At 40.6% G+C, this 144179-nt stretch overlaps 1 protein-coding gene across 1 annotated transcript; it reads left to right on the forward strand.

The window, feature by feature from the left end:
• Positions 1-49524: 49524 nt before the first annotated feature.
• Positions 49525-107292, forward strand: LOC124612833 (transmembrane protein 179). The gene is made up of 4 exons (XM_047141260.1): positions 49525-49889; positions 49971-50147; positions 69331-69459; positions 106442-107292. The coding sequence occupies exons 1-4, from the start codon at positions 49780-49782 to the stop codon at positions 106722-106724; spliced, it is 699 nt and encodes a 232-aa protein (XP_046997216.1). The 5' UTR covers positions 49525-49779; the 3' UTR covers positions 106725-107292.
• Positions 107293-144179: the final 36887 nt, after the last annotated feature.

Here is a 144179-nt window from a genome sequence, read left to right on the forward strand (position 1 = left end):
TTTATAACCAATAGATTATGGTCAGACTCCACATCTGCCCCTGGAAATGTCTAACAATTTAAAACCTGGTTCCTAAATCTCTGTGCTACCATTATATAATCTATCTGATACCTTCTAGTATCTCCAGGATTCTTCCATGCATACAACCTTCTTTTATGATTCTTGAACCAAGTGTTAGCTATGATTAAGTTATGCTCTGTGCAAAATTCTACCAGACGGCTTCGTCTTTCATGTCTTACCCCCAATCCATTTTCACCTACTATGTTTCCTTCTCTCCCTTTTCCTACTCTCGAATTCCAGTCGTAGTTGCTGTGAAACCGGCCATACTAACCAGGTCTCTCTGCGTGAGGCCTGGTTAGTGTTATGTTTGCGCTTCGTCTAAGAATCTGCTGGCGTTCGCGATTTATAACCAATATTCTTACGTCCGGCAAACATTTTTTTTTAAAATCAGGCTGACTTCTTTCGCGTTTCCACAGTGTGACACGCCTCACTGTGCGAATTCTTGACGCTGTTGTTTCTACGCTCTAGCTTAGTGCCTGCAGGGATCCACGAATTTTCAGCATGTTTCCCATTTTCCATCAGGACATTCGTAATATGTGTCCGTTCTTCACGCGAGCCGAGGACATCCACCAGCCAACGTGGTTACAGAATGCGTCCATGGCCGCGGAATTTTTTTTTTTTTTTACTCATTTTGTTCGTAATAGTTCGTTGCATTTGGTCTGGGCGGACGTCACAAGACATCCGTTCAAATTGATCGTTGATTCATTGACTCAGTTTTTTTTATTACAGAGAGCACGCAGCCCTCTGTCCGAACACGCTAAGCTACCGTGCCGGCGCTGAATCAGGTCCGACTTTCCCCCCGTCCTTGGCTGCTGGCGCCCGGAATCGGCCACGGTGGCCATTGGCAGATACAACGCTACTTATAATCCGTCTTGATTGCAAAAAATGTTTATTCATATGAGCGGTTTCGGTTCATGTAGAACCATCTTCAGATCTGAAACGACAATGATACTACTTTACTATTTCACAAATGCAAACCTTTTTCATCCTATCCAATCAACAACATGCTTTCGTAAATCCAACATTAAAATAGGGTTCCGAGCATATAACACGCTAAAATTGAAGCTTCGGCATAAAATAGGTAATAGTAGGAATAAATTTCACGATTCAGGTGTATATAAGATCAAATTTGATGACTGCTGTAAACAATACATAGGGCAGACTGGTAGGGACTTTGAAACCAGATTCAGGGAGCACACCTACTCTCAAAACAAAGCAGCGTTTGAGGTGCATATGGCTGCCTTAAAGCACTTAGTCACGAACATTGAACAAAACTTAGACATCCTACATAGAGCTCATAAGGGACGGTTTCTTAACATTTTGGAAGAAGTTGAAATATAACCCACAAGAAGAAAGATCCGGATTTAATCTTCAACGAGCAAAGCGAGATCAATTATAATCCCTATTTTAGTATTTACCTTGACAACTACAGATTTTAACTAAGTAATGTTATTGAGATGATCACTGTTGCATATAGAAGTCCAGCCCGAAGAATGAGAGATGGTGGACGGTGAATAAGCTGGAAGATGCGTGCAGCGCTTAACGTCGTTGACGGGGCCTTCTTGCACGGTCCTCGTACCCACGGCGATGGACATCAGACGGCTGAACGGCTCGCGGCACAACACCGAAATAGCGGGAACCACGGAAGCAGACCATGGAAGAAAACGAGTCTACACCAGCCCCATGGATATAGCATTCCCCCTCTGTACAAGAATTATAATTTTATTGCGTATTTTAATTTTGACAAGTACAGATTTTTAACCTTGACAACTACAGATTTTAACTAAGTAATGTTAGAAGTAAAAGTAAATTAGAAAAATCTACTTAAATACAGTATGTGCATATGTAATGTAACAAATGTACCAGACGCCACCTGTCGGTAATAGTTTTATAATTAGTATAAATGACGTGCATTCTTCCAACCAATTTAAAGTGACGCAGCATGTGAAGGTTGCTGTGTGTGGACGGGTTACTCCTGTAGCCGAAATTGCAGGTACGTTCTGGTGCATTTGATGTTGATCGGATAGGATGAAAAAGGTTTGCATTTGTGAAATAGTAAAGTAGTAAAGTAGTATCATTGTCGTTCCAGATATGAAGATGGTTCTAGATGAACCGAACCCGGTCATATGAATAAACATTTTTGCAATCAAGACGGATTATAAGTAACATTGTATAACCAGTGATTGCGGTGTCCCGTCAGGCATTATGTCTGTTTTTGCAAAGCCATTGGCAGAAGTATCACGGTGTATACCACACACTGTGTACAAGTGAGTGCTAGCAGAGACCACTATGATATATGGACAAATTAACTGGTGAATGTGATGCCCCTCAATATATACTTTCTTTAATGTTTCTTGGTGTTAATAACATGAGCTTATTCTCAGGAAATATCAGCTTTCACTCAGTTAATACTAGGCAGGAATCCGACCTGCGTTTGGATCACACCTCCCTGACTCTTTTGTAGAAAGGTGTGCAGTATTTCGCTGCATCCATTTACAGTTATCTACCACGAGACTTTAAGAAATCTTAGGAATAATCCATGCACATTTAGGTGTAAGCTACAGAATTCTCTCATGACTCACTTTTTTTATTTTGTTGGGGCGTTCCCCGCAACAAATTAAACCACATTTAGTGTTATATTGTTGGTGTTAATATATACGAGTACCAGGCAGCTTGTCGTCTGCATAGAATTCGTGCTAATTTTATTTATTTTCATTAGCTTTTATGATGTTAATTTCGTATATTACCTCGTTCCTCGAGCATATAGATTTGCTCCCCAATTTAGTCTTTCGGAAATGGACGTAAAAATAAAAATAAAAACAGGAAAAAAGGAGAGGGCGTCGGGGGTAGAGGAGAGGACGGAATCAATGGAATGTGCGTGGGGAACAGTTATACTATTTACTACGAGCATAAAACGTTATGGTGAGAAAGTGTTAACTGACTGCTGATAATTCAGCAAGGAAGAATAGTGGAATCGTATTTGATTGTTAAGCATTAAATTACGATTTTGTGACTGGTATTAATTGACAGCCAGAATTTCAAGTAATGTTTGTTTTCTACCTTTATTTGGTCTATGGAAAACATAAGATTGTCATTCTTTCAAAGCATGTTCAGCAAAGGTGTAATCTTTCTTTTTTATTCTCCAAATCCTTTCGCGTTCAGTCAGTTTAGTGGTTACACACCTCCCTGATTCACATTTGTATAATTTGCCATCCAGATTGCAGGAAATCCAATAAATTCCAGTCTATTCTAAAGGTTGAATCTTGGCTTTACTGTTGAACAGAATGTGGGCAACAGTATTCCCAGCATAGAAAGCTGTATTCCCAGGATTTTACTTTGCTGGCAAGTACCTGGCAACCAAATTATCATACATAGCATGCGATTCATCAGATTGCCTGTGAATCACGAGCGACTAGTGATGGATCACGGGCTTGCCCACACTCGGGCGGTCTGTGGACAGATGACAGGTCGCTGCAACCGTTGCTTGTGTGAGGCGCCCCAAAGGAACAACAAAGGGGGGGGGGGGGGAGGGCGTTGTTTGGGGAAGGAGACAAAACAGCGAGATCATCGGTCTCATCGGATTAGGGAAGGACGGGGAAGGAAGTCGGCCGTCCCTTTCAAAGGAACCATCCCGGCATTTGCCTGGTGCGATTAAGGAAACTCACGGAAAACCTAAATCAGGATGGCCGGACGTGGGATTGAACCGTCGTCCTCCCGAATGCGAGTCCAGTGTGCTAACCACTGCGCCACCTCGCTCGGTCGAACGAAGACAAAACACCATCTCAGAGAAATAGGTACGAAGACTTATCCAATCTTCTTCGGACAATGAAATATAAGACACGCGTTAAACGAAAATTTATAACTGTAAACGAATTTTTCAATTATGAAAGTATATACCTCCATTCCGTCTGAACGTATAGTTTAAGTTTGGTTTAGTCTGTACGAAAGTCCATGAGAAAGCACCGTGATTAGTGTTGAAAAGAGCTGTTAATATCATTTGTAGTGACGAAACTAAGAGGAAAACATCTGTAGCAGAATGCGATGTGTATAATTGTGGATTGTAGTTACATTCTTTTTAATCTTGCATTGAGAATCACTACAGAAAGGTGCGTTTTATGTTGATCCACAAATCAAATAGATCACAAAGATTTCGAGGCGACAGACAGTTAAATTATCTGACTCACTACCATCTGCATTCGGATAAATTTAACCAGGGCGGAAGAGGGGGGAGGGGTCATGATATAGACCTAATTTTTGTATATAGGGCAAAAAATTAATATTTTCCGTTATGTTCTCCTCGTTATGTTCTCCTTTGTTTCTCAGTATTGTTTCAGTATCTGTACTTGACTTAGTACAGAGTGTATCAAAAAGAACTTTACAATTTTAAAAAATCCTATTAACTTATTCATATGATTTACATCATTCATATGATTTTCATCATAAAGGTAAATTAATCAAGTTTTGACTCACCTGGTACGCTAGAATGGTTGCGACGAAGATCGCTGCTTTTACCGGTACTGAGTATACTCGCTGTGTGTTTTACTTTGAAGAGTTGAAGACTGCGACAACTGTATAACGTAAGTTTCTTACAGATTATGGTAAATATCCTCCCAGTAGGCCTACTATTTATTGGTGGCGTAAGCGTTTTATTGAAAGTGGAGGTTCAGTAACAGATAACAAATCCTCAAACGACTTCGTGGAGCAAATGAGATAAAGATCTGTGAATATCATTTTCTCCTATTTGTTTCTATTGTGTATGTTTAGCACCTGGTCAGTGTTATGCACTCACACTCTCACTCACTCAATTTGCATCTTTGGGATGTGATGATCCCATGTCACACTCTCCATCTGTCTCCAGTTCTTGCTGTCTTGTACCACTATTTTCCATTCAAGATACCTATCACTTTGCAGTCTAAAGTCATCTCATCTTGCCATCTACATCGTGATTGTCCACAGGATCTTGAGCCTCCTACCTTCTTGTCATATATCTGACGGACTATTCTATCAGTGTCCAACCTGAAAACATGGTTTGGCCATTGCAAACGTCTTGATTTCGCGATGTTCACTACTGAAATTGGTCGGCTAGCTTAATTAGTTCTTCGTTGGATCTCCACACCCGTCTCTATATTGCTTGATCAAACGTTGGCCCATATACTTACTGTACACTTTATCTTCGTAGACTGAGAGTTAGTGGCCATCTTTCTTGCTCATGCTTCCATGTCTCCGTTCTATACAGCAGTACTGGTCAGATGATTGTGTTTCATCCTGGTTTTCGTGGTCAGGAAGCTGGAGGATAGAAGTGTTCGGATGGAAAAGTAAATTTTATTTACATTCCGTAGTCTAATTTGGTATCGACATGTCTTATGTTGCGGTCATTTTCATTTATACCAAGGTATTTAAAGTTGTGTGTGCTCCTGAAAATTCTGTAATCATGTCCCCCTTTGAGTGATGACGTATTCTGTTTTTTCTTCATTAATTTTTAAGTCAGTTTTCATGGAGGTTTCATACGAAGGGCTTCAGTTTCACCACCATTACTTCCTATTAAATCTACATCATCTACATAAGCGAGCATATTTAATTAGTTATTTGTGATGTTTCTATTAGTACTTTTTCCACGATAAGGTTGAAACTAAGTGGGGATGGCACAACTCCTTACTTCTGTCCAGTTCTGTTCTCAAAATAGTCCGAAAACGAGCTGCAGTATGTCACTCTGCTTACTGTCTTCTTCATACACATTTTGACCCGGGCTGACGAGCTTTTTAGGTAATAGATATTCTGCCATGATTTCCCCTACCATTTTACTGTGAACTCAATCGTAGATCTTCTGAAAGTTAACGAACAGTAATGGATAATCATATTGTGTTCCACACTTTTTCATTGGTAGTCGACCTGTTTTTTTTTTTTTTTTTCGAAAAGCCTTCTAGTAGTCCCCAATTATTATCTCGCAATAAGGGGTGAATCTTAGCAATATTATAGTATGCTGTTGATAGTAGGAAAATTTCTCCGTAATTCCTGCACTTTCATGTATCTCCTTTCTTATGTATAGCGACGGTGCTTTATTCCCTCCACTCATCCGTTTTTTCGATACAGACATTTTTTAGGATTAAGATGAAACAATTTCTCATGAAATTTATGACCACCACATGCCTGCAATTCCACTGATATTCTGACAGTCCAGCTGCTTGGTGGTTTTCGCAATTTTCTTTTTTTTTTTCAAATTGCTGTTTCGTTTCGTATGTTGGGTCATTTACTAGAGGGTCACCTATTGGAATGCAAATTTTCCCCACTATGTTTTCCGTTTCAGGGTAGTTCAATAAGTAGTCAAAATATTCTTTCGAAGCCTGTTAAATGATAATGCATCGTACGTCATGGGTAGCGGATGGAAGGAAATCACGACTACAAATAAAATAAAACGCATTCTGATATCACGATTTCACGAGACAAGCACCATAGCAAGGGATTTAAGGAATTTAATAGATTTACACGCTGCTGCACACCACTGAAACATACAAAATGGATCGAGTTCGTCTCACCATTTCAGCAAATCATTAATGACTTGTCATATACTTCGACAGGTTTTATACCAACTGATTTAATGTTTAAGAAACCAGAAATGAAAGAGTGGGAAAAACCTCTATCTAAAGTAACTAAGGAAGATGTGTAATTCGAAAAAAAAAATACGCCAAGCCTTGATTAATCTAGGAGGAAGGATGGAGTAGATAAAAAAATCTTATGACAAAAGATTAGGGTGCACTGTAAGTTCCATACAGGACCAGAAGTACTACTGCGAATGCACCCAAAGCCTACCAAACACGTAAAACTTAACCGCAAATGGCAACTCTTATACATTGGCCCATTTGTAATTACTCGAGTCCCTCATCCAGGATCTCATAGATAAGCTTATCCTGTAAATGAAAAGGACAAGAGTTTTTCTCCACACAATAATCTAAAGCAATATGTACACTAAATGGGTCTGACAAAAGGTTAAACCAACTCATGAAGTTATTGTGCTTAAAGATAGTGACAATATTTCACTATAAACTATGATAGACGTTCACTTTGTGTTAGGATAAGCTTCTCTCTTGTGTAAACAGAAATAAGGTAAGTCATTAGTTATTTAAGGCTGTGTTCACTGACTAAAGGATATTGTGAAACAAGTAATAAGCTGAATGTAATAGCCATGATGCCAATTCACTATTAAAATACACACACCCTTCAACCACAAATTGATAAATGTAGTGGGGAGAAATAAATGATGTAGCATAACAGTGAGAGGCAATGCACAAGCAGAGCAGAAATTTGCATCGCAACACAGTGACCTCAGTGTATGCACAAAGACATAATGAGTCCAACATATTGCTTGAGATGCTAGATGCTCAGCTGCCATTAGTATCTGTACATCAAGCTCAATATATCTGAAAGATTATGAATATAAATCGGTTACTAAAATAAATCCTGAGGTCTACACTACAAGAATAAAATTAATACAAGAAAAGAAAACTAAGATAAGGAAATATTTAAATGGAAAGAAAGAAAATGAACTAACTATGGGAAGATATCTACTCACTAGGTTACTATTTACAGTATACACACAAAAATCTACCTTATGGCTATATGCTAGATAAAGTAAGCACTATAGTATAGGAAATCTGTACACAACATGAAAGAATGAATAATTCTGGGGATACGATCGCACTCTGAATAAGGTACAGGAGAGGGTACTGACACTGTGCCTCGTGTAGGAGGATATGTATTAATTTTATGTGCACTCATTGTATGAATATGGGAAGGGGAGTCAAAACAATGACATACTGTGGATATGTGAGCGCTTACAAAAGAGGATTGAATTCTGGGCATCAGAAAATATTGAACTAAAAACATTTGCATACTGAATGAGAATATATATGCTATAAGTGTGAATGGTACATTGGTTTGCCTCAGAGCAACTGCATACTCAGTTTATAGGTTAATATTAAGTTTTTTCTTTTTTTTACAGGGAACGATGCAACGACACGTCCCAGTAATGAGAAGAAAGAGAATTTAGGTACCTGGTACCAAAAGAAGTGGGCCACATCACAACACAAATAGTTATATATGTGTATCAACGTGGTAATTTCTATGTTATGTGTGAATATAAAGATGTTATAGTATATAAAATGCTGTGAAATGAAGGCAAAGGCCAGTAATACCAAAGGATTATATATTTTTTCAGTTATTGTGTTCTGTGTAAACAATGGATTGCAACAGAAGATGATAACTGCTTCTTTCCATACCTTATCATAACTCCCTGGAGATTCATAGACCACCTCTTGGTAGAATTGAGAGAGGTGTGACTAAGTATAATTATGCTTGCTCGTGTTGAAAATGTGAGAGTGAAGTTTTTTATTCCTTTCATCAGCAATCTGGAATAACAAACGCTTCAGTTAAATGAGATGATGGTAATAGTTCAATCTTATCATCAGGTTGCGTATATGTATATTGTTTTTTCAGTCCCTACATGTAACATGCTTTGCAAATTATTCATCTAAACAAAGATTACATCATCAGTTTAAAAATTAAAGGGAGTGCTAGCTTATCATAAAAGTTGTAAACATAAATTATTTATTAATGATGAGAATCAATATGAAATAAGTTTCATGGAACTTTATGGATTCTGAAGGTGAAAACGACTTCTTAAATGTTATTCAATTGTGCTTAAATATTATTATACATTATGTGACTAATTCACGTATAAACTTGTATATAAATAAAATGTATTAGATCTCTTGTGTCACCAATATTAAAATGATATTTATGTGTAATTATAAGGAGCAAATTTACATCATGCTTTAATTTCTTTATGTAAGTCATGTAAAATTTTACACATTTTTACAAAGACATGTAAGGAAAACTGTACAAGAAAAGGATGTTTAACATATATGAAATGAAAAAATACTTCACGAAAAGCTGTCCACATATCATGTTGAATGAGGAATGCACACACGTGTGAAGCATTGATCAAACTTGCATGTGCCCGCAACGATGAAAACGTTCTTTGTAGTGGCGCTGGACGCCGAACTTTACTATGCAGGAGGGATTAAAGCAAGTAATTTATGGACATACCTGGAACATGATGAGCTCTCGACATGATGCCAATGATACGGGATGGATGACATAGTCGATGTAAACATGTTTGGAACTTTATGGCTTCACCATATTGGCACTGAACTCTTTAACCAAACACACATCAACTCGAATTTACACTACTGGTCATTAAAATTGCTACACCAGGAGGATGACATGCTATGGACGTGAAATTTAACCGACAGGAAGGAGGTGCTGTGATATGCAAACGATTAGCTTTTCAGAGCACAGGTGGCGACTCCTAAAACGTTTTGCCATGAGGAAAGTTTCCAACCGATTTCTCATACACAAACAGCAGTTGACTGGAGTTGCCTGGTGAAATATTGTTGTGATGCCTCGTGTAAGGAGGAGAAATGCGTACCATCACGTTTCCGACTTTGATAAAGGTCGGATTGTAGCCTATCGTGATTGCGGTTTATCGTATCGCGACATTGCTGCTCGCTTTGGTCGAGATCCAATTACTGTTAGCAGAATATGGTATCGGTGGGTTCAGGAGGGTAATACTGAACGCCGTGCTGGATCCCAACAGCCTCGTATCACTAGCAGTCGAGATGACAGGCTTCTTATCCGCATGGCTGTAACGGATCGTGCAGCCACGTCTCGATTCCTGAGTCAACAGATGGGGACGTTTGAAAGACGACAACCATCTGCACGAACAGCTCGACGATGTTTGCAGCAGCATGGACTATCAGCTCGGAGACGATGGCTGCGGTTACCCTTGACGCTGCATCACAGACAGGAGCGCCTGCGATGGTGTACTCAACGACGAACCTGGGTGCACGAATGGCAAAACATAATTTTTTCGGATGAATCCAGGTTCTGTTTACAGCATCATGATGGTCGCACCCGTGTTTGGCGACATCGCGGTGAACGCACATTGGAAGCGTGTATTCATCATCGCCATACTGGCATATCAACCTGCGTGATGGTATGGGGTGCCATTGGTTACACGTCTCAGTCACCTATTGTTCGCGATGACTGCACTTTGAACAGTAGACGTTACATTTCAGATATGCTGCGACCCGTGGCTCTACCCTTCATTTAGTCCCTGCGAAACCCTACATTTCAGCAGGATAATGCACGACCGCATGTTGCAGGTCCTGTGCAGGGCTTTCCGGATACAGCAAATGTTCAACTGCTGCCCTGGCCAGCACATTCTCCAGATCTCTCAACCAATTGAAAACGTCTGGTCAATGGTGGCCGAGCAACTGGCTCGTCACAATATGCCAGCCACTACTCTTGATGAACTGTGGTATCGTGTTGAAGCTGCATGGGCAGCTGTACCTGTACACGCCATCCAAGCTGTGTTTGACTCAATGCCCAGGCATATCAAGGCTGTTATTACGGCCAGAGGTGGTTGTTCTGGGTACTGATTTGACCAGTGGCGTAGCGTGAGGGGAGACTTTGTGGCTTAGTCTCCCCTGTATTCCTGCTTAAAAAAGATGTAATAGTAATTCATAATAAAAATATAAAGAACTTTCTACTAAGGGCACTAAATGTGCGAAGACATCTGTTTTGTATCCCGCGCCGCCGCACCCTGAGTATTGATGTATCTGCCTGCTTCAGACTCGACTGCTCTCAGTCTCTGCCTCCCTTCCTTACCTGGCTGTGTGTGCGCCTGAGCGTTCTCGGCTCCCCTCCACTTTCCCTCTTCCACGAAGGCCGGTGCGCTGCACTTGCTGGCAGGTATCGAGACTAGTCTCTGCCGCTTCTATGCTGGTTTTTAACACGGAAGTGAACAGTCGCGCGGTTTGTTTTCGTAGTCATTCTTGTGTGATTTTTGCGCAAATTTTCGTTGTGTCACCAACGTGAGTGATCCAGCAACTGAACAACTTACGGAATTTTTATTAAAAACGTCTTTTTCTACATTAACGTACGAAGAAAAGTACGAATTGAAGGACAAACGACCTACTACTACACTCTGTGTAGTTTTAAGTGAAGCCAAACAAAAACGCACTTTTCAGACAGCCTGGTACGAAAAGTTGCTTTGCTGACTGCGAATGCAGTTAATAACAGATTATATCGTTATATACGTTTTCTGTTCGGTGGTGAAAAGGAACGATGCAATGAGCGCGTTTGTACAATAACGAACTTTGACAGGAAAGCACAAGAAGCATCGGGTATCAAAACGTCACCTGCAGAACAAAGAATCATTTCAGTTATAGGACAAAAGTAGAACTGAGCGCACCCTTTCTGAAGCCGCTCGTCTGACAGCAATAAAATACAACACACAAGTTGCATCCAGCAGGTGAGTATTGGCTCGTCCTATTCAGGCAATTGCATTTCATTGTAAACAAGAACTAGCCTTTCGCGGCCATCGAGAAGACGAATCCTCCAGCAACAAAGGTAACTATCTGGAATTGTTGGATTTACTAGCCCAAGGAGATCAGTTAATCCGAGACCATCTGTCATTATCTTCACACATTAAAGGAACTTCTCCAGATATACAGAATGATGTAATAGAAATGATAACTCTGGTAGTTAATGAGAAAATAAAATCTGAAATTCAGAACTGCAATTTCATTTCGATTCAGGCTGATGAAACGTTAGACGTGTCGTGCAAGAGTCAAAAGAATATAATATTCAGGTACTGTATTGTAGACAAAATTAAGGAAAGATTCGTTGGATTTTACGATGTTTCTGGAGATACAACAGCTGAAAGTTTGTCAAACATTATTCATGCAGTATTGAAAGAATGGAGTGTGGAAGGAAAAGTGGTTAATCAAACATATGATGGCGCTTCAGTAATGGCGGGCAGAAAAAGAGGACTCCAGCAAATGATGGAAGCGGTTCTGTCCATATGCGCTGTTTATTCATTTTTACGCACACCAACTGAATTTGGTACTGTTACACGACTCCAAAATCATACGACAAGTACGGATGTTTGTAAGTGTTCTTACTGCCTTCCATTCGTTTTTCAGCAAATCATCAAAACGAACTGTATTGCTAACTGGGAAAGGATTTAAACTGCCACATGCAAGCAACACTAGCTAGGACAGTTTCAAAAACATCTAGTCATTTCTCAGGGCTATACAGTGTTTGTAATTATATATTTGATGATACAAACTCTCAGTGGGATCCAGAATCTTTGAGCTGTGCTGTGGGAATGAAACGACGGATGGATGACGTTTGTCTACTTGCTTTGCTTCTACCGAAGGTGCTTTGATCATCTCTTTAATGTTCTTCAGTTAAAATCTGCCAGTATAACTGCTTGCCACGACGAAATAAGAACTGTTTTGAGAAACTTACGACAGTTAAGAACATGAATGCGTTAAATGCAGCTTGTGTTTGAATGGCAACTTATCATTCTGTGACAGTCAAAAGACATCTCTCAGGGCACTAACTTAGGAGATACTGGATTTGCAAATTGTTCATATGGAAAGAAGGTTTCAAGAATTTCCCCAAATTCAGTTTGTTGAACTTTTGAACGGAAACTGTTTCTCGAACTATCAAAAAGAATTCCCCAAGTTGAAACTGGTTCAATTATCAGAACAGTACCCTTTTTTCAAACAAGAACAACTTGAAAATGAACTGTGTAACATAAACGCTGATGAAAAAAAAAACTTATCTCCAAGAATCCTCTTAAAGTACATTGTCAACAGTGATTTGGACTCCGTTTATGAAGAAACAACGAAGTTTCCGCGTTTTGTTTTGACCCTATCCGCAACTACAGCAAGCAGTGAACGAAGCATGAGTGCTCTTAAACGAGTGAAGAATTATTTAAGGAATTCAATGTCCAACATCCGGCTGTCGTGTTTGAGCACGTTAGCAATGGAAAAGACACTACTTGGAGAGCTATCCAGTGATCAGATTTTTGTAGACCGAGTAACAGACTTATTCGTGGAAAAAAAAGACAGGCGCATTGCACTTGTGTACAAGAAAATATAAGAGCTTCTTCTCTTGCTGCTGGAATTCTACAAATTTGTCATCGTTTCTTGAACAAGTTAATTATTATTATTATTGTTATTATTATTATTATTATTTGGCGGTGGTAGTGGTAGTAGTAGCTGTTGTTGTTTTATTTGATGCATTTTGCTTCATTTGTTTAAATTATTGTTTATTGTACTATTTTGTCTCTCTTTAATAACTGCAGAGTTTCCCCAACCTTTACAACCACGCTACGCCACTGCTGATTTCTCAGGATCTATGCACCCAAATTGCGTGAAAATGTAATCACATGTCAGTTCTAGTACAATATATTTGTCCAATGAATACCCGTTTATCATCTGCATTTCTTCTTGGTGTAGCAATTTTAATGCCCAGTAGTGTATATTATAGAACTACCCTCTGGACACTATAACAATGTGCAGTTTGTTGTCATCAGCAAAATTATTGGCCTGGGGCTGTACTGTTCTCCATAGTTGTATCGATGGTACCACAAGGCATGTGTACAACAAACACCACCTAACGCGTGAAGATGTGGCTGCGCATACTATGGATGGCAGTTAAACCTCAATAACAGAGGAAAAGACTCTAATTAAAACATGCCCTGTGTCAAGTCATGGTCTCTCAGAAACTGAAATCTTAACATTTTGTAAATTTCATGTAAACTGATTGTAATAAATCTGACACTTGCAGGAGAAAAAAAGGTATAAATTTGGCCACAAATAAAGGGATTTGATCCCTAGCCAGGTCAAAAAGCAGTGTAAGTGGTACTTTCATTTGAAATTTGATCATTAATGTTATTTACATTTATAAATGCACACTACTGTATAATATTGTCTTGCAAACATGGACAACGCCAGTATACAGTAGGGGGTAGCCTTTAAATCGGCCGCGGCCCGTTAGTATACGTCGGACCCGCGTGTCGCCACTGTCAGTGATTGCAGACCGAGCGCCACCACACGGCAGGTCTAGAGAGACGTTCTAGCACTCGCCCCAGTTGTACAGCCGACTTTGCTAGCAATGCTACACTGACAAATACGCTCTCATTTGCCGAGACGATAGTTAGCATAGCCTTCAGCTACGTCATTTGCTACGACCTAGCAAGGCGCCATAGCATTTGATAAATAATATTGAAGCAATGTATCAAGCAGAGAGATGTTCTCCAATTGTGAATTAAAGTTAAGTATTCAAGCAACTACGTACTTTAATTACTAGACTCAACTCCTTTAACTGTTCCAGACCTCACGCCAGTTTGCGTGAGCTTAACGCGTGCCTTTCGGCTACCTCCGAGTGGCTTGGCTGTCTTGCCACGCCACTACAGTATCTGTATTCTAATCTTTCCTTAAGCCAATATCAAATTTTTCACTCTTCAATTATCTGTCTCTTTCCGCACATGATTCTGCATGATCGTATTGCGTGTATGTCAGACACGTTTCTAAATTGCTCATCCCAAAAATGATATCTGGATACATCATAACCTGCTGTCTCCGGATATAGGATATAACGGCGACATTATTTATTATACTGCGTTCTTTATCACAGAGATAGACAGAGCATCCTTTTCTTCGAGAAAGGAGATTTAATATATCAATCAATTTAGACTATTAAAGTGGTAAACATAGCAAGAGACTGAGGTGCGAACGTAGAGGTGAGAATTGTTGCTGGTGAAAGTATCCGCCATCTACACACCTCAAAATAATCCACATTATTCATACCTCCTTACGGCGCTAGTACTTAAACGTCAGTATACCCTTGACATTAAAAGAAAGGTGGGGGTGGGTGGGTGGGGTGGGGGGGAGGTCTGCTACATTAAATAACCTACCAAATCAAAACTATGAGCATTCTACAACAGGAGTAGCTTCCCGAAGTAATTAAAAAATCTTTTCCAAGTTTAAAAACACATTACAGTGTTGAAACAAGGGGTACCAAACTGGCATGGAATAACTGGCCGTTTAGGCTCTTACATTGAGGGAAACAGCAGTTACAATTACTTATGTTAGCGAATGGCTACCTTCACCGACCGCTTAGGCCTATATAATGGGCCGGCCGCGGTGGTCTCGCGGTTCTAGGCGCGCAGTCCGGAACCGCGCGACTGCTACGTTCGCAGGTTCGAATCCTGCATCGGGCATGGGTGTGTGTGATGTCCTTAGGTTAGTTAGGTTTAAGTAGTTCTAAGTTCTAGGCGACTTATGACCTAAGATGTTGAGTCCCATAGTGCTCAGAGCCATTTTTGAGCCTATATAATGAAGAAAACAAATTACAGGTAACAGTTAATAGATTACAATTACGTAACTTGGCGAGCAGTGACCTCCTTGGCAAAGGTGGTGCAGGTCAGTGTTGCATGTATTGTAGAAGCACAGCTGTGAAGACTCTACAGTCCAGGAGTCCCATAAGGTGGCATAAAATACTGCCTGTGATGCTGGAGCAGACTAAAGGTGCGTCTAAGATGGAGCCACCACTGCAAGCTCAACATTGCCAGAAAGAAGAGTCAGCATCATGATACACACTTGCTGTGGGTGTCACAAAACATGGTAGAATAGAAAAAATAATTCCAAATGTACTGCCTTGCATAGACTAAGAAACCTAAACACCCAGAAATTTGCAACTCAACTCAACTTGGCTCCTCTTCAATTGACAAAGGTACCAGTAACGAGACAAGGTGCGGGGGGGGGGGGGGGGGGGCATGAGACTTTTACATAGTTGAAACAATCGCGCTCACTTGTAATAGTGCAATCTAACCTTTCAGACAAGAAATGGGTTTTTCTCTAAGCCAGAATTCACTTTTGGCAAATAGGCAACAAGGGGGCTTAATTCTGCGGCCATGAATCAGTTATCATGTGCAGCTAGATTACCATGCAGCAAATTAATCCAGTCTGGAAAATTTGGGTGAGCTCTTTACTGAGAAAGCAACTGTACACCAATAACCTTCCCAATGCCAAAAGTCAGTCTGCTTCACCACAAATTCGAGCCATGTTACCCTTTGACCCAGAGAGAGGAGGACATCGCTGTGCAAGCACCACTGGTTCCAATTCACTACTCCACGCGGCAATGCCTCAGTTCCCCAATCGTGACACAACCATCACACTCCATAGATATACAGTGCACTCTATATTGCGGCTGCAAGCTCATGCGGATGAGGCAGGCAGTTTGCAAAAGGAAACGGAGCCAATGTAGCTCAGTTACTATCTGCCAAACCAGGAGGTACATACAGTACCAGCATGTGCAAGATACAGTTGTACGTAACTAAATCAGAAGGTCAGGACTGTCTATGTGATGTACTTGAGCCGCAATGCTACAGTACCAAAGTTGTAGTAACAAACTGCTTCAAACAAGGTAAGTTCAGGAGAGCTGATCGTTTGGAGTGGAATAATTTTTAATGGAACATATTATAGTACACCTATCAGCTTATGTTATGAGGGAAACCAAATAGAACACTACGCAGCCACAGTTGTACTTTCCAGAGGAGCCACTAGCGATTCTTCCTGTGAGTAATCTGACCTAACTGAATGAAACACTGAATCCTAACCTAATCCTGTCCCTGAAACGACTTGTAGAAACGCAAGAAGGACGTGTCTCAGTGGAGAAAATGCTTTCACATGTTCAGCAATATCGGGAGGAGCAGCTGCACATGATCCCTCCGCCACACACCGTCAGGTGGCTTGCGGAGTATGGATGTACACTCCTGGAAATTGAAATAAGAACACCGTGAATTCATTGTCCCAGGAAGGGGAAACTTTATTGACACATTCCTGGGGTCAGCTACATCACATGATCACACTGACAGAACCACAGGCACATAGACACAGGCAACAGAGCATGCACAATGTCGGCACTAGTACAGTGTATATCCACCTTTCGCAGCAATGCAGGCTGCTATTCTCCCATGAAGACGATCGTAGAGATGCTGGATGTAGTCCTGTGGAACGGCTTGCCATGCCATTTCCACCTGGCGCCTCAGTTGGACCAGCGTTCGTGCTGGACGTGCAGACCGCGTGAGACGACGCTTCATCCAGTCCCAAACATGCTCAATGGGGGACAGATCCGGAGATCTTGCTGGCCAGGGTATTTGACTTACACCTTCTAGAGCACGTTGGGTGGCACGGGATACATGCGGACGTGCAATGTCCTGTTGGAACAGCAAGTTCCCTTGCCGGTCTAGGAATGGTAGAACGATGGGTTCGATGACGGTTTGGATGTACCGTGCACTATTCAGTGTCCCCTCGACGATCACCAGTGGTGTACGGCCAGTGTAGGAGATCGCTCCCCACACCATGATGCCGGGTGTTGGCCCTGTGTGCCTCGGTCGTATGCAGTCCTGATTGTGGTGCTCACCTGCATGGCGCCAAACACGCATACGACCATCATTGGCACCAAGGCAGAAGCGACTCTCATCGCTGAAGACGACACGTCTCCATTCGTCCCTCCATTCACGCCTGTCGCGACACCACTGGAGGCGGGCTGCACGATGTTGGGGCGTGAGCGGAAGACGGCCTAACGGTGTGCGGGACCGTAGCCCAGCTTCATGGAGACGGTTGCGAATGGTCCTCGTCGATACCCCAGGAGCAACAGTGTCCCTAATTTGTTGGGAAGTGGCGGTGCGGTCCCCTACGGCACTGCGTAGGATCCTACGGTCTTGGCGTGCATCCGTGCGTCGCTGCGGTCCGGTCCCAGGTCGACGGGCACGTGCACCTTCCGCCGACCACTGGCGACAACATCGATGTACTGTGGAGACCTCACGCCCCACGTGTTGGGCAATTCGGCGGTACGTCCTCCCGGCCTCCCGCATGCCCACTATACGCCCTCGCTCAAAGTCCGTCAACTGCACATACGGTTCACGTCCACGCTGCCGCGGCATGCTACCAGTGTTAAAGACTGCGATGGAGCTCCGTATGCCACGGCAAACTGGCTGACACTGACGGCGGCGGTGCACAAATGCTGCGCAGCTAGCGCCATTCGACGGCCAACACAGCGGTTCCTGGTGTGTCCGCTGTGCCGTGCGTGTGATCATTGCTTGTACAGCCCTCTCGCAGTGTCCGGAGCAAGTATGGTGGGTCTGACACACCGGTGTCAATGTGTTCTTTTTTCCATTTCCAGGAGTGTAGATGTAGATCAAGACCATAAATATCACACCCAGAAGCACCACCTTAATTTTTACTCTGTTTTGTGCAACCTTCATCTGCTTTAGGCAGACGGCCACACGACATTGCGATCCCCCAGTATATCTGATACGTTTGGACTAGTTAGTCACTTGTTCACGAGAATTAGTGGTGAGCACAAAAACTAGATACAGTAATAAGAGAGAGTTATTGTAAGCTGTAGTCAATTATGATTAGAAAGACAGGAATCCGTAAGGACGCGATAAGAGAATATTTATGCTAATCGTTTCTTAATGGTTAAAGCGTAACTAAGGTGTAAACGGAGATTATATGTAGTAGCGTAAGGACCAAAGGAACCAGTGGGCTGAGAACTGTAAGGGAAATTTGCCCTACTTTCGGAGTTTGTTGTTTGGTGTATGAGGAAGAACTGTAAATAATCTATGTCATAACTTCGTGGGGAAGTATTGTTTTGCAGACTGGTCACGGGTTTAGACCTGGGGCCCAGTTCTTCCCAATAAAGGGGGGAGGTATGTAACGCCTTCGCTAAATTTTGTGCGTTAGTAAACTGAAGCAGCGCCATGGCAGCCATGTGTGAGAGAAGAAGGCAAGCACAGAGGTGCCTGATACGTAATTGCTCAAGGGAGCCTGTTTGTACATTGTGAGGCGGCCAGGTGAAGTCGTGCAATCATGGTGACATTTCAGATGGGCTCTGCAATGATGGACCAGCCTTTAGTACATTTCCACACTGTTTAGGACACCAAGGTTTTGATCTGTACATGCCTGGAAGCAGTGAAATGGCACAACAAGTGTGCTACTAATCGCTATAAACACCCTCCGATTCTAGCACAGTTATGTGCAGTTTGGCAGCCCCTTTCACGACATCAGGTTCCCGTCAGTTTCCCACATGATATGGGCCGGTCAGTAACTGAAGCTAGCTCCACCAGACATGCTCGCAATTCTAAATCCACTACTGTTAGGTGACAATGGGGAGTCATTCCTCAGGCGCCATGGCAACACCGAATTTGCGCCTTGGGGGGCAGCAATTCACAGCCAAGGCGGTACCACTGCCATCCCTCCACACCACGACAGGTTCCTAACCCAGTGGTCATGACTTCTTACAGAGATTCAGAGGACATACAAATCACTGGCACTGCTCACAGCGCTGACTTAAGCACATGCAACTGAGTGAGGTAAACAGTACATGAAAATCAATCATCCATCACACCGCCATGGCTTTCTGACGTCATTGGCTTTCCCCGTGTACCATGAGCCAGTGGTAGACATATCCAGGGGCGTCACAACACTCAGCGTCTTAATTCAAGACGATTAAAGTATGTTGTATCTCGCAGCGGACTTTTCCTAGCCACCCTCGACCAACACTTCCGCCTCCACAATCCGACACTCCTCCATCTCTGCACTGTAGTGGCGACATTCAACCCTGGGTCGATATAATAGTCTTTGCGCAATGGAAATTGGACATTCACGTTGCATCTGTAAGTCTGTCTTCGAGCCAATCTTGGGTTTTTTGTATCTGTGTCAAGTTCCTTATAATCGTCCTTTACTGACTCAAAAATGATTATGAATTCGTCATTGCTTTGTCTCTGCTTTGGTTAGCAAGTCAGTGTTGTCGTATCTGCACTATAAGTGGGGACAACCATCATTATGCTGGAGTTTCTACATCTACATCTACATGAATACTCTGCAATTCACATTTAAGTGCTTGGCAGAGGGTTCATCGAACCACAATCATACTATCTCTCTACCATTCCACTCCCGAACAGCGCGAGGGGAAAATCAACACCTAAACCTTTCTGTTCGAGCTCTGATATCTCTTATTTTATTTTGATGATCATTCCTACCTTTGTAGGTTGGGCTCAACAAAATATTTTCGCATTCGGAAGAGAAAGTTGGTGACTGAAATTTCGTAAATAGATCTCGCCGCGACGAAAAACGTCTTTGCTTTAATGACTTCCTCCCAACTCGCGTATCATATCTGTCACACTCTCTCCCCTATTAAGTGATAATGAAAAACGAGCTGCCCTTTTTTGCACCCTTTCGATGTCCTCCGTCAATCCCACCTGGTAAGGATCCCACACCGCGCAGCAATATTCTAACAGCGTACGAACGAGTGTAGTGTAAGCTGTCTCTTTAGTGAACTTGTTACATCTTCTAAGTGTCATGCCAATGAAACGCAACCTTTGGCTCTCCTTCCCCATAATATTATCTTTGTGGTCTTTCTAACTGAAGTTGTTCGTAATTTTAACATCCAAGTACTTAGTTGAATTGACAGCCTTAAGAATTGTACTATTTATCGAGTAATCGAATTCCAACGGATTTCTTTTGGAACTCACGTGGATTACCTCACACTTTTCGTTATTCAGCGTCAACTGCCACCTGCCACAGCATACAGCAATCTTTTCTAAATCGCTTTGCAACTGATACTGGTCTTCGGATGACCTTACTAGACGGTAAATTACATCATCATCTGCGAACAACCTAAGAGAACTGCCCAGATTGTCACCCACGTCATTTATATAGATCAGGAACAGCAGAGGTCCCAGGGCGCTTCCCTGGGGAACACCTGATATCACTTCAGTTTTACTCGATGATTTGCCGTCTATTACTACGAACTGCGACCTTCCTGACAGGAAATCACGAATCCAGTCGCACAACTGAGACGATACCCCATAGGCCCGCAGCTTGATTAGAAGTCGCTTGTGAGGAACGGCGTCAAAAGCTTTCCGGAAATCTAGAAATACGGAATCAACTTGAGATCCCCTGTCGATAGCGGCCATTACTTTTTGCGAATAAAGAGCTATCTGCGTTGCTCAAGAACGATGTTTTCTGAAACCATGCTGATTACGTATCAATAGATCGTTCCCTTCGAGGTGATTCATAATGTTTGAATACAGTATAAGCTACAACACCCTACTGCAAACCGACGTCAATGATATAGGTCTGTAGTTCGATGGATTACTCCTACTACCCTTCTTAAGCACTGGTGCGACCTGAGCAATTTTCCAATCCGTAGGTACAGATCTATCGGTGAGTGAGCGGTTGTATATGATTGCTAAGTAGGGAGCTATTGTATCAACGTAATCTGAAAGGAACCTAATCGGTATACAATCTGGACCTGAAGATTTGCCCGTATCAAGCGATTTGAGTTGCTTCGCAACCCCTAAGGTATCTACTTCTAAGAAACTCATGCTAGCAGCTGTTCGTGTTTCAAATTCTGGAATATTCCATTCGTCTTCCCAGGTGAAGGAATTTCGGAAAACTGCGTTCAATAACTCCGCTTTAGCGGCACAGTCGTCGGTAACAGTACCATCGGCACTGCGCTGCGAAGGTATTGACTGCGTCTTGCCGCTTGTGTACTTTACATACGACCAGAATTTCTTCGTATTTTCTACCAAATTTCGAGACAATGTTTCGTTGTGGAACCTATTAAAGGCATCTCGCATTAAAGTCCGTGCCAATTTTCGCGCGTCTGAAAATTTTAGCCAATCTTCGGGATTTCGCGTTCTTCTGAACTTCGCATGCTTTTTCCGCTGCCTCTGCAACAGCGTTCGGACCTGTTTTGTGTACTATGGGGGATCAGTTCCATCTATTACCAATTTATGAGTAATGAATCTCTCAATTGCTGTTGCTACTATATATTTGAATTTGAGCCACATCTCGTCTACATTTGCATAGTCGGTTCGGAAGGAATGGAGATTGTCTCTTAGGAAGGCTTCTAGTAACACTTTATCCGATTTTTTAAATAAAATTATTTTGCGTTTGATTCTGGTGGATTCGGAAGAAACGGTATTGAGCCTAGCTACAACGACCTTGTGATCACTAATCCCTGTATCAGTCATGATGCTCTCTATTAGCTCTGGATTGTTTGTGGCTAAGAAGTCAAGTGTTGTTCACTATTAGTTCTAGACATGAGGAATTTATTGATATAGTGTATAGACAAATAATAAATGTAATTGATTTTTTTTTGGTAGCTAGTTGAGTGGTATGTGATACAGAGTCTTCATTGTTTTCACTGTTATTTGATAGGCGACTGAGACTATCCTTCGTTACCAAGTCGCTTTCTTCGAATACCATGTCTGATGTTTAGGTATTGTTTTCCTACGTCGCACATTTTCTCTAAAGGGGCTAATAACTTCAAATGGTTCAAATGGCTCTGAGCACTATGGGACTTAACATCTATGGTCATCAGTCCCCTAGAACTTAGAACTACTTAAACCTAACTAACCTAAGGACAGCACACAACACCCAGCCATCACGAGGCAGAGAAAATCCCTGACCCCGCCGGGAATCGAACCCGGGAACCCGGGCGTGGGAAGCGAGAACGCTACCGCACGACCACGAGATGCGGGCTCTAATAACTGCTTTTATTGTTCTGACAGTATTAAGAATTTCCTGGACACTGTTAAATTCACTGACAACTAAGTTTAGTCTATGTGATGCATAGTAGAAACGAACGGCTGAAAGACAACGTTCTCTTTTCCTAGACTGCACTCCATTTGCATGGCCTGTCATTGGTCAATATCCATCAAATCCCAAGTCAATCAACATATTCATATCAAGGTCCAAATTCTCAACAAATTTTAAAATAAATAAAAAATTCCCTCGGTGTACAATGTACTTAGCTGTTCTTCTGTTACTGTAAAGCCTAGTTTCTCCTCTACAAATTGTGCTCCAAATGGCAGTTGTTCTTTCCTACTAATGTGAGCCGCTTCATCAGCCAGTAACGGAAAGGCTGTTGACCTGTTTATCGCATCAACAATCTCGCTGTAACACAGAACAACATGTACTTATTAAATTGTTTAGAAATCAGAGTGAGGTATTGTCACATGCACTTAGTTTAAACAAAAGTAAATCTTGAATATTTCCTTCACTCGAAAACTGTCCTCTAAATACAACATATTAAAGTAGCAAGAACTGATTACAGTTTTTTCTATTGGTATTTACAAGCACTGTGATACCACTGCCTAACCGTTCAATCACGTTTTACTTTCTCACTTCTCAGAACTCACAAAAACTTTTGGTCTTATTTGTAGGTTAGAGATACTAACTGCTCTTTTCATGGCCACAAGCATATTCATGAAAGTGTTTGTAGGCACAGTGAGGCTTTATCACAAAATCATCAATTATTCCTCTTTTTAAAACGGGTTGAGAAGTGTGTAGAAATTACAGAGCACTCCCTTCGATCTGGGCAAATATACCAACCATGAGTGCTTTTATAGCCAAGTTTTTTGAAAAGGCCTTTTTATAGTGTTCTCTCATCAGTGTCCTTTATGAAATCACGGAGCCAATTTTGAGCACATAGGTTTGTTAGTAACGGAGTGGTTTATGCATTCGCCTATGTCAAAGCTTTTGTTAACTGTTACTGAATGTAGTTCATCCAACTTGTTGAAGTTGATGGGTTGACATCATTCCACTCAGTAGCGTCAGGAGTAGTGATATCAGCAGACTCAGTACTAATGGTGGAAGGACATTATGGCAATGACACGTCTCATGACTGACAATGGTTCTGCTCAACAGATAAGGTGAAATTAGAAGCTTGTGTTGTGAATAAACTGGAAGTTGTGGGATGCAGTTTTGAAGGTTTTGGACCTGCAATTTTAATGAGTCATGCAAGTTCCTTTCTGTGTAGCAGGAAAGCCTTTTTGTCCAAAGAACCTCCTGATATCCATTTCTGAAATAAATACAAAGAAACTTAACTTCGGAATATTTAAGAGACGTTTCCTTACGAACTGCCACTGTAAACTGGCTTAAGAATGTTGTTTCTTTTTTTAATTAGAAACAATAATACGCACTGTTTATAAAGGTGCATGCTCACCTAGAACAGTAAACATTAAGATCCGATGCAACAAGAAAGGAAAACCAAGGAACATTATAGTTTGACAATTATGTTTTTTGATGTTTGCAGTTTTCATCTATTTATTTGCACTTATTTCAAAGTTGTTTACACTGACTGACTACACTAAACAAAGTCCAGACCACATGTAGGAAACCATATACCTACATAGGAAACCTCTGTTTTGAGTTGTTAATAGTGAAGAGGACTGCAAGAAATTAGAGGAAAATGTGAAACAGCAAAGAGCTAACAACTCCGAGCCTCTGAAAAAGCGCAGGGCCCTACTTGTTATACAGAGTGTTTGTTTTAACTTCAGATAACGGAATATTTTGAAAACGACGTATCATATGACAAAAATGTCTTGGTGGAAAGTTGATATTAATAAAGGGGACATCTGTCTGTGACGCAACTGGCCAACTCCTAACCACCCCTCCTTCGTGGGTGTGGTTAGCTTTGTAGTTTCAAATGAGAACCTCCATTTCACTGCACATTTGGATTCTACAGCAAAAAATACGCAACGTTTACCAAATCACGGTTTTCCATTTGTGGTCGATAGCACTATAATTGACAAATACAAGTGTGCCTGAAACTTCCTGGCAGATTAAAACTGTGTGCCCGACCGAGACTCGAACTCAGGACCTTTGCCTTTCGCGGGCAAGTGCTCTACCATCTGAGCTACCGAAGCACGACTCAAGCCTGGTACTCACAGCTTTACTTCTGCCAGTATCCGTCTCCTATCTTCCAAACTTTACAGAAGCTCTCCTGCGAACCTTGCAGAACTAGCACTCCTGAAAGAAAGGATACTGGGGAGACATGGCTTAGCCACAGCCTGGGGGATGTTTCCAGAATGAGATTTTCACTCTGCAGTGGAGTGTGCGCTGATATGAAACTTCCTGGCAGATTAAAACTGTGTGCTGGACCGAGACTCGAACTCGGGACCTTTGCCTTGGGGCAAGGTAGAGTACTTGCCCGCGAAAGGCAAAGGTCCCGAGTTCGAGTCTCGGTCCAGCACACAGTTTTAATCTGCCAGGAAGTTTCATATCAGCGCACACTCCGCTGCAGAGTGAAAATCTCATTCTGGAAACATCCCCCAGGCTGTGGTTAAGCCATGTCTCCCCAGTATCCTTTCTTTCAGGAGTGCTAGTTCTGCAAGGTTCGCAGGAGAGCTTCTGTAAAGTTTGGAAGGTGGGAGACGGATACTGGCAGAAGTAAAGCTGTGAGTACCGGGCGTGAGTCGTGCTTCGGTAGCTCAGATGGTAGAGCACTTGCCCGCGAAAGGCAAAGGTCCCGAGTTCGAGTCTCGGTCGGGCACACAGTTTTAATCTGCCAGGAAGTTTCATATCAGCGCACACTCTGCTGCAGAGTGAAAATCTCATTCTGGAAACATCCCCCAGGCTGTGGCTAAGCCAGGTCTCCGCAGTATCCGTTCTTTCAGGAGTGCTGGTTCTGCAAGGTTCGCAGGAGAGCTTCTGTAAAGTTTGGAAGATAGGAGACGGATACTGGCAGAAGTAAAGCTGTGAGTACCGGGCGTGAGTCGTGCTTCGGTAGCTCAGATGGTAGAGCACTTGGCCGCGAAAGGCAAAGGTTCCGAGCTCGAGTCTCGGTCGGGCACACAGTTTTAATCTGCCAGGAAGTTTCATATCAGCGCACACTCCGCTGCAGAGTGAAAATCTCATTCCACAAGTGTACCTGTTTTTGCAATTAAGAACCAATACACTTGATTCCACATTTCGTTTATGGTGTAAATGTATACTTCTGTGTTCTAACGGTTGATATTTATGTCCGAAATAAACTTTAAGTATTGAAATTTGATTGAACAGGACAATATGGTTAGCTGTAGACACTATGTATAACCTGCTCAAGGAACAACAAAGTGATTTAATAGTTTTCTGTTCCCATTGGGATGGCTGATTTTGGTGAGTCCCCTTACCTCTCACCATTGGGGTGCTTGAGTTCGGGACATATCCACGGCAGGTGCGCCTGTCACTATCACTTCATGGACATTTACCTTATTACAATGGCTATGGTTTGCATTTCGCTAGTAACCACGTAGCATCCAGTGTGAGAGTTAGGACAGGTGGGTGGAAACATGCATCAAAATCATTCACCTTGATTGTAGTCTTCGAGGGAGGCCATTGAAATCAAGCGTTCTGATGATTTGGGGTCTCACCATATCAACCCCATAGACAACAGAAAACTATGTTACCGCACAAGTAGCTTATTTACCAGAAATATCATTGTCTAGCCATTTTATTTGTGCTGTACAATCACATTTGAAACACTGGAATAACGTTTGAATATCAGTACCTGCCGTTAGAACATATTTGTTTACATTTACATCCTAAACGAAATGTAAAATCAAATGCATTGGATATTAATTGCAAAAACAGGCACACTTGATATTTGTCGATTACATCGCCATCTACCATGAATGGGAAGAAAACCATGAATATTTTTCGATGCAGAATATGCAATAAAAATTAGGGGTTTCCCCTTTTGAAAATACGAAGTTGGCCTCACAGACGCTGGAGGGATTTTTAGGTGGTGGCCAGTTGTAGCACGGAAAGATGTCGCCTTTACTAATATTTACGTGGTAGGTTCTATAAGTTTCCAGCCTGACCCCGAATACGAGCACAAAGGTTAAAATTCCTTGGAGTTGAGCTAGCTACATCTGTCATTAGATGCATACACGAATTGCAGCCCGTTACTAGCCTCAGTCGAATGCTAATACTCGTTTGAGTAAGACATTACGTGCTGCAATGATGCAGTGGATAAAATCGAGTATCGTGCAGTGATAAGGTTTTTGACAAAAGAGGGGCTTGCACCAGCTGAAATCAACATCCACTCGGATGATGTTTATGTTGATGCTTTCCCTTCATACTTCACAGTGATGGAATGGTCTTACAGTTTCGTCTAGACAGGTATAACATTCCTCATCATCCACTTGTTGGTCGCCCTGTTGAGGTGGTAGCTGAGGACACCACTGCTACTGTTGAAAGTTAAGTTCCGAATGACAGGCGTTTGAAAGACAAGGAAACTGGAGCAAGGTTTGGGTTATTTAAAACAACAGTTTTCTAGATAATGGATGATCATTTGCACACAGAAAAAGTCAGTGCAAGATGGGCGCACAGACTTCTCTCTGGAGTGCTGAAGGGGGAGTGTGTGACTTTTTGCACCAAGTTTTTGGAGCTCTGGTGTGGTAACCAGAAAAAATACTGGAATCCATTGTTACAAGGGATGAAACTAAAGTTCATTATTATGATTCTCTGTCCAAAGAGAGCCTCTTGAATGCATAAACCAGGTGTAGCTCCACCAAGAAAAGCGGAGGACACTCAGACCACAAAAAAGGGGTAATGGCAACAATCTTCTGGGATTCCAGAGGAACTCCCATAACAGATTTCAAAGAAAGGAAAGCCACTGTGAATGCAGAGTACTATGCTTTACTTCTGCCAAATTACACGGCTCCAACAAACTAAAGAGGCAAGGTAGGTTGTGACGTGGTGTTCGTCTTCTCCACAACAATGAGCCAGTGCACACAACATCGACTGAAGACTAGTGGCGGCGTTAGTCGTCGGTGACTGCTGACAGCCTCGCGCCTATGAGGGCCTCACAAACAAATTGTTGAAGCTGTTAAAATTTTAGCTACTTAGTTCTTTCCATACGAATGTAGTAGTATCTATCTAGGGTCATCTGGCTACATTATGACAGTTAAGCCCCATTACAAGATGCATCTAAGGTGTACACTCGACAGCAAAAAAAGTGGGCCACGCCTGAATTCCAACGTGTAGGCTGCACCTGAATGTATGCAAGCAACATAGCATATCTGTGTTGCACACCGTCGCAACCCTCCACTGTACAGTCATTGTAAGATACACAATGGGTACCGCTAGAGAGTACTAGAGAACACTGGTCTTAATGACAGTCCGTCCAGATGTAAAGTAACTCCATGATAGTGCAGAAGAAATCAGACAGTCTTTAACGTTTGTAAAATATACTTAATTACAATAAGTGACATTTCAAACGTTATGGGACAACTAATTTTGTCACATAAATTGTTCAGTAATCCTTAGGCACAATTAAATATTTGAGACAGTATATGGATTTATAAGCTTGTATGTCAATTGGAAACAAGTTCTTTGCTGTCTAAAAGGTTTACCCAACACATGCTGAACGTCGTTCAGCATTCAACGGGGAGTGGTTCCGCATCAACTTTATGTAATACTAAGCAGTACAAAGAAAACGTGATTAATGGCGGCAAGCACTCTACGGAAATCCCAACATTAACAGCGAATCACAGTTAATATCATTGTTTACTTTACTCATCAACAGTTACTTGTACACAAAGTTGTACTTTAAATGAAAATTAAATTCTTGCTAATTAACCTCGAAAGACGTTGTATATTGTTGCATTGTCAAGGAACAAAGAATGCACATGTCTAAAATTGAAATGCCACCATGTAATGCTGGTGACAAGGATGCGAACCCAGCACTTAGTCGGATTGTTGAATAAGTACGTAAAATCAAAATGTAGATATCACAGTTTTTCACCAGTAGTGAAGTTGGAACCTTAAATGACGACTGAAGTTGTATTGCCTGACCGGGACTCGAACCCGTCGTTGTCTAACCAGGAACAGACGAGAAATGTCCAATGTTGTTCCACAATTAGCGAGATGTGCGCACGTTTAACTAAAAATAAGGTGACGAAAACGTCTATGTTGACTGAGAGTCGAACGCCGCACACATGGTTATGAAGACAGATTCTTATTCAGTAGTAGCTAGGCGTAGCATGTTTAGTTGCAAACCTTAAGGCCTTTCTCATCCCTAGTAACGTGTTGCCTAATATCTGCGATATCATGGTGTTAATTTACAAGTGGATTGACTGCTGTAAAGAGCAATGTTCTCTAGTAGTCGTGCATCATTGAGATGTAAATGAAGTGCCTCAGCAGAAAGTAATTCCCGTCGTACAGCACGTATTGTTTCAGAGACACTGAGTACATGTTATAAGTGCGCAAAACGTGTATTATACACTACGTATATACTATTATTTGGAGAAGCTGCCGCCAAACCTTTTACATTCCGCTTAGTTGTCGTGGTTGAATATACGTTTTCTTAAGGCTACATCTAATGCAGAGCGCTTACAAGAAAGAATAGTTTCCTGCGTCATGTTATTGCTAGCTAGGTGAAATATTTTGTGGTAGCTATGTTTAAAATGAATGTATTTTTGAACGTATTGTTCGTCAAATATTTGAATAAATCGTCAACTGTAGGTGTGCCTGCACATTTTATGGCATAATAGCTGTAACTGCGTTAGTTGGTACTACAGACTTGGGTAGATTAGGTGTAACTTTTGATCCTTCAAGGGGAGATCGTGGCCATGCGGCCCGGGTCTGTACTAGCCGCGGCTTGCGAGCTACGGGCCAGCCAGGCTGGCCCTGGCGGTGGCGTTGGTGGGCCAACAGCCCAGGACGAGCGAGCACTGCTGTGCGGCATGCCTCTGCCTTTGCCGCTCCGTTTGACGTAAATGTTTATCTCCTCTCCTGGCATCAGTATAAGAACGGCAAGCAGAAATACACATCAGGGGGTCCGGATGGGGGTTTGTCGGGGATGGCCAGCTCGTCCCACGCATCCCCCGATCGGACTACGACTGTGGTTGCCTGGGATACTGCCCGCATTGGGGCTGATCCCTCACCTGTGGTAGACTGGGAAGTCGTCTCACGGTGTGGCAGGGGGCGAAAGACATTCCGGAGGGCTGAATGGATGGCCTCTCCAGTTTGTTTGATGAACCGGTTTTAGGCTCTGTCTCAGGCTGATACTGATCTTCGGCCTGACATGGCTGCTTGTCCCATTCCAGAGGTTGCCCCTCAGTCTGCAAGATCCGGGCGGTCACAGAGGGTGGGACTACTGGTAGTTGGGAGCTCCAATGTCAGGTGCGTAATGGGGCCCCTTAGGGATATGGCAGCAAGAGAGGGGAAGAAAACCAATGTGCACTCCGTGTGCATACAGGGGGAAGTCATTCCAGATGTGGAAAGGGTCCTTCCGCATGGCATAAAGGGTACAGGGTGCACCCATCTGCAGGTGGTCGCTCATATTGGCACCAATGATGTGCATCGCTATGGATCGGAGGAAATCCTCTCTGGCTTCTGGCGGCTATCTGATTTGGTGAAGACTGCCAGTCTCGCTAGCGGGATGAAAACAGAGCTCACCATCTGCAGCATCATCGACAGGACTGACTGCGGACCTTTGGTACAGAGCCGAGTGGAGGGTCTGAATCAGAGGGTGAGACGGTTCTGCGACCGTGTGGGCTGCAGATTCCTCGACTTGCGCCATAGGGTGGTGGGGTTTCGGGTTCCGCTGGATAGGTCAGGAGTCCACTACACGCAACAAGCGGCTACATGGGTAGCAGGGGTTGTGTGGCGTGGGCTGGGCGGTTTTTTAGGTTAGATGACCTTGGGCAAGTACAGAAAGGGCAACAGCCTCAACGGGTGCGGAGCAAAGTCAGGACATGCGGGGACCAAGCAGCAAACGATATTGTAATTGTAAACTGTCGAAGCTATGTTGGTAAAGTACCGGAACTTCAAGCGATGATAGAAAGCACCGAAGCTGAAATCGTTATAGGTACAGAAAGCTGGCTGAAGCCAGAGATAAATTCTGCCGACATTTTTACAAAGGTACAGACAGTGTTTAGAAAGGATAGATTGCATGCAACCGGTGGTGGAGTCTTCGTCGCTGTTAGTAGTAGTTTATCCTGTAGTGAAGTAGAAGTGGATAGTTCCTGTGAATTATTATGGGTGGAGGTTACACTCAACAACCGAGCTAGGTTAATAATTGGCTCCTTTTACCGACCTCCCGACTCAGCAGCATTAGTGGCAGAACAACTGAGAGAAAATTTGGAATACATTTCACATAAATTTTCTCAGCATGTTATAGTCTTAGGTGGAGATTTCAATTTACTAGATATAGACTGGGACACTCAGATGTTTAGGACGGGTGGTAGGGACAGAGCATTGAGTGACATTATACTGAGTGCACTATCCGAAAATTACCTCGAGCAATTAAACAGAGAACCGACTCGTGGAGATAACATCTTGGACCTACTGATAACAAACAGACCCGAACTTTTCGACTCTGTATGTGCAGAACATGGAATCAGTGATCATAGGGCCGTTGCAGCATCCCTGAATGTGGAAGTTAATAGGAATATAAAAAAAGGGAGGAAAGTTTATCTGTTTAGCAAGAGTAATAGAAGGCAGATTTCAGACTACCTAACAGATCAAAATGAAAATTTCTGTTCCGACACTGACAATGTTGAGTGTTTATGGAAAAAGTTCAAGGCAATCGTAAAATGCGTTTTAGACAGGTACGTGCCGAGTAAAACTGTGAGGGACGGACGGGAAAAACCCACCGTGGTACAACAACAAAGTTAGGAATCTACTGCGAAAGCAAAGAGAGCTTCACTCCAAGTTTAAACGCAGCCAAAACCTCTCAGACAAACAGAAGCTAAACGATGTCAGAGTTAGCGTAAGGAGGGCTATGTGTGAAGCGTTCAGTGAATTCGAAAGTAAAATTCTATGTACCGACTTGACAGAAAATCCTCGGAAGTTCTGGTCTTACGTTAAATCAGTAAGTGGCTCGAAACAGCATATCCAGACATTCCGGGATGATGATGGCATTGAAACAGAGGATGACACGCGTAAAGCTGAAATACTAAACACCTTTTTCCAAAGCTGTTTCACAGAGGAAGACCGCACTGCAGTTCCTTCTCTAAATCCTCGCACAAACGAAAAAATGGCTGACATCGAAATAAGTGTCCAAGGAATAGAAAAGCAACTGGAATCACTCAACAGAGGAAAGCCCACTGGACCTGACGGGATACCAATTCGATTCTACACTGAGTACGCGAAAGAACTTGACCCCCTTCTAACAGCCGTGTACCGCAAGTCTCTAGAGGAACGGAAGGTTCCAAATGATTGGAAAAGAGCACAGGTAGTCCCAGTCTTCAAGAAGGGTCGTCGAGCAGATGCGCAAAACTATAGACCTATATCTCTGACGTCGATCTGTTGTAAAATATTAGAACATGTTTTTTGCTCGAGTATCATGTCGTTTTTGGAAACCCAGAATCTACTATGTAGGAATCAACACGGATTCCGGAAACAGCGATCTTGTGAAACCCAACTCGCTTTATATGTTCATGAGACCCATAAAATATTAGATACAGGCTCCCAGGTAGATGCTATTTTTCTTGACTTCCGGAAGGCGTTCGATACAGTTCCGCACTGTAGCCTGATAAACAATGTAAGAGCCTACGGAATATCAGACCAGCTGTGTGGCTGGATTGAAGAGTTTTTAGCAAACAGAACACAGCATATTGTTATCAATGGAGAGACGTCTACAGACGTTAAAGTAACCTCTGGCGTGCCACAGGGGAGTGTTATGGGACCATTGCTTTTCACAATATATATATATATATATATATATGACCTAGTAGATAGTGTCAGAAGTTCCACGCGGTTTTTCGCGGATGATGCTGTAGTATACAGAGAAGTTGCAGCATTAGAAAATTGTAGCGAAATGCAGGAAGATCTGCAGCGCATAGGCACTTGGTGCAGGGGAGTGGCAACTGACCCTTAACATAGACAAATGTAATGTATTGCGAATACATAGAGAGAAGGATCCTTTATTGTATGATTATATGATAGCGGAACAAACACTGGTAGCAGTTACTTCTGTAAAATATCTGGGAATATGCGTGCGGAACGATTTGAAGTGGAATGATCATATAAAATTAATTGTTGGTAAGGCGGGTACCAGGTTGAGATTCATTGGGAGAGTCCTTAGAAAATGTAGTCCATCAAAAAGGAGGTGGCTTACAAAACACTCGTTCGACCTATGCTTGAGTATTGCTCATCAGTGTGGGATCCGTACCAGATCGGGTTGACGGAGGAGATAGAGAAGATCCAAAGAAGAGCGGCGCGTTTCGTCACAGGGTTATTTGGTAACCGTGATAGCGTTACGGAGATGTTTAACAAACTCAAGTGGCAGACTCTGCAAGAGAGGCGCTCTGCATCGCGGTGTAGCTTGCTCGCCAGGTTTCGAGAGGGCGCGTTTCTGGATGAGGTATCGAATATATTGCTTCCCCCTACTTATACCTCCCGAGCAGATCACGAATGTAAAATTAGAGAGATTAGAGCTTACACGGAGGCTTTCAGACAGTCGTTCTTCCCGCGAACCATACGCGACTGGAACAGGAAAGGGAGGTAATGACAGTGGCACGTAAAGTGCCCCCCGCCACACACCGTTGGGTGGCTTGCGGAGTATAAATGTAGATGTAGATGTAGAGGCTGTCTGCTGTAGTGGCTCACTGGGAGGGGTATATTCAAGATAGAGTCGTCGCTCTCATTGAAGAAGGAGGATGTTCCATCAGAGAAGCTGGCAGACGGTATGGCGTACCACATACCACTGCAACGCAACGAGATGGTGGAGGATCTGCCTTGAAAGAGGCACCACCATCAGGGCTCCTGGCTCAGGCAGGAAGAGAGTGACCTCACAGCAGGAAGACGGGGACCTAGTGTCTAGGAGAAGAGAAAGTCTCCTTCTGAACGCGAGGTAGTTGCGGCGGGAGATCAACTTCCCCGGCTCCAGTGACACGATTCGCCGAAGGCTGAGGGACGCTGGACTGTATGCACGACAATCCGCCGTGAAACAAGAGCTCAGCGAAGACAACGTTTTATACCGGCTAAATTTTGCGGAGCTCTATCTGAGGGCGTCGTGGGACAACGTCATTTTCACTGATGAGAGGGTGTTTCCCACCATTAACGACGGTCCACGAATCGTTTACAGGCCGCAAGGGACTCGCCATCGATGCGACTATGTAACCACGACGAGAAGAAGTGGCCGGCTATGTTACCTGCTGGGGTTGGATTTCTGCGAGAGGGGCGGTAATTCTTCATAGGATAGAAGGAACTCTGGACAGCGTGCAGTATGCCCACATATTGGAAAGTGTGATGCTTCCGTAAGTGCGAATGCTGTACGCAGAAGGAGACGTCACATTGGAAGAGGACCATTCTCCCATTCACAAGTCTGCATTTGTTCAGCAGCGGCTCTCCACGATTGCCGTCAACGTCACGGACTGGCCGCTATGGGCGGTTGATATGAACCCCATGGGAAACATGTGGGCTGAGGTCGCCAGAACATTAATGGAGAACTGGCCACGAAACCAACCAACTACTGCGGACGCTCTTTGGGACTGCGTCCTGGAAGCCTGGGAGGAAGCTGCTTCTTCAGACTTTTACTTCTGACGGCCCATACATTCTATGCCAAGACGCATGATAGAAGTACAAAATAATGAAGGATTCTGGATAAAATATTAGAGTCCTTAAAATGTTTTGTTATGTCTTCTTTTTCGTTATTTTTCCTCATTGGGAGCTAGTGGAAGATCGCGTGGCAACAGAAAAGATACAATATGGATTAGTTTTCCTTTGAGTTCCCTTTTTAATTCAAGTGGGTTTCTTTCGAATATACAGTTTGTTAAATATTCTACTTTGATTTCATTTATATCTTGTCTGGATACTTACAAACTAATCAGCGTAGATGGACTCTGTCACAGTAGTTTTTGCTATTTCAAATACATCTCTCTCTTCCCCTCCATCCATGAATACACCCACCGTCCTCCACACAATACACGAACGATTTCATATTATGTTTACTCGTTGTTAATATCTCCTCTATTCTGTCTCCACTCTCTCTCTCTGACACTATCGCCGCAAGTGCCCTTCTATTTCATTCCCCCAAAACTTTATAAACAAATCCAGCAGTTTCCATTGACGCTACATTTTTTCTTTTAATTGCTGCTGTCTTTGCTCTTTATCATTCCTCTCAACACCTATGAAACCGTATTCTTTGCTCTCCCCTTCCCTATAACCCATTCTTCGTTCTGAAAACAGTCCTTCCTTATCTCTCGGTCGTAAGATAAAACGAACTGTGGCACACATCTAATTAAGCAATACTTTGCAAGCATTTCACCCTTATATTTTGCACTTCTGCACTTCTGTCCATTCCCAGATCCCGCCCTCCTTCCTGTTACCCGTCCTTTGACATCTGCATCTACATCTAAATGAATACTCTGCAATTCATAATTATGTGCTTGGCAGGGGGTTCTGTGGTCTGGTGGAGTAATCCTGTATTGATGTGTAAAATGTGTAGGTTCACATCTCACATCAGGCGTAGATTTTTAACACACACAAGTAACTCTCCTTCACCCCTAGTAACGCCAAGTGCAGAACGCCAGTAAGCTCCGTAGTTCAATATCCGCAGTAAAGATGACATCCCTTCGCTGCCGACTGGGGCAGAACGGCATTCGTTTGAGGTGTGACAGATGGAGAAACGCCGGAAGGCAGAGGCTCTGTCACCAGCAAGCCGTCGTAAACTAGAAAACGTATTTCATTTAATGAATCAATGGCCATGTACGTTCACAAGGCTCTTCCTTTATTTGAAACTGAGACGATGAAAATTGTGGTGCTGGACTGGGATTCGAATTCGATTACACTGTGTTCCCCAAGATTGCAAACTCTTCTAGGCCTCTTCGAAAGGCACCTATCTGGTTTCGAATCCTGATCAGCACAGAATAGTCACTACTAGTGAAAAATACTTGCATTTTCAACGTCTCTTCATGCGTTGTCAGCTGTAACGTGCTCGTTTCAACTCACAGCCACATGATGAGTTTTTTATCACAACGTTACAACATCAAACGTTTAATTACATCTTTTCAAGTTCAAACATTCCTCTCCATCCTGCTGGCGAAAACGGATTTGGTTGTGTTCGTTGTGATTACCAACGACGATATGTTGTGGATTCAACTTCTAGCCAGCAGAGTATTTTCCATCACATCACTGAAAGTACAAACATGCCAATTCTAGCTATTGTTCGAAAAGAATTTGGTAGTTAAAGTGTCTTCATAACCACGTGTGCATGGTTTGCATTCCATTCAGCACAGAACTTTTCGTCGCCTGATGTCTAGCTAAATATGCACACATCTCGCTACTGGTGAACCAACAATAGCTACTTATCGTCTGTTCCTGGCTAGAAAACGACGGCGCTAGATGCTGGGTTCGAATCCCAGTCAGGCAAAAACAGTTCTATTGTCATTTAAGGTTCCAACATCTCGCTATTGGTGAATACATTTGACATTTAACTTCTGATTTTACGTACTTCGTTAACAATCCGATTAGGTGCTGGGTTCGCATCCCTGTCACAAGCTTTACATGATGGCATTTCCATTTTAAACATGAGCATACCTCGTTCCTAGTGAATGACACCATATTACACGTCGTTGAGGGCAGTTCCCAGGAAGGTAACTGTTATGACAGATTCCCAGTTCATTTATTTTCAGGATCTGAATTGACAACTGATACTGGTGCAAACGTCTATACTTCACATCTCTTTATGCCTAGTGATCGGGTCTCAATAAGGCAAAAACAAAGCTTAGCTTAGTTAGCAATGGCTATAGGTGCTGGGTTTGAATCCAGGTCCAGAACGACGACGTTGGTCATGTCATTTAAAGTTCAATTTTGGTTCACGTAGCTGTTGATGTGTTACGAGAACAATGATGTTACTGGTGATTCGCTGTTAATGTTAAGGTTTCCGTAGAGTGCTTGTTGCCATTAATCGCGTTTTTTTACTGGTTCGTCCAATATCCAGTTTCCAGAGACACTCGCTATTGAGCGACGTTCAGCACGTGGATGGAAAACCTTTTCGAGAGCGAAAAACTTTTTTCCAATTGCTGTACAGCTTTGTAACTCCATATATTGTCTCAAGTATTTAATTTTGACTAAGGATTACTGTACGATATATGTAAAATAATCCATTTTCTCAGAACTTTTGGAATGTCACTTTTTGTAGTTAAGGTTGTGTATGAGTGTTATGGGGAGTCTCATCGCTAAGAACGTGTTTTTTAATATATTTTGTATGACGATATTAGTAGACACTTAGACTGACTGCCACAAAGACCTTTGGTCTCTAGTAGTCTCTTGCGGTACCCATTGTGTGTAGTCAAACGACTGTACCCCTCGGGGTTTTGGTGTTTAGAGGACCTGCAACACAGTTAATTATGTTAGTTGTATTAGACAGCGACCCACTTTTTTTGCTGTCAAGTGTACACCTAAGTGGCAGCGTGGCAAGCGTACAAGTTTGGGACTTCAGACTGGTTCTGGCATGGCTACTACATTACACAACCCATGTGGGATATAACTGTCGCAAATCAGTGCATGCACAGTAGATGGCAGTAATGCATGGAACTCGAAGGAGACTGTTTTGTTGTAAAGTCGTTCATACAGACTAAAAAGTTTTGTAAAATAAATAATTAAATTATATATTTAGAGAGGACGCTGATCGCCATATTAAAGAACGATGCATGTTAAACGAAAAATACACTTACTTTTCTGTATACCATATTCACAGCCCACTTGGTATGCACAACTTTTCCGAATTGACACTTCAATCCAACAACAAGCAAATGCAACAATGCTCTGTGGAAGAGACAATACAGGCAGGGGCATTATCTTGACCAGTAATGAGAGCTCTCTGAAGCCAATCCTACCAAGTGACACTTCACACTTTTTCAAGTTATCGAATTGGTACAAGTGAACAAGTCCCTTGTCTCTGAAGGCTGTACCAGTTTCAGCCATATATGCTAAAGCAACCACATCCTACAGTAAGTAAGTATACAAATACATTTCTTGGTGTATTTATTAGCCTGCTATCATACATCACAGAATAAAAAAAGAGTATTCTGCCAGTATGATAATCGAACAGCCTATTCGCTATATATTATGACATTGAGTACTTTAAGTACCCTTATGTACTTATCGATGTACTTAGCACAAAATGTTTTTTAGGTCATCATGTCTGGAGGGCCCTCAAGAGACAGAGACATAGGGGGAAAATGGGAATCTTGTGCATCAAAAAGAAAAAGAAAATCTTATACCATTGTATCAACCAAGCTATGAGTTCAAGTATGATGAAATTTCTTAAGAAAACTTTAGGTGTAACTGTTCCAGAGGCCTCCAACGAAGCTCTCATCCAAGTGTCTTCAGTTTCTCAAACAGAACCAGCTTCAGGGTCGAATGAATCTCTTACCCTTTCTGATACAGCATCAGAGTTGGGTGAAACTGCTGTGATCCGAAATTGTGAGCTGAATAACGACTTCAAAAGTTATAATAAAGAACAAACCATTCATATCACGCAGTCATTTATTGAATTAGATCCAAGAAAGTGGGTATTTCCAGTACCAGATTTGCAGTGTGGTGATCTAATTCAAAACCCAGAGAAATCTGATGAAAAAAATAAAAGACATTTTACTAAATTTCATTTTACTACACTTGCAGACACAGATAGTAAAAGAGGGATATTGTGACTGAAAAGATCTGAGTAGGATATTGCAAAGGCCTGAACAAAGTCAAGGATACATGGAATGTATGATTAGATGGATGGAATTCTCTAAAGAAATCAAATACGGAAAAACAATAGATAAGGAAAACGAGAGACTGATTAGGGAATCACAAAAGTATTGGTATAACTTGTCTCAAAGATTGATCGATATTACAAAATACTTAGCTTCGCCCGATCTGGCATTTAACCTGAACGATAGCGGAAATAATGGAAATTTTATAGACCTATTTAAATCGTTATCCTAATATGATCTAACACTAAAAGAGCACTTGCAACATATTAACGAAAAATAGCTTTGTCATCATTCTCTAAGCCACAACATACAAAATGAATTAATTATATTAATGTCCAAATCTGTTATCAATGAAGTAATAAACAGTGTCAAACAAGCAAAATATTATGCCTTCATGCTCGATTGTACCAGGGATTCTAGCTGTGTGGAACAACTGTCAAGGATATTAAGATTTTCTAATTTCTCAACTGTAGAAACAGAAGAACATTTCTTTGGGTTTATGCATTGCAGGAACAATGGGAGAGTATTTAACAAATGCCATTTTAAAGGAACTAGAAAAAATGGACTAGACATCCAAAACTGTAGAGGACACGGACATGATAATGGTGCCAATAGGGTTGGCATAAATAAAGGTCTTAGAACAAGAATACTCAATATTAATCCACGAGCTTTGCTGACATCGTTTGGATGCCATTGTTAGAATTTGCTTCTGATAGATACCACTAACACATCTACAATAGCTTAAACGTTTTTCGGCTTCGTCAATAAATGTTATGTGCTTTTTACAAAGCCAAGCAAGAGTTGGGATCTTATAAAAACTAAACTGAAATGGACATTGAAATCTCTGTCTGAAACAGAATAGGAGCTGTAAAAGCGATATTTTTGCAATTTGATGATGTCATCGAAAGTGTGATTGAGCCGAAAAATAGAACTGATGACTCCAAAACTCTAAGCAACTGTGAAGCAATCTTGAAGGAAATGTTAACTTTCGAGTTTATTGTTGCAATATACGTGTGGTATGAGATTTTACTATGTGTCGACAATATAAGCAAATTATCGGTTCAAGTGAACTTGTAAGTCGCTATTGATACTTTACATTCATTTCTTGACTGGATTCGAGTACTACTTAACACGGGATTTGAAACAAGCATTACAGAGGCTCCATTATTTGTAGAAAAAGTAATTCCGAAATTGGGTCTCAGTTTTTAAAAATAGCACAAAGAAAACGAATGTTTGGTTATGAACAAATTGAAGAACCTATACAATCTGCTGAAAAGCATTACAGAGTTAGCATTTTTAACATAATAATGGACGTTATATAGTCAACACTGATTGTCGATTCAAAGTGCTCAACGAATATTTTGAATGGTTTGGTTTTACTTACGATATGAATTATTTGAAATCGTTGTCCAAGGACGACTTTCACAAATATTGTAATGAATTAGGTACAACACTACGAGAAGGCGAAAATAGCGACATACAGCCTTTCGAACTTTATGAGGAACTCCAACTTTTGAAACCCAACCTACAGGACTCAACCAAAGAAACAAAACAACTCCTTAGTATATATTAGAAAATAATTTGGAAGAATAATGCTTGGAGTTGTCGCCAGTTCAGCTTCTGCTGAGAGAATTTTCTCAAAGTTTCAACTGATTAAGACATAATTAAGAAACGTGATGTGCCAAAAAAGACTACCTGCGTTGTTGGTACTATCAGCTGAAGTCGACATGGGGTTGGTGATAACTATGATGTAAGCTTAAAAAAATTCAGTGAGGCAAAAAGCCAGGAATTTCGTTTATTTTGGTTTGTGTTTGTTTAATGTAATTTTTATCATTGTAATGATACTTGTATATTATAATAATAAAGTTTGTGTATAATTATTGTTAGTGTAGAATTTAGCTTATTTACTCTAACATTTTCTTTCTGACTGAGAAGTGAAAGTGGTCTCGCAAAGCTGATTCGTCGCTGACATTCAATTTTCACCTAGCGCTGTCACTGGAGAAGGCTGCAGTAAAGGAAAGTAGCTTCCAGGAGATTGACCACCCAACCTATAGTCCAGATCTAGCCCCATGTGAGCATTATCTCTTCTCCAAACTGAAGAAAGATCTTCAAGAAGGAAATTCGGTTATAACAGTGAAGTGAAAGCTGTTGTAATGGGACATTTGACAGATAAAGAGTCAGATTACATTTTGAAAGGCATAGAACTGTTATTTCACAGATGTGAAAAGTATATTGAAATAAAAAGTGATTTACCTCGGAAATTAGCATCATTGTTTTATTTTTACGACTTTAAAACGTTGTCAGGCCAGAAACTTTTCGAACCTACCTTGTTCTTTTCATGTAGAACACTTTTTTCGTGTGATGCGTCATTTTCGAGATATTCAGTTGCTTCAACAAACGACAGACATCAATAATGAAGACCTTTTAGATAAGATTTATGTATTGAATCTAGCAACACATGTCACAAAAAGTGAATTCAGTGGTGAGGCTAAGCTAAGATTTAAAATGGTCCATAAATACAAGCCCTCAGTACATTGTGTATTAGAGATATTTCCCAGAGTTTTGAGCATATTGCTGGATGGTGCTAACCTCTGTGTTAGGTCATGACACTGAATGTTATACAGTGCCCAAATGCTTTAAATGTTACAGTCTAGGACACCCTACTAAATTATGTATAAGTAACAAGGTTTGTGTTCACCATGGCAAAGCAGGACACCTAAACAACGACTGTCCCAAGAAATGCGAGAAACCTGTGTGTATTCCATGCTCATACAGGATCAAGCCTTGTTGTGGAGTAGGTACAGTATGTCTAATGTATATGCTTTTATTTCAACGAGAAATTCAGAGGACCGACTATGGCCATGGCTAATAAAACTATTCCCTTCTCGTTTATAACATCGTGTGATGCATGATTTTCGTATACAAGCATCAGCATGTTGCAAGAAAGACGAAGGCACAAACCCACATGTACTATAGCTAGGAACTGGTGCTGTGCTATAAAGTGGCACAGACAGTTAGGGTCACATGGACCAATGGACCATTCTTTGATAGCCTTCAGCAGAAAAAACACTTTTAGCCTAAGAACAGATATAATTAAACTCATATATATATATATATATATATATATATATATATATATATATATATATATATAGTATTGATAGAATTAGAGGCTCTCCAGCAGGAGACTGTATATGAGAAGGATCAATACGTGATACTAGATGTACAAGTGATAGAAAGAACACAATAGCACTTTCCTTTCAGCCTACAAATATATCATTGGGTACCACTAATAGTGAGTGTGCTGTACGTATGGTAAATTTCATATATGGAGAAATGGTGTGTTCTGTATCTAATACTGTAACTGGGGGCACAACGTTCCCACTACAGGCTAAAAGTGCACTAACACCTAGTATTAAGCAGGCAATATGTGGTAATGAGCTTAACATATACAGGTTTATCCATTAACACAAACATTGGGCTGCATGTGGTCCTTCCTACATAAACATAGTAAATGCGAAAATGCAAAACATGGCTACATTATTACTAAATGCATCCAAACAGACCCAGCCTGTTGTTACTCTATTCTTAGCTGCCGAAAAACAAACACTGGTAGCCATCCATTGGAGAATGAAAAATGTGTAAACAGCAGCATGTCTGTTGAAAACCACCAATCCACATCCAAACAAATTCTCTGTAAGCCACCGTGCAGTGGCTAGCGGAGGGTACCCTGTACTACTACTGGTTTTTTACTTTCCTGTTCCATTCACAAATGGAGCGAGGGAAAACGACTATCTACATGCCTCTGTATCAGCCCTAATTTCTCCTATATTATCTTTCTGCTTCTTACAAGAAATGTATATTGGTGGCAGTAAAATCGTTTGCAGTCAGCTTCAAATGCTGGTTCTATACATTTTCTCAATAGTGTTCTTCAAGAATTCCCATTTAGTTCCCGAAACATGTGGTACGGTGTGTTGACTTCCATGCTGGTTGCAATTCGACGTGTGCTCCTCCATTCAGCAAAAGTCATAACACAGCAGTTACACCAGCTCAAGTGGGAGACACTCGAGGACCCACCCTGTAATCATAATCTCGTCTCATGTGATTGTCGCCCCTTTGATGGATTAAAAAAGGCGTAGAAGGGTCGACGATTGCTGTTGGACAAGGCTGTGCAGCAGGTAATTAACGACTTCTTCATGCAGCAGGACAGGGCGCTTTACAAAGTGGTGCATCTGTGGGATGATTGCCTCAATGTTCACAGCGGTTTTGCCTGATTGACATAGCGATTCTGAACTTTATGGCCTTCAAATGAAAGTTTTTGATTGCTCCTTATAAATCAGTAACATACCCTACACCAGAAGCTACAGACATAATAATACTTCATGCGCACAATCTACTGACCAAAATAAAAGAGTTGAGCAATCTGCTTCTACAGGTTTTTGACAGGGGAGAGGAACCTTGGATTTACACAGAATATATGTGAACTTTGTGAATGAGTGTACTTTGATCCATCCCTAGAGGCACCGAAGTGCTGTGTATATGCCGGATACGTCTGGTATTGGGTGTTTCAAAATGAATGTAGGGGTTTTAAGGCTTTGTAGCATTTACTACACTCAACTTACGGTTATAAATAATATATCAAATGAAAGAGCAACTCACACAGTTTTTCCTACAAGTGTTCAGTGTGAGCATCATTTGTCACATGCTGCACATCGACTCGATTGGCAAGTTCTTCCCAAACCTTGATCAGTGTGTCTGGAGTAATTGGCGCAACAACTGCTTCAACTCTGTTTCTTAAATTGGGTAGCTCAGCTGGTAGTGGGAGCACCAATGGTCCTTTATAAAACCCCAAAAGTAAAAATAGCATGGTGTCAGATCGTGTGAACGTTGAGATCATGTAAAACAAACTGTCATCTGGCTCCTTATGGCCAGTGCAGCAGATAGGTACGGTGTCGTTTAAGTTGTGCCAGTGAGATGGCACATCATCGTGCTCCAAAATAAAGTTCTGTGGTTAAATTTCTTTCAGTTGAGAAAAGACCCATATTATAGCACATCAAGATAAGAAACACCTGTTACAGTTGCTTCTCTGAAAAAGAAAGGTCCATAAACTTTCCATCTGGATATGGGACAAAAAACGTTCCATTTAGGGGATCTCGTTGCAACAGTACCACCTAGTGTGAATTTGATGACCCTGAGAAGCGTACATTAAGTGTGTTCACATTTCCACTTAGGTGAAATGTCGATTCATCAGTGAAGACGACACAATACAGAAAATCTTCATCATCATGCAGCAACATTTTGTTTGTAAAGTTGGTACATAAACTTTTTAGCCTATGGGCTCTAGAACTTGTGACTGCTGCAAACCATAAGGATGTAGCTGTACATATCTTCTTATAAGTCTCCACACAGAATTCACGAATAGCCTTCCAAACTGATTTCTTGGGGCTATGGGTGAAAAAATCTCCCTCTCATTCAACATGCTATTCTTGGTTGTCGTGTACTCTTCCCTTTGCACACAGACACACAAACAAAACTGCTTGGGTTGCTCTTTGATGTATTATTTATACTTGTAAATTGAATGTAGTAAATGTTACAAACCCTAAAACCCCCAATACTCATTTTGAAACACTTGGTGCGTTAAGTCTACTACATTTGAATGCTCGGAGGAGCTCACTGCTAATATATAAAATGGACAACATCTTTGAAGAAAAGGGAGTGCATGTAGCATGCTTTCAGGAGCCCTATTCTGTAAATTGAAGAATACCTGCTTCCCTAAAAAGACCATGGACATAGCAGGTGATAATAGGCCACTGTCAGCTATGTTTTACTTAATATTTACTGTATTGTAGCCATGAAAGCTTAGCTGTGCGATAAACACATGGTCACTCTTGAACAAAAATTCAGTACCTACTTACCTGGTTGATTCTCTCAAGTAATTATATGCAATATTCACGTAGTATTAAACGACACATTAATCAAATAAAGTCAGTTGTACACTACAGCTGGAATGAATTTCTTATCGTACAGCTGATGCAAATGCAAAGTTAAGTCTGCGTGCACAGTAGTGTATCCGAAGAGACAGGAATACCGTTGTGAAAGGCAATACACTAGACAAACCAAATAGCGCTGAACGAAGCGCGACAGTCCCCTACATGCATGCATAGGGTGAGCAGGAGTGACCACTAACATAGATATAACAATTGCTAGCAGTTCAGCAGCAGCAAGAGTTACAGGGTGCAAGGTGCTTCAATACTTAACTTGATTTGATGTATGGGGGCAACCATATAGGTTCATTATAGAGAAAGTTTGTGGTCCAACGGTTATGTTCACAATCAGAAGAGCAGGTGTTAATGTGACACATGGATGGGAGGACTCAGCATAGTACCTGGTTGGCTCGTTTTTACCTTATATGTCGCTAACATCGATAATGACGAACGTTCAGGGAAGTCTTTGAGCTGGATTACAACGACCAAACTGTGGTAACGCCTTTTGAACAGGGGGCTGTAGCAATTGCGATAATGAACTTAAAGAATAATGAGGTTCCAGGTCCAGATGTAATATACCCTGAAGTCATAAGGAAGATATGATAACTTAGAGTGCCAAGCTTAACATCTCTCTTTAATGAAGCTTTAGTACAGGGAAGGAGTCCCTCACACTGAAAAGTGTCAGAAGCTTAATACTCAACAGGGGTACAGATAAGGTTCCAACTACTCACAAGAGCTACAAACGGATATATCTGATGAAAAGTCTGGCTGAGGTCCAGGAGCACCTGTTGTGTGATCTATTGTAGGCCAATGGGGAGCACCTGTGGCTGAGCCAGTGCCAATACAGTTTCCAGAAAGGCAGATCCATTGGTGACTCTATCAACAGAGCCCTTGAAACTGTCAATGGCTCCAGAATTAAGTACACATAGCAATCATGATTGACATTGCCATCACATTCAACAGTCACTTGTGGCCTGCATAGTTTAACTATCTCAGGGATCTTTGGGTTCCAAGGGATCTGTGCAACAGGTAGTGTTGAGGGGTGCATAGGAAAACAATAAGTTATTAAAAAGAAACTAAAGACTGTCCGCAAGACTCCATAAGTGGTCCTGTCTTTTGGGACTTCACTACTGAACCTCTTATTTTCTCCTCACCAAAGATAAAACTGTCAGTGGGATAGTGGGGTACACAATGTCCTGGTGATGGTATCTGCAGACTCTCAGGTGAAGCTCGAGGAAAAGGAATGTGGAGCACTCGAACAGATGCAGAGGTGATGTTCAGATAATAAAGTAGCCCTAGAAATTCACAACAGAACGTATACATTGCTCCATGACCAATTACCTAAGACTAGAAATCGTACAGTTTAGATTAGCGACCTCTCTACATCGCACAGCGAGATCTTTAGGTATTTGGGATGGCAATTGGGTGAAGGAGGAATTTTATGAGAAATATTAAGCAAGCCACCGAAAACACACTGGAAATTACGCACAAGTTTGTGCAAGCTGGAGCCATGAGCCATAAGCTGCTGTTGCATTCCATAGGTGTGTACTACAATACCATCTTCAATGCTATAGTTGGCTTTGCAGCCTGTGATTCAAGAACTGTAGATTCATCTTTAGACGAGCACAGAGGAGCGTACTCCTCAGGCTTGTTGCTGCTTTTGGGATAACATCTACTGAGTATATTCCAGTGATACTGGGGATCTGCCCCATCAGTATTCAGGTACAATACAGAGTAGCATACTACTTGTTAAGTTGAGACAGACTTAACTTAGCGCAAATGATTGCAGGGGAAAATATCAATAACAAAATACAGCTCCCAGTTGTGGGAACAGATGACAGGAATGACCACCGGTATGTATGCATACAAATGTTGAAGTCAGACTATGTATGTGCCTAGATGAACCAACTAAGGGAATGGTGCACAGAAACACTGGTCAGGGTCCTTATCCTACCCATATACACAAAATAGGGACAAGGGCAATGGATCTTGGTGACCATGGAGAAATAGGGATGTCTGAACATGTAGTGCTTCACTGTAGTTTGCACTAACTTTGGGCAGGGTAGGTCAAAATACCGAAGGATGGAACTTACTTCAGCAACACTGCAGTATGAGTTTTACAATGGGGAGCATAGGGATATTAATGATGAAGAATGGGCTAATATACCTGGTAACCAAGAGGGTAAATGCAAATGAAGTTTGAAGTATAACAGTACAAGAAGAACAACTGCAACAGGACAACCTCAAGAAGGAGCTCAACAGTGGAACAGTGCTGAGGAAAGCTCTTCAAACTTTCTAAGTTCGGAAGGAGACGATGATGAGTGGGAATGGAATGATGACGTGTATGAATTGGAATGGAATGATGACATGTACATTAATGATGCTATGTGTTCATTTATAGGATTTTATAAATTGCATAAAAATTAACAGTGTAATGGGTTCATTTCCAGTGCACAGTTGAGAGAAAAAAAAGGAAAAACAGGAAATTAGTTATAGGAACCCAAAGGTAATGCAAAGGCTCGAGTGCAGTGGCATCACATAAGACCATTTGGTAGTAGTTTAATATATGCATTAACTTAGATGTAGTGTAATTATCTCTTGAGCAATTCTAAGGTTGCTGTTCACTGTTGTAACTGATTAGGGATAGAGGGTCATGTGGTGTTGAGTTTTTTTTCCTTTTTATTTCATTTTCTCTTCACTTTTCCTGCTTTCTTTATTTTCTACGTTTTTATCTTAAAACAGTTGAAGATGTTAGTTGTAGACATTAATACTACATATTTAACGTTAATCTGAAATTTACAGAATATAAGGCCCACTTTAGACTCACAAGACAGTGGAGTCAGATGTACAGCGATAAATAAATATATAAATAAACTTATTTGCTACTGAAAATATGTACATAGAAACACATCGATCAATATTCGTGAGGGAACACGTAGATCCTCTTTACCTGACCACTGTGGTGTTTTGTTCTGTCTAGGAAATAACATCAGAAACAACTGTAGTTTTCTTTAATAGGGCTGACCTTTTCAGTCAGGAAAAGTTATTTGATAAAAATTGCTTTAGTAATTTATGTTCTTTTCGATATACTGAGTTGCGATCAGCATTTTTTAGTTAGTATAAAACATAAATAGTTCTTTGCTTTCTGATATCTGGCCCCTCTTATAGTAGCACACCCAGTGTAAAAAATGTCCATGTCGCCATGGAAAAATTGCATGGTGTCGCAAAAACAAAGCAAAATAATAAAAATAAAGACTAAGAGCCGCGAAAGCAGTAAATTCATTACCATAACCCATAACATGACTGAGCGTGGCGAATATATGTTAATTCCCGATGATAGTAGATGCCAACACCGTGCTCCCAGTTTTTAGTGGCACAACATGAGAGACGCAACTTTTGCCACGCCACAAAAAGTTTAGCTTCGTTCCACTTCCTTGTGACACTTTCCTAGGACCACTGCTCCCTGGTGGCAATATTCCGAAACACGAGCATTCCGTCGCATTTATCGTGCAGTAACTGCTGCTTTACTTCATCTTCCATTCAATTTCGGCTTCTAAAACTACAACAACAGCACTCTACCTTTGATTTTCCGCAGCAGTGTGTGTGTGTGTATGTGTGTGTGTAAACCTTTTACATATCTCACGAAGGAATAAATAAACAAACTTCATATATGTAACCAAAAAAGCAAGTCGTATCAACTTCGTAATTTGTCACCCCAAGCATTGTATAAATTGTGGATTATATGCACGATATATCTCCAGAGTGTGATGTAGCAGCTGTTAAACTAAGACTTAATTATCCAAAATTCCTGTATCAATGAATACAGTAAGATTCTTGGAAAAATGGCGTGTCTGCAGATGATATTTACGTGGCAGCTGTTGGTTATTTTGCCACTGCAGACAACATTTTCATGTCTGAGTGTTATTACTTTTATAAATGTATTTATTTCCCTTGATTTATCCCTGTGCGATATTTATTTTCGGATCGGACATTTGGGTTTCGTATTCCTTGTATTTAAGCCCATAACCTGCACCATAACATTCATACCCGCCCATATAATTTCAGTTGACGCCATACTGAAAGCTGTGCAACTACACAGAATCTATGGCGCACTGTGTGAACAGTAGCTCACTATGCCACCACAGCAGGCCATTGACTATGGCGCCACATTATATGCGTGTCTGAACCCGGTTTTACATTTAAACCTTTCTTCCGGAGAAATATTATCACTGACGTCCATCCCCCCCCCCCCCCCGCACTTCCGGTGAGGGTCTGTGTGAAAGACACGATTTGAAATGCATTGGAATGTTTTGACTGTCTATTCTGTCCCATTTTGTTCCTCTGACATCGTGTTTACATGGGGCTCCCAAAACCGAATTTAGTAAACCCATTCCCCAATGCCTCTTCTCGGTGGTCAGGTAAACATTTCAAAGTCGATTTTGGAAATCCGCTTCTGGTTTTCGCTCCTATGTAAACGCGACTGGTTTTGAAACTTGATTGGACTGACTGGTTTAATAAATTTTCTGCTTATATGGACGGAATGCCGTTTCGCACACTGAAGGATAAGAAGAAATATTAGACTGGAGCTGTTTACTCCTCGTCTAATTGAAAATAAATATCGATTGCGATGACTAAATCACAAACTGTGACTGCTGTTTTTCGGGCTCCATATTTAGCTGGAATAGGAAATCCGCTTCAGGCCTTCACATGTATTAAACGCAACAGCGAAAACCGGGTTCCGAAATTTTGTTTTCGTCTTTCGGAAGATGTGTCACATGTAAACGTAGTGACTGACATCGCACTTTTGCCACTGTAACACAACAAACCGTATCAAAAATGACGCCTTCAGGAGAGATGTTTATAATGATGTGTATCGCTGGACTTCATATTTTTGTAATGCGCCAGTATAAACACCTAAACTATTTAAAATCACGATTGCTCGTTAGAAGATTCCGAGGCAGATTTATACAGTTTAAAATTTGTAGCTATATTTGAGCCACAGAAACATTAAGGTGGTTTTCGACTTAAGCCTACACGACGGGGAGTGTTAATGTCAAATGTTGGTACACCGTGCAGCAATGCAAGCAAAAGGCACTGATTGAGTTGTAAACAAAAACAAACCGAATGACAGTTGTTGCGTGATGTAGGAAATTGCGGCAATGAATCTCAATTGCTTTCATTGCGTGCTGGTTTCTGAGAATACCCCAGTCTCTGTTTAATAACTTGGCGCTTGTTGGATACTTCATCATTAGCATTACTGAACACAGAGGCCGTATTTGAATGATACAGTGAAGAACACACCATTGGTAGCCTTTTTATTTTGCCATGGCATTGTCAAACCTCACATTACTTAGTCAGATTGCTGGCTATGTAATCGCTTTAATACTGTCAGTGTGTATGACTGTGCCGTTGAGCATGCACCAGGATGAATTTAGGTACATATTGCATTTGTCTTTTCCTGTTGGAATACCCATGTAAAAGGAAATATACTATTTTTTTGTTTTTGATTTGTTTAGAGGGCATTGCCTGTTGTTTTCCACTGGGATTTGGCAAGAGGACGACGGACAGTTCAGTGTAGATTGGGCCTCGCAGGCATATTGTAATTACGGCATTTTCGTTGGTGTGACGCTGTTTGTGACTTCAGCTATTCAGATTTATCGGCTGTCGATGTTCATGTACAAGGGAATCGACAGGTAAGCTGTACGAAATTTAACGTTTATTTTACTGCCAATATACACGTGAAACTCACACTTGTACCACTTGAGTAAGAGGTAAAGAACACTAAGAACTTGATCATCACAGTTGATCAAATAATGAGGAAGTAGCTCGACACAAAATGAAGAAATAGGGAAAATAGTTCATTAATTTTCATAGATGCCAATGTCATTGTGCAGAAACTGCTCATTTTATTTGCGGAAGGAAATTACAATTGCCCGTTGTAGGGCACCCTAGATTAGATTATATTCGATTCAATTTTCCTTCCATAGACTCAAAAACGAGATAATTCTTGTGGGCGTGGAACAAGTCAGAAAGTATAACATAAAAAACATAAAACATTTGAATATAACAACACTACCCTGATCACTTGCCAGGAGATTGTCAAAATAGGTGAATACACTACAGTTATCTGAAGCTGCTAATATTTACAGAATTAATACAGTGCCGGAATGAAACATAGTTATGCTCTTTTAATAAATTTATCATTCATAAAATAATGATTGTTGTAACCAAGTGCTGTCAGAACTGAAATCTACGACATTTTTATTAAGCTGGTTTAACAGTCCGTGTTAAGACATTCATCAGTAGAGTAGGGGGAGCTGGCTATCAAAAAGTTGGTAAAACTACAAAAGCTCCCAGGGAAATCTTAAGATGGTGAACCAGTTAAATTGTGAATCAATGTTTCATATGATTTTTTAATATTAAAACATGTGGCTGGGGAGGTGGATGAGTGAAGATAATTACCTGTTTTTACTGTCAAAAGTAATTACACATTTGCTGTTAATCGTACGTGCATAGGTGCTGCCAACATCTGCACCTGAGTGGCCCATTGTAAACTTTCAAACTCTGTTTAAACTGTGCATTATCTAAAACCAAGTTTTTAATGATTGCTGCCAATTTATTGAAAATGTGTGTTCCTGAATATTGGTCCCCTCTTTGGGCCAAGGTAAGTGACTTTAGGTCCTCATGTAGATTGTTCTTATTCCTAGTATCAATACTATATATTGAGTTATTGGTTGGAAATGAGATATATAACTTGCAACAAATTTCGTTGAAGAACAAATTTACTGAGGAGCAGTGGTGAGAATACCAAGTTCCTTGAACAGGTTTCTAAATGGTATTTGTGAATTTACGCAACAAATGATTCCTATTACAAGCTGTTGCACACTAAAAACGTTTGCTCGGTTTAATGAGTTACGCCGTAATATGATGCCCTTTCCAAATGAGTTTATTAGCATGTTGTAATCCCAGAAATTTATTACTGTCAACCTCTTCAATCTGCATATAGTGGATCTTTACAAAGTTTAATGATAGTAAATTAGATTCAAACCATTCCTTAACAACAGTGAAAATTTGATGAGCAACCATTTCTAAATCTGTACTTGACTTGTTACTTATTGCAATGTTTGTACCATCTGTGAACAAATCAAACTTAGCATGTGGAAATGTAACATTCAAGAGGTCACCAATGCACTGAAGAAAAAAGCAATAGACTCAAGGTGGAACCTTGAGGAACACCACATGTAATTAATTCACAATCAGAAGTGTGACTGCTTACTGTTAGGTAAGACTCAAACCATTTTGCAGCACTGCCGGTGACACCATAACATTCTAATTTACTTAAGAGAATGCTGTGATTCACACAGTCAGAGGCTTTTGACAGGTCACAGAAAATGCTAGCAGCCTCTAATTTGTTATCTAATGAATTAAATATGTTCTCACTGTACATATAAATAGTTTTCTCTATATTGGAAGCCTTAGGGAAACCAAACTGTGACTTGGACAATATATTATATGCAGTCACATGCTTAAGGAGTCACTTGAACACAACCTTTTCAAATATTTTTGAAAAAGCCAGCAAAAGTGAAATTGGTCGATAGTTTGATGGTATCTCGTTATCCCCCATCCTGTAAAAATGCTCAACTTCAGCATATTTTAGACAGGCTGGAAATGTTCTGCTGATAAGAGATTGATTACACAAATAACTTAAGATAGAACTCAACTCACATAAGCATTCTTTGATTAATTTTATTGACATGTTATCATAACCACTAGAATACTTAATAGATTTTAAGGATTTTATGATGGATTCTGCTTCTCTGGGAGACGTGAGTGTCACTTCCATTTTACTGACGTTATTTGTAAAGACTGGTCTCAACTCCATTGCCCTGTTTACTGAACCTGATATCCCCAATCTGTCAGTAAGAGAAACAAAGTACTTGGGTAAGAGGTTTGCAACACTACATGCACTTGTTATCAGTGCCTCATTTATTTTTAGAGCTATCTATTGCTCTTTGCTTTTGGCCACACCTGTCCCTGTCTTCACTAAATTCAATAAAATTTTTATTTTGTTGCCTGATGTAATTATCATTTTCTCATAATAAAGTTGCTTAGATTTCTGGATTACTTGCTTCAGTATTTTCTGAAACAGTTTCAGAAAATCAAGAATAATCTTCTTCTGAAAGAGTCTGATGTGAAAATAGTCTCAAATAACTACACAATTTGATCAGCAAAGAATAGGCGCATAGAGATGTTTTCAAAGCACCTGACAAATGTACATTATTTAGATGGGGCATTAATGAAACTATAAAATATATATAAATCAAATTGTGGTGCTCTTGGTCATGTAAATTACATTTTGTACATATGCCAGCAAAGTAATCTTGCTTCCAGGTTTGGCTATATGTATGATAGCCAACACAGTATATAGAGAAGTATGTAGAAAACATTTTCCAGCACAAATTCATAGTAAGGTCTGATAATTACTATAGAATTTAAAAATATGATGATATATGAAGATCAGTAGAGTCTACAGATACAGATACCAGACCTGTGAGATAGATTTATTTATTTATATACTTGTTCCATAGATCTGTACATGTGAGCAAGTCACTCAGATGTGGAACGTGCCAATATACATAATAAAATACATAGAATAAAGACATTGTTATAGTATTAATAACAGTGCACAGAAGTCATACTTATTAGCTTAAAAACTAGTCAACATAAATGTAAAGATAGCAGTTTCATATTTAGGGCATTATTGCATTTATTTTAACCTTGAACAGTAATCAAAACTTCCCACTTTGGGTTTAAAAGTGACCCAAAAATGGAAATGAGAAAAATAGGAATTTTTACATTAGGGCATTATTACATTAGTTTAACAGTAAACAGTGTCAAAAAATTTAAAAACATCTTTCCAATCTGGGTTTTACTTATTTCTCTGAAAGACTTCCTCTAGTGAATAAAGTGAGGTCTCAAGTAAATAATTTTTCAAGCTACGTTTAAATACTGATGTACTACTCCTTATACTTTTGATACTGTTGGGTAGGGAATTGAAAATTTTCGTTCCAGCGTACTTTACCCCTTTCTGAATAAGTGTCAAGTTCTTTAACTCACAGTGGAAATCCTCTTTTCTTCTGGTGTTATGTTCATGATGTAGGCAATTCCTTTCATACAGAGTGGGGTTATTTATTATGAAGCACATCAGTGAATATGTGTACTGAGATGTTGCTGTCAGTATTTCAAGTCGTTTAAAAAGATTTCGACATGAGGTTCGTGGGGGTACACCACAAATGATTCTTATTGCTCTTTTTTGTGCTGTGAGGGTTTTCTTTGTGGCAGGTGTATTGCCCCAGAAGATGATGCCATAACACATGACTGAATGAAAATAGCCAAAGTAAGCTGACTTTGAGATGGTAATGTCATTGAAGCGTGACAAAATTGGTAAAGCAAATGTTGCCGACGTCAGCCGTTTTAGTGTTTGTAGAACGTGATGTTCCCAGTTCAGCCTACTGTCCACATATACGCCTAGGAAGTACACTTGCTTTATCATCTGATCATTCTGTGTGATAACTATTTCTTTTGGGTTTTTGTGGGTTGTCTGGAACTGGATAAAATTGGTTTTTTTCAGGTTTATTGAAAGGGAGTTAATACTAAACCAACCCAGAACTTCTTTAAGGATATCATTGACCTCGGATTCTAAGTCAGTAGTTGACACATTATCCACCACAATGCTCGTATCATCAGCGAACATTGTAAATTTACACTGCTTATTGATGGATAAAGGCAGGTCATTAACATATATGAGGAACAGCAAGGGCCCAAGCACTGATCCCTGTGGCACTCCATGCTGCACAATTCCCCACTCAGTCCACTATATATTGTGATACACTATCTGAAACATCTAGAATAATCTTCTGCTTCCTATTTTCGAGGTATGATTTTAACCACTTCCCTACAGGTCCTGTAATTCCATAATGACAGGCCTTCTTGAAGAGTATCTGGTGATCTACACAGTCGAACGCCTTTGATAGGTCGCGTAAGACACCAATTGGCAGCCTCTTGCTGTTTATAGACTCTAGAACATCATTTGTGAATGAGAAAATTGCGTTATCTATTGAAACTCCCTTTTGAAAACCAAACTGCTGACTGTTAATGATGTTCAGGGCACCAAGCTGTGCCACAATCCTGTTGTACAGAGCTTTTTCCAGGACTTTTGAAAATGTTGTTAATAGAGAGATAGGGCGATAGTTTGACACATTTGTAGCATCCCCTGCTTTGTACAGGGGCCTGACAACAGAGTATTTCATTCTGTCTGGAAACACTCCTTGTTGCATGGATGTGTTGCAGATGTGAGACAAAACTTCGGCCACTTCACTACATAAAGCCTTCAACAGCTTGCTTGAAATATCGTCGATACCAGCAGAATGTTTATTTTTCAAAGACTGTATGATTTTTTTTATTTCATTGGCAGTAATGGGAAGCACACTTATTTGACTGAAAGGTTCTGGAAAATTATTTTTCATTATACAGGCAGCTTTATCTACAGAACCATGGCAACCTATCTGTGTTGGGACAGTTAAAAAATGTTGTTTAAAGATTTCAGCAATTTCCTCACTATTAGTTATCTCTGAGTTGTCAACAATTAAAACAATATTTTTGTCTTTGGTGTAGTTTACAGTCCCTGTTTCTCTCTTTATCACATTCCAGATTGTTTTAATTTTATTTTCAGAATTAGTAATTTCAGATGCTATACACATACTTTTAGAGTTTTTGATTACTTTGGCAAGAATTTTACAGTAGAGTTTATAATGTTTTAGCTGAGCAGGGTTGTTAGAATTCTTTGATGCTATGTAGAGTTGTCTTTTTCTCTGACAGGAAGCTATGATGCCCTTAGTGAGCCATGGTTTTTTTGCAGACCTAGCAGGTTGGACTCTGTATGACTTCTTTGGAAATACACTTTCAAAGGTACCTGCTATCTCATTTGTGAATAAATTGTATTTTGAATTAGCAGTTTCTGCTAGATAAACAGGTGTCCAGTCAGTATGCTGAAGACATGATCTGAACGTTTGAATAGCTTCCTCACTTATTTTCCTTACTGTTTTCCATCTAAGTGAGGTGTCACTCAGAGGAATTCCCAAGTTGTTGAAAGTAACTCGTTGTCCGTCATGGTCAGACAGACCATTTATAACCATTTCAATATTAATATGGTTGACTTTACTCTGATCAACAAAAACGTCATGAATGAGAGTACTGGAAGAGGTTGTGGTTCTGGTGGGCGAGCTAACCACGGTAACAAGGTTGTACGTGCCCATGAGATTTTCAAACTCCACCTTGCAGGGAGAATTAACCAAGAAATCTATGTTAAAATCCCCAACAACTACCATGCCCATATTTTTTCTACTTAAGTACAACAAAAGAGTATCTAATTGTTTAACAAACACTTTAAAATTATCAGATGGTGCCCTGTAAACTGCCACAACTGTTAATCTGGAGACAGTGTCTGGCACCTCTATAGCACATACTTCAAAATGTAGCTCAAATCAGAATCTTTGTACATCTATTGCCGTGAACAAGACGTTGTTTTTTACATATACAGCTACTCCTCCTTTGTCCATATAGTTCCTGCGAAGATGATGGTATTATGGCACATGAATGATATTACGTCATGTAATGTCATGTGTGCACAATAAAAGAGAGAACAGTACATTGGCAGTCTTTCTTTTGCATCTAAATTACTTTTTGGTGTATAGGTTGTGGTGACAGTGTGATTTGTAGGGCAGCCTGAGGTCTAGTTCAGACTGAAATGTCACGTTTTGGTTCAGAGTTGACAGAGCAGTATCAGAGGATTCAGTTAACCTAAATTTTATCTGCCATTGCTGAGATACAGATTCAGACCACTACATACCAACAAATACCATCATCCCTAGTTTCTCCAGCAAGACTATGTGATAAATTATTCAAATGCCTTGGATAAATTGAGGAAAACTTCAGATACTGTTTTTTTTTTTATCCAAAGGCTGCTCAATCAATCCAGTTAAACCTTCAATTGTTGTCTTTTGATTTCCCTTTTTGGTGTCCATGTTGTGGTGGAGTTATTACATTGTTTTCTAAGACCCAATTAGCCTGTTGAGGATGATCATTTCTAATAGGGTCATTCCATGTCAGTTCAACCAGGGGCTCCAGCTCATAGTCTCAAATTTGACTGAAATTCAGTACACTAATTCTACCATGTATGGAACACTCATGTACAAAGTATTAGTTTCCCCTGCCAATTAGTTCCAGAATTATGACTTGTGAAAGATGGTGGTGTGACCCAGAAATTGCGACCCGCTTCTGGCAATCTATCTTCAGACCCAACTTCAGGTCTTAATAACTTTGAAACTATTCCACACAGTCCAGTGAAACGTTTACAACCCAGTAACATCCATTTAGAGAACACACTCTATGAATCAAAACACCAACAACTTATTTCTGAGGGAAAATAAAAAATTCCAAAATGTGATTAAAAAAATGTAATACGTTAAAAGGTACATATTGTAGGTGCCCTCTATGTCAAATTTAATTCACTCAAAAAGGGTATAAATTTTTTTTGTGGTAAACTTAATGTGGCCTAAACACACACAAAACTCATCATGCCCATATCAGTCACAGAAACCGAGTTACATGCACAAAAAAATACAAAAATTTGAAAAATTACCTGGAAAATATCGATTTTCGAAGTGTGGTAGCACAAAAGGGACAAGCGGTATCCAAGCCAAATTTCACACACTGCATAAGTAGACCATAATGATACATATCACAAAATTTCAGCATGTTATTGCAAGACATTTGTGTGCAATTGAAGTTGACAGATGTATTCGGTGATGTGGCCATTGTTCCACAACAGTTTTGTAAAACCATATCGTAAACTGTTCTGCCTCTTCTTATCCTCTCCCACAACTGTTTAATCACTAAGTAACAACATATAGACAAATTAACACAAGCTATAATTAATGTTTACTGCACCTTAACTGCTAAAAACCAGTTGATTGTGCTTCGAACAGAAGTTCTCCCACACTTTAGCTACTGTACTCTGTACATTGAGTGGCAAATTGTACTGTCTTCCTGATACTGTGGTAGGAACTGGAACTGTCATAAGAATATACTCAAAAGGCATCCAACACCTGTCTGCCAAACGTGGCCAATGAAATGATCTTGCTGGTCCTGCTGGTGCCATGAAGTTCACAAATACATCACCTTCTGCTTCACAGTACTCTGCAACACATCCTAAGTACCATTTGTCATCATAAACAGCAATAACGTAGCAACCTGGTTCTATGTTGCTACTTTTGCTTCTGAATCCTGAGTCAGACACACTGTGAAGACACACGTTGTGCATGAACCTATAGTTATAACTGAACAGTCTGCTCATCTGCTCATTGTTAGAGTCTGCTGGAGAGAAGGGATGATGGCTCCTTGCGCCTGCAATAGTTTTAATGTGTTCTAGTCTGCTTTTTAGCAACTCTTCGACTTATTTCACCTCATCTTTCAAAACATAGAATGATTGTATGCCAGCGATATTTTTCTGTAACCAGGTAAATAATTGAAGAGGTGTTAGAATGTGACCTTCTGTAGGGTGCTGCAAACTATCTTGTGATGCCATGCGCTTAATGGTAACACCAATACCATAACATACATTTTTACCATGACTTGTTGCGAAAAAATTCCAATCTGCGTGAATCTGAAAATCATGGTAATGATGCATACATTTTTGATATTTTTACAATTTTTGTACTGACTAGCTGCCCCATCACTGAAATATTTTGCAAAATGTATGAGAGGCAGCTTGTTTTTTCACATATGCCATGACAGTGCGAATGTAGACATGAACTGCAGTGGCATCGTGAATTAAACAGTCTCTAAAAATGCAGAGGTTCATGACAGACACATCACCCAATTCACCTGTATAGTAAATCGCAAATGGCTGCAGAGTTGCTTGACTGTTGTCCCATTGATATCCTTGGATGGCATCTTGAACTATAAATGCATAATTTTCAGAAAAGCCTAATATTAATATAATTTCATCTTGTTTCAAATTATCCTTACAAAACTGGAGATGAGCTGACTGTGCTGTTGCTGTGAAGCTGTGTGTGGTCAGTTTGTCTGTTTTTGACAGCAGATTTCAACAAAATCTTCTACTGTACCTTGCTTTGTTTCAAGACTTGTGCGATCCATGTGTGTCCATTGCTTATAAGAAACAAGTTCATCGTCATGCATAAGGAGTTCACCATACAGTTTGTTATTCATGTGTTCTGTAAGATTTGCCTTACCAGGACACTTTTCACACCTGTGTATCATGCAATGGTAGGAACTGATGTCACACACTAGCAGCTTCATTGCACCTTTGTAATCCAGACCAGAATCAAAATATCCACGGATGAACTGCCGGTCTACAGTGTCCAACGGGCCCATTGGACACTGTAGACCGGCAGTTCACCCGTGGATATTTTAATTATCAAATATGCCGGGAGAAAATTTTGATGGGTCTCACATACACAAACATTGTGTGTGCCCCTTGCACTTACAGGCACAACACATTTTGGCTGAAGATTGAAAAAAGGTGATAAACCTACTTCGGTATTAGAATACTTTTCCTTGAATTCTACATATAGTTCTGATATGATGAATAGCAACAGTCTTTTTTGCATCTGTACACGTACATTTCCCATTTTCACCGTTACATAGTCTTTTTTTTTTTTTTTTTTTGGGCATTATTCGGCTGTAGTCATTATTTTCATAAAACTCCAACACTAGCACCTTTATTTCTGAACTCAATTGCTCACTCTGAACCTGCTGAAGTTGTGGAAGCACTCTTTGGGTTCCTTTTATTTTCCTAGCTTGCTTTACCATATATGTAGAAACATTGAATTCCTTTGCAGTAGTCAATAGACCAGCTGGAAGGTGCGAGGGTAAGAATAGCTACCTTTTTTCTGGCATGTGGATATGGAACATTTTTCTTTCAAATCATGCACAATTTTGTCCAAATCAGAGCATTTCTGGCATGATTTCTGTTCCTTTGGAGCTGATAGTTCTTCCTCTTCCACCATTAGTGTGGCAGCTAATTTGTGTTTTAATTCCATTTGGGCTTCTTGTGGTTTTCTTCTGCCATAGCTGGGCCTGTCTCTTTTCCCAACTTTGTGTGTCTTCATGGGAGACAAACCAAGAGCAGTCACTGAAGTATTTAATTGCTCGTCCACTGTGGTTGTAGGTGGCTGATACTCTTAGTCACTGTCATGTAAATTATCAGAATATTCTTCATTTTTTAGCAGTGTAACACACCTGGAACATAGCTTTTGCCCTAGTTTCATGTTAAGTCCCATGCACTGATTCACTTTCAATACTGATTTTATATCAAGTTCTTTGAGGCTGCGCTTCACTGTCTTCTTATGAATCCAAAATGGATCAAAATAACTTCTGTGTAGGAAAGAAGACTTATCCAGAAAAACTTTCATATGATGATAACAAACACTAAAGTTTCCTGGAACTGTACTTCTTTTGCCCATAGGGTGTATCCTGGATCTCCATAGCAACAAATCTTGGTCCGATTCATCCAGATAATACAGTACGAAGCGAATGCCACATTTTGTTCCATATGTTGTTTTATGACATTCAGATGCTTGTGTTCTACCAATACTGCAAGTTGTTTGAACAAAAGCACCACTAGTACACTCTTCTGCCTCCATACTGACTTTCCACAACAATACTGACCAGTCTGAACTAGAATCTTAAAAACATGAGTAACCTGTAATTTTTGCTTGTTTCCTTTGTTGTTCCTGCCTAACAATGACTCATTCTGTTCCTGAAAACTGCCATTGTTTAACTTTCTGTTGTGTAATGGTTCCCAACAATTGCTGCAGCTTTATCTGAAACAAGCTGTCTGCATAATCACTATCACTTGCTAAATCGTGTTAAAAGAAGTGTAACCAAATACATCTCTGTCAACTTTTATTGTACACAAATACCTTGCAAGAACAAGTTGAAATTTTGCCACATATTATATTATGGTCTACTTATGCAGTGTTTGAAATTTGGCTTGGATATCACTTCTTCCTTTTGAGCTACCACACTTAGAAAATCGGTGTTTTTCAGGTAATTTTTCAAATTTTTGTATTTTCGTGTGCATGTAACTCAGTTTTTGTGACTGATATGGGCATGATGAGTTTTGTGTGTGTTTAGGCCACATTAAGCTTACCACAAAAAATTTATACCCTTTTTGAGTGAATTAAATTTGGCATAGAGGGCACCTACCATATGTACCTTTTAACGTATTACATTTTTTTAATCACATTTTGGAATTTTTTATTTTCCCTCAGAAATAAGTTGTTGGTGTTTTGATTCATAGTGTGTGTTCTCTAAATGGATGTTACTGGGTTGTAAAAATTTCACTGGACTGTGTGGAATAGTTTCAAAGTTATTAAGACCTGAAGTTGGGTCTGAAGATATATTGCCAGATGTGGGTTGCAATTTCAAGGTCACGCCACCTTTTTTCACAAGCCATAATTCTGGAACTAATTGACAGGGGAACTTAAAATTTTGTACATGAGTGTTCCAGACTTGGTAGCATTGGTGTGCCAAATTTCAGCCAAATCTGAGACTATCAGCTGGAACATTTTCTCAAATTGCTTGAATTGACGTGGAATGACCCAATATTTTCCAAAAACCTGATAGTAGATATTGGTCTATAATTATTAGTGTAGTTATTATTTTCTTTTTTGCACACAGACATTACATTGATTAATTGAAGCTGATACGGAAAAACAGTCTCTCAGAATAACATTGTCCAATAACGTCACCTGCTTGATTAGATAGTTTGTCATTACATCATGGCCAGCAGACTTACTTCCTTTCAGCTCTTTTACAACCTATATATGCTCCTCTTCTGTTACTTGTTTCGATGGGATTGATAGTCTTGGGTTTTCTGTTACTCTGATGTGGTGACAGGTTATTCTTGTCATGTTTTAGTTTTCTACTGGAAGTTACTTTTCAGGATGTTGGGAATATTTATCTGTGATCTATTACTTGTTTTTATATATTTGATTGTATTAACTGTACCTGCACTTTATATTAAAGCGTGTCTCTTCTCAATAAAATGCCAAGTGACATGGCACGGTGGTTAGCACACTGGACTTGCATTCAAATACTAACAAAGAGATAGAGGGGCTGGCCAGTACTTACCTCAGCTCAGTACAGCCGATAGATACACATAAAACAAAACTGAAAATTTACATTCCTAGCTTTCGGAACTTTGTTCCTTCATCAGGGAGGAGAGAGGGGAAAAAAGGGAAGAAGGGAAAGTGGATTCAGTTACTCACAACCCAGGTTATGAAGCAACAGGGAAAGCTAAACAGGGAGGGTAGCAAGGATGGAGGCATGGTTGTCAGAGGGAAGCCAAAGATATTCTACTGTAAGTACTGTGCCAGCTTCAAACCAAAGAGGATGCATACAGAAGTAAAGAGGTATATAGTATAAAGATAAACACAACTATGTAGGATGAAAAGATGCGTGAATGGCTAAAGAGGAGAAGACTGAAGAGTGAATGGGAGTGAAGTTGTTTAACGTAGGTTCAGTCCAGGGGGATGGCGGGATGAAAGGATGTGTTGGAGTGCAAGTTCCCATCTCCGCAGTTCAGAGGGACTGGTGTTGGGTGGGAGAAGCCAAATGGCACATACGGTGTAGCAAGTTCCTAGGTCCCTAGAATTATGCTGGAGGGCATGCTCCGCTACTGGGTATTGGGCATCTCCTAGGCGGACAGTTCGTCTGTGTCCGTTCATGCGCTCAGCCAGTTTGGTTATTGTCATGCCGATGTAAAAGGCTGTGCAGTGCAGGCATGTCAGTTGATAAATGACATGTGTAGTTTCACACGTAGCCCTGCCTTGAATTGTGTATGTTTTACCAGTAGCGGGGCTGGAGTAGGTGGTTGTGGGGGGATGCATGGGGCAGGTTTTGCAGCGGGGTCGGTTACAGGGGTAGGAACCACTGGGTAGAGAAGGTAGTCTGGGAATATTGTAGGGTTTAACAAGGATGTTACGGAGGTTAGGGGGGCGACGAAAGGCAACTCTGGGTGGTGTGGGGAGAATTTTGTCAAGGGATGATCTCATTTCAGGGGTTGACTTGAGAAAGTCATATCCCTGGCGGAGTAATTTGTTGATGTTTTCGAGGCCAGGATAATATTGGGTGACAAGGGGGATGCTTCTGTGTGGTCTGGGGGTAGGAACATTGTTGTTGGACGGGGAGGAATGTATTGCTCGGGAAATCTGTTTGTGGACAAGGTCTGCAGGATAGTTGCGGGAGAGGAAAGCACTGGTCAGGTTATTGGTGTAGTTGTTGAGGGATTCGTCACTGGAGCAGATACGTTTGCCACGAATACCTAGGCTGTAGGGAAGGGAGCGTTTGATGTGGAAAGGATGGCAGCTATCAAAGTGAAGGTACTGTTGTTTGTTAGTGGGTTTGATATGGACAGAGGTGTGGATGTGACCTTCAACAAGATGAAGGTCAACATCCAGGAAGGTGGCTTGGGTTTTGGAGAAGGACCAGGTGAAATTCAGATTCGAAAAGGAGTTGAGGTTATGGAGGAAATTAAGGAGTGTTTCTTCACCATGAGTCCAGACCACAAAGATGTCATCTATAAATCTATACCAGGCCAGGGGAAGCAGCTGTTGGGTCTTCAGGAAAGCCGCCTCCATGCGGCCCATGAAGAGGTTGGCATAGGAGGGAGCCATCCTGGTTCCCATGGCCGTTCCCCTGATTTGTTTGTAGGTCTGGCCTTCAAAAGTGAAGTAATTATGGGTGAGGATGAAGTTGGTAAGTGTGATAAGGAACGAGGTTTTTGGAAGATCTTCGGGTGGGCGTTGGGAGAGGTAGTGCTCAAGGGCAGAGAGACCATGGGTATGTGGGATGTTTGTGTAAAGGGATGTAGCATCTATGGTGACAAGAAAGGTTTCAGGTGGGAGAGGAGTGGGAATGGATTTGAGGCGTTCTAGGAAGTGGTTTGTGTCTTTGATGTAGGATGGGAGTCTGCGGGTGATAGGTTGTAGGTGCTGGTCTACCAGAGCTGAGATACGTTCGGTTGGGGATTTGAAGCCTGCTACAACGGGACGGCCAGGATGGTTCTCTTTGTGGATTTTGGGTAATAGGTAGAAGGTAGGGGTACGTGGCTCAGGTGGAGTGAGTAAGTCTATGGAAGCCATTGTGAGGCCTTGTGAGGGACCTTGGATTTTTAGGATTTTTTGCAGCTCAGTCTGGATGGAGGGAATGGGATCCTGGGTAACAGCTTTGTAGGTTGAGGTGTCAGAGTTGACGCAGTCCTTCTGCCACATACTCCACACAGTCAAGTACGACAGTTGTGGAGCCTTTATCCGCCGGGAGGATGACAATAGAGCGGTCTATTTTCAGCTCCTTAATGGCACGGGATTCAGCTGGGGTGATGTTGGGGGTTGTCGGAATGTTCTTCAAGAAGGACTGGGAGGCTACACTGGATGTGAGGAATTCCTGAAATGTCTGCAAGGGATGGTTTTGGGGGAGGGGAGGAGGATCCCTTTGAGAAGGCAGTCGGAACTGTTCTAGACAGGGTTCAACACTGGGTCTAGTACTTGGGGGCTGTGTTTGGGTAGTGAAGTGATATTTCCAGTTGAGGTTCCGGGTGAATGAGAGGAGATCTTTAACCAGGGCAGTGTGGTTGAATTTAGGTGTGGGGCTAGAGGTTAAGCCTTTTGATAGAACAGATGTCTCTGGAGGAGAGAGGGATCTGGATGAGAGGTTTAGGACTGAATTGGGACTGGTGATATGTGGCATTTGACTGTGGTTATAGTTGAGATTTGGTCTGTGTGGGGTATGTGCTGGGATGGGGAGATTGAGTAGGGTGGCTAGGCTAGGTTTGTTGGCTATGAGGGGGGGTTTGTTGAAGGTTCTGTTGTGGTTGGTGTTTGTGAGGGATAGGGAGAGGGACCCCACTTCTTAGGTGTTGCACTAGCACTGTGGATAGTTTTTTCAGGTGGTGTGTGGCATGGAACTCAAGTTTGCAGCTGGCTTCTAGGATGATGTTCCTCAGTGTGTTCTCCAAGCAAGGGTTTGAGAGGTGGAGGACTTTGAAGAGAGAGTGGTGGTTACATGAAGTAGTGTAGAGATTCAGGACAAGTTGGGTAAGGGATAAGGATTGAAGGTTCTGGAAGTCCAAGAGAGACTGGTGGAAGGAGGAATTGCACCCGGAGATGGGAACTTTTAAGGTAAGCCCTTTAGGGGTAATTCCAAAGGTTAAGCAGGACTGGAGGAAAAGTAAGTGGGATTGCAGTTTGGCTACGGTGAATGCATGTTTCCGGAATGAATGTAAATAATGTGGTATAGGATTAGGGTACATAGTGGGTAACTGGTGGGTAGGGAAATTAAATAACTAAAGTTGAAATAGTAATCATAAGAAGGCGTAAAACACGAAGGGAAGGACGAGAAGGAAAGAAATTGTGTTGGTAATGTTCAATACCAAAGGAAGACCACTAAATAAGAAAAATACGGAAAAAGTTGAGCAGACCAAGCAAGTATGTCCAGATCAGGGGAAAAGGAACACACGTAGCTCAAAAACAGAGATAGCGAGTGGCGAAAAAAGATCGCGCGTGCCGCAAAAGCGATCGCGCGTGCCGCAAAAGCGATCGCGCGTGCCGCAAAAAAGATCGCGGGTGGGGCAGAAATGTCCCAAAAAAATTTTCTTGTGGCAGAGAAAGATAGCCAATGGCACAAAAATATCGCCAGCAACAAGAAATCGACGGAAATGGATGATACTGGTAGGTGTGGAAGAGATTGTTGGCAGTGATTGTTGGCTGGGAAACAGCGAATAACGAACGTTAAAACTATGGAATGTTGAATAAATAAATCAATAAATAAAAAAGATCAATAAATAAAAAAGAGAAGAGGACTATAAACGGAACAAGATAATAGGAGGAAGAAGAAACTAGCACAGTTGGTGACGAAACTGCGGAGATGGGAACTTGCACTCCAACACATCCTTTCATCCCGCCATCCCATTCACTCTTCAGTCTTCTCCTCTTTCCCTTTCCTCTTTAGCCATTCACGCATCTTTTCATCCTACATGGTTGTGTTTATCTTTATACTATATACCTCTTTACTTCTGTATGCATCCTCTTTGGTTTGAAGCTGGCACAGTACTTACAGTAGAATATCTTTGGCTTCCCTCTGACAACCATGCCTCCATCCTTGCTACCCTCCCTGTTTACCTTTCCCTGTTGCTTCATAACCTGGGTTGTGAGTAACTGAATCCACTTTCCCTTCTTCCCTTTTTTCCCCTCTCTCCTCCCTGATGAAGGAACAAAGTTCCGAAAGCTAGGAATGTAAATTTTCAGTTTTGTTTTATGTGTATCTATCGGCTGTACTGAGCTGAGGTAAGTACTGGCCAGCCCCTCTATCTCTTTGTTAGTATTTGTTTCACATCTTATATGAGATTTTCCATTAATCATTTGGACTTGCATTCAGTTTGACGAGGGTCAAACCACGCCCGGCCATTTAGATATAGATTTTCTGTGATTTCCCTAAATCTTTAAAGGCAAATGTCGGGATGGTTCTTTTGAAAAGGCATGGCCAATTTCCTCCCCCAGTCCAAGCTTGCGCTCCGTCTGTAATGACCTCATTGCGAAATTGGATGTTGACCATGAATCTTCCTTTTTTTCAATTAAAAACAAAATGCCAAAGACCTTAACTTGCAAAAATTCTGTCCACAATTATGGAACAAGGAATAGAAATATAATAGAGACTTCAGAATATACAAGATTAAGTCAGTCCCATGATATTTTCAAATATACTAGCAGACAGCTTTGTAGTAAACTACCCCTGGCAGTGAGAGTCCAACCATACAATTCCTTTGAAAGGTATGCAGAGAACCTACTAATCGACCACTGTGTTCATGACGTAGAAGAATTCTATAATAGTGTGAGATCCTAAACCAAACATTTAATTTAAATGTAAAATATAAAGTAACATCTTGTTATCACCAATGGTTGTGGAATAAATATGAACAAATATTTGCTCTCAGTCCTACTTAGATCTCGGGCTGTTTCCATGTTATACATTGACTTTGATACCCGTCACACATTAGCTTAACACAAATACAAGCAAACTTGCATAGTTTTGTAAAGAAAAGAAAAAGTTGCAAAAAAAAATGAACAAAGTTAGTAGAGAAAAGGATAGCTATAATATGTGCATTACTACAGAGATTAAGCAGTGAAAGTGAAGTGAATCTGAAGGGAGTCAAGTAAAAAAGCATAATTATTCTGACCAAGAAAAGTGGGGAAAACAGTATGTACTGGGTGACAGTTATTGAACTATATGAAATAAAATAAAATAAATCATAACTTCAGAATGGTTTGCGTTGGGATGTTCAAACTGCACGGTTGGCTGCAGGGCATGATGGGAATTAGTATGCACTGTATGGTTTGGTTTAGTGACTTTCATTTGGGTGTGTCGACCGGTAAGCAAAATTGGCTCATTTGGGGGCTGAGAATCAGCATTTTGCAATCGAGATGTCTCTTCTCCCTCAGCAAGTGGCAGTGTGGTGTGCAGTGTCCAGTCATGGAATAATTTGTGAGATATTCCTTGATGGCATGGTGAATACCAAAAGGTACATGAAGGTTTTGCAAGACGATTTCATCCCCATTATCCAAAGTGAACCTGATTTCGACAAGATGTGGTTCATGCAAGAAGGAGCTCAACCCCATCAAAGCAGGAGAGTGTTTGATGTCCTGGAGGAGCACTTTGGGGACCGCATTCTGGCTCTGGGGTACCCAGGGCCACTGGCATGGGCGTTGATTGGCTGCCATATTCTCCGATCTGAACATATGCAACTCCTTTTTGTGAGGCTATATTAAAGAAAAGGTGTACAGCAATAAATCCAAAAACATTGCTGAGCTGAAAATAGCCATTCAGGAAGTCCTCAACAGGATTGATGTTCCAACACTTCAGCAAGACACACAGAATTTCACTGTTCGTCTGCGCCACATCACCACCAATGATGGCAGGCATATCAAATGTGTTATAACCTAAATCCAAATATGTAGCAATGTTTACATGTTGAATAAAGTGTGTGCATGCCATAGTTTGTGATTAATTTAGTTTTTTTTCATATAGTTTGATAATTGTCACCCTGTATAGTTATTAAGGTATAAAGGAAGAGTATGATATGGGAGAAAATAGTGCAAGGAATTGCCATATTTAAATCTTAAGTTGAGTCAGGTATCTGTTTGACAGCTAGTTCTCTTTAGTATGATTCAGGAGACCTGATAAATGAGAATAAAAGTTGACATATTTGGCAGCTTTAATAGGAAGGTTGTGCAAGTGCTGTGTTGTTTCCATAATTGTGAAATGATGATGATGTGGCCACTTCTTGGTAATGGCCTGTAAGGGTGAAACAGACTAATTGTGCCATTATAGAAATAAATTTTATTTATTTGATAACTCTTACAGCCCCAGTGGAACCATAACTTTAATTTCCAACAAGTTTATAGTGGTTGGGCTATTGAAATCACTACAGTTGAAACTTCATGGAATTTGCATCTATAGAAACCATATTTTTTTTACAAACCACAAAAAAATACTTTATCATTTATTGGGTCTAATTGTTTGCTTCAAAAGTGAAACTAATTACAATGAAGTTTCCCTATGGCACATGTGTTTTGATTTCATTCCAGTGATCAAATACATGTAATAGCTATATATGTCATTTTTATCACTCTGTGTACTATTTACATTTATGAACTTTATGGAACAGAAAACAGTTTATTTAACTTTTTTTTGTTCTCATTATCACTTATGATATTTGTATCACTAACTTACCTCAGCTTAATGAAATTACAATGAAATCCAGACCTTTAGCTGCGTACGGGCATTGATAAATGTTAATGAGGACAGTTGAAAATGTGTGCTTCGACCGGGACTCGAACCCGGGATCTCCTGCTTGCATGGCAGACACTCTTATCAGACTGAGCCACCAGGGACACAGAAGATAGTGTGACTGTAGGGACTTATCTCTACCATGCTTCCCGTGAGACCCACACTTCAAACTTATTGTCCACACACTACATTTGTAGTGCCCCTGCCCACTAATTCATTATTCGTGGCAGTCAATCTACCAATTCCCATAGGAGTTGAGCCAATGTGAGTGCATTTGTACTGAAGAAGATCATTGGCTGCTAAGCTTTATCTGTAGGAAGATGGTATCTATTCTTTCGGATGTGTCCGAATGAATATAGTAGGCAGGCACTACAAATGTAGTGTGTGGACAGTAAGTTGGAAATGTGGGTCTCACGGGGAACATGCCAGAGATAAGTTCCTGCAGTCGCACAATCCTCTGTGTCCTCAGTGGTTCAGTTGGATAGAGCATCTGCCAGGTAAGCAGGAGATCCCGGGTTCGAGGCCTGGTTGGGGCACACATTTTCAACTGTCCCCGTTGATATTTATTAACACCTTTAAGTAGCTAAAGGTCTGGATTTCATTGTAATTTCATTCTTCAAGAGCTGCAAGATCACCAATGGTATCTGTTCTTTCAGACATGTCGGAACAAACAGGTGCCATCTTCATATACCTCATCTTATGTTGTGGAAACTGTGCCATTTTTACACTTGGACAATAGTTTTGACAGTTGTGTGTCCCACACTCTATTTCTACAAAGACAAAACCTGTGACTTCTTGTTTATTTGTGTGTGTGTGTGTGTGTGTGTGTGTGTGTGTGTGTGTGTGTGTGTGTGTGTGTGTGTGTGTGTGTGTGTGGGCACGCGCACGCGCGCTTCCAGTAACTGTTAGTTTTAAAAATTAATGTTGTGTTTGTCTGTCTCTTTACAGTTCATTTGTATCAGCATTTGTGGATGTTGTTACAAGTACAATATTGTGTATTATGACAATCATAGCTGCACTGATGATAACTCTGGGCTTTCTAGTATGGTGTGATGAAATGACAAAAAGATTTCCATCGTAAGTAGTAACCAAGTTGACTGATTAAATTTCCATCATAAGTAGTAACCAAGTTGACTGATTTACCGACCTTTTTCTCTTTTTATTTCTGAAAAAATAAATTTTGTTTGTATTTTGTGATACTATCTTACTTAGTACCTTGCTTTTCCAGCTCTTACCACAGGAAACCTCCCAAAAATGTTATTTCACTATGAAATGTCACTTTGGCCAAGGTAGACTGTCTGGTAGTCCCCACTCTATTGTACCGGTCTGATCACCAAAGCTAGTCAGGAAGGAATTATTGTAGTGTCTGCAATAAATAATTTTTGTGGTTATAGATAAAATTACAGTATTGTTTGTTTTTAAATAAACACGCACAGTAATTTTGAAATCTAGAGATACAGAAATGTATGAGTCTTATTTTATTTTTTACCAGATCACTTTGTCATTGTTTATTGAGTGGAACACTTGATAAACCGATGTTTCCTGGTAGTGAAGTCTGTTTGTATTGTTTTGGTAGTTGTATTTTATATCAGTATTGGTTGTCAGTGACCCTTTGGTTGAAAAATACCGTCACATGACCCTTCATTTCACTCCATAAAGGCCGGTTCATTCCCCTGAGTTTTCATTGTGTGTCCAGCAAAGAAAATTTATAGCTTTTGCATTTTTTTCCTTAGATTTCACAGTACATATTATTGTCTTTATGTCATTACCTTTTATGAGATGACTCAACTGTCAATATTGAATATTGAGTAGCTACCGGTAATTTAACTTGTACAGTGTACCAGATAGGGGAAGTAGAGAAAATCTTCATCAAGAGAGGATTATTAAAAGTAGTATGAAATCAACAGTACTCATTCTGGCACAAGACTATATTTTTCCAATGTGATCAGTTTCATATACTAGAAATACTCAAAACTGTCAACATCTAATTTTAACCATAACCCTGCAGGTAATCCTGCAATGGCCAACAACTCAACAAAAGTAACTGTCTTAAAATTTCCTTTGTGCGCTACCCACCAAAGAGATTGTCCACTTGCTAAGTCATTGCTAACTACTACCAAAAATAATGCCTTCAGGAAACAAGAGTAACATTCACTTGCTTCCCAGTGGACATTCTATGTGCCTTTTATATTGTCACAGTTAACTTTTCCAGGAACCAAATTACACAGGTTGACAGGTACCTTCTACGCTATTACCCCTAGGAAGTGAGATGGGACAGTTACTGCATACAGTGTATGTAAATGATCCAGTAGAAAGCATAAGAAGCTCCTTAAGACTTTTCACAGATGATGCAGTTGTCTATAAGAAAGTAGCGATGCCAGCAGATAGTATCAATGTGCAGAATGACGTGCAGAGGGTTGATGAATGATGCAGGCTCTGGCAGTTGACCCTAAACGTAAACAAATATAACGTGTTGTACGTACATAGGAAAGAAATCCACTATTACACAAATACACATTTATGACAAATTGCTGGAAACAGTATCTACCATAAAGTATCTAGGAGTAACTATCCAAAGTGATCTTAAGTGGAATGACCACATAAATGTGTGACTTACTATGTAGCTATATGATGTATGTAAAATGATATCAGTTGCATGGAAAATGCTTGAAGATGGATCAACAAATCAAATCAAATGAAAAGCAGATAGTGGGAAAAGCAGGTAGCAGACTGAAGTGCATGGGAAGAATATTAAGGTAATGTAACTCATCCATGAAGGAAGTGGTACACAAGGTGCTTGTTCAACCAATTATTGAGTGTAGTATATCTGTCTGGGATCCTTACTAAGTAGGACTGACAAGATGCGCAGAAAATACAATGAAGAGCGGGATGTTTTGTCGCAGGATCATTAGTCGGTGCGAGAGCGTTACAGAGATACTTGACAAACTCCAGTGGCAGATGCTATAAGAAAGGGGTTGTGCATCATGGACAGGTTTCCTATTGAAATTTTGAGAGAGCACCTTTCAGGAAGAGCTGACAGTTTATGACTTCCTCACACATACATCTCGCAAAAGACCATGATTAGAAACTTCAGGAAATTAGAGCTAATAAAGAGGCTTACCGACAGTCATTCTTCTCACATGCCATTTGCGAGTGGAACGGGGAAGGAGGGATCAGTTAGTGTTACCACACACCGTTAGGTGGCCTGTGGTGTATTATGTAGATGTTACCCATTACACCCTGTTCTGTAAATTAATCTGAAATTTATATAAAATATCCTATTTTTCAAAGATATTAACAAATTTATACACTTTATGGATTAGTTTTTTTTTTTTCTTTCAAGTGACATGTGGAGCAGATAGAACAGGAATAATGGAGCATTTTGTTTTTGAGTCTGCATTTACTCTCATTAAGTTGAAATATTGACAAGACAGACACTCATCCCATTGTCAGAGGAAAACATGAATGGCTGTTCAATAATTTTGACTTTTGCAAAGAACTGGAAAATTAAGTGCATGAAGGCTCTTAATAATGTAGGATTATTCAACTCATCCTTGTATGAGGGTAGTTTAGAAAGCCACTTATATTTGTTCATTAAGACACTGATACATGTACTGACTTTTTATTGTTTCATATTAGAGTTACTTCAATAAGACTGAGTGAAATACTGAGTTTATAAAGACATTACTCACATCTGAAGGGAGTGGGGTTCAAACTCCCATCCAGTTGTCCTGATTCAATTTTTCCATGGTTTCCCTAAATTGAGTAAGCCAAATGTCAGAATAGCTGCTTCAAAAAAGGTACATAGCCAGTATCCTACCCCATCCTTGCTCTATTTGAGCTTATGCAGCATCTGTAATGGGCTTGTCCTCAACAGGACATTAAATATTAGTCTTTCTTCCCTTGCAGGCTTATATGCTATAAGGCGTAATTTCTCACTGCATTAATACATTTATTGTTGCAGTGGGTGAGCTTCTGAATACCTTCTTCATAGAATCCACCACCAAAACGCTTAAAAACAATAAGACGGTGTGTAAAAGTCAGATGTCTTTAAGGAAAACCATGACAATAGCTTTTCTTTCATTTTATGTATGTTGGACTCGATGGTTGAGTGCCAGACTAAGAACCAAAAGCCTTGGGTTCAATCTCTAGTCAGTCCAAAAAAAATTTGTCATCTGCCGGTAGCGTTCTTTTCTCTTCTGATGATTAGCACTATGGTTCAGGGTCCACATGAAACTGTAGATCTCTTTATAACAGGCTTAGCTGATCAGTTCAAAGACTGATGGAGTCCACAGACATACCACCTGTAGTGGGACCATGACTACAAAAGCACTAAATTGTTCAAACTAACATTTTGATTGAGAAAATATTAATTATTTTTTGGAGATAGTAATCACTGGGAACCAAATCAGGGTTGTATATAAGATCATCAAACATTTCACCTATTGGTAAATATGCTGTTCCTCCTATTAGTGGAATGCGGAGCAAAAGAGTAGTGGTTCATTAATCATTGGCAATTCAGACATATTGTGCATAATGGTACCCCACTGCCACAAGGGATTGAAAGGAACACTAGATGCATTCAGTGTGTACGCCTGAAGGCCTCATTCCACATATTGAAGAGGGTATTCAGACAGCCATTGAAGGAACGGGGTGCAGCCAACTACAGTTTGTGGTGCACGTTGGAAAAAACAATGCCTGTCTCTGGGCTCCTAGGTAATGCTAATATCATTCCACTAATGTCTGGCAGGAAAGGTTGAGAAGGTTAGCCTCGCTTGTAGAATTTCAGTGAAGTATAACACTCTAAATTTGATCGAAGTGAGATTTTGGGGAAAATTTAAGTGTACGTATACCAAAAGACAGACAGTGAGAAATTGAGGTGGTATGTTCCTAGCAATAGAAGAGAAACTCAAATTCACCAAAATAGAAATTGAAACAACATGCAAATTGTGACTTTCCAGGCTTTATCGACGGATCTGTTGCAAATACTATTCTCGGGTTTGTTGCCGGATCTTATTGCGTAATATTTCGTCACAGCAACTGCATGACATGTTCAGGTGGTGGTAGTTGCTGCTGTCACTAATGCAAGACCTGACTGATGATAATAACGCAGTGGCATTGAAATTTATTAGACCAGGAGCAGACAATATGCATGTGTGGGAAGATGCTCGCAGTTGGAGAACAGTGGCGCTTCTAGTGCCCCCTGTTGGGAGCCACAGAAAGGCCATCTACATGTGCACTGTAGGCAGTGACTGAGCTGCCAGACATTCATGTGCTTAAAAGGTGAATTAAATTTAAGCGGTATGTTGCATTGAATCATGAATAAGAAATTCATGTTTTCTCTGTTTTGATTTAATGGCAGCCAGTTCTGAATTCCAGGCACTGCTTAATTGAAAACGTGCATCCCTATTGATAAGATAGCTTGCCTCACAGATATATATATGGCCTATTTAACAACACAGTCCCAGAAAGATGATGCTGAAGATAAAATTTCAGTCTTTATGTAAAACATGCAATGACCCTTTTCCAGACAGTGCTCCACCACCACTGATTTATCAGGTTGCCCCAGGCTTTTGTGATGATTGCATTCGACACAATGTTCTTGCATGATTCAACGTGTCTGCCTTCAATAAGATTTTCCACATTGGCATGGGATCTTGTACATGCCACATTTCCTAAGGCCAAGGTCATCTTTGACCGAGCACAATAAATTCCTCAATTTTGGTGGTGGCTGAAAAACACATTTGATCTTATGCCTTCTGAACATTCTTTCTATTCTTGAAGACATGTCACCAAAACAGGACAAGAATGCCAATGCAGTAGGTGCCTCTGCATCTTCATTTACATTCGTGCTTTGAATTTGCATAGAACATAATGCATGGTGTATCTATCTATTGGAATAGCCGTTCTGTTTGAATACTGTTCTTAGGTGTTGTAGTTCACCAGGTAGAATTTCGGGATCTGAGACCACATGTGCTCTATGCACCAAGGAGCATAAGACACTAATGCATTGTGCAGGGTGATGGCAACTTGTGACCTGCAAATATACCTCCATGTGAGCTGATTTGTGATGTACTATGCCCCAGTGTACCATTGGCTTTTCTTATCATCATGACATCCAGAAATGGTAAAATGCCATCTTTTTCCACTTCCATTGTGAACTTTATATTTGGATGGAGCAAGTTCAGATGACAGAGAAATGCAGGTGATGTATCTATTCAAAGGTGCTACACCACAAATGTGTCATCTCCATACCACCAGAAGCAGGAAGGTTTGAGACTTGCCTACTGTAGTGCTTTTTCCTCAAAGTCTTCCATAAAATAGTTGGCCACCACAGGGGATAGAGGACTTCCCATGGTGACACTGTCCACTTGTTCAAAATGCTAGTCTTCTAATAAGAAATAAGTTACCATAAGCACATGTTTCAACTCTGCCGCAATGTCTTTCTCAAACTGGCTGCTGATAAGCTCTAATGAGTCCTGCAGGGGTACTTTTGTAAATAAAGATACAAAGTCAAAGCTAACCAAAAGATCTGACAGTTGTAACTTTAGTGTCTTCAGGCATCTTATGAAGTCCTCTGAACTGCGGATATGGTGGTCACACTTACCTCCGAGAGATCACGAGAGTGTAGTAAGGTGTTTGGCCAGAAAATAGGTAGAAGCTCAAATGCTGCTTACTATTGGACAAAGAGGAGACCCATCCTTATGTATCTGTGGTAGACCCTAGAGTCTTGGGGGAACTTCAGCCTTTTGGTGTAGGCTCTTCATGATTTTAGAAGCAATAGAACTTTTGTGACGGCGTTCGTAGCGGCAAACAATTCGCTGTAGAAACGGCTTACGAAGTCACCGCCACACTTTTAATAGCGGGCCGACCGGTCCGCTGGAACAGTGAACAGAAAGATGAAAACCCAAACACTCTGATTAGATAAAAGTTGGTACTTATCTTTATTAACGAAGATACAGAAACACAGTAGTGAACTCCGTGTCTACAGAAATCTGTCTAGTTCGAGTCGGAGCGGCTAGGTCAACGTCGGCTGACGACAAACAACAACTCTGCTGCGATGAACACACAACTGACTAGCAAGTACACAATTCGGTGGTGAGTATGCAACTGAGCGGCGAATACAGAACTGTCCTAGTGCTCGCGACTCCAGCGCTTAAGAAACCAGAAGCCAGCGGTGGCGCGCGCAGACTTGCGGCGATTTCCTGTCTCGCGGGCGCTGCTTATGCGGACGATGTCCGGACTTTGATGCTGCCAACCTTTTGGCAGCGGGCTCGGATGGCATTACTGGCTAGGATATAACACTCCTCCCCCCCAAATCGCCGCACCGTCGTTGAATAATGACGTGGCGAGCGTCGACGGCGGGGGAGGGGTCTGGCCGCAGGCGTAGCAGAAGAGACCGGGGCGGAGACTTGTCGGTGGCAGTCCCCGGTCCGCACCCCAGCATTGGCTGCGCGGGGCCTCGGGAAACACCGACTGAAAACCGAGGTCAGGGTGCACGCCGGTGACCACGGGCGCAGCTTCTGGTACTTGACGCGATGGGGCGTCGGGACCCACGAAGAGAGGCAGCGTCTCCTGACGCTGCGTCGACGGCTGCTGAGTGGGCGCCGGACAAGGCGCTGCGTTGTCAGACTCCTTGGGGGTGCCCAAGGAAAGCGGCTGCAGGACAGGCTGCACAGCCACCGCTTGGGAAGGCGGCCCGGCTGAGGGGTCAACGTCCATCAGCTCCGAAGGCGGTGGCGACTGAAGAGGGACCGCAGGCGCCGGAGCGACCACCTGGGGCGCTCCCGGATGAAGCTGCGCGGGAGGCATTAACGGGACGGGCTGTCGGCGTGGTAGCGGCGACGGCTGCTGCTGCTGCTGCTGCTGCCCTGGGGGCGGCAGCGAAGTTGGAAGGCGCGGCTGGAACCCGCCGCGGACCAAATCTGTGGACAAAGAACGAGCGGCAGAATCCGGGCGGCCAGCGCGGCGCGACTGGTTCTGATGCCTCCTGTGCACCCCAGTAGCACCTTGAACAGTATAAAAACCGCGACCCTGGACACTTATCACGGTACCACGTTCCCAACGACGGCGACCGTGATAAACTCTGAAAAAAACGGCGTCGTTGCGCTGAAAACGCGTGCGATGCTCAGAAGCGGCGGGTCGATCCGGGGGGTGCAACAACCGTAGTAGGGTGCGATGATGACGGCCGTGGAGAAGCTCCGCAGGCGAAGGGCCGTCGCGTGGCGTGGTCCGGTACGACGACAGGAACGTGATGAGGGCCTGCTGACGAGAGTGCGTAGCATGAAGGCGGTCCATATGATCCTTGAATGTGCGTACAAAACGTTCCGCTGCACCATTCGATTGAGGGTGGAACGGCGGAGTAAGAACATGGCGAATGCCATTGGCAGAACAAAAACTTTCAAATTCAGCAGAGGTAAATTGTGGACCATTGTCAGACTAAAACTTCTGGAAGACCCTCAATACAAAAAATTGAAGTCAATGCCTGTATAGTTTGTGCAGACGTTGTAGACTGCATGGGCACAACAAACGGAAAATTACTAAATGCATCTATCACGATGAGCCAACGAGAATTCCAATATGGACCAGCGAAATCAATATGTACTCGCTGCCAGGGACTGGCAGGGCGTGCCCACTCAAAATAGCGTTGAGGCGGAGCAGCTTGGTGTTCGGCACATGTCGAACAATCTGTAGACATCTGCGTAATCTGCTTATCAATGCCGATCCATGTACAATGACGGCGGGCAAGCTGCTTGGTGCGGACCACTCCCCAATGACCTTGATGCAACAAGTCGAGGACCTTGGATTGGAGCACTTGGGGAACCACTACACGAAGCTGGTCATTCTCAGTGCGTAACAGCAAAACTCCGTGCGAAACAGACAACAGATGACCTTGCAGATAATAGCGACGAACCACAGGATCCGATATGTCCTTTGCCTTGGACGGCCAACCACGTTGAACAAAACGTAATAGTAAACTCAGATGAGGATCCGTAGCTGTCTCACGTGCCACCTGACGATAATCAATCGGAAAATCCCGGAGGGATTGATGCTCATCGGCGTCAATCTGATGGCAAGAGTCGTCAGAGGAATCGAAGACATCATCCGCAGCAATTGGCAATCTAGAAAGCGCGTCAGCGTTTGCATGCTGAGCTGTAGGGCGATACAGTATCTCATACTGGTATTGTGATAACAAAAGAGCCCAACGTTGTAGTCTCTGAGCTGTCCGCTGAGGAACTGGTTTAGACGGATGAAACAGTGACGTCAGGGGCTTGTGATCTGTTACTAAATAGAATGGTCTACCATAGAGGTAGTGATGGAATTTTGTGACACCGAACACAATAGCCAACGCTTCCTTGTCCAATTGGTTATAATTACACTGAGCTTTGTTTAGCAATTTAGATGCGAACGCAATAGGACGTTCGGTGTTACCGACTCGGTGAGACAACACAGCACCGAGGCCGAAAGAAGAGGCATCACAACCTAACACCAGAGGCTTGTTAGGGTCGTAATGGACCAGAGAACGATCATTCAATAAAGCCTCTTTAAGCTGCTGAAAGGCTGATTGGCAATCAGCTGACCACACAAACGGAACATTCTTACGGCGGAGACGATGCAACGGTGCAGCAATCTGTGATGCATTAGGTATAAACCTAATATAATATGTCAATTTGCCAAGAACTGCTTGCAATTCCTGCAGATTGCGAGGGGCGGGCAAATCACGAATAGCTGCTAAATGTGACTGGGAGGGATGAATGCCTTGAGCATTAATAACATGTCCCAGATACTCCAACTCCGTAAGGAAAAATGAACATTTATCAATGTTGCAACGTAGGCCTGCCTGAGACAACACTGTAAACAAACACTCCAAATTACAGAAATGTTCAGCAGGCGTCCGACCGGACACAACAATATCGTCTAAATAGTTGCAACACGATGGCACATTATCCAGAAGTTGTGACAAAAAACGCTGAAAAACAGCTGGAGCTGACGCACAACCAAAAGGCAAACGCAGAAAACGGAACAACCCCAACGACGTGTTTATGACAAAATACTGTTGTGATTGCTCATCGAGGGGCAATTGCAAATATGCTTCACGGAAATCAATTTTGGAAAAGAAACGAGCTTCCCCTAACTTATCCATCAGCTCGTCCGGTCTAGGCAAAGGAAAAGAATCAATGACAGTCTGAGGATTAACTGTCGACTTAAAATCAGTACACAAACGCAACTTGCCAGACGGTTTCTTTATAATAACTAAGGGAGAAGCCCACTGGCTCGCTGAAACGGGTTGAATAACACCGTTGTTTTGCCAACGACGAAGGTCATCTGCTACAGGTGCCCGGAGGGCGTGAGGCACTGGACGAGCACGAAAAAATCGAGGCTGAGCATTATCTTTTAACGTAATATGAGCGGCAAAGTTCGCAGCACAACCTAGTTCGTCTTTAAATATGTAACTGTATCGTTTACACAAATCGGTTATGCTGTCTTGCGGAACAACAACAGAATTAATTTGCAACACATTGGCTTGGATAGACAGGCCAAACAAGTCAAAACAGTCTAATCCGAAAATGTTTACACTGTCTGTAGCGCGGAGCACTGTGAATGAAACTGTTTTTGTATTGCCACGGAGTGTGGCTGGCACGCTACATACACCTAACACAGGAATTTGTTCTCCACTATAAGTAGCCAAAGAATGTTTTGCCGCTGAAAGTTTAGGGTGGCCGATAGCCGCATACGTAGCACTATTTATGAGAGTCACAGACGCACCAGTGTCTAATTGAAAATTGAAGGTCTTATCCTGGATGCGTAGCTTCACAAATAGTTTATTACACTGTCTCTGGATCGGTGCAGTGGAGGCGGAAGACACAAAATCAGCGCGTTTAGCGCGTGTTCGCTGCTTACGACAACTCGTGGGTTGGGCGGATGGAACAACAACTCCCGCTTCACTTGCAGTCTGTACATTACTTTTTACAGCGTTTGAATTACGCTTGGGTCGCATAGCAGAGGGCTGGGTGGGTGGCTTATTGCGAACAAGTTTATGACCCACACGAACCGTGGAAGAGTCTTTAAACGCGACCTTGTGGGCGGGCTGGCTTTGAAGAACATGAATATCCATGGGCTGGGCAGCACTAGAATTGTTCTTGCGTTTATGCAAACAAACAGTCTGGATGTGTCCTTTCCTTTGACAAAAGTGACAAATCGCATTTCTTAACGGGCAACGTTCACGAGGATGAGCAAGAACACACTTAGGGCAAGACTTAACTCTATCATTTTGCACACGCGGCTGACGAATGTGTTTAACATGACGCGGCCGGCTAGTGTTTACAGTCTGACTCTGCCGGTGGGGCCGCGGGCGTGACATAACTTGCTTAGCACAGGCAATTTGAGAAATACATGGCTGATCTAACTCACACTCAGCATAGTCAAAAGTATCTTGGGCTTCAATGATGTTCATCACAGTCTCTAATGACGGGTCAGGCAACTTTAAGATAGCAGCACGAATACGAGAATCTGCAATGTTTTGAGTAATAGCGTCTCGTAACATGACATGACTGTAGGAAGCTCCACACACACAATTAAATCGGCACTGATGGGTGAGGCCCCGTAAATCTGTTAACCACTGTTTATTAGATTGATGTGGCAGTTTCTTCAATCTGAAGAACTTGAATCTGGCTGCTGCCACATGAACTCGCGACTTGAAATACTCAGCAAGCTTGTTAACAACAACGTCATAGTCTAAAGCTTCTGGCTTGGATTCCGGGAACAACTTACAAAGAAGTCGATAGACTTCCACGCCTGCAGTGGAAATTAAATAAAGCTGCCGCTCAGTACCTGTGATTTTGTAGACTGTCATGTGCGCCTGCAACTGCGCGAAATATTCTCGCCATTCTTCTCTTGATGCATCAAAAGCACGGAAAGGTGGTGCTGCCTGTGCCTGTTCCTTTTGTGTTGGAGGATTAGCCACTTGTTTGGCGATTGCTTCCACCAGACTTTGTATTTGCTGACTCTGTAACAAGATCAACTGTTGTAATTCGGCAGACATAGTGAACACAAATTAAACCAGCCCCCAAAATTTTATCGCTATAATTAGTATAACCAGAAACAAGTTGAACCAGCCCTGCACACGAGTTCGGAAGCCCTCGTCGCCAGTTTTGTGGCGGCGTTCGTAGCGACAAACAATTCGCTGTAGAAACGGCTTACGAAGTCACCGCCACACTTTTAATAGCGGGCCGACCGGTCCGCTGGAACAGTGAACAGAAAGATGAAAACCCAAACACTCTGATTAAATAAAAGTCGGTACTTATCTTTATTAACGAAGATACAGAAACACAGTAGTGAACTCCGTGTCTACAGAAATCTGTCTAGTTCGAGTCGGAGCGGCTAGGTCAACGTCGGCTGACGACAAACAACTACTCTGCTGCGATGAACACACAACTGACTAGGAAGTACACAATTCGGTGGCGAGTATACAACTGAGCGGCGAATACAGAACTGTCCTAGCGCTCGCGACTCCAGCACTTAAGAAACCAGAAGCCAGCGGTGGCGCGCGCAGACTTGCGGCGATTTACTGTCTCGGGGGTGCTGCTTATGCGGACGGCGTCTGGACTTTGATGCTGCCAACCTTTTGGCAGCGGGCTCGGGTGGCATTACTGGCTAGGATATAACAGAACTCTTCTTAAGAAGGTCTAATGTTTTTCCCTATATCTTGCCAGTTGGATCCTCTCTTAGCTTGTGATAAGAAGGATATTCAATGAGCAGCACCTCCATCTTGCTGTTGTATTCAGCTCGTGAGAAGGGGACAGTGGTATTCCCCTTGTAAGCAGGTACCATGACGAGGTCTTCGTCTGCTCTCAGGTCTCACAGAGCCTTCCTTTCTGCTGAGCTGATGTTAAACTTTCTTGTTGGGGCTTATGTTAAAATTCGGCAGGTGTCCCTCCTAATCTCTTCTGCAACATCACAGGGAAGCTTCAAAATTGCCTGTTCAATGCAGCTATGACATCTAGGATTGGGATAGTGGTGTCCACAAGATCCCATGTCTTTGTGGAAAATTGTGTATTGGACAGACATGCTGAACTTGCAAGGGTGTTGTGTTGAACACCACTACCATACAGGCCTGGGGCAACATGATAAATCAGCGGTAGCAGAGCTTTGTCTAGACATGGGACTTCGTGTGTTCTACACAATGACCAAAATTTTGTCCCTGGCGTCATGTTTCTGGAACTGTTGTTATGGAGGCCATACATATCCACACAGTAGACAACCTTATCAACAGGGATGCAGGTTTTCAACTAAACACTGCCTGGAATCCAACAATGGCTTGCATTAAATCAAAACTGAAAAAAGAACTTCTGGTTCATGACTCAGCACAATGCACTGCTTAGATTTTATTCTGCTTTTAACAACACGAGTGTCCGACAGCACAATCATTGTCCACAGTGTACACGCGAAACATCTTTCTGTGGCTCCCAGCAGGGTGCATTAGGAGTGGTACTTTTCTCCAACTGCAAACGTCTTCCTGTGCAAGCATATTGCCTGCTCCTGGCATGATAAATTTTGATGCCGCCACGTGATTATCATCAGTCACGTCTTGCTGCAGTGACAGCAGCAACTGCCACCACCTGTAGATGTCGAGCAGCTTCATCAATGAAATATTGTGGAACTCACACAATACTATCTGGTGGAAAATCCAAGAAGTATATTTGCAGTGTGCAAAATAGTTTGGGCAAGGTTTAGCGTCAAGAGTGGGCATAAACTTATAACTGATTCTTTCTCTCAACCACCAAAATCATCCCCAGGTGTAACTAAAAGCTTTAAAGGAAAATTCAGTTTGCTAGTACATATGTTCACTAATTGTACTATCATCATTACAGCTGACTTTAATCATCACACAGTCAACTGGAACAGTTAGCTTTGTAAGTGATGTAACAATACATTCTACAAAATAATACTAAATGCCTTCTCTAAAAACTGCCCCCCCCCCCCCCTCGCCCTCAGTGATCACAGGCCCAGTAGACCGTGTGCTGCATCAAAGATCTGCTTCCACCACCTTCTATCTCTCGTAGTCTCTCTCCACCCTGTGGAAATTCATAATGTTGAGATGTCCTTCTCTGTGTCATCTTTCCACCTTGTACAAGGTCTGCTCAATGGTCTTGTTGCCTGGAGAGTTCCTTCAGATGCTTTCTTGGTGTTTCTGTTGTTTTCCATTCTAGACACATGTCCAGCCCATTACAGTCTCCTACTTTTTAATTTATGGATGATAGTGGGTTGCTTCATTAACTGGTGAATTTCATTGTTCTTCTGAATTCTCCTTATGCCATTCTCCAACATGGATCCCCAGATTTTTCTCATTACTTTTCTTTCGAAAACATTGAGTTTTTCTCTTTCATTCTGTGTAAGCATCCAGCTTTCTGAACTGTACAGTACTATGGGGCAGATGATAGGGTTGTATATCTTCATCTTTGTGATGATTGACACATTTTTACTATTCAATGGGTTGCTTAGTGAGTACAGACATCTTGACCCTGAGGCTATTCTTTCGTTTGTATCCATTGTTATGATATTTTTACTGTTGAAACGTGATCCATGGTATTTAAACTGAAAAACTTTTCTGGATTTAGAATATTAGTCAATTTCAAAGTAATGATTTGGGTTTATGACTCGACCTATTTCCATATATTCTGTTTTCTCGTGGTTAATCAAAAGCCCCATTTTGCTCGCACTGTGCCTGAGAAATCTGCACATGTCTTTCAGTTCCACTCAGCAACACTGTTGTGGATTGGCAAGAGAGCCAACCCACTATGAGAGGAAGCCGAAAGGCACGCGTTTTAGCTCACGCAGGCTGGCGTGAGGTCTGGAACAGGTCAAGGAAATTATACTAGCAAAAAACGTACGTAGCTGCTGGAATACTTAACTTTAATCCATAATTGGTGAACATCGCTCTTGACGGTACATGTTTTATAGCATCAATAGTAACTGGTAATGGCGCCTTGCTAGGTCATAGCAAATGACGTAGCTGAAGGCTATGCTAACTATCGTCTCGGCAAATGAGAGCGTAATTTGTCAGTGAACCATCGCTAGCAAAGTCGGCTGTACAACTGGGGCGAGTGCTAGGAAGTCTCTCTAGACCTGCCGTGTGGCGGCGCTCGGTCTGCAATCACTGATAGTGGCGACACGCGGGTCCGACGTATACTAACGGACCGCGCCCGATTTAAAGGCTACCACCTAGCAAGTGTGGTGTCTGGCAGTGACACCAAAAATGCTATATCATCTGCATAAGCCAGGAGTTTTACTTCACTGTGTTCGAACTGGAGACCATTGTATAGGTGTACATTACTCTCCTGGACCACTTTCTCAAATGCAAGGTTAAAGAGGACACATGAAAGAGCATTTCCTTGTCGTAAGCCTGGTTTAATTGGAAAGGTGGGTGATATGGATCCCCTGAACATCACTATTGCCTGGGAGCCATCCATGCACAGATGTATCATCCTAATGATTTTTACTGGGTATACTAAACTTTCGTAACATGTTGTAGAGGCTACTTCTGTGGGTGCTGTCATAGGCTCGCTGGAAGTCAATGAAGAGACAGTGGATGTTTTTGTTAAATTCCCAGTATTTCTCAAAGATCTGTCATATAGTAAACAAATTATCAGTTGTGGAATGGTTTGTTCGAAACCCAGCCTGATAATCTTGAATAATGTTTTCTGCGTAATGTTTAAATTTTTCCAGAATAATAACTGACAGGATTTTGTATGTTATATTCAGCAAACTGATTCCTCCATAATTTCCACATTCCACTCTGTTTTCTTTCTTGTGCATGGGACAGATTATTTCAATTTTCCACTCTTCAAGCAATGTTTCACTTTTCCAGATCATTGTGAAAAGGTTATAAATTTCTTTGTATAGTGTGCTTCTGCCCTGTTAACATCTCTGCTGCTATCTGGTCCTCGCCTGCTGCCTTGTTGTTTTTCAGCTTTTGAATGGTGTGGATCACTTCCTGTTCTGTGGTTCCACATTCGTCATTATGAATGCTGTCACTCTCAGACATTGCGTAACTGAAGGTTATGTGCAGATCAGTGCAATTTAACATTTCTGAGAAAACCCAGGATAGATATTTGAAAGCCCACTTATAATGGATATGTAGTATAACCCCACTTTTACATTCAGAAGTTAATGTTTTTCTGCCATTTCCAACTAGTATAACCCCACTTTTACATTCAGAAGTTAATGTTTTTCTGCCCTTTCCAACTATTTCACTACTGTCAAATTTTGCTATGTTCCCAATATTAATTCACACCTGTTTGTATGTTAACATATTTATAATTTTGGTATGATTTGCACTTTATGATACAACATTCACAGAGAAAAAATTAATGTACTTAACATAAAATGATGCTGACAACGGCCTTCAAGTATTGTTTACAAATTTTACATGCTTAATTTTCTTGACCCCTGGATGTTCTGATCTGTAGATCTGAAACAATAAAAATTGGAACAATTTGTGGCACTTGGGTAAAATATTCTGGAGGTAAAATAGTCCCCCATTCGGATCTCCAGGTGGGGACTACTCAAGAAGACTTCGTTGTCAGGAGAAAGAAAACTGGCATTCTACGGATCGGAGTGTGGAGTGTCAGATCCCTTAATCAGACAGGTAGGTTAGAAAATTTAAAAATGGATAAATAGTTTGGTCAAGAAGAAAATAGAAGCTTTTGAAATGTGGTGCTACAGAAGAATGCTGAAGATTAGGTGGGTAGATCGCATAACTAATGAGAAGGTATTGAATAGAATTGGGGAGAAGAGGAGTTTGTGGCACAATTAACTAGAAGAAGGGATCGGTTGGTAGGACATGTTCTAAGGCATCAAGAGATCACCAATTTATTATTGGAGGGCAGTGTGGAGGGTAAAAATCGTAGAGGTATACCAAGAGATGAATACACTAAACAAATTCAGACGGATGTATGTTGCAGTAGATACTGGGAAATGAAGAAGCTTGCACAGGATAGAGTAGCATGGAGAGCTGCATCAAACCAGTCTCTGGACGACTGAAGACAACAACAACAACAGTACTTTTTCTCTTGCCACTGCTAAGTTCCTCTCAGCTTGGTGACTGATGACAGTAACTGTTTCGATAGAAGTTACAAGAAGGTGTGACTTAAGATGAACATTCACTTCTTTCTTGTCACTACCAACTCTAACTTTCAGTACTAGAGGAGGAGATTAGTGTTTAATGTCCCGTCGACAACGAGGTCATTAGAGATGGAGCACAAGCTCTGATTAGGAAAGGATGGGGAAGGAAATCAGCCGTTCCCTTTCAAAGGAACCATCCCGGCATTTGTGCTTGAAACGATTTAGGGAAATCACGGAAAACCTGAATCAGGATGGTTGGAGATGGATTTGAACTTTCATCCTCCCGAATGAGAGTCCAGTGTGTTAACCACTGCACCATGTCACTCAGTAACTTTCAGTCCTGTATGCTACATAAAAAGTAGTATGATGACATTATTGTAGCCACGTTATTTCAGTATTAACTTCGTACTGTGACTATGATCTTGTTTAGAGGACATCTACCTCCCAGTATTTGTAAGCAATATTATAATTTTGTTTATGGTTCGCATATGCACTGAACAGTGTCACCTGATAGCCAAAGTTGACTATGTTGGCTGTGCTGACAAATTTGTTGTTACAGACCGAGATGAGTCAATTTCAATTGACACAGTTACTCCCATCAACCACAGTGCCAAGAGTTAATTATGTGTAACGTGTAGCTTTGTTCAGAGTGTTGTGTAAGTAATCAACATTGCAGCTGTTTCTTTCAAGTAGAAGTTTAGTGTTTGCTGTTGCAGTTTTAAGGTGGAAAATATTACAAAAGAGGTAGAAAAACCCTTTTTATGGACGAGAAAGTAAAAATTCTTGAAAGAGTTGGAAGTTTGTTATGGAACATGCATTGCATTAACGCAGAGTTTTGGGGTACCTATGTCTTTGCTGAACACCATTGTTTAAAACAAAGGCTTTATTTTGGAAAGTGCAAGTAACAGAGGGCTAAAATCAAAATAGATTAAATATGCCAGTTACACTAAATATGCAGAGCTGGAAGAAATTAGGAAGAGCTGGTTTCAGATAGCATGTGCTTTATATGTCCCCCTGAACAATATGATACGGGATGAAAAGGTGCTGAAGGCAGCCAGTATTCTTGGAATCGAAGACTCTTCACATCTAATCGGTGGATCGATGGGTATAAGAAATGATATATGTAATGTGGTGTTTAAAACTGTATGTGGTGAAAGAAACATTGTAAACATAAAAACAGTTACTGAGTGGCTGCGGCAGATTACAAGAACTTATAAAGTATACAGGGTGTTACAAAGTGGTACGGCCAAACTTTCAGGAAACATTCCTCACACACAAATGAAGAAAAGATGTTAGGTGGACATGTGTCCGGAAACGCTTAATTTCCATGTTAGAGCTCATTTTAGTTTCGTCCACCTATGCTCAATGGAGCACGTTATCATGATTTCATATGGGATACTCTACCTGTACTGCTAGAACATGTGCCTTTACAAGAACGACACAACATGTGGTTCATGCGCGATGGAGCTCCTGCACATTTCAGTCGAAGTGTTCGTACGCCTCTCAACAGATTCGGTGACCGATGGATTGGTAGAGGCGGACCAATTCCATGGCCTCCATGCTCTCCTGACCTCAACCCTCTTGACTTTCATTTATGGGGGCATTTGAAAGCTCTTGTCTACGCAACCCCGGTACCAAATGTAGAGTCTCTTCGTGCTCGTATTGTGGACGGCTGTGATACAATACGCCATTCTCCAGGGCTGCATCAGCGCATCAGGGATTCCATGCGATGGAGGGTGGGTGCATGTATCCTCGCTAACGGAGGACATTTTGAACACTTCCTGTAACAAAGTGTTTGAAGTCACGCTGGTACGTTCTGTTGCTGTGTGTTTCCATTCCATGATTAATGTGATTTGAAGAGAAGTAATAAAATGAGCTCTAACATGGAAAGTAAGCATTTCCGGACACATGTCCACATAACATATTTTCTTTCTTTGTGTGTGAGGAATGTTTTCTGAAAGTTTGGCCCTACCTTTTTGTAACACCCTGTATAAACTAAAGACTGTCTTCAGTATATGTAAAACTGGTATTTCTTTCAGTACCATTCCAAACAAAACACTCACAATGAAAGGCAAAAATTGCCATGGTGGGAAACCTAGTAAAGTTTGCCTTACAGTAATGCTAGGTACAAATACTGTTGGCTCTGAAAAATGAAACCATATGTGATAGGCAAATAAAAAACATATTGTTTTAAAATTGTAAAAAACATTGCAAATAAATGACATTGCCAATAACAAAGCATGGTTGACATCATAATTACTTTTCCGTAATTGCAAAGTACTGATGCAAGAATGGGAACTTGTAATAGGAAAATTCTCCTTTTTGTAGTAAGTTGCCCTGTACATCAAAACATATAAATTTACGCAATGTCCTGCCACCAAACTGCAGAAAAAGATTGCAGTTCTTGGATGTGGGAGTTGTCCATGCCTTCAAAATCTCTTATAGGAAAGACATTGAAGCTATTGTTAAGAATGTGGTAAATTTCACGGAAGCTGGAAAAGATCTAGCCTCGTTCAGTGTGTCATTGTTAGATGTATTGGGTTATATTGCCAAGACAGAGAGAGAGGTTGAAGAGTCTACTGTTTCCAACTGCTTTTATAAAATGGGATTTATTCAAGCACATGAAGGATATTCAACTTGTTTCATTGTGGGAAAAGCTGCAGTCGGAGAATCCAGTACAAGATTTTCTATACGCTAATGAGAATGTTGTCACTACTGACAGGGTATATTTTGAATAAATGATTGACTTGCATATACAGACAAATGACTACAGCACAGGACACACTGAGTGAGGTTGCACTGCGGTTAGCTCACTGGACTCACATTTGGGAGGACAGTGGTTCAAACCCACATCCAGCCATCCTGATTCAGGTTTTCCATGATTTCCCTAAATAGCTTCAGGCAAACGCCGGGATGGTTCCTTTGAAAGGGCACGGCCACCTTCCTTCCCCATCCTTCCCTAATAGAATGGGACAGATGACCTCGCTGTTTGGTCCCCTCCCATCCAACCAACCAAACCAACCAACCACTGGACGTGATAGTAATGACGATAGTGAGGTTCTTTCTGTTGCAGATGTAAATGCAACAGTGAAAACAATAATAATGAAACAATATTTCTGCTGGAGATGTTAAAGCTTTCCATTGTGTTTATGAACTGGAAAACCACATTGAAAAAATTAACGAAGATGTAAATTATCCACAATTCTGGATTTTTGTTAAAAATTAGATCCTACCATACGTGTTCGTTCATTGTCACATTTATGTAAGACCAATTTGAAGTTCATATAATAAATGAAATTGCTTGTTAATGTTTTATTAAGTGCTTGCCTCTTAAGGGCTAGCGTGTGATCCCCTGAGACCAGAATGAAATTTTCACCCAGCAGTAGAATGTGCATTTGTACAATACTTCCTGACAGATTAAAACTTTGTGCCACACTTAGACTCAAACTTCTGGAAGGTAGGAGGTGAGCTACTGGTGGAAGTAAAGTTGGGAGGAAAGCTCATGAATCATGCTTTGGTAATTCATGTGGTTGGAGCACTTACCTGTGAAAAGCAAAGGTCCCAGATTTGAGTCTCAGTACAGCACACTGTATTCATCTGCCAGTAAGTTTCACTCCCTGAAGTCCCGCCTATGATGGCAGATTGATCTGTAGTGTAGCCTGAGATCTAAGTGAGGTTTGTAGAGTAGATGTATGTGAGGATGCTCCTGGTTAAATAATTGAGATCACAATATATCAGAGAAGGTGCGTAAACTATAGTAGCTTCGAACAGATTCACTCTAAGATTCTGCAGCAAGGCCATAGTGCTGGCCAAAGAATTTCCTCATGCTGCAACTTGCAATCCCTGCTGAGTTACCACAGAGCCTTGTCCTGAGAGTGCAGAGCACACAGGGGGTGGACGGTTCTGCTGTATACCTCATTTTTGTGCAGGTACGTGTGACCAGGCTTGCCGTGGCTGGTTATTAATCTATTAATGTAGTGGCATGGTTGGACCATTTCTCTCTGTGTTGAGTAGGTGGTGTTTGCATGGTTGATACCAGTCAAAAAAGATGGTATTGTACAAGGTGAGGTCGTCCAAAACAGTAGTGGAGGTCAGGGTTAGCGAGTGGTGGAGGCTGAAGTGAAGGAGAGGACAGTGCCAAAGCAACAAAAGTAGCAGCTGTGACTGTGAGAATCCCATCTCCTGAAAATGTGGAAGTGATCTAATCTGGATGGCAGGACATCAGTTCATTCCCCTCCATGACACAAGAGATGTTTTAAGTGTGTGCTGCCAGTGCTCTAACAGTCCATTACTTTATGGATGGTAAGCTGTTGTTCAAAGTGCTGAACATTGCATAAGTGACATACCCCAGTAAAAAGTGCTGACTTGAACTGTCTGCCTGGATCTGTCATTATTGTAGCAGGGCAGTCAAAATGGAAAATCTGTAGAATGACAAATGTCTTTGCAATGGTCTTGACACTGATGTCCAGAATTGGTGTAGTTTCAACCCAACATGTTACTGTGTCAGTTGATGAAAGAATACATTGATAACCCTGTGAATTTGGGAGGGGTCCAAGATGACATGCTGAAAAGTCTGTTACAAGTAGAATAACAGTCGTGTTGTTGTTGTGCACACCATCCTGTTTTGGAGTGTTGACATGCAGTATATGCTTGCATTTACGATATACAGCCTTCCTTGATATTTGGCCATACAAAGCAGTCTGTGACAAACTTTGTTGTAGGTCAGATCCCAGGGTGTGATAGCCCTGTTGCCAAAAATGGCTCACCTCATAGTCAGTGATACTAGTAAACAAAGGTGGTTTTGTGAGACGTCACATAGTACTAGCGTTGAAGAGCCAGGAACATTGTGTCATTCAGCTGTGGAGTTATTGTGCAAGAGTCTGTGTTATTGTGTCTCTTGAAGCTGCACTGTTGCAAGTTTGTCAAAATCAGTACCGTATTTTATGGACTGTAAGACAATGTTTTCTTTGAAAAATTACTTCCAAATTTCAAGTGCGTCTTATACTGAAATTAATGTAAAAATGTCCAGCGCTCAATTTAAACTTCCCGCCAGTCTTAAAAATCATGATACATTTGACACTGCAGGAAACCTATCTGTATATGGCAACACTGGATACAACTGAGCAACAGTGCACCAATGCAACAAACATCAGTTATGGGAATTCAAAAGCTTGCTAACAATGCCTCCCTCCCACTCTGCCAACAAAAACCTAGAGCACTGTCTAGTCTTGGATGCGTCATTGCGGACTATGGTGCCAGTGAACTTGGATTGACAGAGATTTGTGTTATCAGTGACTGTATAATATTTTTGTTAATAGCTAGTTTCGTAATGGAAAAAATAAAAGGTATTCACATGATGTGGGCTATAGATTGAAAGTAATAATATGCGCAGAACAACATGGAAGCAGAGCAGCTGAGCAGCATTTCGGTCCTCCACCAACATAAAAAACTATTTGTGATTGGTGGGCTAGTAAAGAAGAACTGAAAAAAAAAGAGGAAGACTAAATGCACAAATAGAGCACTGAATGTGAAACTCCAAAACTAGATGATGACGAATTGAAATGGATTCAAAGACATCACCCAAATGGTATTGAAATTAATACAAAAATAATTTAAATACATGCTTGGAAGCAAGTGCTATAGTGGAATCTGACGGGATTTAAGGGTAGGATTGGTTGGTGCTACAGGTCTATGAAGCGTCATGGACTTAGCAGACAAACCAAGACCAAAATATCTCAGAAAATTCCACAAGAATTTGAAGAGAAAATATTATATTTCCATCGCTTTATTATTCAGCATCGAAATACAACTAGTGTGGAACTAAGCCAAATAGTGAATATGGATGAAACTCCTCTGACATTAGTGTGTGGAGTACAACAACAGTTGCCATGAAAGGTGCTAAAACTGTAACTATAAAAACATGTGGACATGAAAAAATACACCATGGTGTTGCCCTTTCATGTTGTACTGATGGTAATAAACTCAATCCAATGACAATTTTCAAGTGCAAAACAATGCCAAAACTTCAGAGCATATCTGCTCAAGCTAGAGAGGGTTCTTGATTCACTTTATTGCAAGTACGAGAAATTAGTTATATGTGGTAATTTCGGTATAAATTTTGTATATGATAATGCAAGAAAAAGGATGTTGGAAGATCTCCTAAATTCATATGAGCTGATGCAGATTGTTTTTTTTTTCCAATCAAGTTGCAAGGGAACAGTATCACAGCCACAGACAGAATTTATATTCATTCTTCATTACTAGATGGGCATTCTGTTAGTAAAAGGGTGAATGGCCTTTCAGACAATGATTTACAAATTTTAACATGAAAAGGTTTTTGTACTCAAACAAATGTTATATATAATTAATCTTGTTAAGGAACAAGAGTGGCAGGATGTTTATAGTCTGATAACATAGATGACAAATATAATGCTTTCCTTAACACATCTCTTATGCTCTTTGAAAGCTGCTTTCCATTAGATCATTCTAAACAGGATACTAGTAGCAAAAGGCAGCCTGGCTGACTAGAGGGATAATGATATCATGTAGAACAAAGCGGGAATTATTTCAAAATTTTAGAAGTTGTCACAATCAAGCTACAGAAGCCCATAACAAAACATATTGTAAGGTGCTTAAAAATGTTATTAGGAAGGCAAAGGGTATGTGGTACACAAGTAGAACAGCTAATTTTACAGGATAAAATTAAAACCATATGGTCAGTCGTGAGGGAAATGTCTGGCCAGCAGTACAAAGTTCGTAGGAAACACATTTCTGTTGCTGATAAGTCAAATATATATACAGTATTTAACTATTAATTTCTGAGCATTGCTGGCGAATTAAATAAAAACTTAGTTTCAACAGGGAATCGTATAACTCTCTTGGAAAATGCCTTTCTGAGATTGATTTCCAAAATAATCCTTTGTGATACTGACAGTGGGGAGGAATCAGTTTTTACATTTTCTAACACACAATTCAGTAAAACCTGACATTTTAATTTCACAGAATGGATATGTGATTAATGAAAGTGAACAGTTCAAATTTCTGGGTGTTCAGATGGATAGTGAACTGTCGTAGAAAGCCCAAGTTCAAGAACTTGCTCAGAGACTTAATGCTGCCATTTTTATTATTGGAATGGTATCTGAAGTAAGTGATAGTTCAACATGAGAAGTAATCTGCTTTGCATATTTTCATTCGGTTAAGGAGTATGGTTTTATATTTTGGGGTAACTCTTCCCATTCTCAAAGGATATTTTTGGTTCAGAAACAGGCGGTTCGGGCAATAAGTGGTGTAAGTTCGTGAACCTCTTGTCGACCCCTGTTCATTAGTCTGGGTATTCTGACATTGGCCTCACAAAATATATATATGTTCTTTACTGTCATTTCTTCTTAACAATATCGGCTTATTCCCAAGAATTAACAGCTTTCACTTGGGTAATACTAGGTGGAAATCCAAACTGCATTTGGATCACACTTCCTTGACTCCTGTGCAGAAAGGTGTGCAGTGTAATGCTGCATGCATTTTCAGTAGTTTACCACAAGAATTCAAAGATCTTACTAGTAATTCACTTGCTTTCAAATCGAAATTGAAGAGTTTCTTCATAGGTCACTCCTCTTCTGTCGAGGAGTTCCTTGAAAAATTAAACTGATTCCTGTGTTACATTGTTGATTGGTTTTACATAATCTTAAAGCTTGCCTTTTTTTGGGTGCATAAATATTTTATTTTATCTGTTATTACTTTTATGTTGTAATTTCACGGACTGACATTTTCTATGACCTTGGAGATTTCCTCCTCAATTTGGTTCAGTGGAACTAGAAGTGTAAAATAAAATAAATAAATAGTATGGGAGAGAAGGAAAGATGCTTTATTGAAGGAGAAATCTCTTCTTATGCTAGATCAGTTTAATAGTCACTTGAAAAATTCTGTGAAAGAGAAATAGAGGGATGGAAATACAGAGCTTGCTGTCATTCTGCGAAGACTTATTTCATAATTGCAACCTCATGATGTCACAATAAATAAACCATTTAAGGTGTATCTGAGAGAGGAATGGAAAAATAGATGATGGATGAAATCCAGCATGAATTCACACCGAGGGCAACTATCAGATGGCCTACAATCAACAAGTGTGTCAGTAGATAAAACAGTCATATCGTTAAATCTTTCAAGAAGTGCGGCATAAGTAATGTTCTCAGTGGCAGCGAAAGCCATCTTTTGTATGAAGAGGACAATGATGATGCGAAGAGGAGGAAGAAAAAAGTTCAGGGGGATGATTTGTATGAATTTTCAAGGTCATTTTGTGAACTAAGATTTTTTTTATTTTGGCTTTGCAGTCTAATAATAAAAATGATAAAAATTTCATTTCTTAAAAAATTGCTTAAAAACTAAGGTGCATCTTGTACTCCATAAAATACAGTGACTACTGAGAGAGTATTGATTTGTGAAAGCAAATCAGCCACGACATTGCCCCTACCAGGAAAATGTTGGAAGTCTGTTGTAACTTTCACGATGTAGTCAAATGGTGGAAGTGTCATGGGCAGCAGTCTTTCTGCTGAATTGCTGATAAAATCTGCTTGGGAACTATGGTCCATATAGATTGTTAAAGATCTGCCCTTGCTGTATTGCTTTGTACACTGCGAATAGTTTCCTGTCATGGACTGACCACTTTCAATGGGAATACTTTAACTCTTCAGAAAAGAAGCACAGTTGCTATTGGATGCTTACTACTGACTGTAGGGGAGAATCATCTGCATTAGAGATGATCATCAGATGGGCAGTGGGGAGTGGGTCTGCCAGAGTTGCAGCCTGAGAAAGACAGTCTCTAATTTTTTTCAAATGCTTGTTCCATCTGTGGGGTCCAGTTAATATTTTTTTTCCTGAGGTGTACTTACCATCTAATGCATCTGTAAGAGGTGCCTGGATGGCAGCTACATTAGGCAGGTGCCTACAATAAAAATTTATCATTCCAAGAAAATGGTGTAATTCAGAAAGGTCTGTGGCTGTGATTGCAGTAGGTGACAAATGAGTGTGATACATCATAGTGTAGGCCGTATGCTGCCACTGCAAACCAAATAGCCAAAGAATCTAACTTGAGGCTGTTTCGGTAGACAGTTATCATTGTTGATGCTGATGCCAAGTTTGTGTAAATTATTGAAAACTAGTTTGAGATGCTCATCATGTTCCTCTTGGGAAGTAGAGAAGACCAAATTATCATTCAAGTAAGCATAGCAGAAGGGAAATTTGAAAAGGACATTGTCTATGAATCTTTGCTAAGTCTTTTCTGTATTTTTAAGTCCATAAAGCGTGTAAAGGAATTTATAAATTCTGAAAGTGGTGGTGATAGACTTCTTCGGAATGTCCTGTGGGTTCATAAGTATCTACTGATATGCTTTCTTGCAACACCATACACTGAACACTGAGGTGCCTGCCAAATAATCCGCAGTCTTGGATATTTGGGATGGGATAACTATCCGGTATCGTGCAAGAATTAAGAGTCCAGTAGTCGCCACACAGTCTATAGATGCTGTCCTCCTTTGGTACGACCCTGATGAGTGAGCCCCAAGGACTATTGGACTGTCTGACAATATCAGCTTGCAGTAACTCCTATATAACCTACTTAGACACACTAAATTTATCCGGAGCTAATGTTGGTGCCTTGAGTCAGGCTGGCAAGCCTGGCATGGTATTTATTTTATGAACTGTTTAGTTACTAATAACACACTGTCTGAAGTGCACACATGAATCTGGCAGGTTGGCGGAAATGCACACAAGAAGTGCACAGGTACCAGAAGAAGAAAGCACTGGACTGACCTTTGTTGGTGCTTGTTAAGCTGTTGAAGTCTGTACTGATGGTGTGTGGGAGACTGCTGCTCACTGCTCAATGTCTGCTACCTCATTTGTGATGGTATAGTCAGAAAGACGATGCTGCTCCTGACTGAGTTGTTTCACCTATGTTTGTGTGGTGGTGAGCTTGGCTGTAGATGCATAAATTTTGTTAGTATAGTGTGGCTTTTTTCATGTAGGCGAAGCGTGTCCTTCTGTATGTCAAAGTATCACTGAGTAATGTGTTGCAAGTACCTGTTGATACTGTTTGTGTGTGTCCACAAGCTGGTGTCCACAGCATTAGTTGCATGAGGGATTGTGGGTTGCTGCCGATTCCAGTCACAGAATGTTCTGGCTTTGCTGTAGAAGAGTTCTATGTGCCATATCAGGAGAGAGATGAAAATGTCTTTTAAAAGTCAGCCCCCAATACTGGTTCATTGATGCCAACATGAAAAATTGCTTGGAGAATGTATCTGCTAACCTGAAGTCTAAGATTTGAGACATGTTCCATATACTGCAGTGTATGAATTGTTTGCTGCACAGATCTTAAATGCCAATAGTTTTTTTCCATTAATGGTAGTTCATATGGAATTACACTCACCTCAGACTCATTGTCAACAAGAAAATACTGGTTGCAGGTTTGATCCAGGATGTAGAGTCAACTGCAGGTGGACGGTGTGCAATGAGATTGACTCACATGTCAAGGTAGTAGGTGACTTGAATTGGTGCAATGATCTGGAGTGTTTATACCGTGTTGGTGCTCCCGAGGTGCTCTATAGTTGTGTGCTTTATTACTGAAATGGCCATGAAACCAACAGAGGCATTGTCACATCGTCTTGTCGGCGAGTGGTGTGTTGGTGTTAGCCAGCCGTGTATTTCCTCTGGCTGGTTGGAGGTCACTGCCAAGGCAGGTGCATGTGACATCATCCTTAACACTGTTTGTGCGCACTGGAATCTTTTGGCTTTCTGCTGTTGTGCATCGTGACATGGTTCCTGACTGAAGCAGGGCTTGTCTTGTTGTTCAGTGAATTAACGCACTGTCACTGTTGTAACACAAATAAGATTCTGTCTGCTAAAATCAATTTCTCTGATGGCTCATTCTCACGTGAAATAATTGCTAACTGTAACTGGGGAGGTAGCTGTATGATCCACAGTGTCCATATGGTGTGTGAACTGGCTTGATTATTGCATCAGTCAGTGTTCAGGTGTTCAGAGACATCTCCAGAGTTGTGAAGGCACCTTGGTCTCCAAATGTTCATTGTAAATAACCTGATGCAACTGTTGTTCCAGAATTTGTGTTAGACGCTGGATGAGCACTGTTGTCATGATTCTTATATGTAGGTAGCCGGGGGTGACGAAATAACACCACTAATGAGGCTGGTTTGTTCACCAAGGTGGCACAGTATTGTGACAAACATGGAGCTGTCATCAGAAATGCTGTGATTGTGGAGAATGCACTCGAAAATAGCTAACCACATAGCTGGTTGTTTCAGCCAGAAAAGTGGCAGAAAAGTTTGATAGTCAAAATTCTGACATGCTTATAGTGCCACAGCTGGACAGAGAGCAACAGCGGATGAGCTTTCATGTGAAAACCAGGATGCAGAGGGAAATCCTGTGAAAGTGTTTGTGTGTGGCCCAAATGAGTGGACTCCACTTTGCAGTGTGAAAGAATTTGGCAGAACTGTACACATTGTGGTAGGCGTGACACCATTGAGAGATGTTGTTCCGTGTCTGTCGGAGACAGTTTGTTGAAATGCATCTTGCTGGTATGTGAATGAGTTGCATTCATCACCAGAGGCAGGCAGAAGATCAGTAGTTGATGCTCATCATTTCGATTCATGTGGGTACTTATTGACACCAACTACACTGCTGAACAAAATGTCATTTTCAGCTTTAACCAAAGACACGAATTGTCGCTGCTGATGCAAAGCACTGAACACAATACCATATGACTCACTGTTGTTGTTGTGGTCTTTAGTTCTATCACTATCCTGTATTAACTTGTCTCTTGACACTAAGGTTGTAAGATGTCTCCATTGTTGTTACAAACAAGATGAGTCGAACATAGAATAATTCGTAGCTGGTAAAGTTGTTTGATGTGGGGTCACCAATGTAGAACAGACATAAGTACCGGTGCTCCAGGTTAAGGGGTGTTGGAATGCCCTATCCCAACGATGTTAAATTTAGTGACTTGGCTTCCCTGTATTTCAGGAACCACTGTAGCCACTGACATGAAACTTTTACAGGACATTTAACTGTATGTTCTGAGTCTACTGAACTACAATAATTGCATTTCAGCCACTGCTTTCTGAAATACATTTCTTTAATTACACGATTAAAATTTGTGTACTTTTTTATGTTATCTTAAATAATTTTAATTATATATAACAGTATGTTGTTCTTTTAGTTCAGTAGACTCAGGACATGTATGTTGAAGAGGTTTCTGAGGTTTAGGGAAAAATGCAACAGAAGATGTAAATTTTCAGGAACGGTCTCTTAAAGTTTCAGAAGACTGTAACTCACTTAATATATGCTTAATTTTTTATTTTTAGTCACTCAGAAGCACCCTGCACCATACTCTATATCATCCTCTTGATCTTTTTCCAAGTCTTTCCTTCTTTCTGGACTCCTTAGTGGCCAATTGTGCTGCATACTCCACTTTATCAATGCGAACCTTGTCCATCTGTTCAAGTTCTGATGCAGTTTGCTTCAGGATTAGTTCCCATATGCTGTAGCACTTTCACTCTACCAATGTTGCCGTCATTAAAAGCAATAACAGCATCATTGACCCCCCACTTTAGTGTCTTCATTCCAACAAAAACATTGGTAAGAGAGTCCATATAAGATTATTGGGATTTTGAGTCTGGCCATGCAGACACGTCTTCAGTAGTTCAGTGTTTGCCAGGTCTCTGTAAATAGGTTTTATGATAACCATGATTGCTGCTGGGATGGAATGTTTATGGCCTGTATGAACTGTTTCAGTACTGGGCATTGCGGTAATTGCACCATGAAACAGGTCCAGGAGGGCAAAGGTGGTGTACTGGTGTTTCATCACTTGACAGTCTATGGAAGAAGGTAGCCCATATTGCCTGCTTCATTTTCAACAAATCCTCAGTATTATTTCTAATAGCCATCTCATAATTCTGCTGTAGTTCATCAATCATTTTGTCTGTCAGCCTGCGTCTTATGGTTTTACCATCAGAAAGTTTCTTGTCTCTCAAACTTTGTTTCAGCTTCCTCAACCTGATGCCCATCCTCTTCTGGACATGACCACCACATTCCAGTTTTGTGGTGATCTTCTCACCATAAGGCTGAGCAGCTACTACACTGTTATATGCTCGATCACCTAAGAACTTAGTGTAACACACTCCTTTTTCGTTTAGAGATCGACTAAAAATTTCAATAGCTGCAGAGGCCTCCATACCACCACTTGTTCCTCCATAATTTCTGTCACAGGTATGCCCTTCTTCATTGTCTGATTTACACTTACAATGATATTTGTTTAAAATCTGGAAATGTATTACCTTTCAGCATCCACACTGGTCACTGTAGCAACAGAATTCTTAGAACTGTAGCCACGCTTCTGCCAACTGACATCGAAAGCTACTGGTATGTTGGTCGTACCATCATTTATTTCAACAGCTTCATTTGCAGCACCCTTCATTGACTCACACGCAACAGATTCCACAGCAGCTCCAATAAATCCTGCATACGTGTCGATTTTACAAGGTGGGCATGGCATATTCATCACGGCACACATTGTTTATGTTGCAGTGTGTCCTTTGCCAATAGCTCTCAATCCATAAAACCGCATAACATTTACTTCAAAATAATTATCCTTACACTAATCAGAATTCCAAAAGGAATGAGTATATTTACAACTGGCACAATTAATGACAAGTTTCCTGGCTAATCCATTTGATACCTCACTGTCTTCATGTGAACTAACTGGCCCTCCACATATTTTACAACACACACATTCACCTAACACCCTTGTTAGGATGTGTAACTCTATCAGAATATAACGTAACCTACCATTTACATCACTTTCGTTTTGAGAAAACTGTGTATCACAACATTTTATTTTAATCTTCGATGCACTAATGGGTGTTTCTCTAGATACTGATGAGTTTCCCTGTATTTCAATGTCTGTAACTTCACACACCACATGTTGAACACAGTGTTTCCTTTTATTTGAAAATCTGTTACCATGAAACCCCAAGTTTCTTAAAAAACACTTCGTTTTGGCATCATACTTTACTTTTTGAGAGATTTACCAATCTATTCATCACTTTTCCTCGGAAAAATGTTAGCATTTTGACATACAATGTGTGTTTATACTATGAAATGATACAATACTGTTTTTGACAGTGCTACCAATACAAACACGTAATTTAACCTTCATAACACAGCAATCCAAGCCATCTATATAAAAAATTACCAATTTTATTAGATCTTGAAGTAGTGCATGTAAAAATTTTAACATTTTCAACCGGTGTAGATTATATTGGAAAAATAAAAAACTTCCCATGTGAGTTTGAGTGATATATATATCATTTTATTCAGAAAATTACAAATTTTATAATGAGATAAAAATCTGAAAATGAGGGGAAAAAAATTTCCCGTTCTAACTCCCTTAAGTAATGGAGGTCAGAAAACCATGAATTTGGACTTGATTATTAGGCATAAATGAATCGGAGAACATACTTACATCATACGTACATCACAATAGCTCAAACGCGCTTAGTGAATGTCTTGCAGTGTAGCAGTAGCACTGGCCAAAGAGCTGCAGCATGTGATTTTGCTAGGCTGCCACAGGTTTGAAGATGGCAATTTGGTTGCGAGTGAGTGAATCCAACAAATGTGAATGTGAAATAAAAGTTGTCATGGCAAATGGAGCTTGCTTTCCAATATAAATTATAAAAAGGCTATATAAATTTCGGATGCTGTGTTCAGCCATTGATGTCACTTTTCCCAACACTTTAGCAGGATGAATTGCACTAAAATGATGCATATTGGAGAGATTCTTAACACGGTGTAACACTTAATTTTTTTTTTAAAACCACGCAGGTATGAATATCAAATGCCAAATACAGCACCTTAGCTTTTAAGACACTTACAGGAACGTGGCAGCTTCTTGGTAGCTACTATTTTTCTCTCTCTACAGAATCCATCATTTTTAGTGCAGTTTGTTATGTTAAAGTGTCGGGAAATGTCATGTTGGCAGCTAAACATAGTACCAAATTAAGAAAAACTTCATTACTTAATGAACAAGTAATTTCCCACCTTTTACATTTTCCCCTTAAAAATTATACCACTTCTCATAAGTCCCTTGAAAGTTTAAATGAAGTTTCATTGTCTATTGATTCTAATGGCAACATTTAGACCTAACCTCTTTGAGCATGTCCTCACTGAAACTGATATCAGTGACCATGAAGCAATTACTACAATGAATACCACAGTACCAATGGCATTTAAAACAGGTAGGGAGATTTATATGTTCAGCAAATGGGATAAAAATGTTGTAGTGTCTTATCTCAAAGAGGATTTGGGAACATTAACTCTGGACAGGTGCAGGTAGAAGAACTGTGGTTCAACGTTAAAAGAATAATTGACTGTGCACTGGATAGATAAGCACCTAGTAGAATAGTTCATAATGGGTGTAAAACAAAACACGAGTATGTAGACAGACAGCTGCAGAATTAAATGCACTTCACTGTTACCAGGGCAGCGTCTAATGCCTTCAGTGACTACTGTAGCAGAATCTTATCAAAAGAAAGATCTCTTGCAAACTCCAAAGAAATTTTGTTCGTATATAAAGGCTGTTAGTGGTCTCATAGTTAGGAACCTAGACATTCGCAGATAAGACAAAGACTGAAATTGAGGGTAACAAATTAAAGGCAAGAATAATTAACTTCATTTTCAGATGTACAAGGGAAAATGCAGGAGCATTGCCCAGTTTAAGACTCACACCTGTATTAAAACAAGTGATATAGATGTTAGTGTCAGTGTTGTTAAGAAGCAGCTGCCCAATGTAATCTCTATCAGATTCTTAACAGATCCACTGTAGAATCTTTTGAAAACAGTGATCTCCCCCATGTCATACAACGTAGATTCCGAAAACAGTTATTGTGGAAACACAGCTCATGCTTTTCTCACATCTTTCCTGAAAGTCATGGATGTAGTATATTCATATAAAGCAAACACACTGATAAGCGTGCACTATTTGGTGTATGAAACCATCATTAATTTGTCATTCCAAACACACTTAGTGTGATGAGTCTAAAAAATGATTAAAAAAACTTGTGGCAAATCAGTTCTTTGGTTAATGTGTACTATGTTCAATAAGTAAACAGTCACTGAAACTCCATGTTTAACATGCAGGACATTATCTCTGAGTGATTTATATGAAATTAGTAGCATGAAAGAAGTATGTCAGAAGTTGGCATGGCAGTCAAAGCTAGTTATAACAATGTAAAAATTGCAAGATTGTGATTAATCAATAAAGTTAATATGTATTAGTTGACATGTACCGTTGACATATATGAGGGCCGTTTGGTCCAATCAGACACAAAATTAAAACCACAGTGAAAATCCAGTAGAGCTTTGTGCAGATGTCTTGCACAGTATCTCTTGTGTGCCCATCGATTGCGTTATGTCACACATACCAGTTCTTAGAGCACAGTGAGCATTTAAACATGTCTACAAGAATAGTGTCTCCCACCAAGTGTGAAGTGCATGCTGCCATTCGATTTCTTCATGTTGAAGGCCGCAGAGTAGTTGACATTCATCGACAAATGAGTCACGTGCATGGTGAAACTTCCATTAGTGACAGCAAAGTGTGGCAATGGTGCAGGAACTTTGAAGCAAAACGTACAGATGTTCATGATGCAGACAGTCAGGGAAGGAAGCAAATATCAGCTGATAATTTTGTTCAGTGACTGAGTTAGGTTATTTGAGAAAATCATAGGTTCACAGTGTCTGTGTTCAGTGATTCATTTCCTGAAATTTCAATGTCAGCTCTTTATAACATTGTGAGTGAGAGACTTCAGTACTGCAAACTCCATGTGAGATGGGTTCCCAATATGCTACCTGACCATCACAAAACAAAGCAAGTGGGTGTCACCTTATTGTTTCTCCAGCACTTCCATGATGAAGAGAAGATATTTTGAACAAATGCGTCATAGGAGCAAGACATGGGTCCATTTCAAAAATGAAGAAACTGGACTCGCATTCGGGAGGACGACGGTTCAATCCCGTCTCCAGCCATCCTGATTTAGGTTTTCCGTGATTTCCCTAAATCGTTTCAGGCAAATGCTGGGATGGTTCCTTTGAAAGGGCACGGCCGATTTCCTTCCCAATCCTTCCCTAACCCGAGCTTGCGCTCCGTCTCTAATGACCTCGTTGTCGACGGGACGTTAAACACTAACCACCACCACCAAAAATGAAGAAAAATAAGAGCAATCCAAACAGTAGATGTCTTCTCACTGCCCAAGCAAACCAAAGAAGTGCAAGCAAAGCTCCATGAGAAAGTGTATGGTTACCACGTTCTGGGACCAAAAAGGAGTTTTGTTGGTGGAATTCATGGAATGTGGCATGACCATCACTAAGCTTCATTCAGCATGACTCTTTAACACCTATGAAGGATAATATGCAACAAGCAAATAGTAACATTATCATCAATCATAGTCCTCCCTCATGACAAGGCTTGAGTGCACACTACAGCTGCAACAAAGGCACTCAGCAGTGTTTTTGAAGGGAGGTGTTGGGTTAGCAAGATAGACATCATTTTGACACTGATAATGAGCTACAGACCAACATAGAGAATTGGCAAAAAGCGCATGCACCTGCTGTCTATGGCAAGGGAATTGGAAAATTTGTACTATGCTATGACAAATGTCTAACTCGAAGCAGTGACTGTGTAGAGAAGTAGCCAAGAGGTATATCTAAATGTTGCAGATAAAACATTTTTCATTTTCACTGTGGTTTCCATTTTGTTGCCAATTGGGCCTCGAAGAAAACAAGAAGAAAAAATAGCCCTTTCAGAAACAGAATGACTAGTGTATCTCAGTTAAAATAGCACTAATAATCTTCGTTTTAGAGAATCAACTGTAACAAAATACTGATGTGCCTGAATGAAAGTAAAAAATGTGTAAGCTAGCGGGTAAAGTACTGCTGGCATAGCATCTAGCTGTGAATTTTTCTTGCAGATGTGCTCGTTGTTCAAAATACTGATGGCCAGTACCCAGATAAATAAATTTTCAAGGAATGAATTGAAACTGACAAAGTATGGTAATGCTGTGGTTTTAAATGTAAAAACTACATTTGAAAATTTATGGAGCAGAAAGACTGGCCTGTACACTTTTCAGTGATTGCAGACTCGTATCACTTGAAAGTGTTAAGGTTACACTAAATTACATGTGTGTGTTTCATCTTAATCGTTTAGTGGTCATTGTGATTACATTTGTGTGAATCTTTTAGAGAGGCTACAAAAATAAAAGACTATAGATTTATTTTAATACTGAGATGTAAGTCACAATCTGATACACCTAAGGAATTTTGAAATTCGTATGCTTAAGGATACAGGGTACTTATAAAAGGTGGAAAAATCGAAAGTTTTTTATGACTTTATTAAAGTCTATTGTCTTTCCTGATTACATTGATGTATAGATTATAAGGCTTCAAATGAAAAATGACCTATATATACCAAATTTTAAAGTTACGGTCATGTATGGCGCCATTCCCCCTTCATTTCTGTTACAGAAAGCAGTATTATTTTGAAAAGAACTGTGAACTTTCTGTTTCCAGCGATTACGCATATGATACATTGTATATGTTGCTAACAGTGTAGGTTTCTAGTGTCTGTAAATGATTACCTTTGCTAGTATTTACTTTTGTTTCGCTTAAGATGTTTGTTCACATGTTACTGAATGTTTGTTGCTCAGGTGCTACATATATTTGTGGAAGTACTTATCCTTTAGTGTGCAATAAATACGAACTATGCCATGCATCGAGAAATTCAATAAAAGGAAATTCCGTGGAAACCAGCTCACAAACAAAGCAAGCCACACTGCTGAAAGTAACCTATGTATCAGCTCTCCAGCTCTCCCACATGGCACCCCTCCTGGTGATTCAAATTTTTGTGTTAACAATGACACTGTTTGTAGTGGTTTTGTTATTGTTGATGTGGGCATCTTATCTCCTTTGATAAAGGAAGTGGCGAATTGTAGATAGTGTGATGGTGTAGGCTGTCTGGAAATAACTGAACAACAAAGCAGCAGGAATGGTTTAGCATCAGAATTAGTTGTTCTGTGTAGATCCTGGCCATTAGACAGACTGCACCTCTGAATGATGTTACAGCAATGAGAAAAGCTGTATGGGCCACCTACTTTCATAAGTTGTCCATAGATGACCACTCTGTTCATGGACTTTGCCCTAAAGGAGCAGATTATTGGTGTGGTTACCAAAAAGCAAAACAAAGAGGTCAAATATACCATCATAAGCATTCTCTTCCTGAGCCTGTGAAGAATGAAATGAAACTAATTTTTAGAGACCTGAGTGACCCTGTTTTGCTTAGTAAATGTCTTCATGGGAGCTGTCTTCTTGTAGGCACTCAGAATACAACTGAAAGTTTCAACCATTGCATATGTGAAAGATTACCCAAGAATGTTTTTGTAGGGCTAAATACATTAGAAGTTGGTGTACTAGATGCAGTGATATGTTTCAGTGGTTGAGTGATAGGAAGGTTGGAAGTCCTGAGAAATTTAGGCATAAAATGAGGCTCTAATATGGAAGATCAATTGCTTGCGTGTGACAGACAGTGGGTGCATGAAGCTGAAAGATTTGCTCTCGAGGTTACCAAAGAAGCAAGAAATGCTGAAAGGAATGCGAAGACGAAGAAATGCTTCAGGATGAAGACTGTGCTTCAGGAATATTCTGAAGCACAGTTTAATTGGACTCATATCTTCATTCACATTTTCCCACAAGTTGTATTTTTCAGAATTCAGGTACAAATATTTCCTAAAGTTTATAAAGCATTGCTCTAATTTTTTTTCTGTAACTTGCAGTAGTGCATACTTATGTAGTAGACCTAAGCTTTATTGCAGAAGCAACTAAATTATAGGAAAAATAACATTGTTATTAGGAAAAAAATTGTAAAAATTAAAATGTAAGGTGTGATATTTTTTTAATCCTTGTAATATACGTAATAAGTGGAATTAATTAAGTCTAGTACCTCAGCCGTCATGTCGTGCACATCTGGTAAAAAATTGGTCTCCTTCAAACGTATAACATTGGATTAAATGGTACCTCAGTTTCATGCACCAATCTGCATTGGTGATTTTTGACTTATGCGCTGCTCCATACGCATTCTTCATTCTCCAACAGATGTCTATCAGTGTTTCACCTTTGTCTGCCAAGAAAAGAATAACAGCACATTGGTCCTGTTTGGATGCATTTGGTAATAAAGTCACCATAGTTTACATTTTCACATTTACCACATGCACATTGGAAAGATGCGAGTGTCACACTAATCCCTTGCCTACATGCCTGTGTTTGTATACCAGCATTGGAATCACATTATGTTGCATATACGCTGCAGCTGTACCCTCAAATGAAAAATTTCCATTGCCTCTTATATCACAAATGAGAGTCAATGACTGACATTTTCTGGAGACAAACATTGAATTTCGCAGTAGGTCATCTTTGACTTGAGCGTCTTGGCATCTCAGGGAATAAGTAGTAACAAATCCCCCCTTAAATACCAGTCACAGACTCGTTATGATTATATCTTGGGAGTTTTCACCCAGAATAGTAAAATAATTAGTGATGGCTGCAGATTTTGTTATTGGTGGTAACATTGCTTTTTTATGGAAAGTGTGATTAAAAGAAATATAAAATTTGCTTATAAATGTCATATTGCCTTTCTAAAAATTGTATGTAGGGATTAGCAGTAAAATAAGCAAAAGTGGTCAGAAAAATTGCAGTCTACATGTGCTGTTGGTAACCTCACCAAGAGGAAAATTTTCTGTGTGATCTGTCCACTCATGTTTACTGCTTTCATATCTTACTAATTTTTTTTTCAGTTTTATAAGCCTGAAACATATATTTCTGTTTGCAGGTGTGAGGTTGCTGCTGGAAAAGCAATTGACAAAAAAGACCACATTGATACAACAGGTTTTCACATTGAGATGGGGACAGCACAGTTTGGAGCATGGGCGTCATGGGCCTGCTGGGTGGGGCTCGCTGTTTTAGCACTTCTAAAAATGTGTCGTTACCACCAGATTGAAAATATGAGAGTTAGTATGTTCCGTGAACGTCAAAGACTGGTGAATGAAAATGCTGCTACTCTTGATCGGACAGATGACAATGGATCAAAGCCTTCCACATTATCTAGGGCATAATATTTGTGATGTAAAGCAGTTTTAAAGTGTGTTTATTAAGAATACTTTACTGCAACAAATTTGTTAAAAGATGTTCATAAGTAATGTTTAACACAAAAATTGACACAAGTAGGCAGAGTAAAATCAAAGACCTGGAGTATTTAACAACTTGCACAGCAATGTCAGTTATAAACTCGTGTCAACTAGTTAGCCCCAAAACTTGGGCATAACCCCTAGTATGTTTAAAGAGAATAAAAAAATAAGAGGAATGAACATATCATTGAGTAAAAGTGCAGTTGGAACAGTTTCAATTTAGAATTAGGAACACTCCAGACACAGTTATAAAAATGACACAGTTATAAAACTATCACTGGTTATTTGTTACATAATTCATGTCATGCTATCCATGCTGAACTGAATTGTTTGTTGGAGTACAGAAAAGAATAAAGTTTGTTTTAATGAGGCAAAAGTAACTGTGTGTGACATAGATAATTTTCAGTGTTAAGCTATTTTAATAGGCTAACTAATTTGGTATCCTACAAAGTGTTTGTTCAATTTCAGTTTTTGTAATAAACGTCTGAAAATCTGTTATCATTTTTTACCTGCATTTGTAAGATTTCAGTTTGTACATTGCATTGTATTTAAAATTATTGGTGTGTTTACTGAAACTGATGGGCAAATAGTTTTTGAACAGGAAATGATGCGTTAAAACATTGATGCTTATCTTTACATATTAAACCTTTCAGACCTGATTTTTTTTTTTTTGTTTTTTTTTTTGTTTTTTTTTTTTTTTTTGTTTTTTTTTTTTGGGGGGGGGGGGGGGGGGGAAGACTTTTATTTTAATACTCTAATGCTCTTAGGTGCTTTTTTATGATTTTACAAGCAATATTTACAAAAATATATTCACTTATTTTCAAAATATACTCTGTTCACAATTGTGTACACTAGGTCTCGGTCAACAAATATCTTACTTTTATTTACGTAACCTTGCAGCATTGTTTTGCACACCAGCAGCCATTTGCAATACAGCTTTTCACATCCCAGGCTGATGTATAGGCTTGGGAATGGTCTACAGGCCATGCGGACATCCTGTGTAGGAAGCACACGCTGTGTGGAATGGGAACTTTGTCATTATAGGTCCAATGACCTGTTGTGTTACAGAATTCCTCACAAAATCATCCAGGACTTTTGAGTTCTGCCAGTTCATAAAGGGTTAAAAGTGTCCATGACTGTTGAATGAGCTATTATATTATTCTCATTCACTGCAAAAGTCCATGGTTCATAACTTCCTGAATTGCACTGGATTTGTATGTAAATCTTTTACTTTTTGTAATAAAAGTCCAACACTCATGATTTTTTTCCCCGCATTTAAGCATAAAACTCTATGCCAAACAAATACCTCCGTCATTAAGCCAAGACAGAGCATAAAGCTGACCAAATATAATTCTTAACTAAGCATATAGTTGTAGCCATGATCATTTGTATAACTTTTTAACAATGAGAGGATGTTTACTCCTTTCTTAAGATATAACTACAGTTTTATAACCCAAATGATTTATCATGGTTACACTGTAGTTTTGCTTGACTGTGTTGAGAGAAAGAACTGTATTAAAGAAGTCAAGTAGTTATTAGACAGAAGCAGCGAGTGGTACCCTTTCCAATGCAAATAGAGCTGAAGTTACTAATTAGAATTTTCTGAATTAATGTGCTATAGGAGACTATAGTAAAGGTTGAAACTGGTGTCGATGAAAATATTAAGATTAATTAAATGGTAATTTCTGTGGAATGAAAAATTATCAGTGTAGATTAAAAAAGTGTGTGTGCGGAAGGCGTAGGTAGAACATTAACTGTTAGGAAGCAATAAACTAACGAGGGAACTGCCCAATCCAATATGTCAAAACCTGTCCTGAATTTGTAATACAGGAAAAAACACAATGTCAAAATTTTAGCTGCTAAGACACACTGCAAGTAATTTTAAAAAATGTTTAAATTTGCCAAATTCCTAATTCCCCAGGGGCCAGGGAAAGGTACATCTCTGCTGTAGCTATAGTATACAGTGCATGTGCAACACAGCAAGTACACATCTGTGATTGATGGCACATCAGTAAGCAGATAATACGGCACAACCCAATTGTAATTTGTAAAGCGAATTTCATTTTTCGTTGGTAGTTTCCCTGACAGTTATTTGCTCAAATTTGCAAATCATTTAAAATCCATTATAATTAGCAGTTGCCTTTGTCATATCTGTAAGTGTTGACAATGGAGATAAAATTGAATTAATTTTCCTTGTAATTTCTTGGCATATGTTTGCTAGTAGCCTCTGTCTTTGTGTTGGTTCCAGAGTTTCACAGTGATGTGGTTTACAATTAATGTTTTCAACCCTCTTCTTCTTCTTCTTCTTCTTCTTCTTCTTCTTCTTCAGTAGTGCTATAGCCCTTGGTGAGCCTTGGCTTCTTCAACAATCTTCTTCCACACTTCTCAGTTATTTGCTGCTCTTTTCCACCCCAGGACTCCCATACTGGTGAGATCCACTATTATGTCATCAATCCATCTTTTTCTAGGTCTCCCTTTTCACCTAACTGAATTGATCACACCTTTCATCATTGTGTTTGGAATTATATCCCCTGCCATTCTCTCCACATGTCCTAGCCATTGTATTCGCTGTGATTTCACAAATTTTACTATGTCCATACCTTGTATTAACTCTTTTAATTTGGCAATGTAGTGTATTCTCCAGCCTTCTTCCTCCCTTATTGGCCCATGGATTTTGTGTATTATTTACTGCTCAAAGGTTCTTAGTGCATTTTTATCATGTTCTGCCAACGTCCATACCCGTGTGTGATAACTGGCCAGACTAGGGAGTTATGTATTAGCAGTTTTGTTTTTCTTGTAACAAGGCTATTTCTGAAAAGTTGCATATTTCCTAAGTAAGCTCTGTTTCCTGCTTGTATTCTTTCCCTTATATACTTTCCAATAGTGTTATCACTTGTTATCAGGGCTCCCAAGTAGTTAATGAGGGATACTCCTTTGAAGCATTTCCCATTGCTGTTTAGGTCTTTAGTGGTTCTTCTGGCCTCAGATTGTTATATTACCATACATTTTGTTTTGTTTTCATTTACTATGAGGCCAATTTTTAAGGCTTCTGTTTCCATTGCCTGGTATGTTTCTTGGAGTGTGTTGATATTTCTTCCTATTATAGCAAATGCCATCAGTGTATGCACATATCTGGTTAGTTTTCATAAATATGGTGCCTCTTTTGTTGATTTTATTTAATACTCTATGCAGGGTTATATTGAATTGGACAGTGGAGAGACTACCACCTTGCTTCACAAGTTTATTAAAGTCAAAGCTTTCACTTGTTCTGCTAAGGACCTTTACTTTCGCTCTTCTCTCTGTCATTGTCATTCTGATTAGTCTTATTAGTTTAGCACATATACCAACTTCTTCCAGTACTCTGCATAGTTCTTGCTGGTTTGTGCTGTCAAAGGCTTGTTTGAAATCAATGAATAGGAAATGCAGATCTATCTCATATTCATAGAACTTTTCCATCATTTGTCTTATCACAAATATTTGATCAGTTGTTCCTCTGCCTGTTCGAAAGTCACACTGATATTACCCTAATATGCCTTCTGTGCACTTCTGTGTACTTCTGTAGCCTTTTGTTTAATATACTTGTGAAGATCTTATAAGTTGTGCTTAGGAGTGTCGCATCTCTATAGTTTTCACATGCTGTTCTGTCCCGTTTCTTATAAATGGGGATTATTATTCAGTTTTCCAATCATCTGGCATAGTTTCTGTTTCCCATATATCTGATATTAATGGGTGCAGTTCATTTGTTATGGCCTTACTACCAGTTTTTATTAATTCAGGGATTATGCTGTCTTCCCTAGGGGCTTGATTCTTTTCTGACTTGCGCACAGCCTGGGAGACCTGTTGTAGTGTTGGCTTTCTTGCCTCATTGGCATCATTGTCTACTTCCAGCTCCACTCTTCCCTCCTATGCAGCTGTCTCTTCATCTTCTAGGCTGGTGCTTAGTGTATCTTTGAAACATTCTGCCCATCTTCCCACTATCCGTTCTTCCTCCCTTATCATTTTTCCATCTTTACTGAAACAGGCCATTAGTTTTGGCTGGAATCTATTATTCATTTTGTTTACAGCATGACAGAACTTTCTTATTTCATTCTGTTCCTTTAACTTTTCTAATTCTTGAAATTTCTTCTTAGTCCACTCTCTTTTCTTTCTTTTACACAGTCTGTTAGCTCTTCTCCTTAAATCTCTATATTGTTCCACATTATTTCTGGTTTCTCTCTGTAGCACTTTTGTTCTTGCCCTCTTCTTTTCCTCTATTGCTGACCTGCAGTCTTCACCAAACCAGTCCTGGGTTCCTCTGTTCCTTCATATGCCTTCTATTTCTTCTGCAGCATCTTTAACAACTTTTTCAATCTTGTTCCACTTTTTGTCTACTCCTACTACGGTCTCTTCACTGCTCAACTTTCTGCTTAGTGTTACTTGGTATTTTTTTTTTTTTTTTACTTCATTAGGGATTTTCAGTTTGTCAGTATTCGATTTCATCCTCTTTCCTATTCTGTTACCATTTGTTAGTGACAGTTTCTATCTCATGACTGATTTTCTGACAAAGTAGTTTGAGACACAGTTTGGTCCTCTGCAGCTCTGTACATCCATAATTGATGTGGAGTGGTGTACAATCACTAAAATATGGTCAATCTGATTGATTACTCCATTGAGTGTAGTCGTCAAAGTACCCATATGGATCTTTTTATGTGAGAAGCAGATACTTTTAGTAATCGTATTATTTCATGCTGTGAATTGGCATAGTAAGTCTCCATTCTCGTTGTTTTCTTCATGTCATAAATATTTTCCAGAAACTCCATGTGGATGTTCATTCCTCCTTATTTTTGCACTAAAATCTCCTGTTACTAGCATCGGGTCATATTTAGGTACTGCACAGCATACTTTTTCCAAGTCTTCGTGGAACTGTTCTTTAATTATATCCTCGTTTTCTTTTGTTGATGCATGTGCATTCACTACTGATAAGTTTCAACCTTCCAAAGCTAAAATATAAACATGGTATGGAATTGAAATCACCCACTTTTACTCTAGACCTACATATGTGTTATTTATTAGTTAATTTCTTAGACATTCATTCTTATGATTTTGACACTTCATTAGAAATTGTGGTAACATTAAAGAAACAGGAAATAACTTGGACAGTTCTGTGAATTGTGGTTAGAATGATGATTGTTGTGCTAATTAAAGCCCTTAAAAAACCTTCCAAAACAAAAGAAAATGTTTGTAGTAATAGCTTTCAGTGACAAACGATGCAGAGTTTTTGTTAAATGAGGGAGGGAAAGAACACTTAAATTTAAGCGGTGTGCAAAGCTGGTTTCATGTTGTAAAATCTGAATAAAAATTGAATAAATGGAAGAAAGATTTACGCGAAGTACTAAATATGCATCAAAATGAAACTCACAAAAGTGAGAAAGAGAAACTACTCAAAAGATTTAGAACTGCTCATGAGTCAGTGCACAGTTACCAAGGAAGATCTATGAGATGGGCACTCTGAATTGCAAGTGATGTGAACATTACTGATTTCAGGCTTGTTTGATCTTGTTAAACAGACTTGGTAAAGTGTATGGAAGAGGAAGTCGCAAAATTATGAAGTTTACCTCAGGTATACGCATAGAGATGTCATTAATAGGTAATATCTTAGAGAAATTCATAGCTGATGTGAAGATGGAGCTCCTTATTATTCCCTAAAAGCTGCATATATAGACAGTCAGTCAGGTTTCGTACAAACTGCACTTTGTCATTTTGAGCAAAGACAAGACAGTCACTTGAGCAGTCAATGAAACACATACACAACAAAGCCAGTGATAAGTATCAGTAAATTAATGTTTCTGCAACTTTATCTCTGTCTTCCAGAACATCAATGCAAATTAGGACCAAGAATGGCGAAGAGTTCTCGGGCTTCCAGCCGGGTGGCGGTGTCTTCAAACGGTGACGTTTTGACGAGTGACATACTCATCATCTTCTGGCGAAGTGCCGAGACTTTGCGGATGCCGGTCCCTTTATACCTGCGATGTGCCCCCCACCACCTGGCCGCGGGAGGCTGGGTCCAGAGGAGCCGGCGGGCAAGGTGGAGGGGGAAGTAGGTGCGCCGTTCGTGTCTCCATCAGAGCATTCTGATTGCGTCTCGTGAGCTGGACGGTTCTTGTTGCGTTCCTGGCGTATTGCGGCTAATGCTGGATTCCAGGCCGCGCTCAGTTGATAGCCTTCGTCCCTGTTCACAAGGTTCTCGTGGACCCGTATTTCTATTGATTCTTTAATGACGCTATCCCAATAGCTCCCGGCTCGGCATAGCACCCTGGTGTTTTCGAAGTCAAAGGTGTGGTTTTCTTTGATGCTATGTTCAGCTATAGCAGATTTCTCTATCTGTCCAAGTCGAACATGCCTGATGTGTTCCTCGCACCTTTTAGAGATGCAGCGCTGCGTTTGACCAATTTACTGCACACCACATTCGCAGGCAATGTTGTATATACCAGGTGTGTTTAGTTTGAGTGTGTCTTTAACTGAGCCCAGCAGCTCTTTCGTCTTCGGCGGTGGTCGGAAGACGGTATTTATGTTAGATTTTCATAATAGCCTCCCGATTTTGACTGATGTGGACCCCAAATGTGGAAGAAAGGCGAGTCCATTGTTAACTTCCTCTTCCTCTTCCTGAACTTTGTCAGCCTGTCTCCTCTTGAAGGCCCTGCCAATCTGTGTTTCACTGTACCCGTCTTTCCGAAATACCTCTCTTAGGTGGTGTAATTCGTCTGAGAGGCTTTCTTTGTCACAAATGACGTGCGCCCTATGCACCAAGGTGGTCAGTACTGACTGGCGTTGCGCCGGATGGTGGCAGCTGGTTGCATGGAGGTACAGGTCTGTGTGTGTCTTTTTTCTATATACTGAATGGTCCAGCGTGCCATCCGCTTTCTTCCTGATCAGTATGTCCAGGAATGGAATACAGCCATTCTCTTCTACTTCCATCGTGAAGGTTATATTCTCATGCATGCCGTTTAGGTGGTCCATAAACTCCTCCAGTGGCTGCCTGCCATGCTGCCAAATCACGAAAGTGTCGTCCACATAGCGGAAGAAGTGCCTGGGTTTACGGTGAGCAGTTTGTAGTGCCACCTCCTCAAAGTGTTCCATATAAAGATTCGCGATCCCTGGAGCAAGGGGAGATCCCATGGCCACTCCATCCACTTGTTCATAATGCTCTCCATTGCACTTGAAGTAGGTGGTCGTAAGTGCATATTCAAAGAGCTTCACTGTTTCAGGCTTGAAGTGCCGATTAGGGAGCGCCAAGGCGTCCTGTAGCGGTACTTTCGTGAACAAGGAGGTGACGTCGAAGCTCACGAGTAGGTCATCACTCTGTATTCGGATGTCCTTCAGTATTCTAACGAAATCCACGGAGTTTTTCACGTGATGACTGCAGTGTCCCACCAGTGGTTTCAATAGTGTCGCCAGGTATTTGGCCAGTCCATAACTGTGCGAGTTGATAGTGTCCAGAATCGCCCGTAGAGGCACCCCGTCTTTGTGAATCTTGGGCAACCCATACAGGCGCGGTGTCGTTGGCGCTCTGGGATACAGCCGTTTCTGCACTGCCTCTGGTAGATCTGAGTCCTTCAGTAGCGCCACGGTTTTCCTGGTCATCGTCGATGTAGGGTCCTTGTTGAGCTTCCTGTAGGCTGGGTCTTGCAGCAGAGAGCAGATTTTCTGTTGGTAGTCGACTGTGCGAATCAGCACCGTCGCATTTCCCTTGTCTGCTGGGAGGACCATGATGTCAGCATCATCCCTCAGTGCGCGGATAGCCTCTCGCTCCTGCGCAATAAGGTTAGCTTTAGGGAGTCATGACTTGTCGATGATCCTGCAGGTCTCCCTTCGGATCTGCTCAGCTTCCTCCTTGGGTAGGCCCCGGATTGCTTCCTCTACGCTGCTGATGATGTCCCGTTTCGGTATGGTCCTTGGTACAGGTGCAAAGTTCAACCCTTTCGTGAGGACAGAAGTTGTGGCTGCATCTAGCACCTTATCTGTCAAATTTACAATAGCTCTGGTGCTGTTTGTCACCTTCTGGGTCGACTGAGCTCCAGAGAGTCTGCCGAATTTGTTGATCTGTTTTGCGGCAACATGTCGTTTCTGCACCTCACTGTCGGCGTGAGAGCTGCAGTCAACCAACTCCCAAGTGTGTGCCGGTAATGCTTCTGCCATTTTCAGGTGACATGCGATCAGGATGCGTGCATTCTTGTCCAGTTCTTGCCGTGTGTAGTGAATGCGTTTCCTGACAATGGCCATCCCTGCTCGCCGTAAAATACATTCGGTTTTCTTCGTTTTCACAGGATGTCTTAATTCCGCAAATCGTGGCAAGATGTTCTTGTCTTGGCAACGTTGGAGGAAAGCCAATGAGCTGAGCAATTTGGCTTTCCTGTTGCGTTCTTTCTGCAGTAGCTTGAAGCTACAGAGCATCTCCTCCCCGTAGAGGTGTCGTAAATGTGAATGTATGCTTTCCCGGCGTATACAGCTGGCGAAGAGTTCTCGGGCTTCCAGCCGGGTGGCGGTGTCTTCAAACGGCGACGTTTCGACGAGTGACATACTCATCATCTTCTGGCGAAGTGCCGAGACTGCTGCAGAAAGAACGCAACAGGAAAGCCAAATTGCTCAGCTCACTGGCTTTCCTCCAACGTTGCCGAGACAAGAACATCTTGCCACGATTTGCGGAATTAAGACATCCTGTGAAAACGAAGAAAACCGAACGTATTTTACGGTGAGCAGGGATGGCCATTGTCAGGGAACGCATTCACTACACACGGCAAGAACTGGACAAGAATGCACGCATCCTGATCGCATGTCACCTGAAAATGGCAGAAGCATTACCGGCACACACTTGGGAGTTGGTTGACTGCAGCTCTCACGCCGACAGTGAGGTGCAGAAACGACATGTTGCCGCAAAACAGATCAACAAATTCGGCAGACTCTCTGGAGCTCAGTCGACCCAGAAGGTGACAAATAGCACCAGAGCTATTGTAAATTTGACAGATAAGGTGCTAGATGCAGCCACAACTTCTGTCCTCACGAAAGGGTTGAACTTTGCACCTGTACCAAGGACCATACCGAAACGGGACATCATCAGCAGCGTAGAGGAAGCAATCCGGGGCCTACCCAAGGAGGAAGCTGAGCAGATCCGAAGGGAGACCTGCAGGATCATCGACAAGTCACGACTCCCTAAAGCTAACATTATTGCGCAGGAGCGAGAGGCTATCCGCGCACTGAGGGATGATGCTGACATCATGGTCCTCCCAGCAGACAAGGGAAATGCGACGGTGCTGATTCGCACAGTCGACTACCAACAGAAAATCTGCTCTCTGCTGCAAGACCCAGCCTACAGGAAGCTCAACAAGGACCCTACATCGACGATGACCAGGAAAACCGTGGCGCTACTGAAGGACTCAGATCTACCAGAGGCAGTGCAGAAACGGCTGTATCCCAGAGCGCCAACGACACCGCGCCTGTATGGGTTGCCCAAGATTCACAAAGATGGGGTGCCTCTACGGCCGATTCTGGACACTATCAACTCGCACAGTTATGGACTGGCCAAATACCTGGCGACACTATTGAAACCACTGGTGGGACACTGCAGTCATCACGTGAAAAACTCCGCGGATTTCGTTAGAATACTGAAGGACATCCGAATATAGAGTGATGACCTACTCGTGAGCTTCGACGGCACCTCCTTGTTCACGAAAGTACCGCTACAGGACGCCTTGGCGCTCCCTAATCGGCACTTCGAGCCTGAAACAGTGAAGCTCTTTGAATATGCACTTACGACCACCTACTTCAAGTGCAATGGAGAGCATTATGAACAAGTGGATGGAGTGGCCATGGGATCTCCCCTTGCTCTAGGGATCGCGAATCTTTATATGGAACACTTTGAGGAGGTGGCACTACAAACTGCTCACCGTAAACCCAGGCACTTCTTCCGCTATGTGGACGACACTTTCGTGATTTGGCAGCATGGCAGGCAGCCACTGGAGGAGTTTATGGACCACCTAAACGGCATGCATGAGAATATAACCTTCACGATGGAAGTAGAAGAGAATGGCTGTATTCCATTCCTGGACATACTGATCAGGAAGAAAGCGGATGGCACGCTGGACCATTCAGTATATAGAAAAAAGACACACACAGACCTGTACCTCCATGCAACCAGCTGCCACCATCCGGCGCAACGCCAGTCAGTACTGACCACCTTGGTGCATAGGGCGCACGTCATTTGTGACAAAGAAAGCCTCTCAGACGAATTACACCACCTAAGAGAGGTATTTCGGAAAGACGGGTACAGTGAAACACAGATTGGCAGGGCCTTCAAGAGGAGACAGGCTGACAAAGTTCAGGAAGAGGAAGAGGAAGTTAACAATGGACTCGCCTTTCTTCCACATTTGGGGTCCACATCAGTCAAAATCAGGAGGCTATTATGAAAATCTAACATAAATACCGTCTTCCGACCACCGCCGAAGACGAAAGAGCTGCTGGGCTCAGTTAAAGACACACTCAAACTAAACACACCTGGTATATACAACATTGCCTGCGAATGTGGTGTGCAGTAAATTGGTCAAACGCAGCGCTGCATCTCTAAAAGGTGCGAGGAACACATCAGGCATGTTCGACTTGGACAGATAGAGAAATCTGCTATAGCTGAACATAGCATCAAAGAAAACCACACCTTTGACTTCGAAAACACCAGGGTGCTATGCCGAGCCGGGAGCTATTGGGATAGCGTCATTAAAGAATCAATAGAAATACGGGTCCACGAGAACCTTGTGAACAGGGACGAAGGCTATCAACTGAGCGCGGCCTGGAATCCAGCATTAGCCGCAATACGCCAGGAACGCAACAAGAACCGTCCAGCTCACGAGACGCAATCAGAATGCTCTGATGGAGACACGAACGGCGCACCTGCTTCCCCCTCCACCTTGCCCGCCGGCTCCTCTGGACCCAGCCTCCCGCGGCCAGGTGGTGGGGGGCACATCGCAGGTATAAAGGGACCGGCATCCGCAAAGTCTCGGCACTTCGCCAGAAGATGATGAGTATGTCACTCGTCAAAACGTCACCGTTTGAAGACACCGCCACCCGGCTGGAAGCCCGAGAACTCTTCGCCAGCTGTGTACGCCGGGAAAGCATACATTCACATTTAGGACCAAGAATGTTTAAAAACCACTGTTTACTCACAAGAGACTTGTAATCAATGTAGCAAAATCTGGAAAAATGGGAGAGAATAATTTTCAGTGTTACATCCTAAATGTCGTCTCACCATTCGCAGAGAATAATTCACTGCTTGTGCTGGAATCTTGACCTGGACATAATTCTTCCATCTTTAGGATGATGCCAATGAAACTGTTAATATAATTCGGATTACATCTGGAACTAATAGTGTGATTCAGCCTCTGTTCAACAAAATTTTTCAACAGTGTAAAGCATTTTTCAGGAAATTGTCAGACAATATAATTTCCAGTATCTCTATGTCATTTCAGGTTTATCAGTGGAACAGAATTATTAAACTCCAGTCATTTCTGCATTGTCGGTTTGCATCACCACATTTCACGAATTTCATCAAATATGCTTGGTACGCAGCACAATTTACAGAACAACATCCATGACCATTTCTTACTCCATAAAATAGAACTAATAGTTACTGCAAAGTGCTTAAATGTATTGATTTTTTTCTTTTATCACATGTGTGTGGTGTAAGGAAAATGTTTGTTTTTGTCATCCAATAGACACTTCACATTTTTGTGACAACTACAGGAAATAAACATGGAACTGTTCCTTTTTAGTGAAATATACATTATTCAAAATTTATCATAAGAACTACGCTATAGGAATTGTTATAAAATATTTAATGTCAATAAATTAATGTTCCAATTGATGGAAGTTGTCTGTAATGTAAAATCATACTCTGCCTTGATTTTTTTTCTCTGATAGTCACTTACGTAACAATTACTTCTGCAACATTTTAGCTGTTGGTATGAATTGCAATTTATTCCAAAAAGTAATGAAATGAGACTTTCTTTGAATGGTTTAAGTGCTTAAGGGTCTGTACTTTGGACATTGTGCATCCTCTTGTCATGGCTGCAACTACTTATTTGCTGATTTGAGTGCCAGGCAGGAAGGACTGTACAGACTGTGATTCTTTGAGCATCAAAAATGAGTAACTTTAACATTTTTTAAATTACTACAGTGTGCCTTAACAGTTAAAATTTTATGAAACTTCCTGGAAGATTAAAACTGTGTGCCCGACCGAGACTCGAACTCGGGACCTTTGCCTTTCGCGGGCAAGTGCTCTACCAGCTGAGCTACCGAAGCACGACTCACGCCCGGTACTGCATTTTATACCGTGATGCACGGGCAGAAGCATAAGTTGATGGGGATCTGCCTTGTGTTTTAGCTAACGATGAGACGTGTGTGTCTAGGGTTTTTAAATTTTGTGATGTGTCTGGACTCTGGCCTAAACGTTTAGGCTGGAGGTTTTAGTGTGTTGCAGAGTGGCTGACTCCTCCCTTTTTTCCTTGCGGTCAGCCAGCCACTTCCATTTGCTACGTTGTTTTAGCTCCCTCTACCATTTTCTTCCTGTGTTGTCCATGTTTTACTGCTGATGCCCTGCTTCATCCCATGCTTCGGTGTGGGTGAGCACATATTTTTCAATGATTGTTCCCCGTGTTTTATGTTCCGTTTTATGTCAATGTTCTGAGGTTTTTTCCTTGACACCCGTCTCACTATGATACTGAACGGGCGCTGAAGACCTTGCAGTCATGCGCCCACAAACCCCTCTACTACTACTACTACTACTACTTCAAGTCTAACATAATAATTACAGCTGCAAGTCACTGCAAGGTGTGAATATTATACAATCATTGATTTAATAAGTTATGGTTGCTAAACACTACCACAAATTATTTACAGAAGAGTGGAAAGATTGGTAGAAACCAGATTCAGGGAAGATCTATTTGGGCTCCAAGTAAATATAACAACTTGCAATACAGTAATGCCCCTATGCTTTAACTTAGATGGTAAGTCAAAGAAAGGCAAATCTGTGTCTATAGCATTTGCAGATTTAGAGAACACTTTTGACAATCTTGACTGGAATACACCTGACAAGGAGAGGATGCCTGCTCGCCATCGCTGAATCTGTCCAAATTCATGGTACATGTAGGGTGTAGTGAGACATGAGAGTGCCCCAAGTGCGAATTTCAGATGACCAAGCATTTAGGAAATAAAAGGAATTTTGATACAGATCTATCACCATGTGCACCTTATCAGTTGTCCCTGTGACTAGATGTTTAGGAAGCGGTGTTTGGCTCAGCAGTAAGAGAATGGATTTGTATTGAAAGGGTCACGGGTTCAACTCCACCCTGGCAAATATTTTTGTGCCCCTTGGCAAATTTATGATGAACTGTTCCAAGATGAAGTCAGATTGCCATTGTGCAGTATCAAAGTAATTCCACGCCCCCCAAATGTATGCCACTAGTGCATGCCTGGGATGTATATTTTATTGTCAGGTAAAAAACCCAATAAAAATGTCAAAACTGCACTTCATCGAGAAAGAAGAAGAAGAAATAATAAATCACTTCCCGAGATGCTTGCATCAAACTACATTTCATTATACATCACCATCTATCCTCACACGTATTCAGTAACATGCTGCATTACTTGTGGTTTGCTGCTGGACTGTGTGAAGAAAGAAGCTGTTTTCAGAATGTCAATCAAGTTTGTTTTTTTATGGAGACAATAAAAAAATCATGTCACTGCAAAAAGGCAGCATTTGCGCAAGATTTTGTCGAAAATGTTTGCAGTCCCGCATTTCATCCTTTGCCTATACTTTTTGTGCCTATATAAATTAATAAAATAACCTATATGATGTTGCGGTTAATAGTAATGGCATTAGTATGCGCATTGCCAAAGAGGACAAAAACATTTGCCACCGGGCAGCATTGAAGCTGTGACCCTTTCAGTGCGAATCCGATCTCTTACTGCTGAGCCCAACTCTGCCTCCTAAACACATTGTCACAGGGACAATTGATAAGGTGCATATTGTGATAGATCCGTATCAAAATTCCTTTTGTTTCCTAAACGCTTGGCCACCTGGAGTTTCCACTTGGGCACTTTCATGGCTCACCACACCCTACATGTACCATAAATTTGGACAAATTTGGTGATAACGAGTACGTGTCCTCTCCGTATGAAACATAAAATACACGCAGCTGGAAGATTATCTGCAACGTGTGCATAAAACAGACTGCAGTTATAAGAGTGAGAGGAGGTGAAAGGGTAGTTGTAGTTGATAGGGAGAGATACAGGGATATAGTCTTTCCCCAATGATATTCAATCTGCACACTGAGAAGCAGTGAAGGAAGCTGAAGAGAAATTTGGAAGTGGAATTTAGGGTTATGGAGGAAAAATGAAAACTTTGAGATATGCTGAACATTATAATTCTGGCAGAGCTGACAAAGAACCTGTAAGAATTTTTGTGTGTGTCTTGAAAAAGAGAAATTAAGATGAACATCAACCAAAGTAAAACAATGTTAATGGAATGTAGTCAAATAAAATCAGCCGATGCTGCGATAGTTCGATAAAGAAATGAGAACTAAAAGTACTAAATTAATTTTGATATTTGGGCAGCAAAGTAACTGACAGTGGCCAAAGTAGGAATAATACATGGTGTCCCAGAAGTCTTTCCCTGATTACAAACATGCATAACGTATGACACACACACACACACACAACGTTTATCTTGAAGTGCATATATTGTGTTAAAGTTTTGTGTACATTTTGTTTGAGGTGGACTCCTTTCATTGCCCAAAGAACATCCAGGCAATATTGCAATTCCACCCATCTATTGGTCAACATTTAGTGAGACATAGATATTACACCACCAGTAATACTGCGACACCATTCACTGCTGTTTGGTAAACCTGGTCCCTGACATGCCAAAAGGAAGAAATCCAATGATGTTATATCAGTGATTGCAGAGGCCAGTTGCTGAGAACCATGATGCCCAATCCGTCTTCCCGAAAATTTTGTATCCAAATAGGGACAGACATCTAACTTCCAATGGGGTGGTGCACCATCTTGTTAAAAAATTAAGTCCAGAACATTCTGAATCTGTAGTACAACAAATAACTGCAACATAGGTATTGGCTGTGATGTTTCACTGAAGAAGAAAGGTCCTATGATTTTGCTGTACATAAGACCTCAGTGCACATTCAGCTTAGGGCTGTTTCTGATGGTCTCAAAAACAGTGTGTGAATCTTTGGATCCCCAGATCGTAGGACTGTGTTGGTTGACAGTGCTGCTCAAATGAAATGTAGCCTCACCTGAGAAAAGGACACATTCCACATAGCCATCATCTACCTCAATCTCAGCCAGCATGGCAACAGCTAAGTCATAATGAGCCTGTAATCCATGTTTTGGATGGACTGCACAGTCTGAACTTGGTGTGCATGGAAAAGAAGTTGTTTGTGTAGGATGTGGCACACTAATGTCTTCAGAATCTGCAGCTCACGTGAATCTCTACGGACTGACTTCTCAGAAATTCTCACAAAGGCAACTGTCACTATGTGAACTGCCTGTGCTCTAGATCCAGGCTTGTCTCTTTTAGGGTTCCACCACTAGCGTGTCTGAAGATGGGAGTTGTCCTTACAATACATACTCCACTCCTATAATTATCCTGGCCTCAGCCTGCTGTAATATACTGTCCCCACACCCTCCAACCAATAGTTTCAATCCCTCTGTCCTATCATCTGCTCCCCATTCTCATTCACACTCTTTGTTTGCTGCCCTGCCCTCTGCCAGTGCACCCATCTGCTTTTCCACACTTCCCTGCCCCACAACCTGTTGGTGTTCTAGTCCCTGCATCCTCCACTAGACAGCATTCCACTGTCACCCCACTCAAACACTATTAGCTCTTCCCCACCCCCTCCAGGTCACTCCTTCCACCCGTTGCGATAGTTGCATTCTGGCCGAGCCACCAGAGTTGGCGGTCATATGTGCGTGAAGTGTACTTGCTTGTGTGTACAAATGGTGTGTGTTTCTCCTTTGCTGATTAAGCTTGTGGCCAAAAGTTTTGTGTAAGTGTCTTTTAATTGTGCCTGTCTGCAACTTAACATGCCTTCTTTACGGTAAGTAGCAGTCTATCTTTTCCTACCTGGAATTTCCATTGTTTAGTATTTTCATTGTGCCTATGTGCAACTCAGCATATCATCATTAGAGCGAATAGTAGTCTATCCTTTTCCTTATATTGCTATTATTCCAACCTATATTTTACATTGGTTGAGTGATTCCAAAGATTGTTATGGCTGAGTACCTTACTCTGTTCTGTACCACATAAAGACAGAGTGATGGATAATGCAGGTTATTTCTCCAAGTGTTATAGTGATGTATGTTACTATTTTCCTCTAATTGTATTCATTGTTAGCAAACTTCACAAGCAGTAAACGTATTGAGGCCGTTGTCAGCAAGCACAACTGTTTGTTGAGCTGTCTGGAAAAGGTACAAAACTAGCCATTACATATTGCCTTTATTACAATCTTCTGGAGGATACACATGTTCTTCTTCAATGAAGAGTTGCCTCAAAATGCTGTCATAAGGTAGTAATGAATGAAAGTAGGAAATGTGAACTACTTTACATTTTCATCACCAAAGTATACTAGTAGTCATAATGCAAAAGTTGCAGAGCTTAAGCGTTTAAGATTATATATAAAATCTGATTTCTAATTCAAATACTTAGCAGTATAAACATTTAGAATATTTTGTTTCATTTACTGATTAGTACTATTGCATTATTTCTACTAATGTGACCAGATGGTGTGCAGTATAGAACTGCATGTAGTGTTTTTGGTCCAAATTGCAGTGACAATCCAGAGGAGTTGTTACCAATTTTCTAGAAATTTTTATTTACATTTTCAAGTGCTGAGATTTCTCCATTAGGCTGGATCAGGTGCAGTTTGAGGTTTCCCTAATGGGGTGCTGTAAACTGTTTACACATTATATCTCCTTTCTTTTTCATAAACAACTACTAGATAACAACAAAAGCTAACTCCAAATAAAATCTAAACAGACCATCCTGAAAGACACATTTTACAGATTTTTTAATGCAGCTTACGTTAGCTTTGCTGCATGTGCAATATTTTTAGTATTTTCGATTTTGAACTTGAGATTTTTAATATTTTTCATTGGTGTATACAAGTTTGGACAACAAAACAGTTATATTCTGTGACGACATGGGTCATGTCCTGTGATTGTCTGACAGGAGCAAATCGAGCAGCCTCCATGGTGATTTAAGTACTTGTGACGCTAGCATGCAATATTTGTTGATCTTCATACAGATACTTGCATACATGGAATGTAAATGATGCACCACATTGAACATTTTTTTTTCTTTTTTTTTTGTTGTGCTTAAGTGTTGGGAAATGTGACAGTGGTTAAACATGGTATGATGCTCTGCCCCATTGAAAACTTGTATACCCTTTCCTAGATTTGCACTGTTTTAATTCTTGATAAATGTATGGATCAGGTTTGACTCCAAATTCCTTCACTTTCACCCGAAGCTCACATTCCGAATTTTTACCTAATATGTTGCACACTGAATTCACTTTGTTTTGCTTTCAGACTTTTGGTAGTATGCTACGTACCCAGCCCACTGAAATTTTGCACGTGATGGGTGCATTTCAAGTTCGGAGCATAACTTTTAACAAATTAAGATTGAGAGATGCAAGGCATTAAGTGGACCACAGATGATCAATAATATTGCACGATATTTCCTCAAGCGTAGTAATATTGAATATGTAGGTGTGAGATTGAGAAACTCTGCAATAATATTGAGAATATCAAAAACTTTTGAAATATTTTGCACTGCCCGGAAATAGTGAGCCATCTGTGGGCAGTACTGGGCAATCTGTCTCATTTGCTCTAGTCTTTGGTGTGCAAATTTATATATACATATACATATGTAATAGAGGGAAACATTCCATGTGGGAAAAAATATATCTAAAAACAAAGATTCTGTAACTTACCAAACGAAAGCATTGGTACGTTGATAGAGACAATAACAAACACAAACACACACACACAAATTTCAAGCTTTCACAACCCACGGTTGCTTCATGAGGAAAGAAGGAAGGAGAGGGAAAGACGAAAGGATGTGAGTCTTTCCGCTCCTGGGATTGGAATGACTCCTTACCCTCTCCCTTAAAACCCACATCCTTTTGTCTTTCCCTCTCCTTCCCTCTTTCCTGATGAAGCAACCGTTGGTTGCGAAAGCTTGGATTTTTGTGTGTGTGTTTGTGTTTGTTATTGTCTCTATCAATGTACCAATGCTTTGGTTTGGTAAGTTACAGAATCTTTGTTTTTAGATATACAGGGTGTTACAAAATGGTACGGCCAAACTTTCAGGAAACGTTCCTCACACACAAATAAAGAAAAGATGTTATGTGGACATGTGTCCGGAAACGCCTAATTTCCATGTTAGAGCTCATTTTTGTTTCGTTCTTTCACCTACGCTCAATGGAGCACGTTATCATGATTTCATATGGGATACTCTACCTGTACTGCTAGAACATGTGCCTTTACAAAAACGACACAACATGTGGTTCATGCACAATGGAGCTCCTGCACATTTCAGTCGAGGTGTTCGTACGCTTCTCAACAACAGATTCGGTGACTGATGGATTGGTAGAGGCGGACCAATTCAATGGCCTCCACGCTCTCCTGACCTCAACCCTCTTGACTTTCATTTATGGGGGCATTTGAAAGCTCTTGTCTACGCAACCTCGGTACCAAATGTAGAGACTCTTCATGCTCGTATTGTGGACAGCTGTGATACAATACGCCATTCTCCAGGGCTGCATCAGCGCATCAGGGATTCCATGCAACGGAGGGTAGATGCATGTATCCTCGCTAACGGAGGACATTTTGAACATTTCCTGTAACAAAGTGTTTGAAGTTACGCTGGTACGTTCTGTTGCTGTGTGTTTCCATTCCATGATTAATCTGATTTGAAGAGAAGTAATAAAATGAGCTCTAACATGCAAAGCAAGCGTTTCCGGACACATGTCCACATAACATATTTTCTTTCTTTGTGTGTGAGGAATGTTTCCTGAAAGTTTGGCCATACCTTTTTGTAACACCCTGTATATACATATACATACATAAATAGCAATAACAGTAATAAGGGGTACATAAATACCCAAATTTTGGATTTTTATAATTTCTTTCCTTTGAGTCCGTTTTAACGTGAACTTACTTCTGATGTCCTTGGTTATATTCATCTTCTTCCGCCATGAATATTTATCTGTTGACCGTGTCTATAACAGTTCTAAATCGGGCTTCTTCTTCCAAATGCAGGCCGCCTGTGGACCTGACATTGAGGTGATGCGCCGAAGAAAAGAAAAATTTGGTGGTTTTGCACAAATAATAATTATTCAAACACACATCTTACAAAAATAAGTCTTCTCCACTCGAGAACTAAAGACAGAGTCTCTCTAAAGATTGACAAAAAAATTGAAAGGAGTTTCTTTTATCATTTGTTATTTGCCTTCCAGCGTAGCAAAATATATCTATATTGACACTTATAGTGGCTGGGCTACTAATTATTATCGTTGGTTTTAAATTTTTGTCATAGCTTGTTGGGGCTTTTCCTTATGTACCTATACAATTGCCTCCGCACTGTGCGGTGACATGCAATGGAGGCGCAGTGTTTTGTATACACTTGTAAAGCTTAAATTTAAGTTTGTGCCGAAGGGGGTACAATGACCTTTATTTGTCAGCGTATTTCTCTTTGTATTTTTGGGTTGGATATGTCAGCTTGTTTTGATTATACCTTATCTTAAAGGAAAACACATGACTTAGATATGGAATAATAATTTACCAAATATTTACATGAGGGCGCTCCAAGAGCAGTTACTTGCGTCTTTGGCAATATTGTTAGTGTCTGTGCGCATGTGCGCTAAATATGTTTGTTGACTGCGCAACAACTGTTAAATGTTCCACATATTATTGGGTACGGTCATCCGCACTTCCACTTGCACTTTTCGTGTAATTTTCTCTCTGAGTACCATACTATCAGTCGAATAATTTGCTGTGGCATGGTCTTCCATTGTGAGTGCGGTGCAAGTGCATTTATTCTCCAAGAACTGATGCTGCAGCAGATAATTCACCTTTGAAACGCCCCGGGAAGGATCTTCTCTGTCATATGCTTATTTTCAGTGGGGTGAACACTGCACATCAACACTCAACGTCAAGGTAAGCGATGCTTGCACAGTTGTAGTTTGCTGATTAATATATCAGATGTTGCATAGCATGACTTTACCATAATTGCTTGGTTGCACTATTGCACATGCATTTGGGTCCCACTATATACTTCGTCATTCAGTTTGTTGTGAGAATTGCTTTTAGTCCTTGAGGTTTTTTCCTTTTAGGCAGTTCTTCAAGTTCATCATTTACATATGGCTTGATATAAACACAAAATTCACACAAATATTTTGACATGACAATGCATATTACAATGGCTTACATCTAAGGCTGACACTCCACCCATTATTTGCATCAAACATAGAGAATTCTTAAATACTAAAACATTACAAAATTCCTTTTTCAATTACAGTTGCTTGTTAGTATAGTTTGTTAACTTCAAAAAAAAAAAAAAAAAAAAAAAAATTCTTTGTACATAAATACAAATTTCCATTATATTCTGTTGCTACATACGCGTTAATGTATCCACATTTTATTTTCCGGTCATGCATACATCAGTTATGAGAGTTTAATATTTTCCTAGGGAGAAACATGGAAAGGCATTTACATGATGAGTCTACATTATGCGTTGCTGGCCTAACTACACTTTGGCAACACCTCATGTATTGGAGAAAGAATAAGGAATTCTACTCTACTGGTTTATGTATTACTAAGGAAATGTTGTTTGTCCTTTCTTAAATCACTTATCAGGGAACTCCCTTTTCATGGAACCGAAATGTATTAACCACTCGTGTACTATATACCATAGTGTTGCTTATAATTTCTTATGTGTAGCTTTGTGTTTGTAATGCAAAAGGTTTTGCATTACGTCATGCTTACCTCTTTACGATTATGTGGAAATGTTGTTGTTTATATTCGTATGTGATGCGATATGAGTTGATTAGTTTCATTTGAGGTCACATGCCTCTGTGTTTATGTGCACTTCGTAGTCAGTAGGTATTGGAAAAATGTTTCGTGGTTGTATTGTGACGGTGTATATTCTTATTCTTCATTTGCTTGATGACCTAAATATACACACAGACATACTAATAACTAAATCATTTCTTTGAGGTGCAGCTCGTTTTTTCATTTGGTACCTATAACACCCGTCGTAAATCTCCTCTTCTGCGCCGTGTCAATGCACTGGTCGCTGCAATATAAAAAACTTATAACTAACTTAAAAACTAATTGTGTTTCGTAGCTCATAGGCTACTCATATACTCGATCATCACATTCGCTGGCAGATGTTTTTTCATAATTCATTCTTATTTGTTCATATATATATTCACTTGCATTTTTATTCCTGTTATTCCTTTACCCTGCAAAGAAAGTTGCTTTGACATCTCTTACAGTATCTTATCCTTTTGTTAGCTGCATGTTTCATTTCTTTTAATTCTAGTTATAATGTATATATTTTAGTATTGACGCAACTTCGCATTTTGATGTAAATGTAATATTGTATTCCTTCGTTCCTGATAGTAAATGTAGTTGTTACGTGTGAACAGTTATTTTGAAATTGAGTTTGACACTTGTCTAGCTTCGTGTTCCTAGCTGATTGCACTGCGAGTTAACCTGTTGCGCTTGCACAATGTCAGTGCTTCTTCCCTAGTACTGACGTGAACATGCATTGTTGAGCACGCACAGCTGATTCATATACAGCTCCAGTTTGCATTTCGCTTCACATGAAGCTCTGGTTTTACACTTCCCACTTGTTGAATGTCTCTTTTTGCTTATAAAACAGGAAAATTGCTTGAGTCTATACACGTTTCATTCAAAATATACATATTACAATTTATTACTTATAAAACTATGACATTACTTATAAATGATTAATGGAAAATCTCACATAAAGGTGTGAAACAAATACTAACAAAGAGATAGAGGGGCTGGCCAGTACTTACCTTAGCTCAGTACAGCCGATAGATACACAAAACAGAACAGAAAATTTACGTTCCTAGCTTTCGGAACTTTGTTCCTTCGTCAGGGAGGAGAGAGGGGAAAAAAGGGAAGAAGGGAAAGTGGATTCAGTTACTCACAACCCAGGTTATGAAGCAACAGGGAAACATAAACAGGGAGGGTAGTAAGGATGGAGGCATGGTTGTCAGAGGGAAGCCAAATATATTCTGCTGTAAGTACTGTGCCAGCTTCAAACCAAAGAGGATGCATACAGAAGTAAAGAGGTATATAGTATAAGGATAAACCCAACTACGTAGGATGAAAAGATATTCATACAAGTGGTTCTCTTTTCTCCAAAGGTCTCTTTAATTTTCCTGTAAGCAGTATCTATCTTACCTCTAGTGAGATAAGCCTCTACGTCCTTACATTTGTCCTCTAGCCATCCCTGCTTAGCCATTTTGCACTTCCTGTCGATCTCATTTTTGAGACATTTGTATTCCTTTTTGCCTGCTTCATTTACTGTGTTTTTATATTTTCTCCTTTCATCAATTAAATTCAATATTTCTTCTGTTACCCAAGGATTTCTAATAGCCCTCGTCTTTTTATTTACTTGATCCTCTGCTGCCTTCACTACTTCATCCCTCAGAGAAACCCATTCTTCTTCTACTGTACTTCTTTCCCCCATTCCTGTCAATTGTTCTCTTATGCTCTCCCTGAAACTCTGTACAACCTCTGGTTTAGTCAGTTTATCCAGGTCCCATCTCCTTAAATTCCCACCTTTTTGCAGTTTTTTCAGTTTTAATCTAAAGTTCATAACCAAAAGATTGTGGTCAGAGTCCACATCTGCCCTTGGAAATGTCTTACAATTTAAAACCTGGTTCCTAAATCTCTGTCTTACCATTATATAATCTATCTGATACCTTCTAGTATCTCCAGGATTCTTCCATGTATACAACCTTCTTTCATGATTCTTGAACCAAGTGTTAGCTATGTTCTGTGCAAAACTGTACCAGGCGGCTTCCTCTTTCATTTCTTACCCCCAATCCGTATTCACCCACTGTGTTTCCTTCTCTCCCTTTTCCTACTCTCGAATTCCAGTCACCCATGACTATTAAATTTTCGTCTCCCCTCACTACCTGAATAATTTCTTTTACCTCATCATACATTTCATCAATTTCTTCATCATCTGCAGAGCTAGTTGGCATATAAACTTGTTCTACTGTAGTAGGTGTGGGCTTCGTGTCTATCTTGGCCACAATAATGCGATCACTATGCTGTTTGTAGTAGCTTACCCACACTTCTATTTTTTTATTCGTTATTAAACCTACTCCTGCATTACCCCTATTTGATTTTGCATTTATAACCCTGTATTCACCTGACCAAATGTCTTGTTTCTCCTGCCACCGAACTTCACTAATTGCACTTTAGCTAACTTTAACCTATCCATTTCCCTTTTTAAATTTTCTAACCTACCTGTCCAATTAAGGGATCTGACATTCCATGCTCCGATCCGTAGAACACCAATTTTCTTTCTCCTGATAACAACGTCCTCTTGAGTAGTCCCCGCCCGGAGATCCGAATGGGGGACTATTTTACCTCTGGAATATTTTACCCAAGAGGACGCCATAATCATTTAACTGTACAGTAAAGCTGCATGCCTTCGGGAAAAATTATGGCCGTAGTTTCCCCTTGCTTTCAGCCGTTCGCAGTACCAGCACAGTAAGGCCATTTTGGTTAGTGTTACAAGGCCAGATCAGTCAATCATCCAGACTGTTGCCCTGCAACTACTGGAGAGGCTGCCGCCCCTCTTCAGGAACCACACATTTGTCTGACCTCTCAACAGATACCCCTCCATTGTGGTTGCACCTACGGCACGGCCATCTGTATCGCTGAGGCACGCAAGCCTCCCCACGAACGGCAAGGTCCATGGTTCAAGGGGGAGGGGGGAGGGGGGTGCTGATATTAATGCATTTTTAATTTTGGTAAAGTCCTACTGGCATCTCTCATCACATAACCAAGGGTTATTCTTTCTCAACAGGTTAAGTAGGGTATCGCTATTCATAAGCTGCTGTGATATAAATTTTCGGAAAAAGGAAGTTAGTTCTAGATATGCTTTCAATTGTTTTCTGTTTCTTGAGGGTGGGCAATTACGCATGGCAATTAGTTTCTATGGGTCTGGTAATATACCCTGTTCTGATACAATATGTCCAAAAAATTTTACTTGTTCTTTGCCAAAGTTAGATTTCTTTAGATTTGCTGTTACTCTGTACTTTGTAAATCTCTGAAATACCTTTTCTATTATACTGATGTGTTCTGCCCAAGTTGATGTGGCTATTAACATATCATCAACATGAATGGTAACTTTACTGAGCAATTCAGGTCCTAAGACCTTGTCCAAAACTGATATAAATATGCCTGCGCTAGTGTTTAAGCCAAAGGGTAGAACTTGAAATTCATAACTCCTGCCATTGCAGATAAATGCTGGGTATTTTCTACTTTGCTCATGTAACTTTATTTGCCAGTAAGATTTTTTAAGGTCAAGGGTGCTGAAATATTCAGTGTTATGAAATTTTAGCGGTTGTTCACCTAAGTTATCTGGTTTTGTTCTTACTGGTACAAGGATTTTGTTTATGCCTCTAGCATCTAAAACTAGTCGTACTGACCCATCAGGTTTGCTAACTGGTAGAATTGGGCTGCAGTATGGAGAAAATGATGGCTGTATGATTCCCCATTCGCACATTCTATTGATTTCCTGCTTAACTGCTTCACGCTTTGCCCACGGTATAGGGTAACACATAACACAAAATGTTTTGCGAAGATAGACATTAAGTTTATGTTCATACTCTTTGATTACTCCTGGATTCTTATTAAAAACACTTGCATATTTAAAAAGGAAGTCAGAAAGCTCCTGTTGTTGTGTAGAATCTAGAATATTTGATTCATTCAATTTTTGTTCTACTAATTCCTGGTTACATTCATTGTTGGTCTTGTGTTCGTTATCACATGGGATATGAATACTGTACAGTGACATGGGGTTCTGTGTTTACTTTGTCATACCTCTCCGGTGTTGTAATGAGGCTGATAGAAAATCTTTGGTCCTTCATTACCTATGTCTATTTGAGCTTTGTAGGTTCTAAATGTGTCCATACCTATCAAGCAGTTGACTATAAGTTTGTCTACTATTAAAAAATTACACTGCACAGAGAATTGTTCAATGTTCACGGTGATATGAGCTTGGTGTTTTAATAATTTGGTTTTGCACCCTTTAGCGGTTTGTATTTTGCAGTTTTGCACTGGCAGAACAGGAAATTTATTTTGTCTCTTTAATTCAGTGAAAAATGCTTCAGACATTAAATTAGTCGTGGATCCTGCATCAAGTGTCTATACAAAAAATTTTCACTCTTATTACTGCTTGCACTTGTGCTTCCAGTGTATTTTTTGCCGATTTTAGTTCATGTTAGTATACACCGCCCTTTATGTCTCCTTGCTCATCGAATCGTACGAAACATGTTTGCAAATCTGGTTTGCCCCCATCGCTTATAAGGCTATAGTATGGGGCTCAACTACAACCGATTCGTGTTTTCCCGCGGTGTAGTCTTATCTACTTTGGTACACGGGACAACTTCTGTCAGTTGTACTGTGTGATTGTTTCTCCGGTGTGTGTCATTTCCAGTTCGCATCACGCTTTCTTGTGTGTTCATATGGCTGTTGTGAAATGTTGCTGTATTGTTATTTTGGTGCGCAAAGGTTGGCTGCGGTACAGCGTGTTGAATGTTATTGTTGTTGCCGCACGCCAGCCACCGATGCGGCTGACTGTTTTCATTTACATACGGGGCATGATTTTGAAAGGAGGGATTGACACTAGCTTGTGGTTGGTAATCGTTCTTGTTATACGGAAAGTTTTGTTTAAATCTCTTATTCCTACAATTTCTATTCCCATTCCCGTATCCATTACCACGGTTAATGTATCCTTGCAGTTGCATGCACCAGCTTAGCTATGTGTTCATGTCTGGCTTCTTGTATTGACCATTCAAGTTACGTTGTTGTGGTGTTTGGCTGTCTGACGCCTTATTTGTTACTACTTTCTCTTCATATATTACGTCGTTGAATCTTAAATCGATAGAAAATATTCTGTGTTGTGCTCAGGTATAGTACTTAATTTTTCACGAATGTGTGATGGCAAACGACTTTTTAAAATACCCACATGAGAAATAGGATTCATCCAATAATGTGTTTTATTGAGATACTTCTCAAAATACCCTTGCAAACAACCAAATTTGCTATTAAAAGGGGCGGGGTTAAAAACCTCTCATCTAGGTCTCTCCTGTACAGCTTCTGACCAGTATTTGTGAAGAAATGCCCGTTCAAATTGTAAATATGTGGTACAATGCTCAGGGAGCAGTTGCGAGTGGAGAGAGGAGTTTCTCAAGACTGAAATTGATAAGGACATACCTCCGATCAACAATGAGCCAAACTCGTTTGAATAATCTTGCAGCAATATTGATTGAGCACGAGCTTGCAGAGGACTTAAATTACACAGATCGTGTGAAAGAGTTTGCACAAGCAAAAGCCAAGAAGGTTTGATTTGTCTAGTATTTTTTTAAATTTTTATATTATGATCAGTGTCTTGGTTATTTACTGTGTTGTTTCTTATTTTGTTCAACATTAAATAGTTATTGTAAATATTATTGTTCAAAACAAATCATCGTTAAATTGTAAATATATTTTGTTTTCTGTTGAATACATTATCTGTTCACAATAATTAAAAAATGTTTATTTACGTAAATTGTAAGTTCACGCCGCGTGGGATTAGCCGAGCAGTCTTACGCGCTGCAACGTGGACTGTGCGGCTGGTCCCAGTGGAGGTTCGAGTCCTCCCTCAGGCGTGGGTGTGTGTGTTTGCCCTTAGGATAATTTAGGCTATGTAGTGTGTAAGCTCAGGGACTGATGACCTTAGCAGTTAAATCTCACAAGATTTCACACACATTTGAACATTTTTTGTAAATTCACAAGGCTTATTAAAATTAGCTAGATTTATTCAATTAGGTTTGACTCCATTTTTGAGCTAGTGCCCAGCGACTGTTTTGTACAAATCTGTAGAGAATGTCACCAATCAGTCACAATTTTTGTTTTTATTTTCCAGATCTACATAGATTTCAGGTACAGTGTGGCTATTCTCAATGCTTTGAGTTATGTTTACATCTATACCTTCATGTAGAACGTAACTGTGAACATGACGGTTTAGATGTAAGCACATATTAAAAGGTTTGAGACTGGCCACTCAGTGGCCGAATCCTAGGTAGGTCTGAAAAGTAAAAACAAAACTTTCAATTGATTGCTGACATTTCCTACAGATTTGTTTTAGTAAAATTCCACAAACGCTTTGGGGAAAAAAAACCAGGGGGTGGGGGCAATTTAGCACCTCGCACGGAGCGGCGCTTGGGCTTGTGCCGGTCCTGCATAAACCACATAAACCAAGAGCAGAAACAAGTTTTAAGAGATTTTCAGGATACAGTCACACAGCAGATCAGTGATTTGACAAAGAATTTTCCCAAGGAGGTGAATGTAAAATTTAAAGACATGGAAAAAACAACAAAACAAGACGTACTTTCCAAAGTAAACAATGACATTATGGATATAAAACAGAAATTAGACACTCTTCTACATCTACATCTACATTTATACTCCGCAAGCCACCCAGCGGTGTGTGGCGGAGATCACTTTATGCGCCACTGTCACTATCTCCCTTTCCTGTTCCAGTCACGTACGGTTCGGACGAAGAACGACTGCCGGAAAGCCTCTGTGCGCGCTCAAATCTCTCGACTCTGTAAGTGCAGAACAGGGAATCAGTGATCATAAGGCCGTTGCAGCATCTCTGAATATGGAAGTTAATAGGAATATAAAAAAAGGGAGGAAGGTTTATCTGTTTAGCAAGAGTAATAGAAGGCAGATTTCAGACTACCTAACAGATCAAAACGAAAATTTCTGTTCAGACACTGAAAATGTTGAGTGTTTATGGAAAAAGTTCAAGGCAATCGTAAAATGCATTTTAGACAGGTACGTGCCGAGTAAAACTGTGAGGGGTGGGAAAAACCCACCGTGGTTCAACAACAAAGTTAGGAAACTACTGCAAAAGCAAAGAGAGTTTCACTGCAAGTTTAAACGCAGCCAAAACCTCTCAGACAAACAGAAGCTAAATGATGTCAAAGTTAGCATAAGGAGGGCTATGCATGAAGCATTCAGTGAATTCGAAAGTAAAATTCTGTGTACCAACTTGACAGAAAATCCTAGGAAGTTCTGGTCTTACGTTAAATCAGTAAGTGGCTTGGAACAGCATATCCAGACATTCCGGGATGATGATGGCATTGAAACAGAGGATGACATGCGTAAAGCTGAAATACTAAACACCTTTTCCAAAGCTGTTTCACAGAGGAAGACCGCACTGCAGTTCCTTCTCTAAATCCTCGCACAAACGAAAAAATGGCTGACATCAAAATAAGTGTCTAAGGAATAGAAAAGCAACTGGAATCACTCAACAGAGGAAAGTCCACTGGACCTGACGGGATACCAATTCGATTCTACACAGAGTACGCGAAAGAACTTGCCCCCCTTCTAACAGCCGTATACTGCAAGTCTCTAGAGGAGCGGAAGGTTCCAAATGATTGGAAAAGAGCACAGGTAGTCCCAGTCTTCAAGAAGGGTCGTCGAGCAGATGCACAAAACTATAGACCTATATCTCTGACATCGATCTGTTGTAGAATTTTAGAACATGTTTTATTGCTCGAGTATCATGTCGTTTTTGGAAACCCAGAATCTACTCTGTAGGAATCAACATGGATTCCGGAAACAGGGATCGTGTGAGACCCAACTCGCTTTATTTGTTCATGAGACCCAGAAATTATTAGATACAGGCTCCCAGGTAGATGCTATTTTTCTTGACTTCCGGAAGGCGTTCGATACAGTTCCGCACTGTCGCCTGATAAACAAAGTAAGAGCCTACGGAATATCAGACCAGCTGTGTGGCTGGATTGAAGAATTTTTAGCAAACAGAACACAGCATGTTGTTATCAATGGAGAGACGTCTACAGACGTTAAAGTAACCTCTGGCGTGCCACAGGGGAATGTTATGGGACCATTACTTTTCACAATATATATAAATGACCTAGTAGATAGTGTCGGAAGTTCCATGTGGCTTTTCGCGGATGATGCTGTAGTATACAGAGAAGTTGCAGCATTAGAAAATTGTAGCGAAATGCAGGAAGATCTGCAGTAGATAGGCACTTGGTGCAGGGAGTGGCAACTGACCCTTAACATAGACAAATGTAATGTATTGCAAATACATAGAAAGAAGGATCCTTTATTGCATGACTACATGATAGCAGAACAAACACTGGTAGCAGTTACTTCTGTAAAATATCTGGGAGTATGCGTGCGGAACGATTTGAAGTGGAATGATCATATAAAATTAATTGTTGGTAAGGGGGGTACCAGGTTGAGATTCATTGAGAGAGTCCTTAGAAAATGTAGTCCATCAACAAAGGAGGTGGCTTACAAAACACTCGTTCGACCTATACTTGAGTATTGCTCATCAGTGTGGGATCCGTACCAGATCGGGTTGACAGAAGAGATAGAGAAGATCCAAAGAAGAGTGGCACGTTTCTTCACAGGGTTATTTGGTAACCGTGATAGCGTTACGGAGATGTTTAATAAACTCAAGTGGCAGACTCTGCAAGAGAGGCGCTCTGCATCGCGGTGTAGCTTGCTCGCCAGGTTTCGAGAGGGTGTGTTTCTGGATGAGGTATCGAATATATTGCTTCCCCCCTACTTATACCTCCCGAGGAGATCACGAATGTAAAATTAGAGAGATTAGAGCGCGCACGGAGGCTTTCAGACAGTCGTTCTTCCTGCGAACCATACGCGACTGGAACAGAAAAGGGAGGTAATGATGGTGCCACGTAAAGTGCCCTTCGCCACACACCGTTGGGTGGCTTGCGGAGTATAAATGTAGATGTAGATGTAGATGTAGATGTCACTGGGTGTGTTAGGAGAATTATCGGAGCAATGTTAACATTAGGGCAAAAATTATGTCTTCCTATAAATTTCAGAGTCTCTTTTGGACCTATTTCAGGTTTCAACAATGTTGAAAGCACTTTTAGTTCCTCCCACAACTCCAGTGCATCAATGTCGCTTGACTCATGCTCTTGCAAAATCGCTGCGAGGTTTCTACACTTTGTGTCCAGGCTGTCAGGAGGCAATTCTTCAGCTTGCCGATGTCGTAGAGAAAATCAAAATAATCACAATGAGATTTCAGTTGATTGAATCCCTCATCCAAAGATGTGGTTACTATATCTAAAAGATAATAGTAGAATTCAATCTTGTAATGTTGGGTCATCTATTGTCTCATCCCTTCCTTCATAGGTAAAGTGTATTGGCTTCTTACTTCGTTTCCGGGAAACACTTACGCGTGGTAACGTTAGATCTTCTAGCTATAATTCCGTAGCCAATTCTTTGGAATCTGTCAAGAAAGACACAAAATTTTCTTCCGTTCTCCAGGTCTCAGAATATGCTTTCGTTTTTCAAGCATTTCCACAGCCTCAGAAACTTTTATGTCAATGGTCTTGGAGGGTCTTACTGACTACACTGATGTGTAGCAGAACGTCATACCAGATTACCAGAGAAGTGAGAAAGGTGTAATTTTCTATTTGATTCACAAGTGACGTTGCTTCATGAGCGGTCATGCCATCGAATTCTTCTGGTATCTGAACCAGTGCACCATAAACGCCTCCAATTTGAAACCTCAGGGGAGTAAGTGCATCGATGTGACTTCCCACCTATTATCGCTCAGTGGCTTCAGCGACAGGTTAGGCAGATACTTCCTCAAGACATCCCAACGTCGAACGGAGGACAAGAAGAAGTCATACAAGCTTTTCACTGTCGACAATTTCCTGATATTCCACTGCACGTAAAAGGAAAGTTATATTACTGCAGGATACACTGTTCAGAAGATGAAGTCATAAGAATTGAGCCGCGTGAAATTGAATATCAGGCCGAATTTCACTACAGACGCAGGTGAAATGGTCTAAGAGTGGGGCAGAAGAAAATGGAGATAGGAAGAATTAGGAGATGGAGTAACATAATAATACAATAAATACACACCCAGACATTGACGGGTACTAATGCTAGTCGAAATATATTAACCCACTGCACTGCGGTTGTTCATTTCAAAGAACTGACACTCAACATCTGTCATAATTTCCATGTGTCACTTCTTTCATGTCTGATTATGGAATAAGGGGTAACAAATTAGTCATCGCTGTATCACTTCACTTTTCTTCGCTTTATTTTCATTCTAGCTATTGGGACGATGCCTGCTTATTTGCTGACTTGCCAATTTTTGAAGTAACAGATCATCAGAGAAATAAATTTTCCTATTCTGCAATCTTGATTCTGACTTATGAGTAATGTGGATGCACAATATTAATTGTACGTTATATGATTATATGAAAAGCACTTACCTATTACATCCCAAGTTGCACGAAATTCGCACCCTCGACCAACTACCAAAACGAATTTTTGTAGTTTTCGTCATAGAGAACACAACAATACCTATTGCATGGAAAGGCAAAGTGGTGATGTGGTAGTGCCAGGAGCTAGGTCACGTGATGAGGTACAGCGAGGCTACTGTTAAACTAACGCCCAAGAAGAAGGAGCAAGAAGCTCACAATATGCGACCGATGATATGGATAAATTTACCGGGTGATAAAAAGTCAGTATAAATTTGAAAACTGAATAAATCACGGAATAATGTAGATAGAGAGGTACAAATTGACACACAGGCTTGGAATGACATGAGGTTTTATTAGAACAAAAAAAAAGTTCAAAAAATGTCTGACAGATGGCGCTTCATCTGATCAGAACAGCAATAATTAGCATAACAAAGTAAGACAATGCAAAGATGATGATCTTTACAGGAAATGGTCAATATGTCCACCATCATTCCTCAACAATAGCTGTAGTCAAGGAATATTGTTGTGAACAGCACTGTGAAGCATATCCGGAGTTATGGTGAGGCATTGGCGTCAGATGTTGTCTTTCAGCATCCCTAGAGATGTCGGTCGATCACAATACACTTGCGACTTCAGGTAACCCCAAAGCCAATAATCACACGGACTGAGGTCTGGGGACCTGGAAGGCCAAGCATGACGAAAGTGGTGGCTGAGCATATGATCATCACCAAATGACGCACGCAAGAGATCTTTCACACGCCATCTGTCGGACATTTTGTGAACTTTTTTTTTTTTTGTTCTAATAAAACTCCATGTCATTCCAAGCACGTGTGTCAATTTTTACCTCTCTATCTACATTATTCTGTGGTTTATTAAGTTTTCAAATTTATACTGAATTTTTGATCACACTGTATTATCAGGCAGCAACTTCTATGGCATTACGAACAATAGAAAGAAATACTAACTTTGAGAAATCCGCACAACTTTTGTCCAACAGAAATGGGCTTTAAAGCTAGCAAGGAAACCCTTAGAAGCAATGTTGTGTTTGTGGATTTTCGTTTTGTGTGGACGAGAGGGCATTGTTGCTAAAAGTCCACACTTTCTCAGGTTTTCATCAGAATCAAAGCGACCAGTAGTTTACTAAGATGAAACGTGGATTCATACGCATTATACAGTAAATAAATGTTGGCAAAGTGATAGTGTGCGAGTAGTATTGTCAAACAGAAGTGCCGGTCAGAGTTTAATTGTTGTTCATGCAGACAGAGGCAGGTGTTTCATGGCTCAAAAATCAAAACATCCGACTATCACTCAGAAACAGATAGCAAAAATTTTCAAAAATACATTGAAACCAAACTTATGCCAGGCTTATTAGCAACGTCTTTATCCCTTGTAATTACTCGCAGCGTATTTACCCATTTGGAATACTTTTAGCCATAGTAGGTGTTGGACATGTTTGATGTAGTAATGTTCAACCATTTTTTTCCATAATGCGGGAAGAATAAAACACTTGGAAGCTGCCATTGAAGGGCTTAGCAAAATTGCTTCAGGGTTAACATGTAACCGCAATATTGAACATTGCATTTGAATTTACAAATTAGATTTCCTCTTCTGCAAACTTAGTTGTGAGTAAACGCAGAGTGCAGAACAGGCTCGCAGCACTCCACTCATAAGAATACTGGCATGTATGCCAGACTGCTTCCCCCTCTCTGTTCCTCCGGCGTAAGCACGACAGTGCTGCTACAGTGATGAGAAAGAAATTAGTCCTCCCTTCCCTTGTGCAACAGGGGCACCCGGCAGGTAGTCAAGGCAACATGCCAGAGTTCCCGAAGCCACTCCCTCCAGGGTTTGGTTTTGAATCCCCTCTTCAGCATGAATGGTGATTTTGTCCCCCCCCCCCCCCCCCCAAAAAAAAAAAAGGGGGGGGGGGGGTGTGGCAGATTTGCTGCCCCCATGTGGCCGCACGTTTCACACGTGCCTTGCGCCAGCCTTGGGTTTATGTCTTGTGTGACTATGGTAAGGTTTTGCGACAAACTCTCAAATTTTGTATTTATGTCTGTTTGCAAATTAGTGTTTATATTTTTATTTCTGCATGCAAACTGATGTTTGTATTTTGTATGTCTGCTTGCAAATTGGTGTTCATACTATCCAGTTTTTGAAGTATTATGGCAAGTTCGTCATTTTGGTTGCTATTAAATGTACTTTGGTTGTTGACAACTGCACTCTGCAAATCAATATTTGAACTTCGTGTGATGGGTGACGGTAAAATGTCATCAAAAATCATGTCATCTGTGCTTTCTATGTTTTTCTGTGCGAACAGAATGTTTGCTTGTGGAGATACGTGATGTAGTTTCATCTATTGTCATCAATGTATCATCAAACTTAGAGCTCTGCGAAAGCTCACTAGCACTTTTCATTTCGGTCATGTTCATCTCTGAATTATTTAATGTCTAATTCTGGAAGACATGGAGTTGGTACTTCAGATGTTCTATCCTGCAATTGTATGCCATTTTGGCTCATTGCACTTTTGCCATTGTCAACAATAATGGAAACTGATTTTTGTGCCATTTTGTTTGAATATCACAACTAAAATTTTTGAAAAACAGAAAATTTAAATATATTATTTTGTGAATTTAAACATACAATTTATGTGTCGTCAAGCATTATTAATCTACTTTTATGATGCACGAAATGCTGTAACACAAAAAACTTCAAACTTTTCTCTCATTACTCATTACGAAAAATTTCTGAAAAATTCACTACAATGCATTTAGGAAAGGAAATTAAGGAAAGGTACTGTGATTCTTTGATTCTTCAATTTCTTCAGGCATGTTTTATGACTAAATAAATCTCGGGTGAACAGCCTGTGTCCTATGTACACTCATACCAGGCTGTTCACATGAGATTTATTTCATCAAGGAAAGGTACCTCTAATTATTACGCAGGAGATGCTACAAAGCATAGCTAAGCAAGCGGTTGCATAGTGGTCCTACCTTTGCTGCGATGAAACAAACAGCGTATTTCCAAAATTTTCCATAAATTCCGGTTTCACTTTTGATTCCCTTTTGAATTGATTTTCTCCACAAGAATTTTTGGTTCTGGCTATTTTGCTCCCAGTCATGATGATGTACATGACAATGTGAAAAAAAATCTGATACAATGTCATAAATAATTTTGAATAATTTACACAACTGGTTTCATGGCTTTCTCAATGTCATGTCACCAGGTCGCCAGTTGTGCAAGTTTATATACACATATATAAATGGCAATGACAATAATAAGGGGTACATAAATAAAGAGATTAATAGTAATAAATTATTTTCAATTAATACTCAAATTTTGGATTTTTATAGTTTGTTTCCTTTGAGTCCATTTTAACGTGAACTTACTTCTGATGTCCTTGGTTATATTCATCTTCTTCCACCATGAATATTTATCTGTTGAGCGTGTCTATAGCAGTTCTTAATCAGGCTTCTTCTTCCGAATGCAGGCTGCTTGTGGACCTGACTTTGAGATAATGCGCGGAAGAAAAGAAAACTTTCTTGGTTTTGCACAAATAATAATTATTATTCAAACAACACAATTGGCTACCTCACACACCTTACAAAAATACATCTTCTCTGCTCAAGAACTAAAGACAGAGTCTCTCTAATGATTGACAAACAAATTGAAAGGAGTTTTTCTATCATTCGTTACAATCAAATTGAAAGGAGTTTTTCTATCATTCGTTATTCGCCTTCCGGCATAGCAACATATATCTTTATCAATGCTTACAGCGGCCACACTAATAATTATTATCATCGGTTTTAAATTTTCGTCATGGCTTGTTGGGGCTTTTCCTTATGTATCTATACATTGGGCATGTTTGTATTCTCAGTTTACCATGGTAAATTTGACATGAGCGCAAAGCAAGATGAGCGAGCATTTTTATTCGAATGCATAGAGCTGTATAGCATGCACTGTGGGATGTAAAAGCAGAATTTTATAAGAACAGAAATGTGAAGAATGAGTGTTATGGGATGTTATTTACAAAATGCAGTAAATGCTATCCCACAGCAACAAAGGAAGATTATGTGAGAAAATTTAATTCCTTAAGGACCAATTTTTGGAAAGAAGTGAGAAGAATAAATGATTCGAGGAGCAGCAGCTCTGGATCAGATGAAGGATTAGAACCCAGTTTCTAATACTCTGATGAAACGTGGTTACTGCTTGATCAAGAAGTAGTGAGCTCAGTCAGCACTATGGCCTCTGTAGGCCTAGATGAGCTGGAATAATCTGTCAGTTGCATAAGCATTTTTTCAGTTGATATATTACATTCATGTGAAAGGTACATCAATTAACGATAATATCTAAGTCAAGTAATCAAAAGACATACAGACAAGGTTTATCATACCAATACATTTTACCCTCATTAGTAAAGTAACATATATGAGAAGTTCTGTTGGTTACACAATCAATTTAGCATCATTCTGATTACTGATTAACTTTTTTGTAGGTCAATGAAAAACAGACTGCAGCTTCTATATCGCCTACACGGAAAAGGGTGGTGGTGATGAGGAAAGGCAAGCCCTTAACTTTAGCCTGCCGGAGGCTGCTGATGACAAAAAGCAAATGAATGAAGATTGCCAGAGCTTGGGATGTGGAGCTGGAGAAAATGACGCATGAACAGCAAATATGTGCAAAGGAAGCCATCAACATATTTTGAATGAAGGCCAACTTGGCAGTTTTTATAGGAACTGTGTGGAGATACACCCACATCTTACAGCCACAGTTTTGGTATCTACTCCTCTTTTGTCACCTACTACAGCAACATCAAATCCACAGGAGACAGTAATGATCTCCACAGCAGATGCAGCCTAGTATTTCTCCCAGTTTTCATAGTTCACAATGTTTTTTTCATCACAATACAATAATGTGACTTCTAATACTGCATCAGAACCTGCACTACTTTTCCTGGAAATTGTTATTCTTTCCAATTATTTCTGAAGATTTGGCTTTAAAGAATTAAATTTTTTGTGACATCTTCCTTTGTGGCTGTGTGACACTGTTTTCTGTATTTCGTCAGTGAAATAGTGTCATATCACTGTTTTGTTATGTTTCTATGTTTGTAACAATGTGGAGTTTGTGCTCTCTTTTATGCAAGATCCCATAAAAAATTGCATACATATTTGTGCTTGTATGCATTACTTACCTGAATATAGCCCTTTAATTCACACATAATTCCATGACTGGCTTCCATAATTATTTATGCAATACTATGTTGTTGTTGTTGTTGTTGTTGTTGTTGTTGTTATTGTGAAGTATGTGCACACTTTAGAATGAGTAGGAAACAAGAAATGAGTGCCTTTTCATTGGAAAGCATTGAAGTGTACAGTTCATTGCAAGCATTGTGGAATGTGAGGGCAGACCACAATAGGAACAGTTACCTAAACATTTTTTCAATTGGTTTATTATAGTCATACGAAATGCACATCAGTTAACGACAATACATGCAGATGACACATATAAGGTGCACGTAATAACTGGATGATATGTATCAAGTTATCATAATGCTTTCCAAAACAACAAACAAACTTTATCTTGCCAGCATACTTTACTCTTGTTATTAAAGTACTGACAGTACACAACACGGTAGCTTTATATAAATGGATGCCGAAGTCCACACTTGTATGAAAATTACATTTATTAGACTCAAATGGTTTGCAGCTTGCAGGGATAGCTTGTATATTAGAGAAGGGAG

Source organism: Schistocerca americana, chromosome 4, assembly GCF_021461395.2.
Source record: "Schistocerca americana isolate TAMUIC-IGC-003095 chromosome 4, iqSchAmer2.1, whole genome shotgun sequence".
Taxonomy (NCBI): Eukaryota; Metazoa; Arthropoda; class Insecta; order Orthoptera; family Acrididae; genus Schistocerca; species Schistocerca americana.

Excerpts from the sequence above, each read along its gene's own strand:
- LOC124612833 (XM_047141260.1), top strand. The coding sequence starts at position 49,780 with ATGGCATTGTCAAACCTCACATTACTTAGTCAGATTGCTGGCTATGTA. Across the intron at positions 50,148-69,330 it reads ATGTACAAGGGAATCGACAG|TTCATTTGTATCAGCATTTG; the intron begins GTAAGCTGTACG and ends GTCTCTTTACAG. Across the intron at positions 69,460-106,441 it reads ATGACAAAAAGATTTCCATC|GTGTGAGGTTGCTGCTGGAA; the intron begins GTAAGTAGTAAC and ends TTCTGTTTGCAG.